This window comes from Ascidia mentula, chromosome 1 (genome assembly GCF_947561715.1).
Source record: "Ascidia mentula chromosome 1, kaAscMent1.1, whole genome shotgun sequence".
Lineage (NCBI taxonomy): Eukaryota > Metazoa > Chordata > Ascidiacea > Phlebobranchia > Ascidiidae > Ascidia > Ascidia mentula.
In genome coordinates, this window is record NC_138566.1 from 5,875,996 (window position 1) to 5,999,296 (window position 123,301).

At 38.6% G+C, this 123,301-nt stretch overlaps 9 protein-coding genes across 17 annotated transcripts in view; 6 read left to right on the forward strand and 3 right to left on the reverse strand.

Annotated features, from left to right (window-relative positions):
* Window positions 1-13,009, reverse strand: part of LOC145897410 (short transient receptor potential channel 5-like) — a 15,627-nt gene extending 2,618 nt beyond the window's left edge. Inside the window, exons 1-16 of the mRNA XM_082985689.1 lie at window positions 12,936-13,009; window positions 10,672-10,828; window positions 9,963-10,142; window positions 8,934-9,480; window positions 8,613-8,739; window positions 8,016-8,091; window positions 6,985-7,178; window positions 6,526-6,632; window positions 5,645-5,740; window positions 4,201-4,418; window positions 3,607-3,796; window positions 2,989-3,156; window positions 2,440-2,566; window positions 1,653-1,774; window positions 864-1,076; window positions 179-436 (exon numbers count right to left, since the gene is read on the reverse strand). Of these exons, the coding sequence (XP_082841815.1) occupies window positions 179-436; window positions 864-1,076; window positions 1,653-1,774; window positions 2,440-2,566; window positions 2,989-3,156; window positions 3,607-3,796; window positions 4,201-4,418; window positions 5,645-5,740; window positions 6,526-6,632; window positions 6,985-7,178; window positions 8,016-8,091; window positions 8,613-8,739; window positions 8,934-9,480; window positions 9,963-10,142; window positions 10,672-10,808 (2,760 nt within the window). The 5' untranslated portion in view covers window positions 10,809-10,828; window positions 12,936-13,009. The remainder of the gene's footprint in view (window positions 1-178; window positions 437-863; window positions 1,077-1,652; window positions 1,775-2,439; window positions 2,567-2,988; window positions 3,157-3,606; window positions 3,797-4,200; window positions 4,419-5,644; window positions 5,741-6,525; window positions 6,633-6,984; window positions 7,179-8,015; window positions 8,092-8,612; window positions 8,740-8,933; window positions 9,481-9,962; window positions 10,143-10,671; window positions 10,829-12,935) is intronic.
* Window positions 13,010-23,908: 10,899 nt separating this feature from the next.
* Window positions 23,909-28,858, forward strand: LOC145892397 (beta-centractin-like). Its single transcript, XM_082982002.1, has 10 exons — window positions 23,909-24,057; window positions 24,152-24,216; window positions 24,599-24,713; window positions 24,895-25,106; window positions 25,673-25,807; window positions 26,019-26,100; window positions 26,387-26,479; window positions 26,828-27,002; window positions 27,192-27,294; window positions 27,731-28,858. Exons 1-10 carry the CDS (start codon window positions 24,010-24,012, stop codon window positions 27,831-27,833), a joined length of 1,131 nt encoding a protein of 376 aa, XP_082838128.1. The 5' UTR covers window positions 23,909-24,009; the 3' UTR covers window positions 27,834-28,858.
* Window positions 28,859-30,738: 1,880 nt separating this feature from the next.
* Window positions 30,739-35,110, forward strand: LOC145908653 (uncharacterized). 2 transcript variants are annotated; one of them, XM_082995976.1, is made up of 12 exons: window positions 30,739-30,815; window positions 30,870-30,928; window positions 31,190-31,310; window positions 31,723-31,875; window positions 32,039-32,050; window positions 32,263-32,360; window positions 32,649-32,814; window positions 33,561-33,631; window positions 33,701-33,752; window positions 34,062-34,156; window positions 34,235-34,306; window positions 34,593-35,110. In XM_082995976.1, the coding sequence occupies exons 1-12, from the start codon at window positions 30,800-30,802 to the stop codon at window positions 34,704-34,706; spliced, it is 1,029 nt and encodes a 342-aa protein (XP_082852102.1). In that variant the 5' UTR covers window positions 30,739-30,799; the 3' UTR covers window positions 34,707-35,110. The 2 variants fall into 2 exon arrangements, with proteins under 2 accessions (XP_082852102.1, XP_082852109.1); XM_082995983.1 differs by lacking the exon at window positions 32,039-32,050.
* Window positions 35,111-35,723: 613 nt separating this feature from the next.
* Window positions 35,724-42,087, forward strand: LOC145917896 (rabenosyn-5-like). Of its 2 annotated transcripts, none has more exons than XM_083003201.1 (10): window positions 35,724-35,954; window positions 36,215-36,337; window positions 36,538-36,638; window positions 37,037-37,079; window positions 37,782-37,943; window positions 38,314-38,516; window positions 38,969-39,039; window positions 39,800-39,992; window positions 40,363-40,595; window positions 40,899-42,087. In XM_083003201.1, exons 1-10 carry the CDS (start codon window positions 35,825-35,827, stop codon window positions 41,572-41,574), a joined length of 1,935 nt encoding a protein of 644 aa, XP_082859327.1. In that variant the 5' UTR covers window positions 35,724-35,824; the 3' UTR covers window positions 41,575-42,087. The 2 variants fall into 2 exon arrangements, with proteins under 2 accessions (XP_082859327.1, XP_082859328.1); XM_083003202.1 differs by lacking the exon at window positions 37,037-37,079 and adding an exon at window positions 37,221-37,260.
* Window positions 42,088-42,158: 71 nt separating this feature from the next.
* Window positions 42,159-44,866, reverse strand: LOC145901213 (origin recognition complex subunit 4-like). Of its 2 annotated transcripts, none has more exons than XM_082988918.1 (3): window positions 44,539-44,866; window positions 43,419-44,426; window positions 42,159-43,225 (listed from the first exon to the last, which is right to left on the reverse strand). In XM_082988918.1, the coding sequence occupies exons 2-3, from the start codon at window positions 43,709-43,711 to the stop codon at window positions 42,223-42,225; spliced, it is 1,296 nt and encodes a 431-aa protein (XP_082845044.1). In that variant the 5' UTR covers window positions 43,712-44,426; window positions 44,539-44,866; the 3' UTR covers window positions 42,159-42,222. The 2 variants fall into 2 exon arrangements, with proteins under 2 accessions (XP_082845044.1, XP_082845043.1); XM_082988917.1 differs by having other exon boundaries at window positions 44,535-44,866.
* Window positions 44,867-45,145: 279 nt separating this feature from the next.
* Window positions 45,146-87,833, forward strand: LOC145909026 (isoleucine--tRNA ligase, cytoplasmic-like). The gene is made up of 28 exons (XM_082996350.1): window positions 45,146-45,297; window positions 45,430-45,586; window positions 45,751-45,870; window positions 46,102-46,293; window positions 46,565-46,714; window positions 47,005-47,160; window positions 47,379-47,471; window positions 47,987-48,109; window positions 48,419-48,609; window positions 49,119-49,319; window positions 50,017-50,140; window positions 51,107-51,264; window positions 51,921-52,056; window positions 52,379-52,461; window positions 52,857-52,987; window positions 70,652-70,743; window positions 71,541-71,618; window positions 72,662-72,777; window positions 75,331-75,433; window positions 75,693-75,879; window positions 77,632-77,782; window positions 78,137-78,257; window positions 80,969-81,142; window positions 84,996-85,116; window positions 85,910-86,056; window positions 86,362-86,526; window positions 86,840-86,989; window positions 87,410-87,833. Exons 1-28 carry the CDS (start codon window positions 45,179-45,181, stop codon window positions 87,463-87,465), a joined length of 3,795 nt encoding a protein of 1,264 aa, XP_082852476.1. The 5' UTR covers window positions 45,146-45,178; the 3' UTR covers window positions 87,466-87,833.
* LOC145898070 (uncharacterized) lies at window positions 64,541-67,266 on the reverse strand. The gene is made up of 3 exons (XM_082986514.1): window positions 66,934-67,266; window positions 66,332-66,715; window positions 64,541-65,517 (listed from the first exon to the last, which is right to left on the reverse strand). The coding sequence occupies exons 1-3, from the start codon at window positions 67,071-67,073 to the stop codon at window positions 64,878-64,880; spliced, it is 1,164 nt and encodes a 387-aa protein (XP_082842640.1). The 5' UTR covers window positions 67,074-67,266; the 3' UTR covers window positions 64,541-64,877.
* An 827-nt stretch (window positions 87,834-88,660) lies between the features above and the next one.
* LOC145901942 (uncharacterized) lies at window positions 88,661-92,822 on the forward strand. Its single transcript, XM_082989765.1, has 10 exons — window positions 88,661-88,884; window positions 89,157-89,323; window positions 89,727-90,565; window positions 90,630-90,734; window positions 90,866-90,957; window positions 91,135-91,336; window positions 91,618-91,758; window positions 91,864-92,022; window positions 92,258-92,408; window positions 92,505-92,822. Exons 1-10 carry the CDS (start codon window positions 88,867-88,869, stop codon window positions 92,617-92,619), a joined length of 1,989 nt encoding a protein of 662 aa, XP_082845891.1. The 5' UTR covers window positions 88,661-88,866; the 3' UTR covers window positions 92,620-92,822.
* Window positions 92,823-94,057: 1,235 nt separating this feature from the next.
* On the forward strand, window positions 94,058-121,008 carry LOC145912499 (ovochymase-like). 6 transcript variants are annotated; one of them, XM_082999992.1, is made up of 61 exons: window positions 94,058-94,202; window positions 95,323-95,430; window positions 95,838-95,953; window positions 96,775-96,852; window positions 97,070-97,214; window positions 97,494-97,604; window positions 98,774-98,835; window positions 99,755-99,924; window positions 100,370-100,459; window positions 101,280-101,440; window positions 102,396-102,553; window positions 102,836-102,980; window positions 103,294-103,427; window positions 103,679-103,780; window positions 103,919-104,048; window positions 104,113-104,226; window positions 104,299-104,360; window positions 104,862-105,019; window positions 105,392-105,493; window positions 105,571-105,722; window positions 105,931-106,094; window positions 106,164-106,305; window positions 106,431-106,463; window positions 106,667-106,791; window positions 106,955-107,041; window positions 107,103-107,238; window positions 107,352-107,476; window positions 107,604-107,690; window positions 107,772-107,910; window positions 108,164-108,274; window positions 108,457-108,518; window positions 109,015-109,172; window positions 109,365-109,460; window positions 109,822-109,976; window positions 110,177-110,337; window positions 110,882-111,026; window positions 111,133-111,150; window positions 111,258-111,379; window positions 111,440-111,529; window positions 111,915-112,044; window positions 112,149-112,262; window positions 112,460-112,521; window positions 112,584-112,974; window positions 113,234-113,379; window positions 113,681-113,828; window positions 114,125-114,151; window positions 114,930-115,075; window positions 115,130-115,219; window positions 115,617-115,749; window positions 116,096-116,206; window positions 116,276-116,337; window positions 116,546-116,703; window positions 116,884-116,982; window positions 117,212-117,366; window positions 117,447-117,592; window positions 118,270-118,417; window positions 118,644-118,703; window positions 119,268-119,303; window positions 119,636-119,671; window positions 120,006-120,041; window positions 120,563-121,008. In XM_082999992.1, exons 2-61 carry the CDS (start codon window positions 95,349-95,351, stop codon window positions 120,643-120,645), a joined length of 6,945 nt encoding a protein of 2,314 aa, XP_082856118.1. In that variant the 5' UTR covers window positions 94,058-94,202; window positions 95,323-95,348; the 3' UTR covers window positions 120,646-121,008. The 6 variants fall into 6 exon arrangements, with proteins under 6 accessions (XP_082856118.1, XP_082856110.1, XP_082856144.1 ...); XM_082999984.1 differs by having other exon boundaries at window positions 120,183-121,007; XM_083000018.1 differs by lacking the exon at window positions 120,563-121,008 and adding an exon at window positions 120,119-120,247.
* Window positions 121,009-123,301: the final 2,293 nt, after the last annotated feature.

Genomic DNA, 123,301 nt, shown 5'->3' on the forward strand with positions numbered 1-123,301 from the left:
TCGACCATGATTCACCAATGGGATGTCCTTATAAGTTCAAAACAAACACAACTAACTAACTTTGGCCATTCCTTGAAGCATAATTACTCAAATTGTACATATGGAATACGACATTCCTTTACCATCAAACATTTCATTTGCGAGGCCATTTTGTGCCAGTAATAACCCACACACGCACCTTTAAAAAATTCCAAAAGCTCCTCAAATCCCTCGGTGATGGGATCAGATTCATCGGAGGAGGGCGCGGATAAATTCCCTTCCTGATAAACTTCATCCACATTCCAGATCTGTGATATTTCCATTCGACTTCGGCGTTGTCACGGACGCGGTCGAACGAATGTGACATCATAGCGATGAGCATGTTGAGCATGATCACTACCGCCCACAAGTGGAAGAATATTGATATGAAGAGACCAACCCATTCAGTAATCGGCAGCTGCGAGAAAGCATGGTGTTAGCTCGTGTAATGTGTTATGTACTGTAACTGATGTACCGCTTAATTGAGCCAAGTTTGGGTGGTATTACGTAACCTATGTGATAACGCTGCTGCAATAAACGTACACGCTTGTATGGCTATAAACAATGGTTAAATCCAATGTATTTAATACAAAAGCATGACACGCGAGTCTAAAGCACTGGTAAAAAGAACCACAAAGTGGAAAACTCTGTGCCTGGTAGTTTAAAAGCTAGTCCAGTGCTATACAGTCACCAGCTGCACTTGTTGAGAATTTCGCATCACTGTGCTGTTTTCCATCAGTGCGTTTCTGTGACCACGCGGCGTCGCACTTTATCTCGAGGTGCCACTTTGTGTATTTTGAACAAAATATTATCTGACCAGAAACCAAACATAAACTGTGCCCTACCTGACTTGGTTGTCGGGGAATTTTAACAGATGGAGGGGGTTCCATTTTCCAACCGTACCCGTACAATGTCCAATATTGTTGCAGCAACGACTCGCCCAAGTTGGAATATACAGGTGTACACGGCACTGTTGCATTAAAGCTGTCGTTGTCCTCACAAGTAATGCTCTCTAAGCTGGAGAGGGACCGATCCACCCTCAGTCGTTGTATTCTTGCCTAAAGTTGTAAAGCTTTGTTAAAATTTTATAAAAAGTTTCGTTTGTCTGAATAGGCAACTGTACTAGTACAAAACACAGTGTCTAAATTACATCGATCTGTAAATTAAATGTACCTAGTGCCTATAACAGGTAGGCAAAGCAAAATACCAAATTGAAGCTTCAAAAGTGAGGAATTATATTAAGTATTTCATCCATATCCATACAGTTTTAATTAACGATATTTTCATACATTACACCAGCTGTTTTCCTCACGCCGATTTTTTTTTTGGGCGCAAAGACCATAAAGTTCGCCCCTCCCGAGAAATTTTCAGTTGTTTCATTACAATTAACTATTGCAATAAATTATCCAAATATCACTGTCCAATATAAGTGCTCGCGGAAATGTTAATGGGTTGAAAGGGTCAGAGGGCTAAACATTTGGGAGGGCCCGCCTTACACTACTAGGCAATGAAACAATTTCGTGGCTGACTGGTCAATATCTTGGTTCGGACAACATCCAAACAAACACACAATTTAATACATAAATACACATACATAAAATGCACCTGCCAGGATATAAGAATTTTAAACTTACATTGCCGTAGGCCCAGTATAGCTGAGTCATAGCTACAGCGCAAGCAAAAAAAGTGATGACGAATAAGAGAAGGAAGCGGATCGTGTCCACAATCATCTTGTCCAGTGACAGTTGAAGAGGACCTAACACAAAACAACGGGAGATTAGGACCTAACACAAAACAACGGGAGATTAGGACCTAACACAAAGCAACGGGAGATTAGGACCTAACACAAAACAACGGGAGATTAGGACCTAACAAAAAACAACGGGAGATTAATATTTTATTCTTTCCACCAAAGTGTATTTCAGTTTTTCAAACACCACTCTGAATCTGCTAGCAGCAAGGTTGGCTACCCTAGCTTGTTGTCAACAAAATCCCAGGTTTTCTTCTTGGTATATGTGGGCGCTTGACCAATGTTGTCATATTTTTTATCGTCATCTCGTATCCGTTTCTAGTGTGCGCATGTGTTTTTATGACGGCTTTTGTGTGTGGTGAAAGACTTACTTTTTATCGCTTTTCAAGTTTTTATTAAATACATATATACCCTACTAGTTGAAGGCAGAACCTACGAGAGGAAGACAACTGTCACATTTCTTTATGAGGTCGAAACATTGTTCATACAGACAACTTATAGTTTACGCTATTCAGAACAATGCAAATAAACAAGTGTTTGTACATGTCATTAAACTAACGATGTCATTATTGGTGAAATATAGTTTTGCTGAAAACCATGAACTGGGTTATTGTATGATCATTGATTTGACCAAACATGGAAGTACTTTCCATCATTAGTAAATTTCGTACCGAATGTCCGATCAATGTAAAGCAGTTCCAAGGCACGGATGTGGATGAGAATCGCGAGGAAGGCAAGACAAGATTCTGACAATGCTACAAGAACGGTCTGTTCGGTTGTCCAGGCTTCTCGGTTGCACTGTTGAAAACGAAATTTCAACAACATATTTGTAATGCATTTGTGTGGACAAAATGCAAACACCAAAAAAGGGCGTTTGGTCAGTTTTAAGGCATGCTATATATTGTTTGCTGCAGGGGCTCTTGGTTAGCTAAATAAGGAAATTACTTAAAAACATGAAATGCAAAATTCTGTGGCAAGAAGTTTTGTGAATAAAAAAAAAACATGTAATGAACCTTTGGTTTAGGACATTTTTCCAATTATTACAAATTTTGGCCAAAAAAATATTTTTTTCTTTTTTCTGTAGCACCAGTTTGGTTGCGAAACATTGGTGTTCGACAAATTTCCAAGCACAATTGTTTTACATTTCATCGAAATTGCGATGCGTTACGCGTTTTGCCGAGGCAAACTTTTATTTGTTATAATTTAATTCTCCGACGTACCTCTGGAGTTATAGGATCTGGAGGACATTGAGAAGGTGGGTTGTGCAACACAACATCCACTATCTTGAGGAAAATCACCGTCATGAAAAGGGACATTGTCCCGAGATCGTTCAACCTCCACTGATTGGTGAAGTTTTCGCAAAAGGACATTTCCCGCTGTTTTTTTATCTGAAAACAAAATCAGGCGATTCGACTTGATGAAAACGACAAGATGCAAACCAAAATGTTTTATTGTTACGTCACAGTCATACTGTGTTGTCGCGAACAGAAAGGACTGGCGGTAAAATTGCGTATGCTTTTCTTTGGGTGGCGACACATTACGCATGCTTCTAGTTTGTTGCGCCAGAAAGCATTTGCAAACCCCTGATGTGAACATAAAAAACAAAGGGGGTTTCTTTGCCAAACTGCTTAGCGAGCAAGATCGTCATTAGCCAACTAAAGCTACACCGAGAGACCTAATAGGTCTAAAAAGTGTGTACCGGTTGCAGCTCTGGCCCGATTACCTGACATAAAAACCATGCCGTTGTTTTCGTTTTTAAATACTTTAGAAAAAGGTTTGGATGGCTGTAACAAAAATACAGTTATATTGGGTAAAAACGTTTAAAATTTTAAACCGACCTCATTTACAAGGCGAGCTATTATCCAAACGAATAACAACCACTCCAAGACATTAGGCTGCATTCCCAGACAATCACATGGTGAATACGTCATCAGGATCACTCTGACGTCCATGAGAACGACGAAAATGATTTCCGAAGCCATGTGACAACCAAGGTTCACCATTGGGTTTCGTAATAAGCTTCCGACTCTAATGGGTTTCAATACGATCATATAACTAAGCATTATTGCAAAGATAGCAAAATCAGAATGTCTTAAGTACATGTTGCAATGGTGTCTACTTTAAGTTTTGTTTTAAGCGCGAATCTAACGAATTGGTCATTGCATTAATCGGACGAGTTATATACATGCCACAAAAAAACGCATTGATGATGATGATGAAAACACGCCGCGCGGTGGCGTTATGGAGTAATTATTATTACACTACTCTTCATACTGCAGATGTGTGGCTGTTGGCTAACATAACTAAGCTTTAAACAACAACACAAAAGTGGATTTTGGCAATTGGGAAAATGTAAAACATAAAATACCTTGCAATTAGTTTGTTCAGTTAACCACAAATTTTAAGGCACAACAAACATTTAGATAACTCACTTCGATTCCGGAGCAACAACAAAGGCGAGGCAAAGGAGGGGGAAAAAAATACTGAGGAAGAAACGGGTGACGAGCGTTTGCCAACCGCTTTCGCTTTCAAACAGGGTTCCTTGTCTGATGCAAGACAAGGCGAGTTGACAGTTGTCATGGGCGACAAACCGTTTCATCCTGACTTCGAATCCTCGTTGCATCGGCGCCAGATAATTCTTCTGCAGAGTCTGAAACGTTGTTTGGGGGTTTACTCTTTTGTTACAGCATGAATTTTGTGAGATGCTTACAGATGGCCACTGTTTCAACCTGTAAGGTCGCATCAGTGTAGCTTGGTGTGAATAGACGATTTTGTCGGGCAAACGGCCAGGCAAAGACATTGCGGTATGTTGCATATACTTTAATTAAAATACAACTGAAATACGATATACAGTGTGTGTTCCGGAAGAGTCACAGAGGATAGTAAAAAAATGTTTATAAACCGTCCGTACGAGTGAAGTTTTTTTTGGGTTTCATCATAAACATCATTTTCATAATTAAAGGATTTGTTCAGTTACAATATGCATAATTTTAATAAATTAGTCCCCCACGATAAGCAATATTAAAGTATCATTTGTACTTATGTGTTAATTTCATTGCAGTTTTCCTGAAGTTTTACCAAATTAGCGAAACGTAAAAGTTGTTTTAAAACTTGACAGGCCCGCGGTGGAAAAAGGTTGAAAATTATTGTTTTTAACCGGTAAAACAGGGTGTGAAGTAGCAAATAAGATGTTTCTTCGTTACGTTTCGATGATAAACATTTGTTGTTCTTTAAGCCTGGTCAAGTGGTTTGTGTATAGGCCCTACATTCCTCTAAAAACACTCATTGCCAGGCAAAACTGCTTTTTTGAAAAATCTGATCCAATGTCGCGTACGATTCAACACAGGACTGTATGTGGAATGTTTGTATGTTCCCATTGGGAAGGCAGCGCGACTGTTTAGTGGACGCCAAGTCGTACAAGGAAAAAAACAGTTGGTCAACCGGGAATTAGTTTCACTCAAGATTTGATTGACGCAACAGCCTGCAATGCGCAGTCACTTGGAAGCTATCAACGTGTTGTTGTGTGCGAATCTGCGACCGCTGCAGTAATTGCACGTTTCTGTGCCCAGAGGTAACTGCCAGTTTATGAAGAACGCGTTAAACTGAATGGAAGTATTTGACAATGCGTCATAGCACTGACCTAAATGCAAATTTAAAGGCTAAGAAAAGAATGTCGCTAAACTGTAAACGATAAATTAGGCACGGTTTATTGCGAAATAGTGGTGTTTTCAACGATGACCCTTATTTTAATTTTAAATGTTATAAAATCGGTTATGACGCGTTACCTCGCAGTAACATAACCAACAGCACGATAAACCAACTTTAACTTTTTAAATCTTTGAAAATATCATTCAAGTGTTGTTGGAAAATCCTTACCTTGCGAGGTTGACCTGGAGGTTCGAATCGTAGCAGATCGGCGAGGTCGGAAGGAGATCTAACTTCACTGAGGAGGTCACACGCGAAATCCTCAACCTTTCAACAAATACTGCGTTACACATCAATGCACACGCAGGCTTGTACTATGGGGTACAGCCATAAGGTTTCGAAGTGAAAACAAATTCTTGCCTGGACGGTTGAATTTACAGGACAAAATAAACCATTGTTTTTTCGTATACTTGGTGAAATTTCTTAAATTAGTGAATCAATTTACTAAATTTAAGTTTCTCACAGCTATTTGGGACACAACAGCCAGAAAGGGGTACGGGTAAGAATTATTTTACCGGAACGGCGTTCCCTACCGTTCCGGCTTACTAAGCGACAATTCAATTTGACAATTGTATATTTCAACCTAAACTGTATCCGATGTACAAGATAGTATGTTATATATCATCACAGCACCTTACAACGTTCGCATTACACCATATTAACTTACGACCCATAGTTTAAACTAAATAGAAGTATAGCCATAAAACGAGAAATTAAGATACAGTTGCCAAAAGCATGCAAAGGTAAAAACCAAAATTAAGGAGTTCTCCTTAAAACGCTACTACAGGAATTTGCTTCAACCGGTGACCATAACCCCCAAAATGAGTCAGGGACTTTTGGGGGCAGTGGAGAAGGGGACGTATTTGTGACTTTGTTCAACAACAGGGTGATAATTAATTCGTTTAGCCACCATTCTGGACCATTCTGCCGTTAGTTTTTACCTAATTTACAAACATCCCCTTTGGTTTAAATGCATTTTACTCAGACTTCACCTAAGCACTTGATAAGTTTAAACATTCATAGTCATCAATTATAGCGGAGAAGCGGAATACCTGTTCAGCGAGCGGAACGTACAGTGACCGCGCCGCTGGTTCTGTGCTTGCCTTCTTCTTGAGCTTGCGGTAAAGCAGGAAGATATTTTCAAGGAAATCGCGACAATCTGACGTAAATTTAGAGCGGTTTTAGCACATCATGCACGCTTTACGATTATACGTAATAATTCTGAGAATAAACAAACTGACCCACAGTTCCGAAAACATTTGACTGTGACATCTGCAGGTCAGCTCTATTTTACTGTGGAGCTAAACCAACAACGGCATTTTTATACTTTTTAAGCTGAAGTTTTTGCCGAAACGTTTCAACTGAATAAAACATGTTAAAATTTTCAGCACTATGGGCCAGTCCGTTTATTCTCAGAATTATAAATCTTAGTAGATCCGCTATTAGTGTTTATCACGTTATACTTGCTCAAAATGCATAAAACAATACAAAAATGATAGCAGTCGAGGTACCGTCTTCTCCTTCAGTAAACATCATGATCATATATGCAGGGCTGGCTCGAGCTCGGTAATAGAGAATCTTGTTGTTCGAGGCGTCCCAACTTTTCTCCAGTACAGTAGAGGGTTTATTCTCGTTGTTGTTGTCCCCGCCGCGGTCGGTGGTGCGACGGGAGAATAACCGCTTCAAAGTGTTCTGGTTTGATATTCTGGAAAAGTGTTTCGTTCAGACTTGGCCACTGTTCGACCAAATTGGTCTATCGGTGCGGTTTGTTACTAAATAAATATTATGATATTGGCTCTATTGCGTACACAGAGTCGTTCCGAACCTTTTGGAAAGTTATGCAAAGTGCAAAAGGTCTCATTTTCCTGTGTTAAATTGCTTTTAACATTGCAGTGATCGACGAATACAGAATTTCAATGTGAGCTAAAGATTAACATGGTTCTTGCGACTATACTGTATAACCTTATAGTTTTATCGGTGTCCACGCAATTCTATTTGTTTTAAGTTTTGTTCATCTACGAATAGTTTTTACAAATACAAATCATTTGATAAGAATTTGCATAGAGCAAAGTGATAAAAAGGTTTGTGTTACGTCTAAATACTACAGCAACAACACGGTACCTAAAAACCGCTAACAAATCAATTGTACGTTTGCTGAAGTAGGGGGGGTCATATTACCAAGTTAAACCGTGGTAAGTAAGGACACCTTAGTCTACACGCTACTATCTTTCGGATTGAACTATCGCACGATCGATAAAAGCGGGATTTCCATTCAATCAGTTTTGTCAACGCAAACTTGCCACGCATGACCGCTAAAGCGTAAAACATCCTTTCAAGCGAGGATAATTGCAACAAAAAATTCCTTCCCGTCACAACATATTAAGCCTTTGCCCCAAATAGAAGCGGGCGCTTATCCAAGTTTTATGGATGAAATTGTATTTGTTCTAGTAATTTTATTGGGGAATCTTTATACTTAACTGATATTATGTACAACAACAAGTACGCAGAAAATCAAAAGAATTACGTAAAAAGACCAACGTACTTGAATCCGTGTGAATGTAGAATTTTGAGCATGACGTAATCGTTCTTGTGAGCGGCCAGTTGAATCGGTGTCAACCCTGAAAAATCCGAGTTAAGGCCGGGTCCACACTTACGCTTTGCGCGGCCTCAATTGGCCATTTATTTGCAATCACAGTAATATAGATAACACATAGAAACGAGAAATGGTTTCATAAAAATTATTATGCCCAAGCAACCATGTGAATCGGACAAGAATATGACGTAATAAGCGACAGGATACACACCACGCAACGTGTTTTTCATCACGCCCTCCTAAAGGGGATATAAAAGTCATGATGGGTTTTAAAATTTTACAATATGTTTACACTATCCACTACTGACGTTTTGACAGGAAATCCCAACAACTGTTTATGAAAGTTCGTGGTTTTAAACAACCCATGCCGTATGTCACATGTACACGGAATGGCTCAATTCATAGTTTAGGGAAATATATTTTTTGCATAAGAAATAGCTATTTTCATAGATTAAGATGTAGCACCGTTGTAGTCAATCACAGGCTTGGCAAAGTACACTTTGCGGTTTAGAGTGCTGCTAGGGTTTTTATATCATGCAAACTCACCAGCTGGATAAAAGGAGTCTTCCCCGGTAATTACTTGCTGTCTGTTTGCATCGTATTCCATAAACAGTTCCACGATCTCATAGAACCCAAAGTCGATGGAATGGTACAAGCACTCGTCTATATCAACCTTGTAACAGATAAAAATTGTGGTCGAAAAATATCCCAAGAAATGTTCATAACTATCAACATAGAAATCATAGTCATACGACCGCGCGATTTGTTTTTTTTATGACGAAACAAGGTTTATTCCGCAACGAAAGCATTCAGGTACACACAAATGATAAGAAAATAATTTCCTCCCTAATAATTTTGCAGTCTTACCTTGAAGCCAAGGAGCATTTTCATCATTTCCGTATCGCGGTTTAGCATTGCTATAAACAAAGCAGACCTCCCCCACTCATCTCTACAGTTCTTATTGAACTTCCTCTTGTCAAACCCTGACTCCTTGCCATCTTTTTTGATCCTACGAGCCCTCGATGTTGGCCTTGTGGTGGTAATAACGGGCAGGTGTGCTTTGGAGAGACGTTTCTGCTGTTTTGCGATGGCCCATCGGGACGCCCGCGACGGTTTCTCAACAGACGGACTATCTGTGGCCTCCAAGGTGTTCATCTCGATGACAGTGGCCGATTCTTTAGGGTCCGTCTTGATAGGTTCGTTCGCTTTTTTCAATACGGCCTTGGCCGTTTTCTTTCCGGTCGTGCGAAGTGGTCGGGGTTTTTCATCCATGTCATCTTCCACCTTTTCAGTTTTGGGTGACTTGGGTTCGCTTTGCTTTTTTTCGTCGCCCGATCCGTCGCTGGTGTCGGAGTCGGTTTTGTAACCTTCCAGGTAATCGCGAGCCTCTTCCACGTCGCCGCTTTCCACGGCCCTGAAAGATGGGTTACGCTGTTGCTTATGTATTTTTTAACAATTAAAACCATTCTCGTTAAGGGAGGCCTGTGAGTTTAGAGGTTCCCGACCTTTCTGCACTTCGGACCGCTATTTACACTACCCGGTACAAAATCTATGCCAAAATGTTCCAAAAAGAACGTAATAATAGAAAATGAAATATCAAAAGGGAAAAGCACGTGCTTAGCTTTAAAACATAAGAAATCCATTTTATGTTAAATAATTATATAATGGAGGACTGGTAAAAAATCAATCCCCACCATTGCGACCCAGGTCAAATGTTTGACCGTAATATATAGATATTTTATTGCAGCAGTTGTATTGAAACTACTGGGAAACTCTATAGTAGAAATACATGTTAATCTTTGTGTGACATTTGAGGGTCCTGGTTTACAACACATTATATGGTATATTTCTATGTCCGTTAACCACATATAGCAGCAAGTGAAACTTGCAAAACACCTGAGGAAATGTAATTCTTCATCGGCAGCTTCTTTGTGGGTAAAGTACATGTTTGTGAAGGTCGCCACCGTTCTAAGTTTAGCGTAGGTGGACTGGGTGTGGCGGGGTAGTGTTCCATATTGACCGGTCTCTTGCTTCGGTACTTTGCCGTTCAATCGACGGTCCAACGTACCCGTGTGCCTGTAGATGTGGAAACATTTGAATAAAATCTGAATCCCCAATAGTTTGTATGGGTTTACTTCGTGAGCTGGGACAACATTAAGATAACAAGTGATATAATGTAATTATCATGAGTACAATCAACGGAGCCAAACATATGTTATTTTTAGTTATCTAAGAAAGTCAAGGAGTGACAAACGATCAATGTCAGTGTAATCTTTAATTTTTAAAAACGCAAACGTCAGAGCCAGTCGTCAACACCCACACCTTCACATGCTGATTTCAATTATATTACGGTTCTCTTCACTATGTATAGAATTGATGTGTTTATTTGAATAAATTTTCAGCTATGATACACTCGTGATTTGCGAACTGGACCGAACTTTTTTCAATCTAAACCAAAAAAAAACTCATTACGCATATACATGTATTAATGCGTTGGTAAAAAGTGCATCTTTCGAATTTAGTAACGAGAAAGTCTGTCACGTCAGTCAGGTCAGCTCTATATTCTGCAATATGGGCCAGTATCTTTGTTCTCCGCAACGCTTACTCGGGTTTAGGAGAGGGGTGAGCGTGGTTCATTCTTGAAGACAGGATATGACGAGGAGCAAGAAGTTGTCTGAGAGAAGGGAGTTCAACAAGCACGTCCTCATCGGAGGCAAATCCTCCATTCCGCCTCGTCGACATGACGACAAACTAAAGTAACGCTGCAAAAAAACAAAATATTTTCGGGTTATTTGTGTTGAAACACTTTCATGCGTTACTTTATGAAGAATAAGTTGGACAGGGGATTGAGGTCGTTTTTTTTTTTAAAAGTAAACCAATTATAAGGCGCCATAACACAACCTAAACCCTCTTTTTCTTTACTTTCAAAATACTAACTGACATAAATTTCTTGTCGCCTATAATGAAATTATGCACCTAAATATCTAAATTTTTTGAACGGTAAGTGTTAAGATTTAGGAACATTTGCTAAATCGTCATTTCCACCAATTCGCTGAAAAAACGTAGTCGAAACGTTCTGTTGTAAGGAGGAATGCTATACATTGACATTGTTATGCTCATGCAGTTACCGAACCATGTAGTTTCGTGGTTCCAGACGGATGACTTTTGCTTGAGACCCAAGGCCAACTATAAGTTTATTGTTTATTCTAGTACATTGCCTTTGGCGGTTGTATTAACAGAGGTGAATCACGCAAAGAACAACTTTTCATTAAACTTGTCCTACTTCAGTCAAGATATTCACAACACTGTAGGTGCAGTTTTCCTGCATTATGTATGTAAATAACTCAGTGTTATCGGCCAAGCGTGAAGGGCGCCAGCATTCTGGCTTGATTTGGACTGCGCCGAATATTTCTCTTCTACGCACGAGCGATAAGAGGCTTCACTGTAATTAATGGCTAGTTCGACTGTCTTGTGACATCAAGTTGCCTGACGCGGAAGCATTTTTATTTGAGTTGGATTGCAACCAGAGGAATGAAGCAAAAGGTTGTTGGTGTTTAAATTTTGCCTAGCGAAAAAATCACCAAAAACCATTCTTTAAGGACTTTAAATACAGGCAATCGTTTGCGTGCCATTAAATTGTGCTTCGTTTTTTTTAGCAATTACGTCATGGGAATTAGCCGCAAGTACACAAACTTTCACTTCTGCAGCACAGGAAGTGTGATCAACACGTGCGGTGCAACAGTAGCTCCTGCGATAATAGGATTGTTCAAAATGCGGAAAACCCCATTCAAGAGCGCTTGGCTCAAATGCAGGTGAAGAATGCGAACCCACAAGAGTTCGTTGCTTGGTGTCAAATTTTTCCGCATGGGTCAACAGCAGAGCTTGCGCACTGCACTAAAAAAGCAAACATTTTGGGACAGTAATTTGGGCTGGCAAAGAGCATTGGACCACAAAAATCCTATGTTTACCGAAAACTACGTGGCTTCATGCCCGCACACAAGTAAATAAAATTCACTTGCAATAATTCGACAAAACAATGCTAGATTGTTCTGCTGCTTGCAACGTTCGGGAATGCTTGGGCTGATTTTATTTTACGGAAAATCGTGCCTGGAGACTATTAATCATACAAAGAATTTGCCAATGGCGTTTTCGACGACTGCAGTGCAGTGATTCTTAACCGCGTTACTTGTTGTTTTTTAGTGTTACTTGTTTTTTAGGTCAAAGAGATTGCTTGCGTAAAGTTTTCATTAGGTTTTCTTTCGCATTTAACCGCGTTATTTAGTGATTCTTAACCGCGTTACTTGTTGTTTTTTAGCGTACCACATGGTTCCCTTATCTAATCATATTGGTATTAAATGTGAAAACATTATCAAGACTAAATAACGCGGTTAAATGCGAAAGAAAACCTAATGAAAACTTTACGCAAGCAATCTCTTTGACCTACGACATAACCAAGCTTTATATAGGACAGGTCAGGATTTCGATCACAGATTGAGAAACACGAACAGATTGGGCAGTGATTTGCAAAGTGGGTTCCGCAAAATCCTACTTGGCTCTATGAGATAAATATAAAGGATTCCCTTTAGATTTTACGCAAAAACAGTCGAATATTGTCTGTTAAACCTTTGCAGAGTTTCACAAACAAAAAAAAACTGCTAGAAACAATTTTTACTGGTATATATTTGTCCAAGCGTTAAATGCCTGTGCAAGGAAGTAGACTTCAGTCTAGGCCAATGTGCACAATTTAGCCATGATTTAATAAGTTTATGCTGGGACCAGACAATGCACGTTAGTTTCGAACGTAGCCTATGTTTATTTGAGCTCATCTCACTTCCTTTTCTTACAGATCCTTTAGGATTTAAAACTTACCGCACGCACTCCATTTTCATATGCTTGAAAATTCAATTCAGGAAAATTTATTGTTGGTTCTATATTAGTTTGCTGGAAAAAAGGACACACTTGATAATATGTTTACACAAAAGATTTCCTTTACGAAGTAAATTTTGACTCTTTGCCAGTGCAGAGACGCAGTGAAACTCTCTTTATCTGTATTTCAAGCAATGAAATTCTTTTTATTAACGCCCGCCTGAAAACAACCCCATGAACTGCTAAAGGATAAGAAGAAAAACCTTGACCCCTAATTAAATATGCGATGTAGCCAAATGACCAACGTTTGACAACAGATTGCAGACAACAATTACTTCTATAAGTTTGCAACCTGTAATTTAGTGCAAGGCCATAATACTTTGCTTCACGACAATTAGCCTCTGGCCTGACCTCATGTACTGACATTACACGTATTATGTCCAATAACATGCAATATTTCTGTGTTTAAAACACGAACAACCTTAAATTGCAACGCACCAAGAGAGAGATACACACTAGTTTATGCAAAAAATATAGTTTTATTATGTTCAGTTATACGCTGAAGAGTTACAGGTTAATTAAACTGCATGGTTGAAGGGTCTTTGCCCACGAAATGTCTTATTTGCACGAAAGTTACAACCTTCGAATCACAAAACATTTTGCCCATTTAGCATTTTAACTTTAAAATGTCTTGGCCCAGTTAAAGCAGCGAACAACAATGCGTGAAGTTAATGGGGAAATTAAACTCAAGTGAAATATGGCTAAACTAATCAAATTTCTGATAAACATCCTCATTTGCTGTGCTACTCCAAGTCAAGTTTACGAAGCCTTTTAAAAACTTTACAGTCGAAATAACACAAGTAGTTAGTTTTGTTCATGTAGTAAACACACCACAAAAGCACTCAAGTTGTAGCAAACAAAGCTTGTGTATGCCACCCACGAGTCCACCATTTGCAACCACACACATATCGCCTACGTCGACCGCCAATTGTCTTATACTGCTAAACTTTAACTCAAGACTACAAGTTTCCTTTGTTGCGTCACAATGTGATCATTGACGCGTTTAATGCGGGCGACTAACGACTGGATCTCCCACGTTTCCCGTACGTTTTAAAATGCCTTAAATTGGTGCAATGGTTCCCAGCAACTGGTGGCAACCTATTGCCACAACTTCATCGCAACCCTTGTAAAAGTTACTGGTTTTCTAAGTATTGAGAATTGGCATGTACAAGATCCACGCTACTCAAATTAGTAAAACGAACTGCACTATTATGTGACATTCCATATGCAGCAGACATTTAAAGCACGTGCACAATGGCTAAATTTGTTATGCAGTATAACTTAAATCTCATTAGTATGCGAAGAACAGCTGCTTTAACTGCATGGTAGGCTAAACAAAGGCCAGCGAACTTTGAAACAATGCCTCAACTACTTACTTCAGTCACGAATGCATCGCGCGAAGCCTTATCTGCTGCCAATTGTCAGTAATTGCCGAATATAGCAATTTTAATGCTCGTCGAAACTAGGCTAAAAACTAGGGCTAGTTTCTAGTTGCTAATCAGAATTTGGTCAGAGTCTGGGAATAACTGTTACACTGTAAGCGAGCGTGTCTTTAGTGGTGGCAAGTGACGATACCCATACCGTCGTTTGAAGTTTCGAACGATGACAAATTGTCGTCGGAGCGTTAAATCCACTCTCACTAAACCAACTTCCCGCCCGCTACATATTTTAGCCTACCCTATGACTCCAAACGCATTACGCTGATGCTGGGAAATAGAAATATGGGTCCCTCGGGAATAATGGCTTGTCCATTGCATGGCTTTCGAAATGCACGAATAGTTACGAACTTTAACTCGTCGCCAATGCTTAAAAGCAAATCAGTAAGGGGGGATTGCTAGCAGGGACACGAGGGTCTCACTTGAAATTCTTAGATCATAAAGTTTGCCGTATAGTTCATTTTAATCGAGATAATCCGGTGTTTACTGTCGTCACATTAATACCTTTGCATAATTCGCGTTACTTTCCCGCCTGAGGCAAAAAGTTTAATGCAAATACAATCCAGTTCATCGACACACTTTCAACACATTGTAACACAAGTACTGCTGTACCACCTTTTCATATGCGTGCCATACAACGCTAGTCTTTTGGAGAGCTATATCCGGCAAAATAGGAAACTTAAAGGCAACAGTCATGCCGAGCCATTCGCTACACAAGCTTACGTCACAGGCCAATGCATGACATAAGGCAGTCACGTAAATACAGTAAGTACAGCATGTTAACTTGTTGTACATTTTAACTTGTTTTGTACAATAAATGGATCACATCCTTGGTAAGCATATGAACGGTGTACGGACGGATGTACCAAACACTTTTCTTTTTTTCTCTTTCTGCTCATTCGTTATTTACGTTCTGTACTGGTTACTATTCGTGCCATGGTAAGGAGTCCGAATATTTACGGAACCGCCTCATTCAACTCTGATGCATCTATCTTTAACTTTACATGCGTGGGGTATCATCTCCACACAAACCCTTCAAACGTCTCTGACCTGCAGCCAGCTTATCACCAATCCCGTCGCGCTTGGTCTAACTTTACGTTGTGAAGCACATTTTTTCTTTTTTTTCTTCGCGATTTTTCTGGCAAACCTCGCGGACGCAAATGTGATTCCATTGCAGGTAGTCGCGCCTTTTGAAAGCTATCGAAGAGGTGGTTTATGTTGTACAAATTAAAGTTTTCAATTTCGAACGCTGTCACCAATCGTCACAGAACAACAATACTTTAATGTTTAAAACACACTATTTACACATTTGCACTCTATTCCCTTCAGTTATATGTGCTTTCGTGAAATACATTTGAAATAAAGCTTTACTGAAATTGACCTCAGTATAATTATTATTTTGTCATGTTTTGATTTTTCCTAGAAATCGTTGTTGGTTTTAGCGACCTAAATTTATTTTTGGCTACACACGCAACGTAAGCTGGCAGGTACAGGAATCCCTCCTTTGCTGGTCGGTTATGCAGTCTGCGCGTGGGGCCGAATTTACGTAAATTGTACGTGCAACAGCGCCCCCTTGTAAACAGTTTTCTTGTATGTATAAAGTTAAGCGGGATTTGTAACCACAATAACCAGAGGTGGGCGATTAGCAGCATTGACCAAGCGTCCGACCCGTATACCAAGCAAAAAGCCTGATCGGGATTCGTGTCCAGGAGGTCCTGGGTTCAAATCCCGGTGTGGAAAAAAAAAAGATAAAAAAAAATAACCACAATAACCAGTAACCAAAAAAAAAATAACCAAGGTTTTAATACGATATTATGGTAAAACCAAACAATGGGTTAGTGTGAGTGTTTATAAGAACGCGTTGGAAATAATATTCGTTTCATTGTACCTTTTGATAAAATTCTTGCGAAAAAACTACTTAATTTCAGCGTAAGATTGCCTCAAATTGTTGTTTGAAAGACACGTGGACCTATATTTCTTAATAATAATAACGAACTTTAATAATTTCTTTCTTTCCAAAACGCACCCCGTTCTAGCCCTATGATCACAACGATTTCCACATTTTACTTTTGACCGCATTTTAAAAAACAAGTATTTCCACAAATTTGGATTCCTAATGGTAAAAGTATGGAGGAACTGAACAGGGCCAAAACAAGATTTGCGGCATTTACCTGCTCAATAAATTCACATTTCACTACAGAAGGGTATATAAAGATGGATAAGTATTAGTCAGAATTGGCAATACTTACCGCTTCAAAGCGCTTGGCTACGTTCCAACTTGTTGCTGAAGCTCAAGGGAAGCCCGATGAAAGACGATATGTGTCAGCAATTCGTCATGTCTACTTACAGATTCAAGTACAATGCTAGTGCTGAAACATAAAAGCCGTACAATTAACGATTTTGCGCAATATTTGATCAAAAATATGGCTTTACTTCAAATAAACGTCTAAAGCTGGTCATTATAGGAGTATGAACAAAAAGCGCAACGGAAAATGTTTATCTTTTAACTCCATTGCATATGGAAAACTTTTATTCTTGAAAATTCGTTGTCCCCTTTTCATGATTTGATACTTTCTGTAAACATTTTTTTTCTTTTTGTACAACCGTATTTCAATATCTCTAAAACGAAGCAATGTAAATGTCTTCGCTACCATTCTCGCCGGCCACACGCGACATATGTATTCCGCGACAAAAAGCCAAAACATCAGATTCGACTTGTCCGACCAAGAAAGTTTATTACAGTTATACGGCCTGAGCAATTAGAAGCAACGGATACGAAATAGTTTCATATACGCATTGCACGCACAGCAATCAATCAATTTCCCCACGGAGACCATGTTCATTATGTTTGAAGCGGTCAGAATTCATTTTAACCGGGGCCATCCTAAGGTTGGATGGTACGTTAGTAGGTCCTAAGGGCTACACGCAACTTGTCTGGCAAGGTTTATTGCCAATCTATTCGCACATTATATAATAACATTATTATTCAGTAAATGGTGATTATGAGAACTGCGCCCAACTTTTCGTAACACAGTAACAACCAAAACTATGCACCTTTCACCAAAAACTATACAATATTAGCATATACTACAAATACAACCTCTTTGACCTTTTTTGGTTTAGCACTAACGTTGGCTTAAACTTAGGTGCAAAATACTTGAATACCCTTAAAAAGGAAGGACAAAGCGATAATGCTGCTCAGCATGTCAAGCATTCTAGATTTTGCATTCCTCAATTGCGTTGAGGCAAGAAAGCGTGCGTCTTATCCAGATGGCACTGAAGCTATGTCATCAATGTTAATATACTGTTTTTTTTCGATAACTGACGAACCCCGTATATTACAATCTTGGTCGTAACTTTCTGCGCGGTCGCTGCTGATTATTTTACTTAGACTTACACCAAGCTCTTAGCCAAGGCAAGCAAATAGCCTGGGGATGTTACGCCAGCAGGCTGAGTTAAAACCCGCCGCCTACGCGCACCACCCAAATTGCTACAATTTTCTTCCGCCGGTTTTGTTTTGCGCCATTTGTCGATGGCGACAATCAAACAGTTTGTGATTTTCTGCGCCACGTTGAAACCCGATCTGGTAATTTGATTTCTAACTGGCCCTGGGAGCAGACGATAATGAGAATCATCAATTTTAATTGGAGTGAAAAGGGCGCACTTTCACGAACTTTCGGTGTCCCACTGTGGGAAGCATGGTGCTTGGTTCGCGTCCACGCACAGTATTCAAATGCTCGCTTATCACACAACCTGCTTTATTCTATCTATAGGAACGAAAAGTCAAAACCCCGCACACCTTTCATAAGCGCACGAAACTAATTAGTGGCGCGTTTTCAGTCGAATTCCAAAATAAACAAGAAAATTTCAAAATTGCCGAAAGCATAAAATTACGCTTCTTCAAGTCTTCAGCCCTGTCTCTATTCATATCCATAATCAAATGGCTTGTTGTTTTTGGAAAGTGGCAATTTCGTCGTTTTACTATGTCCTATACAAATTCACGTTTTCTGATGCTTCGTCACTAAGTTATATCTAAACTAGTGGATGTCGCAGTGAGACAGGGGGGGAAGTGTTTGTTGGTTACTCGCAGGTTTAAGGCATTAACAATGTCACGGCCTTCCTTTCACTGTCGTTAATTCTATTTCAAATTGGCGGGGAATTCAAAATACGAATGTATGCATGGCATGCACTTGTTTCTAGTAGGGTCTGATATATTTTGAATAAAACAAAATTGGGCCTTGGTTACAAAATTGTAAAACTAGCTCAGACCCAACGCCGTGTCTCCTTATGCTAATACATGCTTATAGGTAAGCATTTACTCATTTCACAGACACACTTCGGTGAACACGCAAAAGCGAGTACTGCAAACATTGCAACTTTATATCCGGAAAGCATTGAAAACGTTTAACAATCGAGAAGAACTCGAGGTAGAACGAATTCTATTTCTAATACGTTCTGGTTTGGCGATCATCAACTCTCACAAACTTATATGTGTCCTTGTCTATAAACAACATCCTTACATAGCCTGAAGTTTCAAGTCTCAGAACCCCTCAAGTCTGTCTTGAGGGTCGCAATTCCTGTCGAAAGAGTGCTTGAGACAAAAAATGGACACCGTCAACAGCTCCGAACAAGCTAGGTAGAGTAAACATTAGGTACAGTATAATACCGCCATCGGGGTTCCTGTTGTAATGACGTTGATACCGCTTGTGTGCTGAAATGACGACTGGCATTAAAACAACCCAATTGCTGCCGGTTTAACAATGCTGATTACCACCTAAATCAAATCTAGTGTCCCTACAAAACTTACACATTGTTTAATTGCTGATATTTAAATGTACCTAAAAGTAAAGCTTAACGCCTGGCCAAATGACTGCAGTAAAAACAATATTTGGATAGCATAACTTTCTTTTCATGCCAACGCTGCAAAACCTCAAAACCGACAAATAAGTTAAACATTGTTTACCGATGATGCATTCGGAAAGTTCAAAACCATCTCTAAACAATTCTTTGAAAAAGCTTCTCCATCCTTTTTCTCACGCTTTTGTTCTAACCTCTAACTTGAGTGCAAGTGCGGAAAGCCTCCCGCCAAGGATACGAAGGCCTTTGCCAAGCAATTACCATCCTTACTTATCGTCCAGAAGCGTGTAAATACTGCAACCAAGTAACTTAAGTAACTTTCTTTTGTAAGGAAGCTAAACTTTCCTTGTCTTCGATCGTGATTTGTTGGTTCTGCGCTGGTACAGAAACCGCCCGCTCTCTTCGTTGAGCAAATAATCAAGAGGTTACTACCGGTCATTAGTCGGTCACGTGACACGAGAGAAGCGGTGACAAGTGGCGGCCTCAGAAAACGAGAGTAGTAATTTTTGAGAAACGTGTGTGTGGTCGATAAGATACAATTGTTCGGAAACGAAGATAGTAAACATTAAAAGCATTATATGCTGGTATTTTTTTATTCGCAATGATATAATATGTTGTCCTAGTACTCGCAAAGTGAAAGAAAACGTCGCTGTCATTGCAATACCACTTTAAAGAATAAGTAGCCTTGCTTAACGCCTGGGCTATCCACTGACCAATATGAAAGATACAATTTATCCAAAACGCAATGTTTCATAAAACTTGCACAATACACTTCACACTGTAGCGGATAAACACAAGTTTTATTGTGCAACATTGCCTTTTTAAATGTCACGTGATCTTCGGTTTGAAACCGCAGTTCAGTTGCATTTCAACTGCGTATATATCTCTCATGCAACACAGTGGTACCCAATCATAGGATGCCACGATACCCCAGGGTGCAATTGGCAACCTTAACGGCTGCAACATACACACCACAGCAACTTTTTGTTACCGGTCCTGCAAAGTTATACTGACAGCTTAAAGTTCAATGGAACCTGATCTAATATTATTTGCTTAAATCCGACAGAGGACAAATTAACGTTGAATACTGTCTATAGGGTGCTGTGGCACCAAAAAGTTGAAAACCACTGTCCTAACCTCTCTACCCACTTTGATGCTATCGAAATCTTTCGACAACATTACTAGCATGTCTGCTCAAGAGAATACAATAGTTGTGGCCTGGAATTCAAAGGGACTTCTTTCCGCTCAATTTCACTCAAAAAATGTCGGCTTTTACTCATTACGTTTGTGCGGTTTTATACTGGTTTGCGAAAAGGACTTGTTCTGCTCTTGCTACCTTAAAGCGACATTCTGAAGAGGCATGCCCTTCGACAACGCGAGGTTATACCCGACATAGTGCCTCAGATTGAGAGTTGATCAGCAGTTTTATTTTTATTCGAACTAGCCGTCACCACACTTCATTATTACGAAGAATTCTTGCTGAACCGTAAAACAACAACTTGAACAAGTCGCAGTATTTGGTCAAGCGAAACGGTGGTTGTTGGTCACGGAAAATTCATGTCTTTAATAACACTAATGCAGCATTATGCTGACAAGAGCTGCACCAATACAGAAGCTTTGTGTCAGAGCAGATCAAAACACCAACTTTAGCATTACCAGGACAGCGGAAGCCGAACCCAACATTCCACAGCACTTCTGTCTGTGCTGCAATTTTAAACCAACTAGTATCTGCGTAGGTGTATGTGACAATCACGATTAACAAACACGACAGAAATGCTGCAAGCGTGGGCACTAAAATTAACACGGTGTGTCACAGACAATCAATCATTATACATTTGTTTGTTTTGTCACAATCAAAATCAACACAGCAAGAATATGTGCACTTTGCATATGTACAAGCACTTTGAGGCATGTGACATCTAAAGCTCTTTGCAACTTCCAATTCCAACAAGATACCTAGATAGTAGATACCCACTTATATCCACACGACCCCTATTTCGTATCCTGTTTAGCTCCCGGTCAAGCAACTTGCATTGTCAGTCATACTCGAAATTCATGATATTTCGTTAGTTGAATAGTTTCACTTTGGTTTCGGTTTCTCATTGTAAGCCACAATATTTGTTTCTGAACGTGTAATGACTGTTAAACCGCACGTTTCCATTAAAATCTGTGATAATGGACCAGTGCTGTCGCCTACATGTACAACAACCCAACACAGAGTCAGGCTGGTGACTAGTTTTCCCCCATGCAGGAATAACTTACTGTCCTCTTTTTGCGCAACACATTTTATATGACACCAAGGCTAAAATTCACATCACAGGAAGGAAATGGCCATGTAGTCTGCCCTTTAAGTGTCTTCAATAAACGCTCGTATGTTGGCACAATCTGTCCAATAATCTACAGAGCCTCATCAATAATCGTGCACTTAAAAATTCTTATCCAAACAAGCTAGCTGTTTGCTAAAACGTTTCTGTTTACGTGGGCGCCTTTAAACTATGTAGTCAATCGTAGCAGGCAAATGGCCAAAACGGTACCTCCATCTAAACATCATCTTGGATCAACTGCATAGTTCCGGCCTATGGTTGTTTCGTCACGCCGGCTGACAGCTTAGTCATACACACAACCATAAACAAATACGTTTGTTGCGATCACTGGTTGAAACAACGTTAACACATGTTTTGTTGCAACAAAGCTGATTTAAGTTTTTTCCCCTTTGTACACGTTTTTTCTGCCATTCTTTTGCCAACGTGGGTCTTTGAATCAATACAGTCACGAAACCATAACGACCACCGTCACGACCTTTTTGCGGTTCACAGTTTTTTTGTGGGGTTATTTTTGATTTAGGTGCAAAAAACTTAGAGTTTATTAATTTAAACAAGAAAGCCAAAGCTAATGTGCAGCTATACTTTATTTGTAAACCTTTCGAACACTACTGCGTCCATCATAGGTGCAATTTGAGAATGAGCTGCACCCAGGTAGGTATTTTCAGTTTAATCAACAAATTCTACAGCCCGAAATTCAAAAGAAGGAAGTGAAAAGGATATTCATTAATTTACCAATATTGCACTGAAGGGTCGAGTTTTTCTATTCAATTTCTCAACAAACGGAGAGGAATCGACCCGCAACGGACTTTCCAATGCTTGACAGGGTTTTGGGATCATGTTGTTATGGCCATGCCCAAATTCATAGGAAAGAGATTGTACCAAGCGTATTTCAAAGAAGCATCAATGGTGTTTATCCAAGAAACGGGGATAGCTGTAATCAGCAACTTGTTTTGAAAAAATCTTGACAACGCAATCAAAGACGCCACCACACAATTTACAGCATGAAAACTTATACAAATACGCAAACGCAAACACACTAAACTTTTATTTTTAAAGATTGTAAATATTAAACTTACGAAACTCTTTGGGGGTTGTATTCTAATGCAACAGTACACAACCTGGAGTTCGTGGGCTTCAAAGGGGCCTGAACCAGAACTGCTCTGTTGCCTTTTGTAAGATATGTTTGTGTTACTTTTACCTTTTGGCTATGTTTCGGGCCTATGTGACTAACGAAAGCCCACCCTTATATGGTTACTTCTGATGTCATGGAAATTTTAGGCAATGAATAGCAAGGCCTGCTGGGTGTGAAAGTTTCACATGGTTGCAAACATTTTTTGTCTCTGCCTGGATAAATAGATAAAAGTGGTGGGTAAAAGTGCATTGATACATGTATAAGTCGTTTAACTAAAACGTCGGCCTCAAAACATGTCAAGTTATTCATTACAACTTCTTTGCACGCAGGTTATTATTTCTTGTACAACATTTCGCTCAAAAACTTGGTGTCGACGTTACCAAATGCAGGTTACTTACATGTCATGTTTTCTTATTATCATAATGCGTTTGCAACAGGTATTTTTTATCGCGGTAATCGCCCAGTGTATTATTATTTCATTTATTCCAATGCCAGTTAATCCGCCATATGTTGAAATGTTTTTTTTGTTAGCAACAAACTGCACGATAGCACGAGGCAACGCAAAGGCAAGGGACATGAGGACTAAACGGAAAAAAAGATGCACAAACGCGGAACTTGTCACACAGGGTTATTGATCGTTGTGGCGTCGGATGGCGTAGAAAAAAAACAGGATGCCACCACAGCTTCAATTGACAACGACGGGTGATTTTCCACGTTCATTATGATGCGCAACCAAAACCAATTAAACAGCTTAATCGGAATTACCACATTTCCATGACCAAAAACAACGATTGCGAAAACAGACGAGTATTAATTCTGGTTTCAGCTGGGAGTTAGCGTTAAACACATTTTGTGTTTGCGGTTTTGTAATCGAGGTCGTTGGCAAAGGTTTTTACAGTCAATTTGTGTTTTTACTGTTTTTTTGCCTTGCGAACATCTCATTTCCATGATTGGATAAAACATAGATTTACTTATTTTTATTTATGACAATACAATATTTAAAACAATTTAAAATAGACGTACTAATTTTGCATCAATAAATTTGTTTTGAAAATCACTATATTTTAATAGACATCCTTTATTTTATTTTGAGCAAATTGCGACAAAAGCAAATATGGAAGTCTGCCATGTGTACCTTAAAAGAAGTCATTTAGACCAGGAGGTTTTTCTTGTAATTTTGTTACCGGTGTTTTGCAACTTGAGTGAAGGTAAAGTTTAGTGCGAGCTGGTTGTTACGTTTAATTAAAAAAGTTATTGTGCCGGTAACAATGGACTCGTACGATATTATCGTCAATCAACCGGTGGTCATCGACAATGTAAGTAATCTCATGAAAGTTTGTTACCGCAAACAACGATAAAATTCCCTATTCCAAATGGACTAAACTTACAAACAATTCTTTCTGTGTTTAGGGTTCTGGAATGATCAAGGCTGGCTTCGCTGGTGACAGGATTCCAAAATGCTACTTTCCCAACTAGTATGACTGTTTCTTTCCAATGGCTCAGCTAAAAATTGCATAAATACCACACTGGAAAAAATGTTGTGCGCGGAGGATTTATCCTCTTTTGCGTAAATTTACCGATAATACGCGCAATATTAATGAGCTAATGCATTAACATGCGAAAATACGTTGCGATCATTCGCACAATTAGCGATCGCCGAATCAAAATCCTCCGTGCAAAAAACAAACTTTCCAATCTGACATAAATATAACCTCATCAATATAAAACGATTTTGATCAAATCTATGGTTTTCAGACTTTGATATATTTACAAGTTTTCTAGTTTTATTCGAACTGTTTCTTTGCCTAAATAAATGGCTGATTAACTTATTTGTTATTCATAAATGTATGTTTTTAGTATCGGCCGACCCAAACATGTTCGCGTAATGGCTGGGGCTCTTGAGGGAGATATATTTATTGGACCCAAGGCGCAAGAACACAGGGGTCTTCTTAGCATAAGATATCCCATGGAGGTAATATTATATAATTTTTGTTGCTGGTGGTGCCAGGCATATTGTTAAATTAACGCTTTCGAGTTGTATAAGTTTGATTTTGGAATATTGTTAGCTCCAATGCTCACTATTTTTATCTATTGGGTCTCATTAGCGCAGCTGCTGACCAGGGATGCTTTATTTACTGCTATTTATTTTACAGCATGGCATTGTGACAGACTGGGGAGATATGGAAAGAATCTGGCAATACATTTATTCAAAAAATGAACTGCAGACCTTCCCTGAAGAGCATCCAGTCTTGTTAACCGAAGCTCCACTTAACCCAAGAGCAAACAGAGAGAGGGCGGCTGAAATATTCTTCGAAACTTTCAATATACCTGCATTTTTTGTTTCCATTCAAGCCGTTTTATCTCTGTAAGTGAAGTGGAACACAAGCCATTTATTCTGTAATATGTTCAACTTTGGAGCAGAATTTATGTAAAAAAAAACTGAGGATTGAGTATAGATTAAATTAAAAACAAATGTGTTACATAGCTATATGCAATTGTAAATTTTTTGGTGCTTTTGTTCTTTTCATTAAATTGTTGTTTTGTCAAAGCATATATCTTTGCTGTAATGCAGAGGTCGGGAAACCGTGGTTTGCCAGTCAGATGTGCCTCTTTTTATGAAGGCATCTGGCCACAGATAAATCTTAATTGGCATTTCTTTGCACGATTGTTACAAATACAATGTTTTCTGTAATTTTCTATAACATAACAATCGTGCTAAGAAATGCCAGGCGTTTTTTCGGTCGCTTGAAATTGTTTACCAAGTGTTGAAAAATATTATATGGCTCTCACATAAATACAATAAAAAATATTTGGCTTTCATGGCTCCCTTAACCAAAAAGGTTCCCAACCCCTGCTGTAATGCTGCATTTTTTTAATTATTTTTATGCTTAATGAACATTATCTAAATAATATATATATATATACAAATAGGTATGCTGCTGGAAAGACAACAGGTGTAGTGATTGATGCTGGCGATGGAGTAACTCATTCGGTACCAATCTACGAAGGATTCTCCCTTCCTCATTCCATAATTAGGACTGACATAGCTGGAAGAGATGTCACAAAGTAATATTTCCTGCCTGTACTGATATTATGCTTTTTTATAACTCTAAAACTTAAATAGCACTAACTTATATACCTGTTTTGTAGTTTTTCAAACCTATCCTTGTAGTTTGCAAATTCTGTTGTGTATTTGATCCAAAAAAATGTGATTGTGAACTTGCATTGAAAGTAGTTAAATGTTAAGTCTCTAAATATACAGTTTTTGTTTGTTTAGAAATCTGCAGTTGCTTTTGAGAAAAGAAGGATTTAATTTCAAAACAACAGCAGAACATGAAATTGTCAAAACCATTAAAGAGGTTGGTAACTCCTATGCAAATACTCTTCTTGTAGAACTTCAAGAATTAGCATATTGAATTAGCAACTTCTATACTTTTGTTTCCAAGACATCATATTTTTGGCACATTTTATATTGTGGTAAATTGGCATTTTATGCATTTTAATATCAGAGGCAAGAAAACAATAATGGGCAGCTGTATGATATTTCTTGTTAAGTGGTGTTTTACTGGTGTTAATGAGGTATGGTTTACACACCTGGATATATTGTTTTGTACTATTTTTTAACAAGAACCTTGTGAATTTTAGAAAGCGTGTTATTTGTCACAAAATGCTGTGAAAGAAGAAACTGCAGAGCAGGAGAAAAAACTTTTCACTCTTCCCGATGGAAGCACAATAGAGGTAACGTTGTAATAAATGCCCAATTGAAGCATTTGGTGCACAACTGTGATTGGTAGATGGTAAAAATGCAGTTGATAGAATTGTCGAGAAATGAACATTCAGCCGGTAATGGTATTTTAACATACAAAAATTTGTTACTAATCTGGTGATATTCTGTTTCATAATTTTTTACACAGTGGCTTACTAGACCACATAGCCAGCAATATTTATAATTAAGCATAATCATTTCTTTATTTCTCTTTTAATTCAAAAATTACAATATCAAAGTAGGTGATATAAAAGTTCATAATTATGATTTTTATTGCTGAATACTGCCCTTCTGGCAAACTTTGATTTTTATTTGTGTAGATCGGTTCAGCAAAGTTTCGTGCACCTGAAGTTCTTTTCCAACCTGACTTAATAGGTGAAGAATCCCAGGGTCTTCACGAAGTCCTCGCAAACAGCATCAAGAAATGTGATATGGATTTGAGAAGGACGTTGTACAAGAATATTGTCATGGCTGGTGGATCCACGCTGATTAAAGGTTTGTGTTTCTTTTTTTTTATTGCAGTTACAGTTAGGTTAGTTCACAAACTATGGTAAAAACGCACTTTGTCCACTTTATTTCTAGCCCGTGAGACCAAAAGTGTGCCCACCCCTGTGCTATAATAATAACAAATGCATTTGCTTTTGTCGGTTACGGGCAACAAAATAACAACAACCTGTTGTATAGGTTTTGGTGATCGGTTGTTGAATGAAATGAAACAACTTGCTCCGAAAGACACAAAAATCAAGATGCAAGCAACCCAAGAACGACTTTATTCAACATGGATTGGGTAATATGCTTGTCTCAAGGTTCTTTGTTTGTCATGATCACCCCCTGCTCTGACCACTAGTTGTGCTACAGAGTAGTAAATATTTAATGTGCTTCCACAGACTCTTTCTTTTGCCACTTTCCTTCATGAAACAAATATAGGTTACATTGTTTCCTTCTTTGATACCAATCCTTACATAAATCTTTGAAAACTTATTCAAAAGACAAACAATATCATAGCCCATGTAAATGCTGTGAAGTTCATTAATAGATGTTTTGATTGTTTCTGTAATCACTCTCAATGCACTATAACGAATATAGGCCTATTGTCTGTCAATAATATTTATAAAACCATTTATGTTCCTAAATTCCCGTTTTCCCTTGTATGAGGTTTTCATGCAACTTAATGCAAACTTGCTCCAATATGTACAAATTTACACTGGGTTGTATTTTTTCAGTGGTTCGATTCTTGCTTCCCTCGACACATTCAAAAAGATATGGGTAAGCAAACGGGAGTACGAGGAAGATCGACACAGAGCCGTCAATCGTAAGATGTTCTGAGTGCTTTCTCTACCACATCTGCACCTTTGTTGCTTAGCAAATGAAGAGATTTTATTGTTCCTGTTTTGGTTGCTCTTCTAGCGCTGCAAAGGGCCACTGTCTGTGGCGCTTGGCCTGTTTCGACTGGGCTTTGTGCCTGGTATGTTTAAACGTATATTTTTGTGGCAACGCGAACAAAATGTGATCCATAATTCACTGTTTTGTTTGGCTGCTTTTCACGTAGGCTTGCTATATTTTTTCCGTCTCAAATCATAATATGACCAATGTTGTAAGAAGTTTCAGGCATTCAATATGTTTGTGCCCTCTAGTGTTGACCATGTTTCCATGTGTGGTACTATTTATTGTATTGGTTCCAAAAAAGTTGCATTATCGCTGTTTGGCAGCTAGCTTCATGTGCCACCTGCAATTTTGTAAACAATTGATTTTTTCCCAAAATTGCTGCCTGTCTTGGCTAACAAAAATTTAAAAAGAAAAATCGGAGTGGTTTGTTACGAAAAATTTGTCACCCTGACACCATGACAAATTTTATACAGCAAAAAACATGGATGTGATTTTAGAAAAGTAGCATTGCAAGTGTTTGTAGGAAATTTGAACGCAATTTTATAATGCTAATTCTTATTACATACAAATACCCTATTTCATTCTTATGAAAAGTTCAACAATTGTGGATAATTATTCTAATTAACTGGTCTGTTGTTCACCAAGGATGTAGCCTCTGCCTAATCATGTTAATCTATAGGCCATCGAATATTTTGGCCCTTGAATTAAATATATAAGCAATCAAGCAATAGGCCTATTTGTGTTGTTCGGACATCATAACAATTTTCGGTCATGATTACTCAAAAAAACGTAACAGAAAATGTTCCTACTTTACCTACCTACGAAACTCAACAAAAACTCTGTAAACGCCAGTTTTTCTGTGTGAAAATCTTGTTTATGGTCGTTTGCATGAAGCCCCCCCATCTTCCTGTTATTTAGTCTTGACTGCTGAGATGTTGTCTAACCTTGTGGTATTAAACGTACGTTTCATATACCAAAAAGCCTGGTGAAGTGTCGTGAGGGGTAGTTTTATCTCTGTCAAGTGCCAAGGGCTTGAGTGAAGTGTTTTGGAGATAGCTGTTGCCCCGAAATGATTTCAATACCTGTTGGGTGAAATTTTGTGTTGTTTCTCCTGAAATGGTGTTCAAAAATTAGTACCATTACTCTACTTTGCATTGGTGTAGGTACAAGCGGAAACGTTCATTAGCAGGTTACAATCTGCCAGCTTTCTGACTTGAAAGGCAAATGTATTTTGCTATAAAAAAGCATTATCAGTGTCATATTCAAATTGTTATAGTTATACAGAGTTTTTAAAAGTGGTGCACAGTGGTATTGTTGCCAAGACTTGGTTTAGTTTAACGTTACAGTAACAAAATTTACTGATGGCAAAATCTGATGATCTGTGTACACGCTTCTAAAGTTTCCTAAAAGTGACAGAGCTTCACCAACTAAAAAAATTGTATATCTGCGTTGTTCAGCTTCTGTAAATAAGTGTTATCATCCTTGTGTTTAGTATCATTAAAAGCTTATTGGTTCAAGCAATTAAAATATCTGCTTATCTATTGCAGGCAAACAATGGATGAATAGATAAGATTATTTATCCCCTAATATATATTTACCTATTTCAAACACCCATTCAGTCTTATTGCTCTATCTATAAGCTACTGGATGTGCTGGGTTTTGAATTAGACAATGTGGCAATGGCCAAGTGATTTTATTCCCACATCAATTAAAGATATCAATAATTGAAGCTATGATAATTGGTGGTAAAATTACCACTTAAAGCTACTTAATTTCCAATAAACCAGGATTAAAATTAATCCTGTTTTGTTTGCTATTCCTGGTTCTTTTTATAATGCCATCAAGTATATGCACAGAACTTGTGTTTAGGCATGTATCATGGAGTTTTATTTGTCTCAAGGCCTTTGAAAAGGATGTAACATGAAGGTGGATGTTTTAAGCCAGCAATAGATAGACTGGCACCCTTTTAAGTGCATCAATAATTCAACAAGCTTAGCCAAAGAACCTTGTACTTGAAAATTGAATGCAGTTTAAGTGACTATGAAGGATTTCACTTAACTTCTTTGTCAAATGCAAGTTTTTTTCATGTACATTTCCCCATCTTTATATGGTTTTATTTTTTGTATTTAAATGTATGACTTTGATATGTTTATTGACATTTCATATTCAATTTAGTGTGGAAAGTTAGCTAACCCAGCTTATTAAACTTTGCCAGTTGCATTGGTGAAAGATTTGCAATAAAGTAAACACTTAAATGTATTGTGTTTGTGTTGTGGATTCCAGAACACACAGTTCTTGAATACCATAGCTAGTTTTGTGGTAATTTTATGTTTGGATTATGTGGCAGATAGTATATCATTATTTCTGCACTTATTAAAGATTTTTTTATTAATAAGTTTTGTTGCAGGTCCCCAAAGTAAAATCTTAAAAGAACTGAATGTTAATAAAAGTTAAATCAAGGAGTGCAGGATAATGCAGTTTATTTGAAGCAACAATTAATAATGAAGTTTGGTCTAACAGTGCTGAGCCATGTCATTAGGAAAGGAGTATTGATATATACTTACCTAGTGACTCTACAACCAAGTGCTGACGTGAAGTAGACTTCTATTATAAGTCCTTATTAGTTTGCTGTGGTGTTCGACGTGTTTGCAAGTAGCACTTCAAACTTGTTGGGTGCCTTTATTGTCTCCATGTACCCTGTTTTGAATAGGACTGCTTTGCTGATTAGTCTGACCCAAGGTGCCAGTGACAAGCTACATTGTCTGTCATGAATATCTTGGTTTATTCTTGGATATTTTATCTTTATCTTTGTTGTGTTTTATGTCATTATTTTTTTGTTATTAAAGTTATTTGGTAGTAACTTAAAAATTAGGATTTTTTGGGAACCAACTTGACAATGGTGGATTATGCCATCAGGAAAAGGTAGGGATTGTTGTTTTGTGATTTCTGCAACAACCTTACAGTATCAACTTTTAGAAAAGATGGAAAGTGAAATTGGCATTTCTCAAACTGAAGATCAAAGCTCGGATGATGTGGTAAGTTACTGCATGAAAAAATGCAAACAAATACATTTAGGAAATGTATCGAAGGCACTACTGGCAAAATAAAATCGTGCAGATAAATTTTAACACCAAGCACCACTAAGCAAAAACTTAATTTATTTTCAGTTCTTTATTTATATAAAAATACTATAATTCACGGATTTATTATTCTTTTAAAAGATATTTGGTTATTTTTTAATTTTTTCTACATGAAGTGGGTTGGTACTTTTTTTGAAATAAAACCTTGATATACAGTTTCACAAAGAAAGTGCCAGTGAAGGCAGTTCGGCAGATTTTCAACAACATGAATTACTGGACAATAATTACCCACAATACGTTACCTCCCCAGTTAGACCCGTGCACTTTCACCACCCAGGTAAATAAACCTATGAGGATTCATGTTAAGTTCTTGATATTTATAAAGAAAACATGGGTAACATCTTCAATTCAAATAATAAATTACACATGTAAAGGTTGCTGATTTATGTGTGTCGTAGTTTGTGTTTTGCTTTTAAACAAAATTGACCCTCATTTCAACGCTTAACATTTGAATGAATTATTTACATTTTTTCCAAGGCAACGAAGGCTGTTTATCAGATGTGTGTTGAATGACTGATATGCCTTGCATTGAAGCAGCTGAAAAATTGATGAGCTTATTCCTTTGGCATCCAATTTCACTATACTATATACGTCCCATTTAATAAAAAAAATATTAAAAGCCCTTATCACAACATTTTGTGTTCCAAACTATATGTAAAACTTCTAAAATCACATCAATATATTTTTAGAGTACTTAAATGAAGTGAACAACAACAACAACCAAGTAATTATGAAACATCCTCAAAGAAGATCAGTTAACTCCCATCCAGAGTCAGGTGTTGATAGGAGGTCATTGACAGATCAGGAATTATGGAATTCACCTTTGTCAAACCAAAACCAAGGTGCCATGTTTCTTTTCACTTGCTCTGATATCAATAAATAATTTGTAGTAATGATGTGTTGATTTACATGTCCTTTAGATAATGTTAAGAGAAAAATGACTTTTGCATAAATTCTAATTTCTCATTTGATTTTGTTTTTACTTTAATGCATTCCTTGCTGCAGACTGGTGCCTGTGTGAGTAAAGTCGCATTTTCCTGTTGTTTTAGAAGTATTGGTGTCATATCAGAGTTATGATAAAATATTAAAAGTTTTGAGGACTGCATAAAAACTTGTAATCGCATAAAAATACTTGTTTATAACTTTGTAAAACATTGTTAATATAAAAAAATAACTGTAAACAATTGGTATTCAATAATGTACAAGCTGTAATTTTATGCACCAAACAGGTTCGTGGTACACAAGATGGCAGGACAAAGAGGAAGAAGAAGCAATGGAGAGAAATGAAAGGAAAAAGGAGGAGCTGAAGAGGAGAACCACAGAAGAAGTAATTAAACAAATTGCTTTCTTTAATTGTCAAGACCTTTTTTGTACTACATATTTCCAGGATAACAATTTTCTTTGTGATATCAGTTTCCTTTAACTGGAGGTTAATTTAAAGGCGGCAATCCCTGTATTTGAAAAAACAAACATTAAATTCGACAAAAAAAAAAATGTATCTATTTAAAAGTAAAATTTTTTGAAAACGCTGACTAAAAAATAAAAAACAACACATCAACAATTGTTCGCTTACACTTGTGTGTGTTTGCTGCATGTAAAACGATTTCTTCCTCAGCTCCTCAAGTTACCAAACAGCATGGGGAAATTGTTGCTCAAGGAACAGGAAAAGTTGGAGGTGAGGATGGAGAAGGAGTGTGTGGATCCACGACTCACATCCCGTTCTCCCGGAGCAAGCTCATCCATTCATTCGAGACCTCGATACAACAGCACCGTGAACTCATGTAAGAAAGTAACCTGAGGAATTGTATCACCGTCGTTGAACGAGAGCTCAGTGTAACAAATCCCAATGGAAAATATACAAACATGCACGCTTAAGTGTGATTTGGAATCATTTTATTGGCATGTATATCTTATTAGTGCGGAAAAATTAGTTTTGGCAGACAATCATTTGTTTGATCAAGACAACTAGTAAAAACCACATATAGTGCTGAGGTGCCATATAAGGAGCCAGTTATGGAACCTTTTTGCATTAACCCAAAACATACGCGGAGCCGCAAAGCCCCTCAATGCACACGAAAGAAATAAGCGACACTACACCCATTCAACACCATTGAAACTCCGGCAAAATATAGGGGTTCGTTCGTGAGCACCCCGGACTTGTCAAATGTTGCTTTTTTTTAATCACTTTATATTCTTTCAAAAATTCCCGTCTTTGTGCATGGGCTAAAGATCCGCAGGTTGCCGATCTGATATAGTGCATGAAATAACAATGCGCGAAAAAATGCAACTCAAACGAATGTTAAACTGTTTAGAAATGCAGTTATTTTGCCTCCATTTCTTCGTCATGGTGAATTAGGAAATTACGAAAGTACAAATGTAAAGAAAGTTGTTTAATTGGGTTTGAACGGTCATTTCGATACGCCGGATGTCTCAGGTATATCGGAACGTATCGTACAGATGCCACACTTGTCTGAAACTTTAGTACATAATACTTTGATGCCAACTTCTAACATTGGTTTTCGCGCAGCACCATCGCGCACATTGAAAGAAGCAAGAAACACAAAGTTGGGATACAGCGTTCAAAACCTCAGCAGTCAGGTTAGTGGAACGACCTGTTTCTTGTTGTTTTGGAAGAGTTGAATGAACTGTGATGTATGTTGCTTGTAGGAAGACGAAAACTCCAATCAACATCACGAAAACGGGAACGAAGCCGATGAGGGTTTGTGTTAAGTTGTCTGATAAAAACTGTTAAAACGAAGACTTAACGAATATCTGGTTGCCTCACCTGAGAGGATGCATAATTTGTTTGTTTTTTAATTTAGTCCTATAGTATCATGTTTTATATAATGCCTATATGCCGGTTAAATATAAATTGATGATTGTTTATGTGGTATGTGGTAGGTGCTAACAAAGCAGACCAGCTTGCAAAGCATGAGGGAAAAACGTCACCGTTCTGTTATAGTGAATCACGTTGCTGCACAGTTAACAACTTTATCAAGTGATATACTATACATTTTTTTGTGTACAGGCGATTTGGAAAACAGCACATTCATAGTCGTAAACAGGGAGCCTGGTAAACTGATGAAGGGAGAATCAATGCCGGAAATCTCTGGTCGGGTTAAGGTAAATGTACAAAAGCAGTCGTCCAGTTAAATATCATTTTTGATACATGTGATTGCACTGCCTTCCCATTTTATTCAGTTGTTTCCGTACCACGTTTTATCGACCCTCAACCGTCGCCTGCCCAAGGGAGTTGACCGGACTTGTTTGGAGGTATGCAGTCGCAGTCGTTACACACTAAGTACCAAAATGTCGATATTTGAAACCGAACCGAATATGTTTTGGATATTTTTGGTTTATATAAACGCCATGTAATTTTTTCAGTGAATTACCACAAAAACAATTAAGCCGACTTGAAACGGTCACAACTTTACTTTTAACCTGGTCATAAAAGTTCTAATTTTCCTGAAGTTGTTGATGTATTTTTTGATTTTAACTTAGATATGGTTTGAGCACAGCTTTCGCCAAAGTAACCATGATTCGCTTGATTATGAAACAGAAACATTTAACCGTGACTGAATTTGAACGCATCTTTGGCATGTCACGTGACGCCTTTTGGCGCCTTCCGAAGTGGAGAAGAATGGAAATGAAGAAGAAAGTTCACTTGTTTTAACGTCAAACCCTCATCGCTTGTTTAGGACATACAAAGATCGAACACAAATCGAAATTTGGTGTTCTAGTAACTTTTAACAAGTGTTTTGAACATATCCTCAAACCAAAACTGCTGTGTCGTCTTGGTATGGGCGGCCTCTCGTCTCTACCTTAAACAGTAGGCCTGTAAATCACAAAAGTTACGCTTTTACTAATGGTTACTTTAAACCTTCGTGTGCATTAATACTAATTGCTTCATTGTAGTGGTGTCAAATGTTTTCACAAATTTCCGCTAATTAAAGATGTAAAATATATGCCAGCCTTAATAATAGACTAATTTGCCTTTCGTAATACCGTGTTCTTTCTTTCAACTTATGATGTTGTCCTTTTACTGTTGTGGTGAATGCCTATCTGCTGTATCGAACTTCGCGCGTTGTTGTGAGCTGTTATTTACTACATTCTGTCGAATCGTATTTCATCACAGTCTTAATAAGGGACAGGATATTGTATTTTGAGGAAAGGGTGATTAAGCCTACACACCTCTCTAAAGGAATAACTAAAAATTGCTCAGTAGGCTACAGTTTGAAGGTATATAGGCCAACAAGTGGAGACAGAATACTGGGAGAGATTTCTTGAACTATGCAAGTATACCTGGTAAAACAGATGTATTATGAGTAGGTACATTTACAATTCATACGTTTGCAAACAATAAATTGTGGGTAATTAAAATGATACGCAGTTGGCAACAGAGTAAGTTCTAGGAAATGCGGGCCAATCAGTTAAAAACAAAATGTGGGTCTAGGTAAATGTTCATATTTCACCAAAAAAATCATCTGCCGATGCTTTAACTAATTTACAAAGTTTGGTTGAATAGGAGAGTGGGTTAAGATTTTTATTTGAAAGTCTGTGGGACAAGCAGTATGGAGCATGGCCGTGCTTTATGTTATTTTTTTGACTGAGCAAAAAACAACATTTTTTTGTTTGGTAAAGTCCCAAGTGACGTCATGCTGATTCAGCATTGATTGAACGTTAGTTTGTTGTTTCATCTTTTCATTTGATTTGACTGAAGCGCTACAACATTTTCAAGCGCTTTTGTATATGAAAATAAAATGACAAAGGTTTACTTGAATTGACAAGATCATGGATAATATCCGTGAAGGTTTTTTGTGTCCCATATGCGTTCAAGATTTGGGGTCGTTTCATAAGTTGCAGCACCACTTCGAGAGCGCTCATTCTGCCGAAGACAAAGCGGTTTTTGATCAAGTAAAAGGTACCGTGGTTTTAGATACTGCTTGTCTATTGTGCTTTAGTTGTCGAAATGTAGTGAGTTGTCAAAAGAAGGGCCTTGCATACTAAATGACTTGGCAATTGTTATGTTCAAGCTGCCTGGTGTGTGTAGTCAAAATGTACTTTAAAAAATATATACTAATGTTTTTCTTGGTATGCCACATAGATCGTTGTAATATGTGTGAAATGTATTGCCAATTAATACTTTATCTTGTTTACATGAATATGCACTTTTTGGTCCAGGTTTGTTTACGAAAGCTAAAGGGAAAATTTTGGGAAGAAATGAAAGCAACCATCAAATCACTAATAATGGTTATGAAGCATTAACACATCATGAACATGTAGTATGGGAACCACAGGAAATTGGTAAGATGGAATTTGTGTTGATATTTAAGCCTACATATCTAATAACCCACATAGAGTTGGTTCATGTATTTTGATTTCATTATTTGAGCTAATTTGTTTTGAGACAAAACATTCAGCAACCTATGTCACTATATTGTTATATTGACAGACCTTCATGACAGACTTAATGAACTAAGTTGGTCCTTTCTATTCTTTTTCAGGGGTTGTAAAGTCCCATTTTGATAAGTACAAAAAGTTTCGGGACTCTCGGATTGATAGATTTGTCATTGAATCCAACAAGGTTCTCATTAGATTGGACAAGGTTGGTACTGTTGTGCTATTATTTTTTTTTTTAGAAACTGTTATGCAATATTGTATTTATTTTGTAATGATACACACCATTTCGAAGGATATGATTTCAAATTAATAACTTGGCTATTTATAGTCAGCTGGTATTTTGCTACCACCCATATGTGAACTGATATGTAAATTTATTTATAGTTTTTGTCATTATGTAACTGTCACTATATATATATATATATATATATATAAATCTTCCACTTTTGTAATATAACATACTGCATGGAATATTTTGTAGTATTTCACTTGTAGCCATAGTAGGCAAAGCTGTTTGGGGCTTGTAATTAAGTAAATCTGGATTTAAAATGTTTGGCAGATAACATGTGTACATTGTGTATATAGTGTACAATAAATTTACAGTTGATGAACCATGCTAAAGTAACTGGAAAGCAAAATACAAAAGGTATTTAATATTACAAATATCAGTTAAAAACTAGTAGCCTGCACCCTGTACCTTTAGTTCACCTGATTTGAATTGCACCACTAACATATTACATCTTTGCTTGGCCTGCGCTTTTAACCATCATATGTTTTTCTTTGCTAGCTTATTTATTTCGATGAATTACAGCCTGCGAAGCGTAAAGGTACTTCATGCCAAATACTTTTGACTTAGTAATTGCAAGTTTTTGCTTGACACATGTATGCATGGAAATAAAAGCCATTTAGTGGCATACTGGTAGATGTTATTTTAAGCTTGTTTTGCGAGTTTGTGCTGATTTGGTTGTGTGTTTATATGTACCTGTGAACTCTATTGGTATTGCTTGACGACCATTGAAAAATAGTTTTTGCATGCAAACATGACAATTAGTAATTGAATATGTATCAATACTCAATTAATTTTCAATTATGCACACCTGAATTAAAATTTAGAGCACTCCAGCATGAGCATGTTCCATCGTATAAGTTTTAAATTCACTTTTATGAACTTCCACTGTGTTGTAAAAAGACCTGCTATTAAAGCTAAATAACTATATGTAAATAAAAAATATTCCAGGACTATTGTAAACATCTTTATTTATGGCATCATTGTAATAGTTTTACTGGCTTTGTGTGTGTTGGTAATTCACAATTATCTAGAACTAATATTTCTATGTTAATCTCACAGAGTTTGAACAGACCCTTGTACCATGGGTAAGAGATGAAGACGTTCCATTTTGCCCTACCTGTGGGGACAGATTCAATGTTGCAAGACGAAGACACCACTGTAGACTTTGTGGCTCTATTATGTGTACAAAGTGCTCACGTTTTATTACATACACATTGGCAGGTTTGTACATTTCATTATTGACAACAATACGCCCAGCTTATTGTTACTACCAGTTGGTTATGCCCGATAATTGCTTAGAACAGACATGGCCAAACACCTAATATGGTTTGCCCATCTCTGGTTTAGAAGCATGCAATAGCAAGACAAGTGTTTGTGTGTAAAGTACTGTGATGCAAATCCTAAAAGCAACAATAACAGGAAGGTTTGTAGTTTTATAGCAAAAACCTTTTTTAGCAAACTGTCAACATAGCAATAATTTGGCAGACCAACCACATCCACCAAATCTTTACTAAAATGCCTGCATTCTAATCCAAGAATGTTGATACCCAGAAAAACTTCTGGGTTTTCTGAACAAACATGTTTTCTTAAGACGAACTTGTTGAAACTCTACGTGAATCGAATTTATCCATGCCCCGTCAGCGAAGTCGCTCGTTACTCACCGTTCCACAGACATCGAATGACCAGCAAGAGAGCATGGTGCGGTGCTGTCGAGACTGCTCCAGAATTTTGCAAAAGCGGAAAGAAAGGATAGAACAGAAGTACAACCAGCCATTGTTGGTGGCTTTTTACCAGGTTTGCATAATTGGACTGCCACTCAACTGTGCGGTTTTTCTTTATTCAAAGATATTCAAATTTGAATCTTATTTAACCTAATAAGGTTTTGGTCACACGCATGTTTAAATTGTCCCCTTTTTCATTTCTGTTAGAATAGTGCATTTTGTTTGTAGAAAGCGGCTATGTAATGACTGTATGGTAAATATATTTTTAGGTAGCAAACAATCTATTACTTAGACCTGTTTTTTCATCTTAATCACTTCCAGCTTTGAATTTTTTTTGAATTTATTCACCTGTAAAGCATTATAAAAATTCCTCATTCGTAAATTTGTTTCTGAAACAGTGAAAACTATTTCTTTCTTAAAAGTATGACTTCGACATAATTTTATGACATTGGAAAGTCTCCTCCATTTTCCTGCATTAGGTATTACGAATAAGTGTAACATTACAACATTACATTACTCATGCAGAAACTACAAGCCGCCAAAAGCAATGCGGAAAAATTTGCACCTGAATACAAAGAAATGGCCGATTCTCTTAAGTAAGTCGGGGTATTACTCATGCCTAAATTAAAATTTAGTGCTACACTGGGTGCACATTATATGACAGAAGTAATTATTCTGCAGACGTTGTACTTAGTTCCTTCATACAGTGCTAGTACGAAATTAATATTATTTCAGTTGTTTGAGTTACCAACAACTTATAACTTTAGACATTGCTACGGTTGCGACCTGTTCGGTTACGCCAGTGCAGTTCGACTTACCATTGTAGAGTCTATTGCTTCAAACTGCAAAAAACATCTTTCTGTAATAATTGCTGTTTCAACGTCCTATAAAGCAAATGCGAACTTTAATTTTGCGTAACTCATTTGTAAGACAATGTATCCTGGTTCTTACCTACTGCTATTCGCTTGGTTCGGACCATAAAAAGCACGGAATGGTTCGGTATGATGCAACCATGTTAATCATTCGTTAATAACTTTGTGACAACTATACTACAACACGTTTTAACCCAAAGAAAACTATAGTTATTGAACTAAACACACGTAAAGCAAACACAGGCGTATCCAGAATATTGTAAAATGAAGGGTCCATATCGTTTTAGGGTATATCCCTATATATCCGAGCTTAACAAACTACTAAGGCCAAAATCCGTGTTACCGAAAACTAAAATGCTAGTTTTTGTGAAATTGCAATTACATGCGCCACGCTTTGGAAATAAAGCTCCCGAATATATTGGGAAGCAACAGAAAGGGGCTTGGACCCCTCCTATACAATTCCATAAAATAAAAATTTTTCCAGTCGAGGCGAAGAAAGGTTCGAGTTAGGCAAAGCAAACGACCTGAGATTAAAACTGATGAAGCTTTACGAGACGATCGATGTTGTGGGTAAAAAGATTGCCGCCATGAATACGGAGGACAAGGACAATCCACCTCCAGCCATGGAACTTCAACTTCAGTCGTCCATTCGTAGATCGTCCCACATATACTTGCAGGTCTGTAGTTTTTGTTGCTTCGATCGCCCAGTTGAGGCAAAAATGTTATCCCTCAATGCCCTTTTTTGACGGTAAACATATTTGAGATATTCAAACAAGGACATTCTCATGCTTTCTAAAATTGCTGAGATGCTTTTTCGGTTTATGGAGAATTACAATCGTACTTTAAACATGTGATACAGCCAAATTATTCAATTCTATTTCCCAAATACACGTGTCTCAATTTTAATGTACGTATTCATTTTTCTTAAACAACAAAGATTGCATACGTGAACAGGAAAAACCGTATAAATTCAATATTTGTCTGTGTCGTGGTAGCTCATTGGATAAGCCTCAAACTAACCCGTATTTACGATCCTACTACTTACAGGAGAACATGCTCACCTTACAATCCCTCCCATCCCTTCCTAAACTCGAATTGCTCCAAAAAGACAGGAGGAAAGAGCAGGAGAGGAGAGTGAGAAGACAACGCGAGGAAGCGGAGAGGGAAAGAGCGGAAGCGAAACGCCTCCAGGAGCTGGAGAAGATGCGGGAGGAGAGGGAGAGGGGCGAGAGGACCAAAAATGAAACCGCAAAACACGTGCTCGATACTGGCAAACCGAAGTAAGTTGTTTTCTCTGATAATTTATTCACTGTCATTGTTTGCTGAAGGACAGTGGATATAATATAGAGTTGTTTAACTTTTTTGGCGCCATTGGAAAAAGTTCGGCAAACTTATCACACAGAACAAAAACATATGATTAATTTCATCATTATTGCATAGTAGTTCTACAGAATATTTCAGTGTAATGTAGTAGTATTCAATGTTATTAATGTCACAATTTAATGAGTAGAACCTACGTTAAAAACCTTGGGCCTAAGAATATCATAATTGTATTCATTTATGACGTCATAATTCGGATGCAGACAACACACAAGACAAGTTTCGTATTCGTCCCTTAACGGTCTCGTCCTTGATGACGGTTGGACTGCTGATGCCGAACCAGATGACAGAACTATCAGACAAACTGTTAATATTGAGTCAGACCCTATACTCGAACAAATAGGACAAGTTCAGAAAATGCTTAACCAAGCAGCATCTGCAGGACGGGTGGAGGAGGTCAAATCCTTAACTCTTAATCTAGAGGAACTTAATATGGAATATAAGAAGCAGCAGAGCGTCAGAGCTTTTGGCAATGGATCGCGAAACAATTATAAATCACGTGACGGTGCTGGACATTCTATAGTGGTCAACAAAAATCCCTTTCTGGAAGCTCCGGTGCCAGCGCGCAATAAACCATCGAGGCCCAAGTCGGTCAAATTACCACCTACAAGCACAAACCCCTTCCTCGAGGAGAATGACGACATTTTAAATCCGTTTCTTTCATCGCCAGTTAACAGTACAGAGACAAACCCATTTTTAACAAACGACAATTACAGCCCTGTTGCCGAGCAAGATGGAAACCAAGATCCTGTTTTGCACCAAATTTGCTACATCTCCAAGTGTCTTGATAATGCTGTTAAATCGGGTAAGCACGATGAAGCGGCAATACTTCGACAAAATTTGTTAGAACTTCAGTCTCTCTACAACACGTCTCAGTAAATGTCTATTTTTTTTGATATCTTGAAGCTGGCCAGTGTGTACACCTGTTTACAATACAACATATGAAATGTTGCTAATTTATGTTACCAAGCAATCTATAATCAAAATACTAGACACCCAATCATGATCTGAACATTGGTAGACCTAATGTCAGTGAAGTAGCTCCAACAATAAAATGATGGTATATGATAAAGAATTTTGCATGTGGTCCCTTTTTATTAAATGCAGTTTTATTGTAAGGTGCTGTGCAATACTATAGCATGTGTTTAATGTGCAATGTGTTGCAGGATTGTTTTTTGGAAGTAAGGATTATGCTACTGTGGGTTTTTCTGAAATGATTTAAACAGCAAGAGTAAAATAACTGAAATAAATTCATATGCTATGTTTCTTTTATCCCAACCTCTGTCCTTGCCTGGTGCAAACTGATTTTATTGTGTTGCGTCAGTGTTACATTTTATTTTCTTCATCTGTTGTTTGTTTAATTATCAACCACAATATAATTATTTCACCAGTGCCAACAAGTGATCACCATCAACTAGCAGATTACATGCTTTTTGACTGCAGGAAGTCTTTCATTATAAACTTTAAAGGGAATTATATTTGTTTGGGATATTCAAGTACGAACATAAAAAATTAAGCAACACTTTCCTAGACAATGGATGACTCTGCCCACTGTTTAACAACAGTTGGACACCCTGGGTATTTTACAACAGCTTCTTGGAGTTGGCTGGTATCTACAAGCAGTATCATTGGTCTGTATTCTTTTTGCAACTTGCTCGATTGTGTTGCAAAGCTGTCTTTTGTCTTCAGCAGCTCCAGCTCAATGAGATGTTCCATTGCTTTTAAAACCACGGGCTTGGTGTAATTCTGCAGTATGTGAGACTTCTTCTGTGAAAAGTTTAGAAACTCGTTGTAGACCATTTGAAAGTTGAACGGTTCGTCTGGATAAATATTTGTTAAATGACACATGGCAATAATTAGACACAGTTCAAGGACAGATACACCATGCAGGATATTTGCTTTGGAGTCACTAAAAATCATTTGTGCCGATTCAACAATGTCCCTTGCCGTTAAATTGGGGTGTTCTGGGCATAAGTTACAAATGGGTAGAAAAAGTATTTGGTGCAGTGTGGGCGCTTCCTTACAGAAATCAAACTGTTTGTTTAAAATTTCGATTACAGAACTGTTCTTGGATAGACTTTGGACACTACTATTCCATTCTTTGATGAAAGCCTTGTGCTTTGTAGTTTTACCGAAGGTGTTATCCAGGCGTATTGTATCAGCAAATTGCTCCACATAATCTTCAAGCTTCGACTGATTGCAAATGTATATTTGGCGATGGGAAAATCTTGACTTGACGCGTTTCTCCAAAAGCTCCATCACATCCAAGCGACATGTTACTCCCACTACTGCAAGTGGTGTGGTGCCAGCTTGGGCAATGTCAAACAGATTGTAAAGCAATGTTTGGTTTTTGTGTTGTGCAAAAAGGTCAAATTCCTCCAGCACAATTATGACTGGCTGTGATTTGCTTGTGTTTCCTGTCCTTAAAGCTTCAAGCAAAAAACTGAGGGTTTCCGCGAATGATCCGAACACTTTGTCACCAACAGTGTTTTCAAGTTGCAACTGTCTGGTGATTTCTGCAAGAGCGATTCTAAAAAAGGTGGAGATGTTGTATTTTAATGGCTACTTTATGGCATAAACAGACAAAATAATTGTACCTACAATGTAAAATGAACCTACTATAAGGTATATACATCAATACTTTACACAAAAAATTATATTGCTGTCAACTTCAATTCAAACTTTTCTTTGATCAAAGCTTCGTCTAATTATAATTTAAGTACCTGTCATCTGTTTGTAGGTAACCATTTAAATGGACAAAGAGTGCTTTTTTTCCAGCTTTACTGTCTTTCTCGATATCTTTTAAAACTGAGTTAACCAAAGTGCTTTTCCCACTTCCTTTTGCACCAATGATAAGAACAGAGTTGCTTTCACCAAAATCAACAGTTCTCTGCAGCAAATTGTGAAGATCCAGTGCTGCAATGTCAATATCAGCTCTCTGTTTATGTGAGAACCCAGGTTTACAAATTCGCTCTTTCAAACAGCATTTTGCTTGCTGGAGCAAATTTTCATCCATACTTAATGAACTAAAAAAATCAAAAAACCTTTTTTTCAGGGTACAATGAAGATATGTGTAAATATTGTGTAAAAGATAGGATTACTTCTATTAGAAAAATATGTTAAAAATATATGCAGGTAAATATGTAAGATGTGTTTTCATATTTTTAATTTAATATCACGAAACATCTAACAGGAACCCATTTCAACACATCAAAAAATACTTATTTATGTAAAGATTTAATTGTTTGTGGGTGACAGTAAAGTATGCAAAATACTAAAAACTTTACATCTGACAATTTATGTCTGTATGTCATGTGATCAAAAAATATTTAAACACGCTATTTAAAAAACATGATTTGTAAGCAACAAGTAACACAATGTTGTTGCTTATGTTCTGCAGTGTACCAAACAGTGTTAAATTACAGATTTAGCAATTTCATTTAACTGTGATTCAGCAATATCAGCATCCTGCATTGCTTTAAATAATACGGAAAATGTAGCATTATCACCATTACGTCTTAACCATGTAACCAATAAATCCATGCACTGTAACAATGGAATAGAATTGTTCAATTTGCTTTGATCCAAGTCCCTCATGGTGATACCAAGAGTTAACACAACAACTTCCCAGTCAGTTTTCAAAATAATTTTGCTGATTTTTAGCAACTGATGTTCAGTTGGGATTTTTTCTTCCAATGTTGCTGGTAATGAAAATTTTTGTTGGGGAACGTCTGTGGAAAAAGAAAACACTTTGCCATAGAGCATTAAAGTACTAGTAAAACAGGTTGCAATGTAGCTATAGGCTATACGTTAGCAACTAAAATACACAACCTATGTACCTACTGCTCTTGGTAACCCATGCCTTATTGAACAATCTTTTAATTTGTCAGACAACCACGGATACTCTTCTGCAAGCGCATGACGGAAATGCGTAAAGCTTTGAAGTCCACCGTTCGCAATGATTTCCAAAAGTTTGGCTGTTTTGTCAATTTGTATTTTTTCCGCTTTGATTATTTGGTATTGCCTCTCTGTGAAACATCGATTTGAATATAGATCTTCAACTAAATAGTCAGTGTCGCCCAAGTTTGTAACCAAATCTTTCCAATTTTCTTGTAGCACCTCCCGCACTGACATTGAAACTTTTTAAAAATTTTTGCGATTTGCCGCTAAATCGAGTTTGTTTTCATGTGCGTTTCGCATCAGTGACTTCATTTTGCACGTGTACGCCATAGAAACAGTATAAACCGACTACACCAATTTGTTTGTTGTTGCATCATGTAGTGAATAGTGATCTACTTTCGATTTCAACTATTTTTGCTTGCAGGTAAACGTTTTGTCAGTGCAGAGACTACTAAGTAGTAGTCTCTGGTCACAGTTTGGTAATTCAAAATATAATATAGTCCTACGAAGTTTAGGCTACCTAACTGAATTTGAACTGTTTTCTAGTCTTGTGTTTCATTAATTGGTAGTTGTTTGTTCAAACATGGTTGAAGCTGTAGCCGAGAGATACGACTTTCCTTTGGAGGAAGAGAAGATTTTGAAACTATGGAAGGAGCTGGATGCCTTTCAAACCTCACTTAAGCAATCGAAGGGAAGACCACGGTAATGCTTCATGCAACAAATATTAAAATATATAGCCTAATTTATTTAGCGTCATTTGTATAATATACTCCTAGACTATCTCAATGCATGCAGCTTTGTGTGTTATGTTTCCAAAATCATATTTTTGTGCAGATATGCATTCTATGATGGGCCACCATTTGCCACTGGTTTACCCCATTATGGCCACATCTTGGCAGGGACTATTAAAGATATTGTGACAAGATATGCTCATCAAAGTGGATTTTATGTGGAGCGAAGATTTGGTTGGGATTGTCATGGATTGCCTGTGGTAAGTGTATCACATTTATAAGGTATCATCCTTGTCTGTAATCTTGTGAATGATTTGAATTGGTATGTTCTGTAATGTTTACCAAAACCTAGTAAAATCATATAAGGCAGATAGCGGACATATATTTTCCCGCTACTTCAGTAAAATATATTTTTTCTGTGTAGGAATATGAAATTGACAAGAAGTTGGGAATCAAAGGTCCAGAGGATGTGGCTAAAATGGGGATCAAAGAGTACAACAACCAATGCAGGTCTATTGTAATGAGATATGCGTCGGAGTGGGAGGTAATTACCATTGGGTTGCTGGTTTTCTAATTCTTGCTTATTTAAAATGCTATTTTGGTGTAGCTAAAAAATGACATTGTGACTACTAAGCTTACGATTTAATACTACTGCTTAAATAATTGCAGCTAATTTATTTTTTGAAATGTTTACCTGCATAAAATGGAATTTTTGTGACATGCCAATTTCGTAAAAACATCGGTTTGTTAAGATTTTTCATTTTTTTTACTGCAGTTTATTGTGAATCGCTTGGGCCGTTGGATTGATTTCAAGAATGATTACAAGACTCTCTACCCTTGGTTTATGGAGTCCATCTGGTGGGTTTTCCGGCAACTTTATGATAAAGGATTTGTTTACCGTGGGTTTAAAGTCATGCCTTTCTCTACTGGCTGCAATACACCATTGTCAAATTTTGAAGCAAACCAGGTTTGAAATTTTAAATTTATTTGGTACTAATTGTGTTGCATGATGTATTTGCTCTTTGGTGTACAATGCATTCCATTACATGTATATAAATATTTATACTTTTTTGCATGCTGACTGTTTTGAGTCCAGATGTGCTATTATGTTTAAAGGATTTTATTTTTCTTACTATGTATATACTACCACAACCCTCAATCAATGGCTGATTTACATTTTTTTTTTTTTTGTAACAACCAAATGAAGTTGTGTATTGCACTCCATGCTTTTTGATCAGAACTACAAGGACACCGTTGACCCAGCAGTGATTGTCAACTTTCCATTAGATGAAGATCCCAATGTGAAAGTGATCGCTTGGACAACAACACCGTGGACTCTTCCCAGCAATTTGGCATTGTGTGTTAATCCCACAATGACATATGTGAAGGTAGGTTATTATTAACTTTTGATTGTTGGTGCTAAATTATGTTGGCCACAATGTGTTGTATTTGTGAGGTTTAATGTTGTTGTTCTATTTACTTGTCAGATCTTATAGGCTAAAAGTAACTTGTGTCATGAACAAATGTTAACTTTTGCAATAAATTTTTGTCATGAAAAAAATATGGTAGATAAAATTAGAGATTATAGAGAAATAGGTCCATTTTACTCAAATTTGTAGAAATTAGCATTGACTTCCATATCTGGAAACAGTTATAACAACATCTAACCAATTTTAAGGTGAAAGATGTCAAAACTGGAAACACCTACATTTTGATGGAGGCAAGACTCGTTGCTCTGTACAAGGAGAAAAAGGAATACGAAATCCTTGATAAATTTACTGGTGAAAAGTTGGTTGGAAAATCGTATCAACCACTTTTCCCCTACTTTGCCCATGTAAGTTACTTTGAAACAGTTGCTGACAGTTTGTTTATAGTGGAAAATACATCAATTATTTCAAGTAGAAACTTTTGGCTGCAGCCAAAGCCAGAAAATTACTAATTAGCATAACTATGCTGAGGTTATTTGAAAATCTCTTGGGTTTGGCTTTTTTTGGGGACTATTAAACAATGCAATGTCTTTTGTGAAATAACAATCAAACTGCTTTGTAACAGATGAAGGACAGGGCGTTTTCGATTCTAAGTGATGGTTATGTGACAGATGACAGTGGAACTGGGGTGGTACACCAAGCTCCCTTCTTCGGAGCTGTAAGTAGAAAAAAATACCTAAATTCCTTTGGTTTCTGTTGCCCTCATAATTACTGTAAAAAGGAAAAAGCATTACAGTAGTTATTTTTTACTGGGGTTTGTGTATTGTATTCTTTCTTCTAATTTGCACCTGTGTCTTTTTTGCAAGTATGTGTGAACAATACAATAAGGTGAATTGAAAGTAATTTGACACCACCAGTAAATTGTCTGTGTCCACACACCCTAAAAGGGAAGTGAGCTGTTATTCCCACATGTTTTGTTCGAGTTCTTTGCCTAAATCAAGTACAGAATCAATTACTAGATGATGCAACTTAGTACAACATAACTTATGTAACTTTCCTTTTTATTTTTAGTTTATAGTTTGCAAAAAATTTGCTCACAAATGCACACACTTTTAAAGCTGAAACGCTGTAAAACTCAGTGCATATTTTGCGCCAAAGCCATTTTGTGAATGTAGTTTTGAAGCAACCTCTAGTTTCACTTATTTCAATATTTAAAGGAACGTTTTCTTACAGGACGATTACAGAGTGTGTCTTGCTGCCAATGTCTTCGATAAGGATGGAGCTCCCATCTGTCCAGTGGACGCCAGTGGAAAGTTTACAGAAGAAGTAACTGACTTTGTGGGTCAGTATGTTAAGGTAAGACAATTTTGTAGTACCAAGCAAAAGCTAATCGCATCGTGAAAATAGTTCCAGAAACGTTAAAAAAAAATTGCGTGTGTGTGCGAATTACGTGGTTTGGAAAATGCATAGCGAACACCTGTCAAAAGTACAATCAATTGGTTATTACAAATATTAAGTAAGGCTGCATATACATATTATTTCTCATTGTATGTATCAGAATTGTGCTCCGAAATAAATTGCGCGAATCTTGGCCACCATGACTTACCTCGTTTACTAAAATGCGAGTGACCCTATTGTAAACACCATGTACCTCTTAACAATCAGGACGCCGACAAGAACATCTGCAGACTTCTGAAAGAAAAGGGTCGACTCGTACATCAAAGTACCACTAAACATAACTATCCTTTCTGCTGGCGTTCTGATACACCTCTCATCTACAAAGCCGTTCCAAGTTGGTTCGTTCGAGTCGAACAGATCACCGATAAACTATTGAAAAACAATTCCAATAGTTACTGGTATGTTGCTTTCCTGGCACTGTTCCTTACTTCTTAACACAAGGGACGATATCTGAATAATTTTAGAAATAAAAGCTAATGTATTTCGATATGCCGTTTAAAGTCAACGAGAGTTCATGCAACTGAAACTTTTACTTTGAATATATTGATTGAAAACTTGCCCTTATTTTTTAAGTCGAAGATCTTAGAAAATACGAGAGTTCTAAAAATTTTTCTTGTTTTAACTCGTCATCCTTATGTTTAGGCATTTTAACCTATTTCAGTCACATTTTCAACGGTTTTCGGCTAAACAACGTTAAATGCTGCTTTTTTAAAAGTTTTGCCAAAAAATTTTGTCTGCGATTCTTATATCACGACTACACGTCACCAGTGAAAGTAAATCGAATTCCTTTGCAGTTGCCCATATTTTCAGTTTCACACTATCAGTTAACTCCCAATTGAAACGTCGAAGTGTTTTACCATTGTGTTACGTTTTGCAATGTGGCCTTTAAAAGAGAACTTACACACAGGGTACCGGAAACAGTCAAAGAGAGACGATTCGCGAACTGGCTTCGCGACGCTCACGACTGGGCGATATCACGGAATCGCTACTGGGGAACCCCCATTCCTCTGTGGGTGAGCGACGATTATGAGGAGATCGTCTGTGTTGGTTCCGTGGATGAACTCGCCCAACTGAGCGGCGTTCGCGTCACAGACCTTCACCGCGAAAGGTATTTGTGATTCGTGAGCGCTCACGGGGCGCTCCATGATTGTGGTCATGACGTGAAAAGTGTTATATCGTTACTGAAAATTAAGACGCAGTTGGATTACCAATTGGGTATATGGTGGTTTTGCAAGTAAAAAAAAACAAAACATCCGCATTTATCCAAACAAATATATGCTTTTTAAGATATACAATACCCAAAATTTACCTGTTTTTTTGAAAAGTTAGTAAACGAGACTTAACAATTAGTAAGAACCAGGGGCTGCTCTCATTTATGGATCCCGCGAACACCATATTGGAAACCACTGTTAAAACAAAAGGAAACATTTCAATGTTTTTTCCCGTTAAATCGAAGACGCACTGCAAGTGATCACTTTCACACAGCAGCAACTAGATGAATAACACGGCGGTTTTGTGGCACAACAGCACACCGTTGTTTCCAAAAAATTTTCGAGTCTCTTTGGGTGTCACATAACAATTTAAACAAAGAAAAAAGTGTTTGTTGGGGGAATGGAGGCGACTGAAAATTGTAAACATTGGAACAATTCGTCCTGATAAATTTATAATTGGTGCGTCTGAAGTGCTATAAATAGTTTCCAATCGACGATCGCCACAAACTCTAATAACCAGCGACAGTAAAGTTGTTGGAGTTTGCATTGTTAGTCGCCTCGAAACCTGACTACAGTGCAGTTTTTCTTCTTCAGTGTGGACCACATCACTATTCCATCGAAAATGGGAAAGGGTGTTTTACGGAAAGTGAGTGAAGTATTCGATTGTTGGTTCGAGAGCGGATCCATGCCCTACGCCCAGATGCATTACCCCTTCGAGGTTGGTGGATTTTAGCATTTTGCTTATAAGAGCGATTAAGGGTTTGGGGATGTCTGTTGTTATAGTTTCGCATTTAGCAAAGGGACGCAAGCCATTTATGTCGTATATGCTTTTATTGAGTGGATAATTTTTGCTGTTGCGAAGACGCGAACAGATAACCAACTACCAAGGTGTAAGAATTATCAAAAAATTGTCTGCGGCAAACTTCCTCTTGCTTGCTGGAATAACTCATTTACATACAAATATCGACGACAACGCGCTCAGTTGTTCTCGACGTTCGAACAAAAGTTTTAGGTTACACGTCCCAGCAAAAAGTTCGCATTCCTTTTGTGTTCGTACTTTCCTTTGGGTAAACATCGGTTAATTCCACAAGCACTGAACTACTTCCAATGTCAAACCGCGCAGTAAAGTTTTTTTGTGTCCCAAGTAAGAGGAGCTATTTGGGTGTAACGATGCTTAAACAAGGCACGGGGTTAGCAAATGTTGCTCAAATGCTGGAGTGTTTAGAAATCAAACATTATAAATTGGAAAATGCTCTATTTTATGTGTCGGCAACATAAATCCCGCGGGCCGCATCGGGACAGAAAAGCAAATTCATTCTGCTCTTAACCTCTTCCCCCTTGTATAAATTTTAGTTACTGTATGGCCCGACAAGTGCTTTTATAGCACTGTATATTGTGAAAAATAAAAAGATAATCTATAAATGCGGCAAATTCGCAAGGCTCAACAACATCACAATCAGTGGAAGCAAAGGAAGCGTAAACAAAACGTATAAAAGTTGTACGGCCCGCAGAGACCTTGCGAAACCCGCGACCAACTAAAGGTTGCCAACCTGTGCTCTAAGATAACATCCGATCCTATACGTGACTACAAAATTCAATACGTTTCTGCAAACTGTAATTTCACCTATGGTTGTTATTTACATTAAAGTTACCCAACCACCACAAAAGGCATTTCACAATTTAGAACAAGAAAGAATTCGAGGATGGTTTTCCGGCGGACTTTATCGCCGAGGGTATCGACCAGACGAGGGGTTGGTTTTACACCCTTCTCGTACTCTCCACTGCTCTCTTCAATAAACCAGCATTCAAAAACCTCATCGTAAATGGTCTTGTGCTTGCAAGGTAAGCCCTTGGAAAAAGCTTTTTCGTCCTCAAATGCAAAAGGTGGTTTCAACATCTTCCAGGGTGCATTACTGTTAATTCTCCACATACATATAGTAAATCATTGCTACAACCTTGTGATAATTGATTCATCCAACATTTGCGTCGCTCGTAGTAGGTTAAACCGAAGGTGGTGGGTTCGATTCTTGTTATAGGCTACAACAATAGAAAGTTTAAGAAAGTGAAGACGACCTTACAAATAAATCAGATAAAACTATATCTTTCGGCGAGTTAAGAATAGCTGCTGTGGGTTACGCGTAATGCTGTATTAGTACTCCATCGTATAATATGCAACAAATAACATTTTAATAATCTGTCCTTCTGGCACAATTAAACATAACCTTCATTGACCGACGTTTCGACTGCTATTCAGCTAGACTTCTTCAGAGCGCCCAGCTGAATAACAATAAATTAAATTATTAAAATATAATATGTCTGGTGGCAACAGCAACATAATATTTTGTGCAACAAATAATATCTTGTAAAAGGTTAGCAAAGAACTACGTCACGTTTGAAGTACAATCGACAAAAAAACCAACATCTCTTGTGTAATATTCCAGTCGCACAATGCGATGTAACTTAGACCCTATAGTATTTTTAACACGACTATCGGGCAGTGATGGTCAAAAGATGAGCAAGAGGAAGAAGAACTACCCGGACCCGATGAAGGTGATTAACTCCTTCGGTGCTGACGCTCTACGTTTGTATCTCATAAACTCTCCTGTTGTCCGAGCCGAAAACCTCAGATTTCAAGTACGTTGTCCATTCTGCGACAGCGGTTGTGTAGGACGTGTTGTTTTACCGCATGGTGGTGCTATAACTTCGCTCTTCGTTTTGCTGTATTTTACGTCCGCGTGGAGGCGATGGTTTTTTTTTTTTTAAATATATGCATATGAAGCTTATATTTACCGCACAAATTCTCTGTACTGACCTTCGAAAATTATCGTTATAATAATGGTTGAAACATTTGCGCCTAAAGAAGTCTTTTATTTATACATTCTATCCCAGTAGGACAGAAGAAAAACAACCCTTGATGGTTTTATAATTGCTTAAACTAAAATATTTTAATTTACAGGAAAACGGGGTGCGGGATATTTTGAAAGACGTTTTTCTACCTTGGTACAACGCTTACCGTTTTCTCGTCCAAAACATTATCAGGTAAGCAACCTGTTTACTATCCTAAAATTTCGTCATGTTTCCATAATCAAACAGTGATCATAAATGCCATTCCCTAACTACAAACCCGCTTTGATAAGTAGTTTTATGCGAGCTGCAGAAAGATGGCCAGTGCAGCTTGATGTATTTGATAGTTTTACCTTTAGTATGTTTAATTGTACTTTTAAAATCGTATCATTGAATGGTAGCCAAATGAACGATATGATACAGCGTAGTAACTCAAGAAACGCCTTTTTTTTTGTAATGGAACCCAGTTAGGGAATAGTTCGTGTATTCAGTCTTTCCAGTTGGTCATGGCCCTGACTGAAACATCCATATATATTCACTGCTTGATGGGCACTGACCGCATGCGTTTAATTCCCCAACGTCCATTGCAGACTTGACAAAGACGAGAAGGTGACGTTCGCTTACCATGAAGAGGATCTCGGTAAGTCCCAGAACATCATGGACCGGTGGATTCTATCCTTCACACAGAGTCTTGTGAGATATGTCAAGCAGGAGATGAAAGGTTAGTGGACATTGGATTCGCAAAAACAACTTTCGCGCCTCAAGCATGTCTATGTTACTGGCTTTTTTGTGCGTGTTGAAGGATATTCCGCGGTTTTAGAAACAGTTCTTTAGCATATATTGTGTACATTGCTTTTACCAATTATAATGAAAATTCGAATCCCTCCTCATAACAGTAAGTGCATAGAGATTTTATCAAATTGGTCGTTAAGCGTTCCGTTCGGCTATGTTATCTCAAGGTTCTGGCGTGTCAATTTCGTATCACAGTTCGTGACATTGCTGGTACATTTAACGGGAAACCGATCTGTGTTTAACGGACAGACTGTGTTTGACGGACACATCATTGTCGCCAAGCTTGTGAGATAAAACGTTAAGATGTCACGAAAGCTTTCAATTGCGGTAAAAGCCAATGAAAAATTGCTAGCTTTCTGTCGCTACAGGAGTACATTTGAAACCCATTTGGACGCTTTATAGACTAATGTACTGAGCTGCCCATCCTAGTACGTGAGTTGGCATTGTCATTATACGGAGACAGCAATGCACAAAATGTCCTCAAATCCGATGTTTATCAGAGTGATTTAAGCTTATAGACAGGTTGTAATTCCTCTGTTTCCATTTCCTGCAGTACTTTTCTACACACACAAAATTGCTTGCCAGGTGCACGCAATGGTAAATATAGAGCAAAAAAATCCTCATGTCGCCCGTAAACATGTCAGCATGGCAATTTACAAAGCAATGAGCTGGCTTATCGCCATCCACGACATGCACACCGGACGTGATTGGCACCCCCGGCTTTCTGCGACAGTGCCGCGTTGAACCGAGACACCCTTTTGCTCTGTACGCTGCTATTGTGGCGTGGGAACGGTCACCCAAGTTTGGTGGTAGTCCAGAGGAGAGTTCACGATTACTATTGTCCACCCCAAACGCGTTGGTCCTGTTTTAGTAACAGCCCTGATTACCCGACGTTTGGCAAGTGCGTGTAATTGTCCCCTAATGTAGTCAAAGGGTTTGCAATGCGGACTTGGTTACGTTCCCACATTTGCTGAAGCAAAGTCATGGCAATTTTGGATATACTGCGGTCCTACAACGAGGAAATGGCCTAGTCTGTTACCCTGTGTCCTTTGGCGGCAAATTCCTTGGCTTGTGGCTGGGATCGCATCCTATATGGTCGGTTTCTACCGATCTGTGTCCTGGTTTTGGCCATATATGGATTCTGTGCAAGTTTGTTCATATGGCTCCTGAACCCGAGTCGGTTTATTTGATGAAACAGTTGCGGTTTGTTGTGTTTCCGCTTCCCATAACATCCGTGGGATAAAAACGAAATGAGCAGTTGTTGAAACGGTATTCGCGGAAATTCCTGAAACACGCTTTTTTAGTGAGCTGCAGACCGGGCCAGTTCCGTCCTAATAGGTTTGCCAAATAGCCAAGCAAGACCTCCACTTTGTGGTTACTGCGCAATCGCTTTCAACCGTTGAACACCAAACTAGCTATAACTCTGAAACACCAAGCAAATGCTAAAACCAATAGTGTCGCCAGGCTACGTGTCACAAAAATCTTGTATAAGCAGTAGAACTTTTTTTCAACTTACACTTGTTTTTGTCTTCACATCGCAGACAGCATAGCTGCATGTTATCAATATGTGTTGTGGTGGCGTTTTGTCTACTTGTCGGAGATTCTCAAGCCAACAGCCTCAACGAACAGCCCGCGGTAATTTCAAATAAAAACATAGGCTTGGGCCATTCTGCCGCGGCCAGAATACAACCCTTTCCGTGTTAGAAAAAAATTTAGTTTTGGCTCCATAGTTTTATTTAGTCTACCTTCGGTGCCACTTTGCTTGGTTGTTTGAGTACAAACCGTTAACGCTTGCCCAAAAGCTTAACGGACATAAAGGGTATTGTTTTTGTTGGTGTATAACAGGCCACAACATACTGCAAGCTACATACAAATTAGAATAAGTGATCACATTTAGTTGTTCTATAATCATTGCCGAAAACAATCCAACCTTTGTTTCGACACAATACTCGTAACTCAGCTGCTAGGTTTGATATTTTGATTCTTTTGTGCGTGTGACAGCTGATATGAAGCATTTGTTTTGGAACACTATCTACGGATTTACGCATAATTCTGAGAATAAGGAGACTGGCCCATACTGTTGAAAACATTGACATTTTTTATGTTATTTAAAACGTTTCGGCAAGAGCTTGTGCCATCATCAACAGTTGAAAATGAAGCGGTTGGTCCATCTCCAGGATTACATGGAGTTGACCTGACTGGCGTCACAAACATGTTTAAGTCGTCATACTTCTTATGTTGAGGTTACTTTGGGTTACGTTATTATTCGACGGTTTTTAAACTACGTCAGCATGCGGCCTGCGAAAATATTTTTTTCTGTTGTGGCTATTTCCAGTATAGTGCAGGCCTGGTACATAGCTTCACAATTCAAACCCGTTTTAAAATAAAGACGTGCGAATAGGAGGCATCGTGCTTGCTACTTTCGTGCCATCGATCCTTCGAATAGGAACCGCACTCTGTTCAATTGTCTTTCTATGAGCCATGATTTTGCAGATTTGCGTGGGCACAGTATCCACTTTGCTCATCTAATATGTCCACTTGATGCAGAGTAACTTTAAGACAACATGTACATTGCCCATTGCGCGAAAAAAAGCAACAAGCACGTCAATCTACAGAAACGTCAGGATATTTACTTGAGATTGCATGTAAATATTTGTCGTGTTTTTGTTAATATTTTTTTTTCTAATTTATCAAAATTTTCTTGTCTTTTTGTTTTATTTTTGTGTTTGTTGTTGTGGGTGGTTATGTCAGCACTGTACGAAACCTCGAAATGGTATAGTCTACGCGAGTAGAAAAAGTTTGTTTTAGTGGGAAGGATCATTTTTCTGTACCTGCACGTGATATTGATGTTGCTGCGATTGACAACATTGCTCTAGGCAAGGGAATTCAACTCAAAAACATGGGTTCGCGCCATTTCGTTGTGCACCATCTATCGCGTGCCAAACATTTGAGTGACCTTTTTTAGGGGTAATGTCTCAAAACCATTATTTTTTTGACCCAGCTTCGGTGAAAAATAATCACTTTAAACTTGATATATCTTTACTAAGAATATTATTACTCACAAATCCGTGGCATGTTTTCAAAAATAAATTAATTCCAAGATAAGAAATATCTGCCATGATGACCAACATGTATATATAGGTTTGTATATATAGTGGATTTGAGCCATATATTTAGAAAACGCTTTCGGATCGTGTAAAGGAATGTTTGATAACGTTTGGTGCACAACTATTTTGCACTTCTGTCATTAATTATCTTGAAACAACCGCTTTTTTGAGAACGAGAATATGTCCAATTACGAGTTGTCGAGTTTTGCGGTGACAATCGAACATGCCTTTTTTTGACATGTGATGAAATGGCTGAGGTCAAATTATGACGTTGTTTTTGGTGAGCTGAGGAAAAAGTTGGCCGCCAACAGATGTTTTTTTTGATGCGCAAACATGGTTGTATGCCAAAAGTGTTGTTTACAAAAATTCTTGCGTTGTTTAAATTGCGGAAAGTTCGAAGTGAATGGGTGCAAAATATTTGGAGTTGATAACTTTGAAAATGAAAGCCAAAGCTAAAATGCTGTTATTCATTAGTAAACGTTTCGAACACTAACTGCGTTTATCATCAGTACCACAAATCGAAGTAAATTCGAAGTAAATCTTCCCCGATAAAAAAACCCAAAACTTAATTCCAATAAAATCTTCTAGTAAACCAAGAAATACATCTGTATAATGAAAAAACGGCGAGGAATGACGTGACCACAAATACCTCCACATTTTTATTAATATGTGCCCGCATCATAGCTACAAGCAAAACACTCAATAACCCACGTATGGCGAAGGTTGAGTTGTCATGTCGCCGAGTTAGATCAGAAACTCGCAACCGCACTGTCACGTGGATTTGTTGGATATGAGAGCGAAATTCTCTGCGTGCGTGTTGCATAATCCACTTGATGAAAGAATTAAGTTATTTGTTTAGTCGGAAAGCTTTTATTTGTCACGAAATGGAAATTTGCGTAAAGATTTTTGTTTTTTTGTAGTGTCAATTTTCTCAACACGTTTAGATCAGCTGCCAAGGTGGCAATACACTGTAAATGAAAGTTGTTTTTCACTTTATTGTTTTTTCTGACGGTTTCAGTTAGGAATGTTCATTGAAAACAGCGGTTTGTTTTTCGCATCTCGGTCAACTTGCCTCTTAAAAGTCATTCTTTTAGTTGCACAAATACCTCGGGTCACTCAAACTTTTGACAATTCCAAAACCGACACAAGCGCAAAATAACAACTATGCAAAGATGTGTTTTGCTGCCGTCGCAGTCGTTTCCTGGATTTTGGCTGAATTAAATTGCACGCTTTTTCTGTGAACTCCATCTGCGAAATTTAAATCCGATGCAAAAATGTGACCACATGTTATCTGACGTCATCGCAACTAACACGTGACTTCGGTGGTTTTCTGAGTGAAAAATGTCGGGTTTCGCAGAAATTTCGTCTGTTTTTGTGACTGGGCGTCCATCACAGAGTATCATGCTCATGTTGATCTGTGACTTTGCGCTTTTACTGCATCTGCACTGTTCTGCACAAATATTTTATAAGTTGTAGCCTATTGACTAGTCGGTCTGTTCAATTGCATGCGCAAAGACTGAACCGAAACAGCAGATATTTGTACTATTACAGTGCCAATTTTCATCCGTTTAATTCTTCCCGGTAAATGTACAAGTTATTTTTTCAATTTCTTCTCATTAAATTTAATTTGCTGAATACAAATTCGTATGCAATAATTAAAGTGAAGTGATGTGGTGTGACGTCCAAGTGTATTTGTTAGAAGATTGCGTCGTTTTACTGAACACGTTGAATACAACCAGTATATCTTGGTCCATGCAGATGTCAGACTTTTATGTTTTTGTTAATTTTAAACATAGTGTTTAAAATCACGTCATAATATTCGATTGTAGAAATTTAAGTTTATTTTGCGAAATTACGAACGATAATTTATTGCATTTCTTTGTCCTTATCTGCGCTAGGCGTTAGGTCGACAAAAAGCTTTAACTCAAATTGACAAAAATCTCTAATCACATCTGATTCGCTCATATGCTGTTACATTTTGTTGAAATGATCGTTGGAACGTAGAGCTTAGCAACCAGACGTGGACAAATATAATTTTTCATCCTTTTTAAGTTAAATTAAAATTTGATGTGCTTGGGTTCCTTAATTCAAATTAAAACAAAGTTATTTTTTTAGTAAAACTGCCACATATCAGATTAGCACGAGAATTAAGCTGACACATTTTTTCCCAAACTACATTGAATTGCCAAGCCCAGTGAGTTGCTCTCATTCGTTAAACGAAATTAGAATTATCCATAGTTGTCCATGTCATGTGGCAGCAACTGTGCATGCCGCACAGCGTCGCGGTTAACGAGCTTATCGAAGCGGGTGGCAAGCTGCTTACAAATTGCATCTTGCGCCTACGTGACGAATTAAACGCACCGATAGAGTCGATTGGCTTTATCGGGAACTGAATCTCCGCTATTTTGTCTTGCCGCTGCATTTATGCTCAGCAGCACGTTTCGAACGCCTCTGTTATCAAGGTTTTGGCAGCTGTTGCATGTATCTTCGTCATGGCTGTCGTTTGCACGCCGATGAGCTCGTTTTTTTGAGTTTTTGGTGAAACATAGAAGGGGGTTTCTTGCTCCAAAGTTTCTTTAAGCGTTTTTCAAGTTAATCGTTCGTGGTACGAACTGTTAAATAATTATTTTTAACCACCATGCACGGATTTTGATAGTTTTGCGAACTAAAAGGTTGGTCCGTCTTAAAGTCAACGTTGACATATATCTCCTTTGGCAAATGTTATCCGCATTATGGCCCAACCAATTCGTTCTGACAACTTTTTCTTAAATTTTAGAAAAAAACTACATCAAAAATATTCTTTTCCGTTTATAATAGAAAGTTGAAAAATGTATAATATCATGCACTCCAAACAGGGGTCGGTATCCTTTCCCCAGACCCGATCGAAACCCAGCAAGGTATCAGCGGGCTGTATTATTGCACTATCATTCCTATCACTTTTTTCAATGTTGTTAAACATAGTGAATTTGGAACCTTATTTTGTAACTATCCTTGTTTTACACCCTAACATGATAGCACCCGTGGGCCCGTACAGTTGCTACAAATTTTGAACAAGCTGCATACCTTAGCTTATATGCTCTAAGACCTATCACGACTCAGAATACCGAAAGAAGGTTCAAATAATAGTTTGACCTTTTGCGCATGCCAACCTTGAAGGCCTTGAACAACATTCTGTACGCCTTGATTGATGATGGTTCGCGTGTTACTGGCCGTCACAGAACATGCAGCTTTGCCAAAGCATTTTATCACTTAGATCAGATAATGGGATTATCGGCGTAATGGGATGTTCCGTAACACCTATTTGGAACATTTTCGACTGCGCATTGCGTCAATGTACTCGGTATGCGGCAAATTGATATTTTGGGTCTGTGCCGATCTTGCTTTTGAGACAAAATCTTGTTTTCACGCGTTTTTTGCAACATATTATTTCCTGAAAACTGAAAATAGGCTTTTTTTCCTGTCCTGCGCGAGCATCTCCGTCTTTTCAATCAAGTATTCTTTACAGTTTCAAAACTTAAGTTTGTTTTTTTACAAAAACAGTTTCAATTCGACCTCCAACAACATTTGAAGGTTGCTTTTGTTGTAAATCATACTTAATTAAACAGTGTCAAATAACTGATAAGATAGGACGGCAACCTTGCATACAAAGAGCCAGATAGACCCTCCTTCACCTAAACGAAACAGACCCGGGGCCGAAAAAAGCAAGTTTGCAGGAATTACTTTGACTCGTCGATACGCACTAAACACAGCAACCGCCACTATACGATCACAGCACCAACCGACACTTGCAAAACGGACTTGCAACAAAGCACCTCGAAAGTGTTAAATTTTACAAAAAAATGTTTACATTATTGTTTTCCCAAAAGCGAGCTTGCCGCCCCCATGGAGCCGGGACAAACAGATGGAAGAGTTGCACGCGGCTCCAAAACCGCGGGTCGCCTTCTCACCGTCGTACTTTCTTGGTGTTACGTGGTCGGTATTTGCAAAACCGAGCAGAAGCGGCTTTGTTACTTTACTTGTCTTCTAATTATGAGCAATTGCTTTTCGGGGTGTTGTATTCATCTCCTTTCGGTACTCACTTTAAAATCGGCGAGTATTTAGGCGAGTACTTTACTTTAAAACCGAAATTCATTCTTCTTGTAACTTTCTTGTCCTATTGGTCGAACAGTGGATGAAAACACCAGATCTGACAAAAATGAAAACGTTTAATTAAATCACCTCAATATATTGGAAATACATTGAATGATAAATGAGTTGTTTAGCTTTAACTTTGCCATTTTTTAATGTAATTTTTTGAAACAGTTAGCCAAACAACCCAGATATTCTGTAAGCAAGCATACAAGGCTACTGTTTTGACCTGTAAGGCCCCATCAGTGAAGTTTGGTGTAACTAGGATGTTGTTGAGCAGTTAAACGTGAAGTTCAAATTCGTAGACCTTGTTTCATTTTTGTCAAGAACCCATTGAACACGATCGTACATTTCCTGCGAACAAAAACGAATGCCAAATAAAGTTGGAGTTTATGTAAGCGTTCAAAGGCGGAAGTTATCACGATTTCCTCAAATCTTTCATGTATGCAAATAGTTGTTTAAATATTTTCGGTTTTGTAAAACTCGCAATCACACAAATTTCACAGGTGCCGAGCTTGAAATTATGGTAACTAGAAATTACCGATCTTGTGCTACCGACTGATCTGCCCACGTGTAAGTACTGTATAGTTATAACGCCCACGCTTTAAACATTCCTCATAAAATTGATACTCTTCTACTTTGTCAATCGTCACTAAAACCAGCGTCTTTAATTAAACCAAGTACCAACGTCAAGGTTTTTAATGCAATTAGGTGGATGTGTTTTGCTTCATTGAGGCGCGTACAGATTCACTCTTAGTCGCTTCATAAGTCAAGATCTTACCTTGTTTATTCATTTCTGTTCTTTGTTTGTTTTGTGTTCATAAAAGTTACGTGAAAGTTTATAAATTTACCGAGTCATCCATTTTTGATCGACAATTCTCCGAGCCGTTGAAAAGGAGATTAGATTAGATCGCACAGATACGAAAGCAGAAGCCCGGTTTCTTCCTGTAATGTGCACACAGTACACAAGCAAGAACAGACGTGCTTTTCTTTTATTTGTACATGCGAGGAGTTAACATATGTATGGAGTAAAACAATTCTTCTCACTTCTGCAAAGATCCCCAGCTCTGCTTGTTGTTAACGTTTGGAAGGCGCTAAGGCAGAGGAGAAAGACGTATTTCTAATCCCTCAGTGACTCACTCATCCTGACTTGTGCATTAACTGCCCGCGCAGGAAGGTCCCATCTCTTTTGAGGTTCCCGGTGCAGATTGTCCTTTGGAGAATCTCCACTTCTGTTAGGCCAATTCCTTTTTTGCGGGTTTGTGACCTTTACTGCTGGGTGGGTGAATCATGCCGCAGACTTTCGCCACCGGTCTGGTAAGCGTTCCCACCTGGCCTTTTGGGAGTTGCTAATTGGACATTGCATCGTACCTTAATTTTCAATGGCAGGCCTGACTCTTGTGTGGTGATGGTTTTTCATCGTGTTCGAATACTTACGGTAATAAATATCTCACACACACTTTTGCTTACATTTTTTTCCTCCCACGCGCATGTTTCTTGTCGAATATTATCGTTAACTCAAACCCGGTGGAAAACTTGGACTTGGATGTTTGGTTGGCTTCTGTAGTTTATTCCCGCCCACGCTGTCTGTCAACAAGTGGCGGTTTCCCAACGTACGTTTTTTTTTGCGCAACCGGTCAAATATGCCTGTCTTATTAATAGAAATCGTGTTTCTGCGTGAGTTTTAAGTTTGGGAATGCTGGAAAATCGAATTTAGTCCTTAATCCGCTTTGCATTAGGTTTATTTAGAGGCTTGCGTAACGTTGATCATTTTTAAGTCTCCTCGTGGGTGTTCTTCTGTTTTCACTGCACATGAAAACAACTTGAGTAAATATTATTATGATGTTCGTGCTTTTGCCGACAAACGCAAATAAATCCATGTAAATTTTTTGGTTTGTCAGGGCATTGGGCAATAAAATCAGCGTTTGTTTTTTCTGAAGGTCAGTTCCACAGAAAAAAGGCAGGAAACACAATATTCGGGGAATTAAGTGTGTGTGGGAGAAAACGTTAGCAAGCTTTGCCGCAATTTCGCATCCGTCTGTTGTTTTTGGGGGTGATAGCCAAACTACAAATTCATGGTAACATTTAATGCTATGATATTATGCAATCCAATACCAGCATGGATACCTTGTTTATCCATCATGCGTATTGTTCCATAATCGCTTCATACGTACGACAAGTGATCTGTAATTGTCCTGGTTTTACGTGGGAAAGAACACCTGCTGTTGGTTACTTCGTGGCTCTTCCCGCAGTTGTAAGAAACGGATTAGATTTTCTCCAATTTTGTTTTCTCGTTGGTTGCTTAAGCGCATATTAAACACACCAAACGTGAAAGTTAACGAATACAACAATATGACACATACACAAAAAAATTAACCACAAACACTTTCTTGGTATTTTGCTGTGTTGTTTTGTTTTTCAGGTAAAATTTACAGCAAATTTTAAGAACAGTTCACTACAGTTATAAAAGAATCCGGCCCTCGCATGGCCGTTTTCTTAACTGTGTGACAAAAAATAACTGCAAATATTATGTATATCAATAAAGTTCGAGGTTTGTTGCTTCTAAATCACGTTTGTTTACCTTGGGATTGCACCCTTCCCTCTGGAACACGCCACACTCGCTTTCGTGCCGTAACTCAAAATTATTTAATGTAGTGTGAAACAATCACGGTTTTTACCTGTCTCATTCGCCACCGGTCTAGCGAAGAGTAATCACTCATTTAAGATTGCAAGGAGCGCCATGTGTTGAAGCACAACAAACCGCTGCTAGCGGGCTGCTGCTCATTTACATTTATGCTATTTCTCTATTTGATCTTGATCGGGATGTTTGTTTGTACTGCGTTGATTGCGGAAAAGCGTTTCCATATTTGTCGCGCACTTAACACAAAGGTTAAACGAGGTTGTTTACTTAGAAATTAACCATTATCCTATTGCAAAGTGTGGTAATTTGTCATATTTAGCAGATACACATTTGATCATTGAATATGTGTGTGTATACATGTTTGATCGTGTATACTGATGTAACCATGTATTAGTTGTATCGGAAACGTGTTAGAATTAAAAAAAAGTAAATTTGAATGACACTTCTGAATTTGCAAGGATATTTCAACGTTAAACAAATATATACTGTGCATTTACGATTCTTGTTGTATAAAACGTCGGCAATTGCAGTAAGTCCAAGGTACAAATAAAATATATATTTGACGTGCATGTGATACAAACGCTAAACGGAGTTGTTTGTTTGGAAAATTAAGACATTAAACAAACCAAGTGCGATCCTTTGTTCTTAGTCACAACGCTGCACACACACACTCACTCGACGATTACTAAATTAAAAATGCGGACGATTATTTATACATCACATGAATTAAAATCTAAATATAGATTTGTAAAAAATAATTTAACTATAATCAATGAAAAATGGTACAGAACAGTGGTGCGCTATAGTTGAAACCTCACCGGGAGCTTGGTTTTTTATGTCTTCCTCCGACTTGTCGGGAAAATGTTGCCTGGATCCAGCTCCATTGTACTAATGTTAAATCATCAATGCTTTAGATTTGACAATTTTCTTGAAATGTTTCTACATTTCTGTTGTACATTTGTGTAGAATTCAGTTATTAGCAGGCATGCTTGTTTATTGTTATCGCCTTGGTATGTTACGCCACTTGTAATCTGGCGACTGTCCGCACATGCGCCACGGTTTGGCGGGGATTAACTCTCTGATATAGCGAAAAGAATTTGGTTAACTGACAATAAGCAACTTTCTGGCAAAAAAATGCCGTATAGATTTTATTTACCCAAAGCGTCCCTCCATACGGAGAGGCTCCATGGAGCCGCAGGGTTCAGAGCTTGTTCTCGCACGAGAGGAAAAGGCAGTTTTTAAGCAGAAAAAATTTTGCAGAAAAATGTAACGTAATGGCGTTGCGATTTCAAACGCCATTTTGTTCAAATCCTTGAGGAAATGTAAAATTTATTTATTTCCGTAATTTCCGTAAATGTTTTTTTATAAAACACCAGTTACTGCTTTTTCAGTTGATTGAAAGAAACATGTGTAGACTTAGTGGGTTTCATGCAATCCAATGCGAGGTAATGACAGAAAATATTGATTTCTATCCTTTGCCTTCTTACCAACACATTTTTACGTTTGAAGGGTTTCAGATCCCGTAAAATATTTGCAATCAACCTGTCATGTAATTCTGTGGTGTAGTTTTTAGTTCCGTTTTTTCCACTGCTAGTTTCACGAATAGTCAAAGTTCTGTAATTTTATTTAACAAAACAAAAGGTAGCGAGTTAGTGGCAAGCCTCGTCGCTTGAAGAACAACGTAAAAAAGCGTTGAAACGAAAGGAAATAAATATAACGAAAAAACAATCATTTCTCGGGTATTGTGCAAGATCACTGTCAGCAAGTATATCTGATAAATTGCGCATTCGTGTAAACAACACATGACGATACGTTTCCCAAAAAAATAAAAAAAGTGGCGATTTTTTAAACAACAAATCTTCTTTGACTGAAAGTTTTCAACAATAACAAATTCGCATGCGTTTTGTTTTTCTGTAAAAATGCATCAAGTATGTGTCGGATTTCTACCGCACGATGTCGCACTGCACGTCGACGATAACGAACTCCTCGCGCGCGGCATTCGATACGGCGTCTACAGCCCTTCTCAGCTCGCTGGTAATCCGTCGTACGGGCAACTGTGCAGGTCGGTTATATTGCTGAGTGAAGTTCTGGATTTGGCCGCTACCGAAAGGGTCCATAACCAACACGTGGGCGTAGAATGGCACGGTGCCGTCAACGTCACGGAACGGGATCCGCGTGACTGGATGGAACCCGTTGCCACGGTGAAAGTTGGCCGACCGGTCACTGTGGCTTATGGCAGCCACAAGAGGGGCTGTCTGGTGTTCAGGTTCGAATCTTTTCGGCTGATGTTCCATTTTCTCGGCCAGCGCGGCCAGTGGGATCGCGCGGTGATTAAGAAGAGTGAAACGGTGAAGGTGTTTCGCCGTAAAGTTGTTCATAAACCGACTCCAGAATCCGTCCCTTCGACTTTCCATGCGTTTCGTGTTGTGTTGGGCCACAATGCGCATCGCGTCCTTGTACACGTGACTTCCGAGGCCCCTGGACGCGTGCTCGGGTGCGATGGCACAGAATAATCCGTTCCAGAGAGAAACGCCGGTTCGCGCCACTTTTTTGCTCACGTGTTCATTTTCCCACGCTTCGTATCTGGAAATAAAATTCAGTCGAGTTAGAAAAAAAAGAAAGATTTAGTTGTGCTAGACGTAGCGAGACGGCAGCTACAAGATTTTTTAAACGGGCGATTTCTTTTGTAAAACATACGTTTAGATATGTTTATTCAGAAAATGGCCTTTAATGGCAAAACGCAATAAAACAATTGTCATTGTAAACCTTTTCGTCATATCGCGTACCCGGGATACTTATTTTTAAGGAAAAATAGAATATAAAAAATGAACCGCCGACTTTTTCTTGTGAACAACACGGGGATTGTTTTCATTTCCACAACGACATAGGCGCGGTGTTTAAACGAGTTTTAAGCACCAGTAACTCCCGTGAAACACATTTCTGTCCATGTAAATTGTATTCCAATATCCTATATGACGGATTTGATCGATGAGCCGATGAGCCGATGAGCCGTCATAGTGGCTCATGCTTGTTGTCGTTCGATACAGGATGAACGAAAGAGTATCAGCCTGCGGCGATAGACGTCCTATGGCTCTGTCGGCTCGATTTGTTTTAGTTTTACCGCCTTGTTGTGCGCTGGTTTTGTTTGGTGTCTGACCCAGTTGTCCCCTCTGCAACGCGCGGTAAATTTTCCGGCGTTGGGAATAGCGTTTTACACTCTGGACTACTTTCGTGCTGCGCGTGAGGTTTATATAACACATGCGCCTTAAAAAATTGCGATTCCACATTTATTCAATTATTTCTTTCACCCCAAAAGCCACAAATTTGTCTTTTTTTGCAAACTCACCGCCATATATTTAAGCTTTTTCATCAGTTTAAATCGAAAAAAGGCGCTCACCTTTTAACTCTTTGCAATCCTTCAGGGGAGATCTTGGCTAACCCGTGCTTGTTGTAAGCTTTCCAATAAGGCTCGTCACTACCGATAGCCCAACCGCACCCGTCGCTAGATGGCGGTACAAACAGCACGCCTCCGACCACCTTCATCTCATTGCAGGTGTTGTTGTTTTCTTCCTTCGGTGCTTTGATCGCCAGCAAAATTCCCTGGCCGCTACCCACAGTCACGTCGTAATTGGCATCAAGGTAGGCGCGCATGAAGGCATCTCGTTTCGACGGGTCGGGCACCATGTACTTGTAGAGCGGGTAGTTACGAAAACACGTGACGAACACTTCGCGAATGATCGTCCAGTCCTCGCGCTTCGTCGTCTCTTCCACCATGCCCAAACTGCAAGCAGAAAAACTCGCGTTAACAATTGTCAGTTTTTTGCTTTAATTTTGTTCATTCGCCCCGCGAGGAAAAAAATGCGAAATTTAGAACAGCAAACAGTGTTTTTGAGACACTTAGCACATTTAACAACATTCAAGGGTCAAGAACCAACCACCAGCTCCATATTCACTGTAAATAATATATCACAGGCATTTATTTACTTAGACCCAACTTACTTCTTGGTTGATGCGCTTTGGTGAAATCCCTTGCTCGCTGTGCTTGCTCCGTTCATATTTGCACTTGCGGTTTGTAGAAACTTCGAGAAGTTGATTCTTGGCAAGCGAAAAGCCACCACCAAGTTGACCAGCAATTTCATAAACTTATTTGCAGCGAATGTGCTAGCGGTAGATCTGCAAAACAGGTCGCCGTTGTTAATTCTGTTTTCGCAAATGTCTACAATTACATTTTATGGAGGCATACAAAACGTTGGCACACAAATTACCGCATAAATAAAATGCAACTTGCAAAGCAATTGCATCTACGTATTTTTCCCAAACGCCTGAGTTGCATGCTTCGCCGACGGGAACTGCCGATGACGATCGATCTGTGCCGGCTTAAATAGCCGCAAAGCGTGCGTTAAGAAAAAGGGCTTTGCGACGTAACGTTTCTACGCCGCTTTGTTGCGTCAAAAATACGCGCTGATTCTCCTACCAACGTTTTGAGGCCTGCCATTATCTCAACCACAAGCCGGCATATTTGGAACGTATATAGACCGTCTCCCTGGAATAGGAGATAGACACTAAGCTGGGCCGTGTGCATCTTGCTACCTGAATGGGAGAAACCTGTTCGTCCACCTTTTATTTATGTGGCTGTTTGTGTCAGACCTCCCCAAATATTGCGTATATTTGTACACGTTAGTCCATGTGTCACTCCCCTGTACTGCAACGTCAAATGTTAGATTTCGCAATTTTGGCTGAAGGCGTTACACGCATTTTGATATCTATAACGAGCACATATAAACGCACCAAGAACCTCTGTGTGTGTTGGTTGTATAGCTATAAAAATATCCAGAGATATATTCAGGACGATATTTGCTTACCCGAAACATTTTTTTAAATTTGTAAAACAAAAATTTTGTTTTTGTTGTAGATCCTGTCTCCTTTATGCCAAAAATTACAACAGTTAGCGCTGTCCTTGCCGTCCAAAAACTAATGCAGATGATTTTTTGTGCCTTCTTAATTTTTTCCATCCCACTTATACTTTGCCTCGACAAAACAACATCCTGGTCGAAATATTCTTTCAAACCGTCCTCAACTGCCACTGCACACCTGACAGTGTTTCAAACGCAATAAAACCTTCCTACTTTTACTCCCTTGGGTCGACGTGCCAAAAAGCAACGTGAAACAAAGTTTTACGACTGCCGGCGCGTGTTTATTTATCTCCGTCAATAAACCGCCTAACACTCCTTGCGCCCGCAAGGCGTTGTGTTTTGCCTGCAACGTGTCTCTGAAATCGGTTTTCGAACGAGTTGTTTTCTATTGTGTGGTCTTAAAAAGACGTAGACACCGTTAAGGTTGTTATAGACACAAACATATAGCGCTAAATTGATGTTGTATGCAAATACGCAGTAGTGAAAATAGAACCGACAAGAATAATATTTACTGGAACCGATTCAGTTTGCTTTCACCGCTGCTAGCAGTTACATCGAATCTACACAACCACAGTAAATATGCGAACACTGCTTTTACTTTCAGTCCTGCAGCTGAAATGGCAATTGCTGTTGCATAAAATATAATATTTCATTTTTGTGGTGCATTATAACAGTTCTGATATAAACATGTATAATGCATTTAATCAACGCCAAATACGTATAGTTGCTTTTCCGCGTAATGTTATCTCGCTTTTGGTTGATTTAAAACGGATTCCAATGGAAGGCGTCACCTGTAGTGAATGATAGTTTTTCTACGGAATCTATGTTTTCCACTTCAAATCATTTCTCAATCTACCGCTACTTGTTTCGCAATTCAGAGCAAAAACATTACTTTTCCTTTTCCTTGGGTGCAAGTTTTGTCACCTGATTTATTGAAATGCGCAATTCCAGCAACCGTTAATCTTAGATTATTCTTCGAAATCTCGGTTTGTGTTTTTGGTGCAAGCTTGCGATTATCATGGATTTGTATCTGTATTGCATTTCTTACACAAGAAAGCTATGAGCTTAAAGATCGGCCTTACTCCGTCGGCATGACGCTTCCATTTTTCCTTCGAACTTGAAACAAGATTATCTTGTATTTACAGATATTTTGGACCTGAATCACAATAGATTCCGAGAGAAGCGCCCGACTGACCCAACCCCGCGCTTTAATGAAACTCTCACGCTCAAGTCACATATTGCCTCTAGCAGTTTGTCAAGCTGGGAAGCAGCCATTAGCAAATAAACATTTCACGCAACTTAACGGAATTAAGATTGACGCGCGTTCTGGGTGGCGGTCACCTACCGCCGGCAACGACTCTCTATATACGTCACATGTCACGGTTTTGTGTCACATGTCATAGCATGACGGATGTTCCTGAAATTGCAGTATTTTGCACTATTTGTTTTTCAACACAGAAGCAAATCTTTGAAAACATCAAGCGTGGCGAAACGGAAATATTTCTCACACCAGCACCGCAGAGTAGTTTTCAGTGTTGGTTTAGGTGTTCTAAGAACTTGCTTCAAAATATTTGTGCGAATTTGTAAATAGTCCCTGGCTTGGTAAGACTATACTGTATTTCGGTTCTCAAGTTTTTTAGCGGAAAACTGTGGAGACGTAACCTATTTCCTTTTGATCGAGAAACGTAAATTTCAGTTGCCATCAATCGTTTGTAAACATGTCCGCTTAGTTTTGCGATATGGTGTTCATGGTAGTTGTGAGGACAATTCGTTGATTTTACTCCAAATTGATAAGTTGAAAATCACAACATTTCCCGCGTTTTTCTCGTTTGTTTCGTAATAAACAGGCGATGTTACGTAACAAACGAAATTAGGTTCCGCAGTAAATCCTAGCTATAGACTTTATTTTGCCGGTTCATTAGTCTTTTCTGAACTCTGCACTGTGGTCTGTTAACTCCACGCCGACAGCAAACCTGCTCATAGCTGATTTGTGTTGTGAACAAAATTAGTAGTGCAAGGTTCCAAGTTTATTCCTACCTTTGGACTTCGATCGGCGCTCGGGGCGTTAGATAGTTCGCGATACGTTGATTTTCTGATTAACCGCGCTAAAAACTGTATTTGTGAAGTAGGAAAATGTTTCAGAAAGCGTTGCTTGGCCTAAGGTAACTATAGTTTTGATTGCAATGACAGACGGCACACCCTCGAAATGTTAATATCCTTGACCTTGTTGCTTTATGTCGGACGTAGATTAGGTTTCACGTTCCGCTGAGCGCAAGAGTGCGCGATATTCCGTCTAGCTTTACTTTTGAAATTGTTAAAAAAACAAGGCTTAACTAATTTTGTGCGCAATTGAAATAATGCCCAATCCAGGTGGTTTCTGTAAATAGAAATTGTTTCAAGATGACAAAACTTTAATTTACTTTGTCGTAATGAAATCATAACGTGGAAAACATTAAATTGCTTCAGTTTTAATATTCCTCTGTTTTCTCTTGTTTCTCAAAAGTCCGGTCAAGATTAAGTTACTAACTTAATTCGTTCCTTGCCATAACCCTAATTTCATTCAGAAATGTCGAGATCTTGCAAATTCGGTTAATGGTTGAAAATTCTAATATAAAATCATGACACTGTCGCTATAACATCACAAAAGGAAAATTAAATTCTCTTTCCAGTCGCAACTCTGCTATATGCGCTCTGCAGTGTGGTCTTAAACCAGCGTGTTAAGCTTACACACTCTTACTGCTAATATTATAACGATGCAAACAATCTTCTGCAGCCCAACAATAGCCCGCAATTTTGTGTTACAGCTTACCGTCTCTACGCCGTGGTACCTCGTCTCGTCAAGTTCGTCGATCTACTCACAAACTGGTATGTCCGTTCCAATCGCCGGAGACTCAAGGTGTGTGCTTTAAAAACTTTTTACAGAGCCCGTTTGAGTCGTGTGCCCGCGGCCGCTGGTAAACATCTGTCCCCAGTACCCTCGAGGGACAAGACCGGGTGTTTTACTGCTTGAAGGTCACCGTGACCTTGGCTGCACGTGGCATATGCGGTTGTGGTCGGACCTGTTGAACAAGATTTTTAAAAATAATACGTACGCGGGGTAAATAAACCGTATTTTGAAGTGTCCATGATACTCTGTTGGGATAGCCGCTTCGCCCATAAATCATGTTTTTTTATTGTTTATAATATTGACTTTACATTTCATTGGTTGCCCAGTGGTTGTTTACCAAAAATTATCATCGCCTGGCCTTGAATTTGGTCCTTGGCTTATTTTAAATTTGCTGTATAATACAATAATACACGTCCAATTCGAAAACACCCTCCGCACCTGTGTAGATGGTCATCGGTACAGTTTTCCGTTAGTTTGGGACCAGTAACCCTCCGCACCTGGGTTGCGGTTTGTCAACAAACGCACCAACCTTATAACTATCCTTTGGGTAGTGACAAATTGCATGGTACGACTTCAAAGCCCTTGACGTTAGAAGGCGCGCTTGCTGTCATTAGCGAATTGGAAGCGATGCGTTCCCCTTGCAAGGCCCAACTGACATGTTTGTTTGCGTTTTTTGTGTTTACAAGTGCAAATTACCTGGTTTCTTAACCTGTCGACATTGACCAGGCTTTGTTGTACCACGGCTATTTCATTCTGCCGAAATACTGTCTGAGGTGAGGATGTAACGTCTAATTTGTTCTTTAAAGGGAGACTTTGGTGTTGAAGATTGCCAGAGCGCCCTGCAGTCTCTGTTCAGCGTTCTCTTCACAATGACCAGAGTGATGGTAAGAATATGTTTATTATCTGCTGTCAATTCGGTGTAAAAGCTAAAAGATAATTCCCGTGCGTTAATTCGGATGGAGCTGCATGCGTTTATACCAAATGTTAATAATGGAATGCGGACCTTCGTGTTGCGATGTTCCCGAGTTTACTGTGGACTGTCTGGTCAATGAGCAGCATCCAGGCATTTTATAAGTGTCGTCCGATCTGTTTCGTCTTTGGGCCGTCGGATTGCGACGTCCAGTTAATTGCCTCCCCTTCAATGTGTGCCTTTGTCACTCACTTGCGTAATTATTACCAATCGCTTCATTAACACCAAACTGGTCTCCAAAATTATCTGACAAATTTGTTTTGACAAGTTAAATGGGTGTTTAACCCTTTACCGAAGTGCGACCTTTGCCTCGTAACAGAGTTGCGACGTGAAGTTGCTGTGATTTGGTGACGAGGACGATGCGATGTAAGTCATCTAATTAACCCTCTTCCAACCTGTAGTGACGTTTGCTCTACCCCCACCTCCGGTCATGCTACATAATATACCCACGTGGTGTATTACAATTGTTCCCATAGTTCAGTGGTTTTAAAACTTTGTCGAGTTCGACGCATGCGGAAAGATTCACTTGCGACACAAATTATAAATCTGTGTAGACGATTCGTTTCTTGGTCGCAGAAGGCTGACTTAACTTGTTATTTGCCTTTATTTTTCCTTAAATATAATTTTCTTGTTTAAATTCTTACGCGGCCTCGCACTATTTCAGGACATCTGCCATTTTTTTTCCTTGTGACGGATCAAGCTTTGATAGATAAAACTTCAACGTTTTTAAAAGCAACAGACTGTAATATTTTGAAAGGCACGCTGTGACGCTGTGAAACAACTTGTCACATCAACACTGTATTGGGTTACCAAAGTCTTACATTTCTCTGGTTTGTTTCAGTTACAATAAAATGTAACCGGCTTTTGATATACAGCTCTTAATTGATTTGACGTAATTTAATATTTTCTGCATTTTTGTTTCCCAATGCACTTTAACAAGCTTGTTTAATTGTTCAGAGCCCATTCACCCCTTTTCTGACGGAGCACATGTACCAGAATATGCGTAAGATTATGCCCGGTCTACAAGGAAAAGATTCGGCCAGCGTACACTTCCTGCTTCTTCCAGATACCCTGTAAGTTCGAATATGTCAGTTGAATAGTGCCTATAAGCGTATCTTGCGAGCATATTTGATCGCTGTCAGTATTTTCTGCCTTGTCACTGAGGGTTAATCTCCCAATTTGTTTTTCGCCCACATTTAAAAGATGATTGAGTTAAAGGCACGATGTTATTACGACCTTTGACCTCTTAACAAGCTTGCGAAAGAGACCGTTCGGTGCAGCCCTGATTCAGTATGACGTTAATCCCCGATGAGGTTTTGTTTTCCTCGTTCATGTATTACTCTTGCACTGTTAGATCAGGCGCGACTTTGACAACTGTCACCGACTTGTGTCGATTCAAAGATAACCGATGATGTCGGTTTATTTCTATATTGTGTCTGTCCGCGAATCTCTGTGTACATTGCATGTAGAACAAAGCTCTTCAATGTGGGTTCCGCGTAACCCTAGTGTTCTGGGAAGCATTCTCTGGGGTTTCGTCAACTCTAAGGGTTCCATACAAGTCATTAAATCATGACCATTAAATACTCGTTACACTGAAATATTGTGTTAAACTATAATGCAATAATGCGTGGAGGGCGTGTTTGTGGAAAATATGTTGGTCTTTCTGTGTGACAAGTTTTAAAAGTTTTTTTTTTAATTTGGGTTCCGCAATATTTTCTAAACTACTGCAAGGGCTCCAAAAACCGTTGAAGAGCACTGATCCCGAACAAAATACACAATAATCCACCGACCTATCACATCTGACCGTGTTGGAATGCGCCCCCAACCATTTTAACTGGCGAGAAAACATTAGCCTACACATTCGCGTACATTGGTCACAATTTTTTAGCCATTTAAATGTAATTTGGCCATAATTTTATCTTTCGGCTCGGTTTCTTGCTTTAAACTGATCTAAACTTTCAATCTATGCGTGGACAGGTATTTAATGAGAGGTATTTGTGTTTGTACAAACTGCCGTTGTTTCCCAAATTTTTGTCTTCTACTTTGGCGTGACGTGTGAAATCTAATGTATTTGGAATACATTCTAATCCAAAGGCAACCAAAGATCTGAAGAAGATTGCAAAAGTGTTTTGAACCGTGCTCTTACGTTACGTTAATACCATTGCAATTTGTTTTTATTGTGATATAATGCAATTTTGAAACATTTTCCGTTCTTCACAGTTTTTTTGTAATACTGGCAAGTTTTTGCTAAATTAAAGATGCTTATAATTATAGGAATTTTTTTAACCATATTTTAACCAAAGCAACACATACCACTGTGTTAATGATATTCGTTTACGTCGACCCAAACCATAACAATGCAAGAATCTTAAAACGCATCACAAGGCTCTTACACGCGTGACTTATATGGAATGGACAAATTTAAGAGGTCTGTCATTAAGGAATTTGAGATGCACGTATATAGCACCAAATGCAAAGACCGTACACACATTTCTCTGCTTTTACCGCAAAGGTTTTATTAACAACGGTGTGCGTTTAATTCCAGGTTTCCCTGTCTTATAGAGATGTATTTAGATATTGTCCTTGGCATATTATACCCTTCAAAATGCTACTTAAGACGTTTCAAGCACCTGGTATACTCGATCAAGGCAGCGAAGCGAACCTTTTAAAAACCAAATTACAGCTTTTTGGTACAATCTTCGATGAGATTGGAGGAAACAGTATAATTTCGCAATGTTCATTGCACTGGAATTCAGCACAAGTGTTTAATATTTCGTACAATTCATGGGAAAACGCTGTCTAGCTGTGTATTGACCACAAGTTCTCGCGCGTGACTAATTGCGGAAATTATATAAGCCACGAACAAACTCTACGAGAGTTAATTTTTCTCTCGTTCAGGTTCTGTATGAATGTATTGCCTATTAGCGACGCCAGCATACTTCCAATTGGCTGCTGGTTGAATTCTATAAGTTGAGAAATGGTCAGAGACCGATCAAACACATATTACAAGGCCCGCATGTTAGCTTAAAATTATTTATATTGATGATTTTGTTTGTGGGGCGATTTTACAATGCTCTGGAAATTTGGTGTTTGCTGGGTGGGCTTCGAGGTACTTTGTTGCGGATTGGAACTGTCACGCATTTTTGCAGCCTCTGTAACGTTGGAATAGGCCCAAATTTCTGCCACATTTTGCCGCCAAGCCGCGTTTGGTTGTGTGTAGACAAACACTGCTCCTGACACACAGAAGTGCACCTGAATCACCGTTGCAGGTGAACAGCAGTCGGGCGCTTCATTTTGGTCAGGTAATCTCGTAATGCCACTTGGTGTCCTGGAGTAATAGTGATTTGATGTAGTTCCCAATTCAGGATTCGCGGAAATCGATTGAGGTAAAGTGTGTTTTCCTATGAAAGCTTAGTTTTGGACTCGAGCGATCATTTCCAGCATTCTTCATTTGATATTTTCATTTTACTGTATATAGGCGCTGTACCCGGTACCTGTGTTACGGTTACATGAACCCGTTTGCTTTATTCCAACTCCCTGATTCTTGTATTCGCAACCACATCACAAAATTCCAAAAATACAAACAAAGATAGAAAAATAAATTACAAGCAACCAATTTTTAACAGAGATTCCCTTATTGACGAAGAAATTGAGGTTGCTGTGAACAGAATGCAGACGGTTATCGAACTTGCTCGTGTGATAAGAGATCGGAAAACCATGCCCACCAAAGTAAGCGTTCCATGACCTTTGCCGTCGGTTTTGGCACTGGGTTCTTCTCTGTTTGTTAATTGTGTACAATTTTTATTCCAAAAGCAACAAAAGTGTAAGATTTGTTGAAATTCAATTAACTAACGTACTGTAGTTTACATAAAGATAATGTAAAAAAAAAGAAAAACATTTTCACAGAACGTATCTGTTCAATTAGTGGTCAAAATAAGTTCGGCCTCACATTCGTTTTTTTACAAAACACGTTTCGTTTTGTTTGTAGTACCCTCTCCCAGAGTTGGTTGTCGTCCACAAGGACGCCAAGTACCTTGATGACGTCAAGCGTCTTCAGCGCTACGTCACCGAGGAATTGAACGTCCGTACGATGACGTTGTCGCTGGATAAGGACAAGTACGGCGTAGAATTGAGAGCAGAACCAGATCACATGGTGCTCGGCAAGCGCTTGAAAGGTAAAACATCAAGTTTGGTCATACACTGCTGTGAAGGTAGTGTTTTGGAATCTATATAGTAATCGGGGTGTTAACCTTACTTTATTCCTTCAAATGTGTTTGTTTGACCTGAATTTAAAGTTCTATTTGCTTTCCTTTTAATTAAATTTATTGCATGAGTGATTTTGTATATGTGGTAACATGCATGAGCTGTCACTCGTCCTCCTCAGTTGGTGTATGTAATTGTTTGTGTTAGAGTTTAGTATTCTACTTGTAAAATTAATAGAAATCAGTTGCTCAGAAGGATTAAAATACAAGGTTTCAGACCACAGAGTACTGACAAAAACTTTTTGGATCGCGTTCCATTTGGAATTGCTGCAAACGTGGCAATGCTCCTTTCGGCCGGTGCAGAAAAAGCCTGAATAAACCATAAATAACTAATTTTCTCCGGAAGTCAAGCTGAAAGCAAAGGTTTTCTGACTATACCATAACTATGACTCAAGGGCCATTAGATTCGCTAGCATTGTTTCCACACTACTGGCGTTGTTCACTTTTATGTGTGCAACCCACCCAACGCACGGGGTCGACTGACGCATAATAAACTTGTGCCAGCGAGGCAAACACGGCTCAAAGCGGTACACCACAAAATGCTACTATTCATGGCAGTAAAATGCAGGGAACTGTTAAAATTACATGGCGGTGACTTTCCCGGGGTCAACCTTTCGCTCCTTTATTCCACAAGACACTCAACGTACAATTTGACAGACAAAGCTGGTGTTTCGAAACGAGAAAAGGCTCCCTTTCAGGGGGGTCCAAGGATCCGGACCCCACCCTTCCGTGAAATATTTAAGTCTGTTTTGATAGCTAAACAAACGCTGCTGTAATATATTTGTCATAATCCCCGTGAAAACCAGAAACTTTCCTTGTGCTCGCACTAGCCATTGTTACCCAACAAATCAAAATCAAATCATGTTTATTTTGCGAAAAAAGCAACGACGCGTAAGAACAATATACAAAGAAATGAAATGGCATGGGCACCGATAAAACCATAAATGTTATCGAGTCGGGCACCCAACGTGCTGCTTTGCTATACGAAACAATTTTTCGTCAGTGTAAGGACGAAATGTTTGTTAGTGGTTACGTTGTTGTTGTAATGGCAAGTGGTTTTCTTGTGTGTAAAGTCAATTAGTTTAGTTGTTGACGTTTCCAATATTACGCATGTCGAAAGAAACTGTTAGCGCTGGAAAAGGTGCATAGAGGAATAAAAACAATTTTTATTTGTATGTTTTCTTGATAACGTTTGGTCTCTTTTGTCTATTTTATCCCCACGCGGATCTTTGTGTATTTTATGCGCTTAAACCTTCTTCGTATTGACACTTGATTAATACAGGCGCTTTTCCTATGCAAACAAAGCCGTTTTCTGCTGATGCGATGACGTCACAACTCGCTATAACGAAAATGGTTTGCGAGTTTTGCTCGCCGCTACTTTTATCACACGTTTCTACTTTATTAGTTGTCTTCCAAACCTTTTTGAGTTCGCGACCCACTTTTAATGCAAGTTTTATTGTCCGACCTACAATGAGACATGACCAAACGATGTTACGTAATGATAATGCAATGATTTCGTGATCTAATCGAAAACTGTAACATTTAGAAATTCTTCGCGACCCACCTGAAATAGCTTCGCGACCGACATGTTGGGAAGCACTGCTTTAAACCGTCACATTGCAAGTTAAGAAGTGTAAAACTGACGACTACATTTGACCTCGACAGGCGATTTTAAGAATGTGATGGCTGAAATCAAGAAGTTGGGAAACGATCAAGTTGAAGAGTTTATTAAGAACGGCGAAATTGAAGTTTTAGGTCACAAACTTGCGACTGGTGATCTTAGGGTCATTTATCAATTTTCGAAGGAAGGATCCAAGTAAGTTAACTTTCATGGTTAATTTTGCTAACGTCCCCATTATTACCCAAATACTGATGTTGATATTCTTGCATGAAAAAACGGTAGGCTTATTTGAAGTCATTTTCAGAATGTCAAAAGATTGTTCTGAAACAGTGGTTCTCATAGGTTTCGCTTTATTTAATATTTTGTAAATCTTTCAGGACGATTTGATCTAATGTTCCAAAACAATAAAATTTTAGGTCGCAAAAAGCAGAAATCAACTTGTTTTTTTACAAACTCCGATTTTTTCTGTTTGATCTGTTACACCCTTCGAAACTCAAAGCAACATGGTGTAGCGTCGCACAGTTTGAGAACCTCTGCTCTAACATGCAGGTATGAAGCGAACTCGGACAACGATGTGTTGGTGTTATTGGATGTAACCCCGGATCAATCAATGCTGGATGAGGGAGTGGCGAGGGAGATTGTGAACCGCATTCAGAAATTGAGGAAAAAGGTGGGATTTTCTTGTTTGTAAATTCTTCCTATTGTAAGGTAGAAGGACAGAGGGGTATTTGTAATGTGAATTAAAAACTCTTGGTGACAAATGCTCATATTGCAGAAAACACTGACACGTTTGATCAGGGCTTCTGCTTTTCGTGGAAAAGCTTAGGCGTATCTAGGGATGAATTATGTTGTTTGTTTGGATAGCTCCAAACAAACGCAATCATAATTACTTTTTTGTCGAAAATTAATATTTTGTTGTAACACCAGCATTTCAACGAAAAGAACGCGTTATGCTTAAACTGACCATTGTTACTGAACACGTGGCATTGTTACCGAACATATTACCCTGTTACGAAACTATGTACCATTCTTCGTTTAATCTAACGCTAAAAGATATGCAATGTTTTGATTGAAAACTACACCAGGCTTTTTGCATGCGTTAGTTACCAAACTACGATATTTTTGCTGTTCGACGCCGACGATAAATTTTCTGTCCATGTTCTACAGGCAAAAAAAAATCGTCGCCCTGCGTTTGATTTTTTTTAAATGTTTCGGTCAAATGCTATCATAAGTGTATACAATGGCGTTGATGGTCTATAACTTCTCAATTATATAGAGCTAACGGCCAATTTCCTTGTCCTCAGAATTATGACTAATCCGTTGTTGGTGTTCCCAAAATGCAAACTGTTCCAATTCTTTTTCCGTATTGTGCATTAATGAATGCTAAATGCATTACATAGTTAATGTTCGTTGAAACAAAATGGACGATATTAAGTTATGCAAATTATTCTCGAATTTTACATGGCGTTTGTCTGCGCCCACACTTTCGCGATTTTAACTGTTGTTTTAATCTGACCGTATAGGTGGGTTACGTTTAAAGTCCAACCTTTATTAGTTAAAAACAACTTCTAACCAACATAAACCTTTCTCAGTTTTTCATCAACTAGCTTGCCTTGCTCATAAATTACCAACACACGTGTATATACATGTTAGCGGTACGTGTGAAAATAAAGCAAACGGATATTCAGGCCCTGTTATAGCTTGGCTCACGCTGTGTGCAAAGAATAGTGTTTTTCATAGTATCTAATAGTAGGTCGAACTATAAATCTTTATCGCAGCATCGTCCCAAGTTTTGTTTTAAATATCGGCTGAATTTACCGTCGTTAAAAATTTAGTCCGTCTTGCTGCCATTAGACACAATGACGTATTTCAGTGTGCCGCGGGCAGCGCCGCTGTTTCGGCGGTTACCAAGTTGCGTTGATGGGACCTATATTGTTGGTCGAACCGCAGAGGCGCCCGACACATGCAGCAAGAACAAAACCTAAACGGAATTCGTGGCCAGGATATTCTGGGTTCGAAGCCCGGTGTGGAAAAAATGAAAAAAAAAAAACAGTTTCTGCATCTTCTATCGTTTGTACGCGGCTAAATCCACACTTGTTGTTGTCGCTATTGTTTTGATGATGACATAGAGAAAATCAAAATTACGAAATAACCGTGAAGGCAACGTATAATTTGTTAAATGTTACGGTTGTAAATCAGATACTTGCAAACCTTTCTTTACCTTCTTATACAAGACTTCAGGCTTGTTACATAATTTGCGGCGAAGCAATTGCTTTCGAACTAATTATGTGGCAAACAAGGAATGAATTACACTTAATATTCCATAATATATCGCTTATTGTACGTTGTCTGGCTTGTTTCACATCTTAATCAAATCAATGGGCAAAACGAAAACACTTTGTGGCAATCTACAGCAAAAATTCCAGGTATCTGACCTTGCACTTGTTTTCGAAGCTGATTATTTTGGTAATATGGCGGTGCGCCTGGTTACACAGCACTCAATATGACATTAGAGCAGTAGCCTTTTTTCTCTAATTCCACCGACACAGCGATCCGACAATCGCAAACTGTTTGTTGCAGCGTACGCAAAACGCAAAACCAAAATATTTACCTTGTATGGCATTTGAGGCATTTGAAAGCATTTGAAACGGACTCAACGCTGTTTGCGTCGGGTGGAGCTAACTCTGCACGGGAGGCGTTATCACTTGACCGCAAGTAAAGTGTCCAATTGACTGATCTCGCCGCAAGTCGCCTTGTGGCCTCGTGAGGTGTTTAGGTTTGACGGGCAGCACTAACGCTTCGTGTTGCACCATGGCTGCCGCCACTCCTGTGCGTCTTTGTACGTCGTATTGCGCACGTACAGTTCCGTCAGACGCCTGCAATGCACTAGACATTGCGCACAATTTGGATTTTCCAATGTTGGGATTCAGAAACATTCTTCAACAAAGTTCAATTCGAAGCGCCGTTAACATATCGGAGTTCATGTGTGATTTGCTTGTTTTACGACACGCTACGTCACAACTGCGTTTTCTTTTTAATTGTTCCCGATAGGTTCTTCGTATCACAACTGCATTGTTTCATTGTTTGGCTCTGTTGAAACTACAGTAATCTTATTTTTTCTTGCTACAGTTTTATGATTGGACAACTTTCACGTTTTGGGGCACTTTTGTTTTTTTGTTTTCCTTTGATGAATCCTTTGATTAAAATTGAAATTCTTATTACATTCTGTGATGCATGTTTTAATCATAGCTAATATCCACCATTTTGTCGGACATTTTTTCGTGCAATGCAATGGATAGTAACATACCATATAGGCGCATTTTGTTTCATTCCTTTTTAAAAATTTATGATTTACCAAACCCTTTTTCTTCCTTCACACAGGCCAAGTTGGTTCCCACCGATGACGTCACTGTGTATTATGACGCAACGGGCAACGACGGCTACCTGAAGAAAGTGGCGACTCAACATGCCGAATACATCACTACCACCATCAAGTCGCCTTTTCGTTCCTACCCCGTTCTATCTAGTGACGTCATCATCGCCGAATCTGCCCAGGTAATTGTGTTCGGTAAAACTTTGACTGCAACCAGCCAACAATGTTGACAAACCCAAATGCTAAACAGTGATATTGACAGTGTTAGCTGTAATTTCTTTTTCCCAAAAAACCATTGACAAACCGTTGACGCAGTAGAAATACCGTTTCCCCGGACTCTATGCGACCCACTTACACCCACTCAAATAAATTCCCAAATAAAATTCATCCGGCGTAGGCGTATAACATTATACCTCGGTTTTGCCGAATTTCTCCAATCTTGTCCTCGCCACGCGCCCACCGCCGCGGAGGGCTCAACAGTTTGCTCAAGCCGAAACTTCGGCGTCTTTGATTGCGGGAAATTTGAAACCCTAATTGCGGTTAACAAGTGGGTTGTGTCCTCATAACACCTTTGCTCTGCGTCGCTAATGTTCGTTCGTCACCTCAGTTCCTTTGAAATGACGCTCGCACCGTGTTGTGACGTCAGAGTATTAGTTTACCCATGACCGAATTTTTTCTCATAATTTAATATACCTGGGTTTTGTGTTTCAAACTACAGATTGTACATACATAGGTCGTTTGTTGTTTCCCATTCGGATCGGTGTAGTTTTCTGCACACATTGTGTTATTTTCGACAAAATCAACACAGAAAGCCGTTGATTTATTCGACAGTGGCAATTTCTAATTTAAACTGAAATACTTTGTAACATTGGCATAAAATCAACCAATATTCCTATTAAACAGTTCACAATGCTAGTCCGGTAAAGTAGTGCCCAAATTATCCCGTATCCAAAAATTGACTTCAAAGGACCAGTCGCCTATTTAAAATCGTCACGTCATCTCGCGTTTCCGACCGTTTTTACGGACTCTCGGTTTTCTGTGTTAATCGCCGTGGGCTAAAGACTCACACCATTGTCCCAAACTCCATTGAGTGACAGTGAAAATACCTTGGCGCGTACCCACTTGCCCTTTGCTTATACGTCCCATATGTGCTTGCGGTTAAATTTTGAAGTTTAACTCTACCGATTTCGCCACACACTAAACGCCGAAGGACATTTTTACTGAAGGTCGACGCATTCGTTTTTTTTCGTTTGCAGATTTATGTTCCAATGTATTTTTTCCATGAGGTTCATTTAACTTGGGGGGTTAAAATGGACAAATCACCCTTCACTCTGGCTATGTCTATGATCGTCACCAAAATGGATGGGACACACTTTGTACAGGACTTACGTAAACGTCGCAACTTAATATTTGTTTCTGTATCATTAAAATATCAACATCATTATCGGGGCGCCTGATTTCGTGCGCAAAATTCCCGCTGCTTTGTTACGCGATGCCCCTATGACGTCACAATGCAGGTGAAGTAACGTATCCAATTCGAGCGGATTGTTTATGGGAGGATTATTTTTTCCTGTCGGCGGTCGAACTCCAATCCCCAGATGTTTTTTTTTTACTATTCCAAATTTCTAAGTGAATTTTACAATATTAAAATCCTTAATGATAAACACAACACTGTTCGAAACGTTTACTTCTGATCATTAGCATATTAGCTCTGGTTTTTCTGTTCCGTGTAATTAACTAAAACGTTTTTCGCACCTAAAATCCTTGTGTCCAAACGCAACTTATTCTAAGAACACGCGTTTAGCTTAAAATGATCCTCAGTTTCCATCTGTGTCTCGTAAAAGTATTGGCGCTGAAATAATGTTGATTTCGCATGGAAAACTTTTTCAGTGTCTCCAAATCGTCGGCATAAATTCAATTCTCTCGTCTGCTGCGGATATTACACGTGTTCGTCATCAAGTTTGTTCAAACGTGAAAACACAAACACCAAGTTTTGAACCAAGTTTATGGATTTTCTGAATTGTCAATAAAACGCTCACGGGTTAGTTTATTTATTCATTTCCGCACCAAAATAACCAACCCAAGAATTGCTCGGCGGTTTGATTGATATTCCGCCGTGGTCGATCGTTTCCAATTCGATTCCAATGTTTTCGTTTCCCCATCCACGTGCACTTGTCCACTTGTGGTATATCCTGCCCCCCCACTTTGGAGGATATCCGACCCCCTCCAAAACCCTTGAATGCTAAACCCCTGCAGGTGTAACCCAAACCCAAGTGGGTGGTTTTCTCTTCACCCATGTGGTCGCCACTTTTCCTGGGGTTGTCTTAACCCCTTTTTTAATCCACTCATACCCCGGAACGTGTTGCTCACTCGAGGTTAAGAAAGGTTGGCAGTTTATTATTGAAGCCTTTTGCACACGGGTTGGGGTTCGTTGTTTGTGGAATTTGTTATTGGAGGTTTGTGGTGATTCACTTCCCAAACTACCGCGGAAACGGGGTTTGTGGTTTTGATGATTTCCTTTTGCCGCAGAAAATTGTCCATGAATGCTTCACATTTCGCATTAAAAGTTTTTTTATGGAAAGTTTTGGTAAATGTTAAAGCAATATGAGAAATGATTACCCAGTTCGCAAGGTTAGGAGGCAAGGAAAGCGATCTACATCAATTTCAACCTGATCGGAAGGTGATTACAAGCACCTCCCAAACTTTTCCAATGCCCTATTGCTTTCACCACATGTTGTTGAGTATTCTCCCAAAATTGCAGCATTTCTAGGAAACAAATCCCGCTCGTGTTTTGTCGCGTATTCATTCTCGGCAACTTGCGTTGGCGTCAGTGAACTGGAACCTTATGACGCACAGAGGGGTTCCGAGTGTTTAAGTGAAGCGCGAAGTGGGTCTAATCGCCTAGGCAACGTCTGGTGAAAGGAATTTGACGTTGTTTGTTGTGAGTGTTTAAACAAGAATGACTCCCCGATGAGAATCGCGATGCAGTTTACCGCGAAAGTGATTGTTCAAGGAAGGCCAAGTGATTTACTACTTCGTACTGCATTTAACTTGACAAACGCCTGGGATTGTATTCCGCCAGAAAGGAAGGTTAATGAGTACCTGATTGCCGGGAAATTGTTTGATTTTGATGAGCCATCAAAATTCATATTTTCCTGTGATGAGGGGTTCAGTGGGGGTTGACTAAAAAGAAGGTCAGCATTGTTTAGTGTGCGCATATAGGTTGGCACGCGCAATCATTGACAATGTGACATAGTTTTTACTCTTGAATCACGAGTTAATTTAAATCTTCATGACCACATATTGATGGTTAGGGGCTCGCCGAACACAAAATGTTAGGAGTTTGACACAAAAAATCGTGCGGTCTTGCCTGCATCAACAAAACAAGTCGTCTGAAAGTCACACCAGCTGCACTGATGGGACCTTTAGGTCGAAACAGTGGCCATCTGTCTGCAGCTTACACAGTTCAAAACAAACCATATCGTCGGTTTTAACTCTTTCACCCCACCGTGTGGAAGTTGCCTTAATTTATAGTGTTCGTTAAGTGGCGCAATTTTTTTTTGACATACACTACTCTGTGGTCCCTGTTTCATTGATGGATGTTCAGATATAGTGTGAGTAGCTGGCTTAGCGTCAAACTTTGTGCCTATAGCATTGTTACTTCGCAAAATGTTATGGAAGAACCATGAACTGGACCTATTGCGAACCTTTTCGCTGTTCAGTTATGTTTTTATTTGGGATTTGCGCTAAAAACCCACTCCATTCACCTGAAAACCAAACATGAATTGCTACTTACCATGTAAGATAGTATGTTGTGCATGTTGCTCGATGGCGAACCTTAAATTTGCTTTGTCTCGTTCGGTTTTTCTTCGTTTCCGTCAACAAATTAGTCAGTGGAAAAATAATTCTGTTTTTTTATAGCCCGACACATAGTTTATAAAGTACATTGTAAAATTCAGAACAGTAAGAGCTTGCACAATTTTTATGAAAACTGTTTGTAAGTTTTTTATTGTTTTGTTTTGTGATAATTTTCAGCTAAAAGGCAGCCAGCTTGACATCACAATCGTACGTGGTCACGTGGAAGCAGTGAACCTTGACGCAGGGCCGGCTTGTAAATTCTGCAACGTTCAGCTTCGTGCAAATGGATTGTTATCAGGTATAAACTGACTGCTTGTTTTACTTGTAACGTTGAAGCAAATACGAATGTACCTTCCTATACTTTTATGTACAATTAAAATCAGATGGGATTTCTATAGAAGAGTGGTTTTCATACCGCGGTACATTAAGGCCTTTTGAACCTGTCGGCATTCCACTGGAAAAAATAACAGCCGCACTACGTGTTATTTCAACAATGATTGTTGAGTGATTCTAGGAGGCATTCCCCATTCTGTTGCAACTGGCCCTGGCGATTTCCACCTTATGTATAATTATGTTACAATCGCAGAAACGTTCATTTCAGGCCAGCCCACAAAAATGCATTATTTCGTCACAAACCAGAACGAACACTCAATTGCGAAATGGATTTAATTCGGTCGTATTTAAAAAAAATGCTTTTGTGTTAAATGTTTTAGATGGAAAATTTATATAAAATTGTCTTAATACATCCTTGGTTGTGGGGGTCGCGACCAAATATTGTAGATTTATGCTATAGAAAAGTTAGTTATTTTTTTGTTTATTTACAGCTTAAAGCGGGGTTGTAACTCTCAAGTGATACTGGTTTTGTGTATGTAGCTTTGCATAGAAAACTTAACTCTTAACTACCTCTGATTAATGGGATGCTGACTGGATAATCCTCGTGGATTTATCGGTGCCCATGGCATTTAATTGTGTATATGTATTGTTCGTACGCGTTCAAGTTCGTTTTGTGCAAAAATGAAATTGAATTGAAAAAAATAATGGTTTGTCCACCCTCTGCACCTCGGCTTTAATTCTTTGCTTCTTCATTTAAGGATCGCCGGCCACGGTGTTGCTGGAAAATCCCCGTAACCGACCTACTATGCGTACCATGAATGATGTCAGACAGTTTTTGTCACGTGTCTTTGGATTGGGGCAAAATGGGGCACGGGTCGCATTGTCAATCATGCGTGACGGCCAAGGTAAACGATTTTTTTACCAAACAAACAAATGCTTTATTCTGCTAAGGATTTCAACTTCAAAACAAATGTGTTTTTCCTTACAAAAATTTGACGATTGTATTCCAATTCAGTTTAAAGGTCGATACCAAATTTTTTGTAGGCCCAAATTTTTAAATTATTTCATGGACGAACTGTTTTGTCAGCGGTTTCTGCTCTTAGAAGCGTAGTTAGGCGCGTGCGCAATAACTTGTCCAAACGTACACTTGAGCAATATTACAATGTACAGTTTTAACAAAAATCTCAGCTGGATTTGGATTTCTTTCCAGAAACTCCGATTGGTGTAAAATGCGACCCGATGTCGCTGGATGGCGCTACAGTGTTAGTGGAAGTTGCCCAGTCTGGTCTCTATTCGAAACCTTTGCAAACACCGCCATCTAGCGGGGTTGCATGTGGCTACGTTAATCTGCAGTTGACGAAAGGCGAATGTAGAGGTGGGTTGTCATGCTGGAATACTTTGATTGGCGTGATTTTTGGACATGCTGTGATGACCTCATCTCATTATATGAACTAAACACACTTGGGACATGTGTTTACTTTCTAGGGTAGTAGTGTCAGGCGGGTTTTACCTTGTTTGGAGAAGAGGACACACATTTAACGCCAGCTTGTAATATTAGATCACATGAAAAAACCTAATTCGAAAATTTGTTCATCGCAAGTAAATCTTCGTATTTTCTTGAAGCGACAAGCTACTCTAGTGGTGTGATCTGCAATATGATCTCTTGGTATTTTTATTGTTATAAGCAGGTATGGGTGACGGCATCGGAGTGGCCCTACTTGAGAACCCATGCAACGCAAACCAACTAAATCTGGAGGAATTGCGCGAAACTGCCCAAGTTCTGTTCGGCCATCGCGGCAGAAATGTGAAACTATTCAAAACTTCATCAATGGTTGCAGGTAGGAATTGTGTTGAAAAGTTGAACTGTAAGCGTCATTGTACGTGTATGGCGAGCACTGGAAAATCAATATAAATTGCTTATTTTCAATTTGTTGTAACAAGTTATACAAGAAAGAAAGTCATTTGTAGTTATGACCGTGTTTAACTCTGATGTATATATATTTCACCTACAGTTAGACATCGTCAGTATCACTGAAAAAACAACGCGTTTTAAAATAAAATATATTCGGGCACAGCCACTGCGTTTAGTCAACAATTAGCACTGACGATGAATACAGTATAGAGTTTGAAACGTTCGCCTCTTTATTTGCCAACACACAGCTTTGACTTTCATGTTCACAATTATAAGTTCCAGGTATTTTGCACCTAATTTTCAAATGTTGTCCATCATACAATCTATACCTCTTCTTTGTTTTTAGAGCTTCAATCGTTAAGTGACGTCAGAAGCGGTGACGTCATATACGTTGCTGTGTAGCTTCCACGACAAAACACCAGCTCAGATATTTTCCTCGCCTCAACGTCTGTGAATTGTAAATTATCTGGGCAATTTAAATTGCCTTGGTGCCAATCGGTCGCCGAAATGCATTCAAGTTCGTACCAATATAAAATGCCCATCTTTTCTTCGACCGTTAGTAAAATTAGGACCTAATTCGTGTTATTACCGTTGTTCATGTGGTGTGTCCTATAGTATGGTGTGTGTCATTAACAGTTTCGCCCCCGCAAAATACAAGGCTTGCTCATTGCTATTTCCGGGTACTTGTGCTCCCAGTGCTCTCGAAGACCCTCTGCAGTTATTTGTTGTATGAAAGTTTTATTTGCACAACAACCAAGCGAATTGAACGGTTTTGAGATTAAAATAACTGACTGGTGAACAACATATTAGAAGGGATAGAATATTTTGGATGCATGAACTTTAACAAAAATAGTGGTTTTTAATACGAATAATTAAACGTGCCGTATCAGTCTTATATGTCTACGAACTGAATTCTCTTGATTTGGCACTCTTTTAAAAAGACTGACTTTTGTATTCAAAAATGCACACTAGCTTTCGCGAGTACCTCTCGCTTCATCAAGAAAAAAGGCACTGTGAAACGATAAGCTGTCGTTAGTTGGCATCGTCGTGTTGATAATGGCTCATGAATCCCCAATCTCTGTTAAGCCGCTTGCTCTTTTAATTTTTGACCCCACCAAAGAGGCAATTTCATTTGTATTTCGTATTGGTTGTGATTTCTGGTATTCTTCGATTGATTTTGAAATGGTCAGAAAAATAGGATAAAACGCTTGAGGCCAGTGGCTCCCAAACCAATTGTGTTTGTGCATTATATCAGTGTTGTGTTGCGTTTGTCATCGGCAATCGGTATATGCGGCAAATCGCACGCAACGAACAGACGCGTTGCTAAAGGAGAGCGTCTTTTGTGGCATTTTCGTTCATGGAACCGGAACGTTGAATTGCGTCATTTGTGTGGGTGGAGTTGGAACAGGTGAAGTTAGTTTGTTTAGCATCACGGGTTGGGCGTACCAATGTATTTCATGAAATGGGTGGGAAGAGAGTTATTCTTTAAAAAAATGTGTAAATTATGTGATTTTTGTATAGGTAGGTAGTACTATTATACATTAGGCCCCAAAAAACAGCTTACCCAAATAAATAGAATGAGTTTGCCTCTTGTGAAATTATGTTCCTGACTACTTCAAATCTAGAGTTTACCTCACAGGTATATTTTTCACCTCAAACAATATACTAAAGAATCAATGTTTAAAACTGTAAAAATCAAAATCATTTGCCCTATTCTGGCCATCATTTTCAAGCAAGCGGACCTTGTAGTGTAATGACTTAAGGAATGACACGATAAAGAACTGAAAAAGCTTCCTACCAGAAATGGAAAATCGTACTTTAGTAAGTATGTTTTTTTCCCCGGCAAAAAATTACTTGTAGGAACAAACTTGATATTGTTTATGGTGACATTGTAGTGTTTGTTGCTGCGATTTACAAACATTAAACATATCTATATGTGTGTTGTGTGTATATATAATATATCTTCTGCTATCATTTGTTATCAAGTGACTTCCGAAACATGGTGCAGTTTTTTTAGTAAACTATAATTGTACAAAGTGTGAATTTTGTGTGTAATTGTGTATTACTTATGAGCAAATTTTTCTGTTGACCAGAAAGAGTACAGTGCAACACAAATTCGCTGTCCTTCTGAATCATTTCAAATTGGAAGTGGAAGCTATGGTGCTGTTTTACATGCTTTTCATGACACACTTGATAATGTAGCAGTAAAGTGTTTTATTGTTACTGGTAGTGAAAGACTGCGGAAATTGTTGCAGAAAAAGCAAGTTGCATTCATTATTTTGTAATACTTCATATGCAATAACTTGTAATGCAAAGGTGCTATTTGAAGAACACCAATAGTTAAACCATTTTTTTTCTGTAATACTGATCCTCCAACAATAAATATTCACATAGCACTGAATGGCCCAACTGGTCCTATGATGTTATGGTGCAAAGTAAGATAATCTTTGCAAAAAAAGTAAAAAAAATGATTTTGCCAGGTTTAACAACATTATGTAACATTATTAACAGTGAAGAGAATGTAATTGCAGAGTTTGGCCTGTGGCTAGGGGAAGGTTGCCTACCCCTGCTCATGCTATAACATAGTTGTACCTAGAAAATATTCTTGCATAATTCCATAGTAAAAAATACATTAATAAACAGACAAAATTATTTTTTTTTAGAATTTTTAGTGAATACAACAAGTTGCAACAAATTTCACATCCAAACATCATCAATGTGTTTGGAGTTTCTAATTGGCATGGATACATGGGTATTATAATGGAATTTTGTCAGGGTGGTGACTTGCTCTATCTTCTCCTTGATGATGTAATCGATCTAGGGCTTGGTTTGATTCTTCGAATCAATACTGAAATTGCATCAGGTGTTGCATACATACACAACTGTATGTTGAATAAGAGGATGACGCATGGTGATTTGAAACCTGAGAATATATTGTTAACACTACAACTAAACTGCAAGATTACAGACTTTGGTTGTGCCCAGTTCATTAACTTCACAGGATCCACCACAACGACAGATACTCAAAGGGAGAAACAACCTCTAACTTTGTGTTATGCAGCTCCGGAAAAGCTTCTTTCCGATGCTAGGCCAAAGAAAGAACAGGACACATATAGTTGTGGCATTATCCAACATGTGACGCTTAGTCGAGAAAAGCCATATCTGATGGATGACAACTTAGTGGAAAGAGTAATACAAGGACTGCGGCCAAATTGTGAGGCAATCGAGGAATTAAAGGAGGAAAGTAATGCAAATGATAAAGAAATAATTGAGGCAATTGAGGGAGTTATGAAGAGATGCTGGGATCAAGATCCATCCAAGCGTCCTAACATGACCGATATTCGAGATTACTTTAAAAATCTTCTTGAGAAACAAAATCGGGCAGATATTATGCAGCAGGTGGCTAATGCACTAGAAAATTTGGAAATGCATTACCCTCCTCGAAATCACACTGTCCCACTAAACCGGTTTCAAATTGTGGAAGAAACCAAACAACTCTTCAGTAGGTTACATGTTGGTGGTTTTTAAGCATTTATTTTTGGGATTCTTACCTATTCTGATTGCAGTTTCAAGTAGAGGGTCTCCTGCTTCTCATGCTGCAGAACCAGAGGTTGCTTTGGCTTCCAATGTGATGGAACCAAACCGAATAGCCTCACAGATTGAAACCACTGGTAATCTGAAAATGTGTTCACAGAAAATGACACAAATATTTCAGTATATAAATTAGGCAGTATAAAGTGATTCCTAATGTGTTTGTTAAAATGTTTTACAACCAACAAAGACAGACCTATAATTTTTTTAGTGTCACTTAGTTTTCTTGTGATTGGTGGTTGGAATTATGAAAGAACATGTGTGCAGTACAATGTCGAATCAAAGCAACATGAGTATCTGCAGGTATGCATAAAACATACATACAATTAGAAGAATAAATTAAGTTTATTAACTAATCAGAAAAGCATGTGATAACAGTTAAATCACAAATAATATGGCAAAGGGTTGACACGGGTTGCTGCACCTTTATTTTCTATATTATCAGCAATTTTTCCACTCATTAGTTTGATGAATATTTAGAACCTCAACTTTCCCACGTGTGGAGCAACGTCTGTGCTGGTGGACAGAAAGGTTTTCGTGATAGGTGGTGCAGAAAACTGGTACAGCATGGAACCATATCGCACATGTCATGTGTTGGACACTCAAGAAGTTAGCCGATTTTGGAATTCCCTGCCTGACATGAAGGAACCACGCAAGTTTTGTGGGTCTGGTAATTTGGAAGGTATTATGTGTTGACAATAAACAAATTTACTGCCAAAATTAATACTTCGTTAAAAACATACTTTGACCAGCATAGTGGAGCCAATAATGTGGATTGTGTAAGCTGCAGACAGATGGCCACTGTTTCGACCTAAAAGGTCTCATCAGCACAGCTGGTGTGACTTTCAGATGACTTTGCTGACCAAACGGCCAAGCCATATGTCTGCAGCTTACACAATACATACTTTGACCTTTTAATACAACATTTTGCCACGTTAGCGCTCATATAACACTTGTTTGAAGGTGTGGTTTTTGTCACTGGAGGGCGCAACAGAGTTGGCATTCTCTCAAGTTGTGAAAAGCTACCAATTGGTGGGAAAGAGTGGTTGTCAGTTTCCAGTTTGCATCATGCGAGATATGCTCATGGCACCGTTGTCTGCCAAGGTAGTTACAACGCATCACTATGTTTGTTTAAACCCTTTTGAAAACATTCCGCAGAACAAACCATTCCCATTATGAGATCTTGTGTTTTAACATGCATTTTTGCAGGTTCGCTTTACTGTGTAGGTGGTCGTAACAATTTCATGCGCTTACGTTCTTGTGAACGCTTCGACTTGGGACTGGGAAACTGGAACGCCATTTCAGATATGAACAAAGCCAGAAGTGAACATGCATGTGTTGCATTGGAAGGGTGTATTTATGCCATAGGTATTACCTAAATCTATATTTCTGTCTCAAAGTTGTTTTCAACGCTTTGTACATACGGGAAATGTTACATGATACAGTTGAGATAGCAACTACAAAAAAACTGTGTCAAATCAGTAACCAACAAAGCACAAATCTAATTTTACATAAATATACCCGTTCAATTGCATGTTACGTACTTGCTGTATAAAAGTTTTTTTTTTATTTACTGTTTTTTTTAAAAAGAACCATTTTTCAGGTGGTTTCAGTGATGACGATGGCAGTTTGGATACAGTAGAGAAATACAACCCGCAAAGCAACAACTGGGAATTCGTGGCATCTCTTCGCACTCCCCGCAGTCATTCATGCGCTTGTGTTGTCCAAAACAAAATTTATGTGATTGGCGGAAGGTAAGATCTCATCATATCATGTTAGTAGCAATTGGCTTTTCATTGATGCACTGAGGCTTTACTGCACTCTACGCAGTTAATAACAAATATTTTTAGATGCAATGGAAGCCATCTTAAATCAGTTGAGATGTATGAAGTTACTTCCAACTCCTGGACAGTTTGCTTTGAAACTGAAAATCCAGCATGGCTGGCAACTGTTGTTGCGATGTAATTTTTTTACAACACTATTTCTCTAATTATGTTTTTGTGGCTAAATGCACTTGCACTAATTTTTATTAGTGGTCTTTCAGTACGTTTGTTTTATTTGCTAATTTACTTGTTTATATGCATGCCAGTACTTTGTATAGATCAATTTTCTTTAGCGTGTAACGCGATTCTTGCAAAAATAAATTTCGAGCTCTGCGTGGGGTGCGACATTACACATGAACAAACATAGTTACGCGTGGGTAGCAACCTACTATTGTCCTTTTGTTCTGTTTGTCCCTTGGTGCTACCTGATGTGTTTAGTAACATTTACTGTGCTTTCGCCAATTGTTAGTGAAAGAAAAGTACCAGCTACCAAAACTGAAAGTTTACGTTTAGGGGAAGAAAAACATCTGGATGCAACGGCAACTAACGCGTCAGGCAGCTTGTTTTGGTGTGGGCTTTTACTGCGGTGAATTTGAATCTCGATCGTATGGAAGATGACATAAATCTTTGTTGTACGCACAACTTATGCGCCAAAAACCCACACACGATATTTATAGCAACCTTTCCTGGAAAGAAATCCAGTTAACTGGAAAACAGTAAAACAAATATCACCACGGTTAAATGCGTTTTAAAAGTGACGAAATGGAAAATATCGACAAAAAAGGCCCAGGGTTCAGGCGTTGCTACGCACAAAGGTGGTATCCAATCCGGTAAAGGTTTCGTGTACATCATTGTATTTCATCAACACAGATTGTTATGCCTACATCAGAAAGATGGCGATCCATGTTTTCTTAGCCACATGTTGCTCTTGCACCCTCTGTTAAGGCTTGATACAGACGACAAGTACACTTAAGAAAACAAATAACCTGTAATGTAAGTAAATAAGAGTCATTTTTAAGTTATGGTGCACTTCACTGTTCCTGCAAGTTAACGGATAACGTACAGTGACGCTTGCTATGTTTCGCGTGCGTTGACGGGTTAAAATAATCCCTGCCAACTTTGATTTTGCGGCTCCAGACATGTTTCAGCCTAGAGTGCAACTGGCTCTTCGCATGCCACGGGTTGCCGATCTCTGGTCTACACATTGACGCAGAAATCACTAACCGAGCTAGATCACAATTTGTATCTTTATAACCAGTTAACACGTCATCAATCGATTCTGCGGCAGATGCGATTTTTTGAGAATTTTTTTTTTACCTGGGGGTCTTTTCTCTGTGTTTATGTAATAATACTTTGATTTTTAATTAATTTGTTGGATTTTTCATTAATTTATTGGATTTTTTTTGATAATTTGTTGGATTTTTCATTAATTCTCGTGCAACGCAAAATGAAATCGAAATGCGAATAAATATTGCGAGAATATTACTTGTTGGATAATGCGATCGGCACTTGGACTGTTTGCAGATGCAAATAACTGCTTTTTTCACAGCATCTCGTGAGCACGCCAACTTATCTCAACGGATACAACTGACTGCACAACCCATTGACCAGCCTGTTTACCCGTGACGGTGGGGCGATGTTGCAACAAAAATAGCTTTTGACTTGGACAGAATTTAGCTTTGTTGCCAAGCCCACTTCAAGACGTCGATTCGACCGGTTACGACGGTGCGTATACCCTAAAGGTTTTTCGGCAAACTTTATCAAATATATGTAGTCATACTTTGGAGAGAGCCAGTGAATTTTAACCAAAGTACCCTTCCAAACGGCGTAGTTAGTTATGGGGTCGGTGTGGGTATAGTAATGTGAAAGATACACGTGCGCTTGTTGGATATTACGCAGCAAAGTTTAGAGGAGCAAAAGTCAAGTGTTAGATTGATGAAAGGATCGTGGTCATATATCCTGTTCAGCCTACGTGCAAAAAATAGCGTAGGAATTCTCACCTGTTTTGTGCTGTCACGTGCACGTAATGTGCCTGATTTACTGTAACGTCAGAAAATACCTTAACGCCAAATGGAGCTGGGCTGCCTTCCATCCATTGATTCGTCACGTACGAAGTATTGTAGTGTCCAGGAGTAACGTGTTTTTTTGTGGTGGTAAACTAATAACAAAACATTATGTTGCAAATTTTATTCGTGTAACCGACAAGGGTTGCTGGCAACGGCCAGATATCCCAATTTTCTGATACTTACGTTAGAAGTCATGTTGGAATGTTACAATTGATTTTTACTACCGTAGCTTTTGACGTTTTGCATCTACTTAAGGCAATTTCAATCTCGATACGTAAATTTCCTGTCAATGTTGGCTGGTTAACCGTATAAAAATATTCAATTGTTCGCTTATGGTGCGGATGAAAGGCAGTGAAAGGTTCCGTTGTTGACTTTTTTGCGGTCTATTGAAGACCTGACAATACCACGTATTTCCCCATCCACCTTCCAAAGGTTTTTGTGCAAATGTTGAGGTGTGTCCAATTTGCTTTTATGTCGCTGGGATTGACAGCGTGTGGTATTTTCCCGAACAAAAGGGACATCTAACAATCTTCATTTATACGAAGTCGAGCAAGCTTAAACAGCACTTAATAGGGGCAGGAGGTTTTGCCAAACAAAAAAGGCCACTATGCGCAGTGGTGGGATTCAAATATTATAGCAACCGGGTTCGCGCGAACCGGTGCGAACGGGCTAAATTCCACCACTGACTATGTGTATAAAAACACATATTTTTTTAAATGTTCCAGCTTCTGTGTATACAACAGTTGGTGTGGAAGGGCAATATATCCTTTTATGTTTAGGTGGTCATTTAACGGCCGTGTTAGCAATGCTGAGGTTACTGTTATCTGTGTTGTTTCTCGGAACGACGTACGCGCAAAATGGGAACGTCACCGGAAATGTTACAAACAGTGAGTATATTCATAAGATAAGGAAAGTGGGCCCAATAATATGAATTGTTTAAGCTGCAGATATATTGCCCGACGGTGGAGATTCCCTGCACTATAATACGAAGGATAGGCTGCTATGCAGCTTTGGTTGATTTTTCGTGCCGATGTACGATAACGTTATAAAACATTTAAACGATTTAAATAGTTATCTAGCAACGATAAACTGAATTACATTTTTTGTGTTTGTCTGAAAGTTTTTCCAATTTATTTCTGGTTTCGCCTGCTAAGCGGCTCCACTCCACTTAATGCTTGCCAAATATTCGGTTTCACCACATAATGGGCAAGTGGTGTATCTGTAAACCTCGAATTTTTGTAACTTTTAAATATGCAGGTATAATTAGTTTCACTAGTTTAATCTTTTTGTGCAGCGTGCTCGGGAGGCTCTTTCCGAAACAGTGAGAGTGGAACAATTGACTTCGTCTTGGCGTCCAACCATTCCGGATACTTGTATTGCACCTGGTATATTTACGCACCCGAAGGAAAGGTATGGTGCTGGATTTAAAAAAATACTTCTAAATTAATTCTGCGGTGATAAGCAATATACAGCCCACAGCGATGGTATTTCAGTTAATTTATTTCCTAGTGTCCCACGACGCCATTCTTAATGGAAGTATATTTGGGATTTCAAAGAATTTTCGCTTTTTCTGATATCGAAGTGATTAAAATTCTATTAAACTTGACCAAACCGAAATGTGTGAAAGTATTGAAAAATTTTTTGACCGCCATTTTTTGTTTAAAAATATCACAAATGTAGTTAACAATATTCCGCTTTATTGGAGGTGATAAGTGAATGTATGTTATGGGTACAAACTTTGTCAAAAACCCAGGATTTTCGATCTGCAAGAACTTTTGCAGGAATTGTATCCACACGCGTATCAACAATTTTAAAGCAGCGTGGTGAAAAAACCTTACCTAAAAGTAAGCAAGATAGTAAAAAGCAGTGACTAATTTTTGTAGACGTTTATTTCATTGGAAATGTATGGTAAAGTTTAAATTTGATTGCGACATAAGCGCTGGCGAATGTGCACGTTTTTGTCGAATGACGTTTTGATATTACAGCGAGTTGAAAGATAGCGTCTAAAACGTGTTTTTGCGCAACCACAAAAGCAAGATCTACTGGCGCAATGATATAGAGAGCAAATATATTTGGAAAACGGATATTAGATTTAGGGGCCTATAGAGTGGCGACAGAAAGGGAGATGTTGGTATTTTAATGTTTTTTTTTAAGGTAACACGAATTGACTTAAAAGCAAAGAACTACCACAATAAAAAAATTTACTATGAAAATTCGCGTTTACATTTCAGTTGCTAAACTTCACTTTCCATTCTTTCAACATTCCCTGCAGCGACGGAAGTTTACGAATACGACACACACCACTGAAGGTAAAAAATACGCATCAAAACGGTTGTTTTTATATGACAAATGCAGAGTTTTTCATTATGATCATTATTATTATTATGAATAAAACATCCTCTCAGTGTATTCCATGCTCAGAATATAAAAAATAACACAGTTATTTGTCACAAGTTTTGATAATTCCTGCACAAATATATTTTGATGATAATAAATTTCATAAACACACGAAACATTTGTTCTCAGCCCACTTCAACTTTTTGTGATGACAACAAACCAAGAAGTTTCGTATCTTTGTCGGAGAGTGTCACTTTATATTTTAGCAAGTATTACAGTTACAGCACCTACCCAGCTTCACCGATTACCTTATCACTAACCTGGAAATCATTAAGTAAGTCTACCATAATCTGTATGTTATTACATTTTAAGTTCATTTACTAATTTAAACAGAGTATTTCGTTATAACAGATCAGAAAGTTAGACTTACAAGCTTATTATTGTCCAGTTGTTAAAGCTGTATAAACGTTTAATTGCCACGTTGATAGTCCAAGGTTAATAAAATGCATGCAAAAAATTCATCAGGATAGTAAATTGGTATCTGCTGTGCATTCATATTGAGCAACAAAGGGGATCAGTATATATGTCATTACGTATACATTTCCGCTCACAGATGGTTGCGAAGAACACCAATTCCGTTGCTGGAATGGAAATTGCATCAACTCCACGCAGCGCTGTAATCAAGTCCGAGACTGTGAAGACGACAGCGATGAAATAACATGCGGTAAGTCGTAGTTTTGTTGAGTGGTCCCAGACTTGACTAACCCCAGTCGCACAACAACTAATGTCTTGTTTTTTTAATACATCCGATCATAGGCGCCGACTTTAAAATTTTTGGGTATGCCAAATTATATTGCGTCATTTTATGACGTCATAAAATGCAAAATATCTTTCTTGGCGCTAGAAAGGGTGGGACGTGAGACTATGTTAAGGCTTGTAGTTTACGAACTTCACGCAACGCAAAGCACTTTTCCAAACGAACGCATGTTTATGTGCGGTAAGACCGCATTGAATATTAAACAAAGGGCCTTTTTCAAATGACAAAGAGAAACTCCAAAACAGCAGCATGACGAACGTTGGTCAGATTTTCGTCCGGGTATGCAACATACCCGAGATTTTCGTCCGGATATGCGAGGCATACCCGTGTTTGGCGCCTATGCGTCCGATGACCTTTCGGGGAGCACGGGGACAAACACTAGGAAACAGCTTTCCACTACTGTCACAGCTATTTGTGTAGTTGTGGAGTGCGAATTCCTGCAAATAGTGTTGGTGGCTCTACAGTTTAGAGTAAATTGAGGCAAAGTCCTACTTTCAGTATTTGACTTGACTATTATGCGCAAAATTTCACCAGCTCGCTGATTCGCGTAACGGTTTATTAGACGTTTTCCTGTATTAACTGAACTGCCGCCACCATTTCATGGGTCTGCGAGTCGGGCTTAGACGTAGATCCCCTTAGGGTTGCGCATGTCTGCCACAACTTGCTGAAAACAACCGTTGGTGAGCATGATATTTTGGCAGAAAGTGTTTGGTGAGGCCAAGTCTGGAGTTCGGGAAAGCACGTGAACTTTTAAATCAACAATTCATAAGCCCCACAGCCACTGTGTTTTCGTGCCTATAACGCGCAACTACAGGTCGATGAAAACTGACACAGTTGCTGCAGTAATTTTTAGAATCCTGACACAATAAATAAAAAAAGATGTGTTGTTAGATTGCGTACGGGATTTACAAAAACGCATTACATTTTTGTTTAAAATGACACTTTGGTATTGCACCACATTGCGGCCTCCATGATAAGTTTGCAAATTCTGAAATGAAAAATGCTGGGCAGAAGCAAAATGTTCACCAGTTTACCGATTTTTGTACATGTTTTTAAGTGGCGGGTTTGTTTTACAGCTCAGAACTCGACATCGTTCGAGGAATGTGGAAAAACTGGTGAGGCGCCGGGATTTTCATGGGTAAGCAAGTGTCGCATATCACGTTGTTGATCATAATTGGATAAAGTTGGTAATAAAGATAAACAAGCAGGGAGTATTGCGGGGGTAGTCGTAACCAGGATTTTTTAAAAGGAGGGTCGAAATTTTTTGGAAATTCTTCGATTTTCCGCTGTAAACTAAGGTTAATTGTGGTCGAGCATTGTAAAATACAAACGCCAGTGTTGGCGCGAATGGTCACATAAACGGTGGCTTCCTCTGGTTGCGCAATTGCGTAGCGCTATGGAACACTCGATGCGAGTTTTTGCGGTAGTACTTGCGCCGTAGTTTTATTACTACTATTTTGAAATAAGGGCATAAACATATTTGTAACTAAAAGGGATCAAATGTGGGCTAACGTTTAGAAGAAAACATGCAAATAAAAACTATTTTACATGCGGTGGCCTTGCGAGCACTGAAGTTTTAAAATTGCGTAATATTGGTAACGTGATCAATAAAAGACATTTTGTCCTTAGACTGACGAAAAAACAAAAAAATGCAACATGTTGGGTAACAAATGCCAAGGTAACAATGCTCCCTGAAAACAAAAGCATAATTGTGGGTGTCATTCTGTTTATAATTGTTCAAATATTAAACTGCACAAGAAACTTGTATCAAAAGCAAACACTGTTTCAGAAATGTAAATGCGCTTCAGCTAAGTTTTTGAGTGTATATACACCCTGTAGCGAACATTACTTGCAAAAGTGTGAGCAGTAAACACACACGAAATTAAATGTACACATTATTCCAAATATCTATAGTTTCAAAATTTTTTGACCAGATAAATTTTTATTGCTTACCAACACGGGTGCGTGACAGCAAGCTCAAGGTTACCAAGTAAAGAAACAGTTTCGGGGTTTTTGGTCGTGCCTGTTTTCCGCTTGACTGCGATTTTCCCTCCCAGAGTCCAAGGATTGTCGGGGGTAGCAGCTCAAACCACGGGTCTTGGCCGTGGCACGTGACCGTGTCACAAAGCTCCTATTACTACTCTTCAAATACCCAGACATGCCAGGGAAGTATTATACACAAGGACTGGGTGCTTACGTCTGCGAGTTGTGTCCACGGGGTTTGCGAGTAAGTATTAAATATTATCAGTTTTTCTTCTGGGGATTCTATGGAATACAAGTTACAAAAAGCTCGATTAATCCGGATTCGAGTAGTCGGACTAATTTGTCCGGACTATGCGAAGTTGCGGTTTGTCCGAAGACTTTGATTCAAGCATAACGCTGTGCATCTCGTAGGATATCATTCGTCTTAATTCGTACCACCTATTTGAGTGTTACAAAGTAATCTAGTTTATGATTAAAAAACGTTTATGATATCAATAAGCAATGGTCAATCATTTTGGACCCGTATGTCTATAGGGTTGTGAGTTAAAGCGCATCGGAGCATGAGTTTTAATATCTCGTTCCGCCAGGAATACGTGATGTTTTGATCCAGCTTTAGCTACATTCTTGAACTGTGATGTCAGTGAGCTGTTTGCTTTCCTATCAGTTTCATTTTTGCTCTTTTTTCACAGAAGTAGCCTGTGGGTTTTTCATCGCATATTCTACAGTAGTGAAAGGTTCAGCGTATCCGACGTAATTGTTCATCCCAATTACCGGCCATGGTAAGTTGATTCAAATTAAACACTACAAAGATTCAACGACCCCTAAATATACATTTGTTGTGGCCTGATGGCATTATTGTTATTAGCATTTGCTGGGCCACAGTGTTTCTACTTTGCGGGGGCTACACACCTGATTTAGTGCTCAACGGCTGACGGCGAATGTATAGTCACTAAGTCTTGTTTGGCTATTTAGCTGGCAAGATCGCAAACAATCGCTATGGCTGCACTGATGAGACCTATCAGGTCGAAAAGTTGGTCATGTCTCCAGATCACCAAAAAACATTTCCTCTCTATTGTTTCAACGTTATTTCGTTAGTTCGGGAACAAAATTATCTTTCCCATGTGTGTTTCGTTTAATGTTGACCAGAACCTTGTAACTCATGAAAGAACATTTCCTTTGCTGGAAAACACAGAAATTATAGAATAGAATATCATGAAGATTGAAGTGTAGACGACTTGACATGTTTCATCAGTACAGCTTGTGATAATCCGCTTTCTGGCCTGCTATAAGTGAACAATGCTGCATTGTGGTGGCGGTTAAGACCCAACTTGGTACTGGCCCGCGAAAAACAATCACGAGATAACGCAGTACGGCTAACGGTCATGTGGTAGTAACCACAGAGCCGGTCTGAGTAAACCTTTTTCGTATTTTAATGTGTAAATTATACGGGCCCCTTCAAAAAGTGCTGAGCTCGATTTGGCCAAATTGCTCAGATGTACCCATCAAGACTGGCCCTGGGTGGTCAAAAACAGCAATGATGTGGCCTGAAAGGTCGAAACAGTGGCATGTGCCATATTAACAAAGAGGTATTCAATTTAGGGACACGTTAGCTGGAAACGACATCGCACTCTTGAGAATTGTAGGGGGGTTCACCTTTTCTCATTACCGTCGTCCTGTCTGTCTCACCAGCTTCGGGACAAGTGCCAGTTTTACGCCCTCCACCGGCCAAATCTGTGTTGCCATTGGCCAGGAATACAGCTGTGAGTAATTAATCATACATTCAGATTTTAGTTTATTCCTTTTTTAAACCTTTATAATTTTACACATAACGAAAATGAAAAATATGTGGGTCGGTAAAGCTATGTGTGGTAGCTTTACCTGATCAACTTTTAAAAGCTCCGCGTTAGATTCACATTGTTTTGTTGCTTGAAGACAAGACAAACCGCGGAACCACTTTCGTATTGCCGTATTTTATAACACCTTATAACCCCGAAGTGAGGGGTCAAGCTAGCGGCACATCCACGTTTTGTGATGCGCGTCGTGTTTTTTTTTAGACTAGAGAGTAACGAAATCATAGTAAGTTTAGTTACGTTTAGCAAGAAACACTTACTTCTCAGACGCTATGACATTATATTATGACTTAGAAGTCACGATGTATTTTATGTCTGTAGTTACCTTGTTTCCTAACTAGTGGGTCGCAACAAACTTGTGGTGAACCATGAAGCAATTTCAGATGGACCGCGAAGCTTGTTATCACAAGGATAAGTCAGTTGTGTTCACAGTTCATGTGAACGCACATTGAGAGTATAACGTTTTTTCAAAGCTATTTGCAGCGGTGGTTACATGTAAGAATTGTATACACAAATAAATCCTACAGTGGAAAAAATCGTCGCAAATATTTTAAAGTGGTCTTCTGTGACAAAGGACGGTTCCATCATTCCATGGAATTGTTGTTTGACTGGAAACAAAGATATTACTCAAAATTACAACGTTCGCTATAATTTGGGCCGGACCGAAACTCCAAAAGTACAACCTCCAGTTTCGGTCGCGTCTGGTTTAACGCTTGACTGCAAAAGAAGAGTCTGAGAATTTTCCGTTACCAAATATCGTGACAACGTTCTCCCCTAGGTCTTTTAAGCGCTAAAAAATTGTCACGCGTATTTGCACATAATATACAACTAGTTACTTGTCTTGCAACTTTACCACTCTTTTCAGATTATCCTACACAGGTAAGGCTTCCGATCCTAGACACTACAACTTGCTTGGCCGAATACAACAAGCTTCGAACATTACAAGGAGTCGCCAACGCAACAAGTTTACCTGGTGGACAAATATGCGCTGGGATACTTTCCGAACTTGCTGGAACGTGTGACGTAAGCCTTGTTTGACCAGCTGCTTGAAACACGTGATTAACACCAAAAAAGTTGATTTATTTCATCCGGCGTAACTTCCTATCTGCTGTGTTTCGTGTCAGTTTTATATTTGCAAACACCCACAGTTCCTTCTTACAAACATAAACTGATGAAACTAGCCAGGATGTTCTTAAAACAGTGCGGATTGTATTTTCTTACATGTTCGTGTCTCCCCCTTTCAATCCGTCAGTGCATTTTCCCGCATCTCGCTTTTACATACCATTGCTATTTTGTGCCATCCAGGGCGACGAAGGGGGAGGGTTGGTGTGTTTGGTCGGAGAATCCTCGTGGTTTCAAGTGGGAGTCTCATCTTACAGGTTGTGCAACAACGAAAGACACGCTTCCTTCTATAGTGACGTCTCGGCATACTCCACGTGGATAACAGAAAGTAAATATAGTCACAAAACTAAAGTTAAACGACCATTCAGAATGTATACATGCGTGTAACAAAGTATTAGTCTGTATGCATAAGTATGATGTGAATGGAATTAACCACTTATACCACGAGTATGTTATTTATAGACTTGGAAAAGGTTAAAAAATTCATGAACCATTGCATGTAAAATGACATTTAACGTGGTGATAAATTCTTGATTATTTTAAGAACCGGTCCACGGATACACATCGATATATTTAAAGCTTGGTTAGGTGTCCAGCTTTCATGATAAATACGTGCTAAATCCCTGTTTCATTTCTTTTAGGTATTTCGACGCCTGCGGCTATGTGCGGATGGAATGTTACTGGAACAAGTGGAAGAATTACATCCCCCAACTATCCGTTGCGATCACCGAGAAACATAGAATGCCGGTGGTCAATTAGCGCGCCATCAAACACAGTGCGTTAAAAAGCACATAAAAATATGAGCAGCTTATTGAAAGCGAAAATATATTTGGTGTAGCAAATATTCATCCATATCCTTAACAACGTATCTTTCCCATTTTAACCGATAGACAAACAACATATTTAATATTTGATTGCGGTCTGCAAGTATTCACACACATATACACATTTTGTTGTAACAATGGCATTTTTCGTGGAAAACACAAGAAATAGTTGAGAAATAGTTGAGAAATATATGATTTTCAGGTGATAGTCATCCGCTTCAGTGAATTCAATATTCCCGGTTCATCATCATGCACTGGGTCGTACTTGGCGATCTACGACGGTAACAGCACCTCATCTGAATTGGTAAATCAATTTGTAGGGACAGACGCAAAATAAATTTCGTGAAAGTGTTGGTGTATGGACAAATATTACCTTAGTGTTGACTTAATCGAGTTATAAAAATTACATTGCATTTTCAATGAAAATCTTGCCTTGATGCAGTACCTCAACAAACTCCACTGCGGCTCCGTTGCTCCGAGACCCGGGGAAATGTCGAGCAACAGTATTCTTGTGGTTTATTTGAACACGGTCCAAGTTGCGAAGGGATTTAACTTCGACTGGACAACTGAACGTAAGGAACGTTACATCACTACTTACCTTTAGGGTAACTCACCATCAAAATCCCTTGTTCGCAGCAAAATGCAACGAAGCGACTGAGTTCCGGTGTTGGGACGGATCTTGTAAACCCAAATCTCAGCAGTGCGATGGTACAAAGCATTGCACAGACAACAGCGATGAAATTGAATGTGGTAAGTATTACTTTGAACAATCTCTAACTGGTCGAAGAAATATATTATCGCCTATTTACGTTTTGTTTACAGCGAGATCGTCCACGAACACAAGTGAATGTGGAAAGCAAACAGTGGCCCCACAGTTCAAATGGGTAAGATTTTGTGACAAACTCAACATTTTGGGTAAAACATGGCCCCTTATGCTTCAATGCACCATTTGGGAGACATATAAAGTACGACTCAGTTTCAATGCCACATTATCGTAGAATATTCTAATGGAAGCCTTGTGTAGAATTCCAAAATCAGCTTGTCTTTTTGTCACTCTATCAGAAGAAACATTTGGTGTGCTATTGAGCAGGGTTTTTCAAATCGTGTGGTTTGTAGACCATCGGGCGACTTTATAGGACACGGGAAAAATTACTTGATATATAGTTTGGTGCTGTCTTCCTTTGTCAGAATTTCTCAACTTATTTTTGACAGAATATCGTTCGCTATCAACTTAATTGCTGATCCGAAAATCAGCAGCGAAATTTTTTTTGGGGAATTATCTTGTGGAGCCACTCGATAGGTCGTTGTAGAGTTGAAAACCACTAGGGGTTATTCGCGTGCTTTTAGTTCTATTGGATGTTAAAGATTGCTCAATTATTCAACAGTCGCCTCGAATAATTGGAGGCAGCGAAGTGGTTCCCCATTCATTTCCGTGGCAAGTGATGCTTTCACAAACCTATAGACCATACGACGTGTTTTGCTCCGGTTCTGTGATCAACGCAAACTGGGTGATGACAGCGGCACACTGCGTTCAATATAGAAGGTTGGATCGTTTTTCTGTTTTTGATAAAATAAGGTCACACGAGACTACATTTGCCAACTGTTTTAATGTTGTAATTCTTATTGTAAGTAAACATACAATAACCAGGGTTCTGTCCTGCGATCCGATTTAAAAAGTAAATTTTCAGTGCAACTGCTCGTGTCAATGTATTGCATTGAAATTTAAAAGCGTAAAATATTGCGGCTGCTGCAAAACATAATTTGTTTCTTGACCTTGAAGTTATATTGCGCGACCACAAATGGGGTCGCGACCTATACACGTGAAAGTCCTGTCATACTTCAATAAGAATATGAGAAACAAATCCAATACGTTTGATTCTGGACTGATTTACTCTCAACTACTTTTACATTAAAGCGCCTCCAGCATTTTCTTGACTGCTGGGAAACACAACAGCACAACGTTTGAAAGCACTGAGCAGCGTCGGAGAGCCTGTGAAATCCTCTTTCGCAACTACAGGTATCGATATTTGTTAAAAGTATTTGGAAACTTATTGTACAATGTTTGAACTGCGAGAATCGTGATTTGTGTTTCAGTTCCTACTCAAACGACATTGCCTTGATTCAAGTCAGGGGAGAGTTCGTTTTCAACGATTACGTTCGTCCAATCTGCATTCAACCTCACAACGAAGCAACTCTGGATCCCCCACCTTTAACTCAATGTGTGGCAACTGGCTGGGGTCGCGACAGTAAGGATTGTTTTGAAAATTGTGTTATCTTTCTGAAAGCAAGCACGCTACAAATGTAAGACTTTAGCAGATCACGCAGATGAAGGTACTCTATCCGGAACCAAAAGTAATGTAACGGAATTGCACACAAAGTTTAGAATCAAAATGAGCTCCACCAAATGCGTGTATTTAAAAATGTTCCAACTTCTAATATAGGCCTTTTTTACAGCCCTAAATAATTACCAATCAACCAATGAATTACGACAAGCCGTCCTCAAGTTATTGACGAAAGATACTTGTGACAAGGCATACCAAACTACACTCAGAAGAACCAACCCAATGCCTGACAACCAATTGTGTGCCGGTGATCAACCAGGCTTGTCCGTTTGTCACGTGAGTGCGATGGAGCATTAACACTGGCTGCCTAGTGTAGACGTTTTTACAACCTGAAAATATTTTTAGGGCGATTCGGGTGGACCACTTGTTTGTTTGGTTGGGGAAAACGTTTGGTACCAGGTTGGAATCGTGGCGTACGGTCGGAACTGTGGAGAATTGCCTTCGTTTTTCACTCGCGTGTCTTCCTACGCCCAGTGGATAAGTGAAAGTATTTAAGTTAACATTCTGATTCAAATAAATTGTATTGCTGAAATTGAAATGTTTTTTTTTCAAAAATTTATGTAATTTGTTGTGAAAGCACGAATGGTTTACAATGCATATTTTGTTCCTTAGCAACGGCCACATACCAGAATGGAAATGGATCATGTAAGTACTTTTGTGTTTTACCAAAAAACGTTTAATTGAATTTGGTTTACTTAAACAAGAGTCAAAACCAGACATTGGTCCTTTATAATGTTTGTTTCCAATATTGTCACTGATTGAACTTCAAAGCGTCAAGAATAATATTTACTTGTCGCCATATTCCCATTTTCAATCGCTCACAAAAAAATTACTTGCCTTCCCGACAGGCGAGTCCATATGCGGACCCTCACAGCTTACGGCACAAAACGGAACTATTTTTTCTCCCAATTATCCTTACAACATTCCTTCTTACACGGATTGCCGTTGGGTAATCACTGCTCCTCCTGATCAGGTACTAACCCACCTTCGGTTTGACGTCTGTATGTAATCCTTTCGTGACACCAGTGTCTGGTGTTTAAAACAACAAAAAGTGTTGGCGATTGTACTGTGACATGCGCTATTGTAAAACAAAATATCTCTGAATTTTCTTATCGCAATTTTGTTTCATGTCAAAGGTCGTCGGGCTAATTGTCACTGACTTTTATTGGTCTTCCTACTACTGCTCGACCAACTACGTAGAGATTTACGACGGCGGTGTTCTGGTAAGATGTGACTATATGACAGAACTTTGGCAGTTTACATGAACGCATGTCTTTCGTATAGCACCAGGGAATTCGTCACTGCTCAAGAAATACTTTAAATTCATTCCAATCTTCAAGTAACGAACTTACCATTGTCCTTCACACTGGATCGTACGTTCCCTCTTACATTCAGTTCCAATTTGATTGGCGTTTGGGAGGTAAATTGTCGTTTGACATACGGTTTAAACTAGCGGCAGAGAGAAAATAGTTATAAAAAGGCAGGTCATATTTGGTGTGAGATAAAGATAAACCGTATTTATGATGTTTTCAGAATCATACTGCAAACAATCAAATTTCACCAACACAACTGAAGGTTCTCTAAAATCTCCATTTTATCCGTCAAGTTATCCGACCGGAATTTACTGCACCTGGCAGATTGTCGTCCCAGATAACAAGGTAAAGGAAAAAGGCGTATATCAAGAGGGCTTTATCTTTTGTGAAATTCGTGGCAAAATTTGCAAAAGTATAAATACGAACCTGAGTCAAAGAAGAATGTTGTAACTCGTTTTGTCTTTTTGATAAGGTCATCGTTGTTGAGTTTCAAGATTTCGACGTTTACAAAAGTTATAGGTGCAACGACTACTTGCAAATTTGGGACGGCCAAGAATCGGTAAGATTTAAAACCAAACCCCTCATACCACGGGATGCACCAATGTAAAAGAGAGATTGACAATTGTTTACTTATTTTCAGTTCGGCGGAAGGCGATACTGTGGATATTTGTTTCCGAGTAGCTTTGCTGCATTTAGTAGCGTGGTTACAATAAGATTTGTGACAATCAACAACTATTGGCATTCGAGTAGAGGATTTCATCTCACATGGCACACTATCGGTAACAAATAAAATTTGATGATTAAAAGTTAAACAGTTGATTTAGTGCAGTTTATCTCACAATTAAACGCTCACGTGAGCTCTGATTTACAATGCTTTTCGAGAAATAATGGCAGGCCATTTCATACTGTATGACAGCATTGACCCTAATATTGCTTTAATGCCTGGGTTCCCTGTTCATTACTTCAATGTTAGATAAAATATTCCAAGCAACAACCGAACTCTTCCATGTATGACGCAAGACTTTTTTTTAGATCGTTGTGCATCAAACGAGTACACTTGCTGGAACGGTTCTTGCATCCCGGAAGCAATGCATTGCGATTTGAACAACGATTGTTTGGATAACAGCGACGAAATAGAATGTGGTACGTTTTAAAGTGTATCAAGAGGATATTTTTTGCATTTGTGAAAAATATGCTTGAAATTTTTTTGTGTGGAGATGTCGATTTTTTTGTTTCAATAATAATCAAATATATTAGCATAAAGATATTTAAAGTGACCCTCTGGCGCTGTTAACAAACGTTTTTGTTTTTTCTGTATGTTTCAGCGCATAACACGTCAATTTCGTCCGAATGTGGAAAACCTGCCATAGCACCAGAATTTACATGGGTAAGTTACAGCTATTTAGGTAGGTTATAATTTAGTGGTAATTTCAGAAAACTTTTATTTTGTTTACGAATGGGAAATGATATTATCATACCGCAGTTGTGACCAAATGTGTGACAAAATTCGACAAAAAATTTTGCATTGTATTAGCTGAATCTTCACGCAAAACAAAAAAACGCTTTATTCTACTGGATGTTTATGGGATGATCATTCTTGGTGGCAGTCTCTTGTCTTTACTTCGTCGCTGTAAAAACGCATGTTTGGGTAAAAATTTTCGTTTGAAAAATTATTCAGTAATGTAAAAACATTTATTTGCATTGAACAATGATTGTCCTAGAATCACTTTTTACGAAACTTTTAGTGCAACGATCCAAAAGACCAAATACTGTTGTCAGTGGAAGATTTATTCGTCAATAAATATTTCTAGTTAGCAAAAGGATGATACGTGCAAATAAAAGAAAAATAGGTATCAAAACCTTTTTTACTTGATACCTTACAGGACCACCGGATAGTGGGTGGTAATGAGGCTGTACCGGGTAGTTGGCCTTGGCAAATCGCACTCGCTTCCTATCCTTTCGGCTATTCTTTCTGTGGAGGTTCGATTATCAGCGAAAGATGGGTTCTTACTGCAGCTCATTGTGTTGACAGCTTTTACAGGTAGGTTTTGAGTTATTTTGGCATCTTCAAACAATATAATTCTTGCATAATTGTAAAAGCGTTATTGAATATTCTCTCGCAACCGTAGTGAAATATTCTTGCACTGTTTTATAAAAACGTGTACATCTCGTTAAATTTAATGCAAATAAATACATTACACACTGCTAAACGCAAACACTATTCTGTTCACAGTAATTACTATGTTATTGCCGGCCGCCATAACAGAAGTGGAACGCCGGGGGAAGTATCAGTGGGTGTTGATCTTGTCATCATTCACCACGAATACCGGTAAGGTCTTTTTTACCGAAATTATGTGCTTTACTTTTTTACCAAAAGTATGTGCATCGTAACCAAGGATCAAAGTTACTTTTTTCTGTCAAATTTCTGTCAAAGAGCGAGATAGGAAAAATCGCCGCCTTATGCAAAGGCCTTTCCTGGGCGACCATTTATCGATCGTAAGGTTTACTACTGCCGTCTAACTTGGACGGTCAAGGCTACAATGCCTTGGCTGCGTTGCCAGTGAACCAAAATAAGTACTGATTGTAGGAAATACTGTAACCTGATACTTCACACTGTGATATTACTTCACAATATTACCACACGATGAAAATATCACACAAATCATTACTAAACCATTAGTTTTTTGCAGAGTTTTTTACGATGGCTTCGACATTGCCATGCTCCGTCTCAATACGTCACTGTCCTTTAGCGACACCATTCGGCCGGTTTGCTTCGGCACAAACACGACAGATTTTACAATTAAAGAAGGGACAATTTGCATTGCTACAGGATTTGGCGATTTGGGTAAGCTCTAACACATCATGCCGAGTTCACTTATTGGCATAAGGCAACACAAGCTGTACATGTAATCCACCCTTGTGATTTAGTGTAGATAACATTCAAGGAAACTAATACTCCTATATATACTGTTGCGGTTTTTAAATACTTTTAAATACTGATTCAACAAGTTTATGGTGACAAATTTGATGAATTTTAATGCACAGAATACGCCGGCGACAATCCAACAAGCCTATATCAAGTTCGTCTGCCAATCGTTAGCAACTTGAGATGTGGAGAACTTTATTCGAATTATTCTTCTCTGGACATTGTTGGAAGCAACATTTGTGCAGGGGATGTGGAAAAAGGAGGGATTGGGAGTTGTCAGGTTAGATTAGGAAACTACAATTTTGCTCTTTTTGAATATTACCACAACTCGGCCAAGCACAGATTTAAATGTTGGTTGTATCAGAAGCTGCTCAAACTTCCAATAAAATCGTTTTTTGACCTCATGTAGGTCTCTTCTTGTAAATAATTCCGTAAAAAAAGTCTTGTGAAAAGAAGAAACTTACTTTAGTGTTGCATGTTGCAAGTTGATAAAACATACGTTAGGTAATTCATTGACCCACATATCATTAAGTAAACTTTTTCCAGCAAAGAAAGCATTGACGGGTTGAGTTTTAATGCACTGGTCGAGTAAAAAACTATATGTTATCATACAACCAAAATGTTTGTGTATTGCATAAAGTAGTATCATGGTATTTGAGACTTTGGTATTTTGTGTCAGTTATAAATCACCTAAGCATTTGTTTACGCCGATATCGCAAAACTTAGTATTTCACAAATTTTTTTTCATGCATTCTTAAAGTTTAAAGTTTGAACATTGAAGGCTAATGTTTCGTTTGTTGCAATTCTGCGCAATTTTACTTCAGGGTGACTCTGGAGGTCCTTTACAATGTTATATCGGTAATACTTGGTACGTCGTTGGAGTGACATCGTGGGGAGTCAGATGCGTGGAACCTGAACGTCCAGGAGTCTACACCAGAGTTTCTTGGTTTGAAAAATGGATTAATGAAGGTATATTGCAATGCTCAACACGCGTATGTTTTGTCAGAAATTTTTTATTATACTTTTACGGTAATTTTGCATGATTTTTTTGACCTTATATTGCTTTATTTTGCAGTGCAAAATATCACGATTGGTGAGTGTTTATCAAATATTATTTTTTATTAAATTAATAAGTGTTTATTAAATATTTATACGTATGTTTGAAATTGTCATTTTGGTATTTAATAGCTTATGTTGCAGCTGAATGCGGAAATGACACAGTTTACACATCGAGCAGTGGCAATTTTACTTCCCCTGGTTTTCCATTTTATTATCCCGGGCAACAGAATTGCACATGGAAAATCCAAGCACCCGAAAACTATGTAAGACAAAGCGAAATTAAGTTTGTTATTCAGTAGAGATATTGTTCACATTTTCTTTAGCTGATCGAAGTTACTTTCGAGAGTTTTAATCTCCCTTCAACTTACCTCTGCAGTCGTGCATCGTTGAGAGTTTTTGATGGCGACTTGTTGGTAAGTTGGACATTTTAATTTAGCATTGATTGTGCTTGCCGAAAATCATAAATTGTCGATATGATTTTGCAAGAATTTCCATGATAACTGTCATGTATATACTAGATTACCATGGATGTATAGAAAAGTTTAAGGAAAAAGTCACAAAATTGGCTCAGAATCGTTGTTTTCGGAGCTAACATCTGTTGGAAAATAAAAAGTGGACAACTACATATGGTTTTTGTATTGATCGCAGAACACACGACCTTATATTACCAGAAAACTGACGTACCACATGCGCATTTAAACACGGTTTTACGCACTTTGAACGAGATTAGATTGCTATTTATATTGCAAGGCCCTTTGACTAGACAAACAATTTCATGTTTGTTTTGCAATATTTCAGTACACTGGTCAGCAGCACTGCGGTTCGTATTCGCCAGGAAACTTCATCTCGTCGAACAACGCAGTCTCTTTTCAATTTGAAACCTTGAGTCCGGGATCAGGAGGCTTTCACATATCCTGGAGATTTGAAAGTATGGACCAAAATGCCTCCACATTGCGTGTTTGTTTATAATTAACTAACTCCCATTATTGAAATTTTTTTGATGAAAAGGTTTAATAAGACAATAACTCACAGAAAAATGTAAGAGCGACGAGTTTGGGTGTTGGGACGGTTCTCAGTGCATCAACATTACGAAAGCATGTGACCAGAACAGGGATTGTCCCGATGATAGTGACGAAATTGAATGTCGTAAGTTCTTTGAGTAAACTATTTTATTCTAAATTTACCGCTAATCTAAACACAATGGAAAGCCATTGCCATGAATTCAAATGAACTGTTACACCGATGGTTTAATTTAAGTTGAGTTGTTCACGAGTAATAATGTTGCTAATTCTAAACATATTAACAACAGTTTAATCCGGTTCTCTTGTTTTAATCTCTTTCAGCGCAACTTTCAACAAACTTTTCCGATTGCGGAAAAACCTCTGTATCGCCTGGTTTCACTTGGGTGAGAATCCATTGTTTCATCACCAAACCTTTACCATTAACCGTTCTTTTTACTTTGCGCAGCACGATCGAATTGTCGGGGGCAACAGGCCAACGAATGGATCTTGGCCTTGGTACGCAGTTGTTTGGCAGTATGGTTATCCGCAGTGCAGTGGATCCATTATCGCCAGCAACTTCGTGTTGACGTCCGCTTCATGCGTGTCCAACTATTACTATCAATCCTGGACCGTTTCTGTTGGTCCAAACGGGACAACGCACAACGTTGTTGCAAGAGTTACTCACCCAGATTTTCACTATTATTACTATAATTACAACTATGAGAACGATATAGCAATTTTGAGAGTGTCCCCACCATTCAGTTTTTCCGAAACCATCCGACCCGTATGCTTATCTACAAACGAGGCCGAAGTCAAAATCGGCGAAATTGGCGTGGCTTTGGGCACAGGCTCCTTGGGTGGGTTATTAATGTTGTAGCATTTTCTGGCTATTATAAACAATAGTAAATAATGATTTTATTACAATTTCTAAAATACAATGCTTTGAAGTTTTTAATTATCAAGCAAGATTTAGATAAGATGCCAATTTAAAACATCGACACAGTTTGGATAAAAAAAATACACAGGTTTGGTGACTGACGGAATATGAATATGCCTGACTGCCATACAGCTATGATACATTTTTCATTGTGTTTAGCAAATGTGGAATATTTTTAGGAAGAAACTCCTACAACGAACATCTGTTCCAAGTCCGTTTGCCAATTCTCAATTCTTCACGATGTGTTTCGGCTTTAGGATACAACACAACCACCAGTTTGTTTTGTGCTGGATATTATGATGCGAGACAAAAAGGCACATGTTACGTACGTATGAAAACGTACATACATATGTACGCCCACAGCAGACGTTACTGATCACATTTTTGAAAGATAACAGAATTCCCCGTAGTATCTGACATTTGTAGTCTACAGAAACTGGAGACCTTTACAAAAATTTTATAAAACCGAAACATGCCAAAAAAATTTACCGCATCATCTGTGTCTACAGGATTACGACACGCTGGAGTTTGGTTCATAGCAAGCCTATACGACAAATTTTAACCTCATTTAGTACAAAAATCTCTTCCTGGGTTTGCGATTTGTCTTTCAATGTATTTCTTTACAGAGAGATGAAGGAGGTCCTTTGATGCTCCTTGTTGGCGAAACCAAGTGGACACAAGTGGGCATTGCTACTGCAGCTACGACATGTCGATATCCCGGAAATCCTAGTTTGTTCACGAAAGTGTCGTCGCACGCAAAATGGATTGCATCGGGTAAAAATGAAAATGATGCAGAATCTTACCAGATATTTGTTACGAGAAAAAAGTGCTCATGTTTATTTCTAAACCAACTCGTCCATCACATAAAAAATTCGATGAAAAATGGCCGAAAGGCACACCGAAGTGTAAATATTTGCATTTGTATTTGCGTCGTCAGGCGTATATTGAGAATGTTGAAGTCTTTGTGCTTTTGCTTAGTCTGTATTATTGTCTAATGTGCTTTTCATAATCAAGTCTACCCATACAAGTTGCGAATATTCTAATGTTTTTTTTTTAATTTTTTTTTACAGTGTTGTCTGGAAACTACACTTCTAATGGTAAGCTAAGTTTGCCTCCGTTTGCAGTCATTAATACATTGCGTTTGATTCATGATGTGTTTTTTAAATTGTTTGCAGTGGTAGGACAAAAATATCTCATAAATGATTTGTTTATCACCACAAAACCAATATCTATTTTTTTTTGCGATTGCTGCAATATTAATTGTAATTATGTGAGCTTGCCGATGAAAAAACAATAAACAACACCGGATCGCTTGTTTACACAAACTCCTAACCAAAAATATATAGGTCTTTTCCTGTAACATATCGCGTTACTCCACCCACAACACAATTGCCTTCCTGCAGGCGCCTGGTTTACGAGCGACGGTTGTAAGTTAGAATTTCTATATTGTCGCAACGCTGTTGCAAACCGTACATAATACATTATGATCGATATGATATCGCAAAGGCCTTATTAGTGGAATGATCCTTCCTTGCGATAGAAAAGTGTGCAGTGCGCTTGATTAGTTGTGCGCTTGTACAACAGTGTTTTTGACCTGCCATTACCGTTGTGCTCCCACAGACCAGTCGACAGTGCTGTGACCCAATGTGTTCAGAGTTCGAACCTCATTGGAAGCCTAATGCGACTTGTCAAAAACAGGCCTTAATCTTGCTTGACTGCAATTCCAATAGTTCCTTGTTGGTGTAACCTATCTGCAAATTGTTATTGGGCTTAAAAACACATTTGTCAAATTTAATAAATTGAAAGTGTTTTTATCTAGTTCTGTTCGATTTGATTAACTTAGCTGATCCTACTTTAAAAGGTGGTTTGTTCCAGGTGTGTTTTCCACAACAACAACCATTTCCAGTTGTGGAGTAACGAGATTCACTGCAGCTTCTGGAATAATCACCTCGCCAGGATATCCAACAGACTACGATGATAATCTTGATTGTGAATATACTATTACAAGCCCTGATAACATGGTATAACATTCAGTTTTTTGGTCTACATTTGTTACTTAAAACGATCATGCTCAGGTGATTGAGGTTCGCTTTGTCGAATTTGACCTCGAGAGACAATCTGAATGTTCCTTTGACTATATGGAAATATACGATGGAGTGGAAAAGGTATGAAGTGATTTGTAACAAGATTCATTTCATTTCAATATGCCGCACCTTGAAAACAAATTATAAAATCTGAATTCAGTGGTTACAGATCCTGGTGCCTCGGCACTATTTGTAACGTTTTGGGGTGCCACGAGCTTTTCTGCATATTAACTCTGCTATTTTTGACCACCCAGTTAAACGGTTATGTCTTGCCATGGCAGTGGCACCCATTTTTTTATACTAAACCCACATCATAGATTCAGACAAAAAAAAACTCATAGCAGCATTGTTGGGTGAACAAGGTGATGTAGAGGTTTTTCCGCACTCGGTGATTTATAAAAATATTGAACTGAGTTGTTCACATTTTATAAATGAACCCTTGAGATAAAATAATACTTACAATGAATTTGTTCGTCAGTACACTGGGATAAAGTTTTGTGGAAATCAGTTGCCGCGAAATTTTTCATCGTTTACCAACAACGTGCGTATCGTGTTCCATACAGATATCTCTGTGAGAAGAAAAGGCTTCTTTATCACCTACACACAAAGTGGTATGGCTCCGTTGCTTGCAGCAGTTTTATTTTGACTGATACCGGATTATGCAGTAAATTGTTAATGGAAAAAATCAGTGGAACGCCGAATGGAATGCGAAATACAAAATGTTTTTCCTTGTGAATAAGCGTTTCAATAAACTGCTAATGCAATGGTTGCAATTTGCTTACTGAGGATTTCCATTAGGTGTTCCACTATAAATTGCATACTGGAGATTCTGAAATAAGCGTTTCAATAAACACAGACATTTAGCTGAGCGCCAACCAAAAGCAAAAGGATTTTTGTATTGAACGTTTGCTAAAAAACTAAAACACATTTGTGATTTTTTTTGGTGAAAACAAACAGTTCGGTGCAACAACAACCAATACACTTGCTGGGATGGTTCTTGCGTTGCGGGAGAGAAGCAATGTGATACAGTAAGCGATTGTCCAGAAGGAGATGACGAAATTGAATGCGGTATAGCGAAACCTTAGCATGAAATTTTTCTGATAGAGTAACACCACGTTTTGCTTTTTTCACTTGTAGTGCAAGGTACGGGAAGTACTGATCATTGTGGGACTGTTGAAGTGCCACCTTCGTTTACCTGGGTAAGATGGATGCCTAGCTGTGAATATAACCAGTGTAATGTATTTGCCCACTTTCACTTACCTTATGCAATTTCAATTGGTCAATTACGTGATGTAAACTGAATATGGATTAAATTTTCGCACCTAAATTCTACAAGAATTTGCTTGGTCCTTCTTCACCGCCAACAAACACATTCAACTTTAAAAAATATTGTTCTTGTATTTTTAGGATACACGAATTATTGGTGGAAACGAGGCCAGTGCAGGTTCATATCCATGGATGGCGATGCTCACTGATGAAAATGGCAACCTGTTTTGCGGAGGGACGATCATTACCGACAGTGTCATTCTCACAGCAGCTCATTGTATCGTCAGCAACAATTCCAAGTAATGTCACCGTACCTGACGAAGTGATTCAAAAACCAAATAATGTTGCAATAGCCAGAATGTAAAAAGTGACTCCGTTAGCTATAGGCATTCTATATTTGTATGCATGAAACATATTTGTTTTTTGCATGAGATTTCTTTATGGTAAAAATATTTACTGATTTATTTAATGTTCTTTAGTATAATGGTTCACGTCGGGAGACACAGGATAAATGAAAGCAGTATCAACAGTCAAACATTTTCCGTGAATGAAGCAAAACTTCACGAAAACTACACAAGGTGTTTTATAATATCATTAGCTTCGAATGTTGTGAAGAATTAACACATCCTTCATTTGTGGTTTTAAAAAACTTTCATAGTAATTACTTTCTCGGAAGCAAATCTAAGAAAACAGTTTTACCTACAGACATTTGCTTACGCTCAGAAAAAAAATACCATGCACAGAAAAATGTAAAAAAAACGGATACTAATTGCCGTTGCCATATCGACAGTCATGTTTTGAACTCAGGTCAGCCAAAGGCAACGACATTGCTCTGCTGAAACTTGCTGGTAAAATCAATTTTACTCGCACTGTGAAACCGATCTGCATTCCACCCTCGTCCCAAGGAAGATTCGAAATACCCCCTAAAACTCGTTGCATAGCAACAGGGTGGGGGAGTTTAGGTAAAGTTTCATTTTCCGTGGCAATGCAACAAAGCGTTTGCACAGTTGAATGAAATTAATGTTCATGGCGATGTATTTAGGTCGCGGGTTGTTTCCAGACGTATTGTACCAAGTCCGCTTACCAATTATCAGCCAGACAACTTGCAATGCAACTTATCCCGGTGTTTTGGTCGACTCACATTTATGTGCTGGAAACGTGGAGAAGGGCGGAGTGGACACATGTCAGGTAAGATTTGTTTTTTACATCTTTGTGAAAGTTACAGGCCTAAAACGTTAAAATGAAACAAAACATATTCAAGTCAAACGTGTATTCAATTTCGCAGTTTAAGTTGTTAGTACACGACTCTCTTTTTCTAAAAACGCACGTGATTGATTCATACAATATTCAATTGATAAGCAAAGTGGAGCCAATAATATGAATTGTGTATAAGCTGCAGACAGATGGCCACTGTTTCGACCTAAAAGGTCTCATCAATGCAGCTGGTGTGACTATTCATATTATTGGCTCCACTTTGCTTATCTTATGATTATTGTGACACGGTGCCTGACGGCACTATTGGTTGAGCTTTGTTTGGCCATAGTGTTTCCACCTTGTTTTCTCCGTAAGGTTGCACCTAGTTTGGTGCCCAACGGATGACGGTGATTATATAGTCACCACAAAGTGGAAGTCTTTGCTTGGCCGTTTGGTCAGCAAAGTCGTCTGATCGTCACACCAGCTGCACTGATGAGACCTTTTAGGTCGAAACAGCGGCCATCTGTCTGCGGTTTATACACAATATTCATTTGTTTGCATAAAACCGTCAACTGTGCTATAAAACAGCAAAGTAAAAACTTATTTTTTCGTGGCACTTTGCAAACTATGTAACGTGTTTCATGAATGTTAGAGCCACCTTTTTTACACAGGGTGACTCAGGAGGTCCTCTTATCTGCCTTGTCGGTGAAACATCTTGGTACCAGTTTGGGATAACATCGTTTGGATTTGGTTGTGGAACTGTTGGCGGTCTTGGGATTTACACAAGGGTGTCGTCATTTTATCAATGGATTATGAACCGTAAGCAATCGTTGTTAAATTAGACTGTGCTATAGGTTTGACGTTAAGGGCCCATAGTGTGACGCCTGAACAGTTGATTTTGCGTTTTCTGAAAAAATGATTTGCAAGGTGATCAGTGAGAATAGATTTTCAAGATAGTGGTTGTTTTAACGAAATAAACTTTTTATCTAACTTGAGTTTGGTATCTTGTCAAAAACAATCATTTCCTGTGCAACGCATATTGCAGACATACTAAACGACCTACCAGAACCTTACACAAGAGCCCCGTTAACAAGTCAACAACCTAGTAAGTATTAAGCACTTAAACCAAAGGAGATATTTTCGTTTGCTTTATGAAATAAGTAAGGCACTGTTTGAGTTGACTTGGGGAAGTCATATTTCCTAAAATTATCCGAGTGGATTTCACAAATTTTAGGCTAGTTGTTGCGTCAGTGGAACTTTTGAGTGGGGCCCAAGCATTTTATGTGATTAAAAAACTATAATTAACAATACATTTAAGAAAACAACATTTCCAGTTGTAAGTTTTATTCCTGGACGTTTTACGTCACGCGATCATAAGGTTTATCCAGTTGTCACTTCCAATTAGATGGTGCAACATTAAACATATTCATGGCCATTTTTTAAAGCATTTGGGTGGGGCTCCAAACATTTTATGTCATATAAGGGTATAAAAGTTTTGATTTGTATTAACGCTTCACAAAGTCGGAAAGTTAGGCCACGAACTGGATATTTAAGACCCAAACCAACCTAAATTGAAACTCTACTAGACAATATTTGGGTAAAGTTTTATTAATTTATGTTCGTGTGTGAACTTTATTTAACAATACATTTAAGACAAATCTATTTCCAGGTGTTCCCAACCCAACTAATGTTACGGACTTAGCAAGTAAGTTTATTACTGGACGTTCTACGTCACGCGATCATAAGGTTTATCCCGTTGTCACGTTCAATTAAATGGTGCAACATTGAACATATTCATGGCCATTTTTTAAAGCATTTGGGTGGGGCTCCAAATATTTTATGTGATTAAATGGTGTAAAAGTATTGATATGTATTAACGCTTCACGAAGTCGGAAAGTTAGGCCACAAACTGGATATTTAAGACCCAAACCAACCTAAATTGAAACTCTACTAGACAATATTTAGGTAAAATTTTATTAATTTATTTTCGTGTGTGAACTTTATTTAACAATACATTGAAGACATATTTATTTCCAGGTGTTCCCAACACAACTAATGTTACGGACTTAGCAAGTAAGTTTATTACTGGACGTTCTACGTCACGCGATCATAATGTTTACCCCGTTGTCACTTCCAATTAGATGGTGCAACATTGAACATATTCATGACAATTTTTTAAAGCATTTGGATGGGGCCCCAAACATTTTATGTCATTAAATTGTGTAAAAGTCTTTGATATGTATTAACGCTTCACGAAGTCGGAAAGTTAGGCCACAAACTGGATATTTAAGACCCAAACCTACCTAAATTGAAACTCTACTAGACAATATTTGGGTAAAATTTTATTAAATTTAGTTTCGTGTGTGAACTTTATTTAACAATACATTTAAGACAAATTTATTTCCAGGTGTTCCCAACACAACTAATGTTACGGACTTAGAAAGTAAGTTTATTTCCTAAAGTTGTACGTAACGCGATCATAAAGTTTGTCCTATTTCGCTTTTTACTTGTGGCTTTCAGAGTAATGATCTAAGCTGCAGTTCGTCTTCTTCCAAAGCATGCATTTCTATGCTTTTTTTTACAGGAACAACGAATAACGCGAACATCCCTCAAGCGTTTAGCACGTTGTACTTTCTCTTTGGTTTAATTGTTTTCTACTACATTCAACATGTCTCGTACGTGTAGCTAAACATTTCACGTTTAAGTGTACATGAATCAGGTTAAAGTATTTTGAAACAATTACGCGCAATCATGTGATTTACAGAAACACAACACTATAGCTTTAGTCAAACCTCATGTTGCATTTAATTGAAGTATTTACTAGAAGTAGCTTCTGTTTTTAACACTGCACGCATGCTTTTGCTAAATACATTGCTTGTGCACAGTGCTTGCTTTCCCATCTGTAAGTGTGAACCATGTTGTGATTGAAAAATGACCATACATATGTCGACTTTTATTTGCAAGTTTCAATTAAACACATCGAAAATAAAAAGAAAAAAGAGAGACAGATGAATCATTTCACAGAAAAGAAGAAATTCTATAAATGATGCAGTACGTTCCTCATCGCTTCTTCTATACAAAGTTTCGAAATTTACGCTTTCTTATTAGCTTTTTTGAATTTTACGCTTTCTATTAGTTTATCATTTTGCAAATTCAATTTCACAAATTTCCTGTTTTAACTTGCAATCAGCTGAATTTACATAAACATGTACAGTTTGGCTGCACAATATCGTAACTACACCTTGTATCGTCAGTTTATAAAGAGATAACCGTAAACATCAAGTCTGGGTTTCAGTGTGCCGTGAAACGGGCTCAGGTGTGCCGCGAGTTTCACCAATAATTTGTAAAAATGTTTCGCCATTTGTTGTGTAAATATGCAAAGCACAAAAATAAATTGCAAGCGCATGTTATGTCACACCACTGCAATTATTGCTGTGATGGGCATTTTTCTTTTTGACAGTAATAAAAAAAGGAAGGGCGTTTGAAACTGAAAGTTGCAGACGAAGTGCTGAACGTGTGTTTGTCGACGGACGTTTAGCTCAGAATTTAAGCAATTTGGTCACGAAACCACGGCCGTAGTTCGCGTTAAAAGTTGATTTTACGTTATTAGATAAACTCATTCAAATCTTGAACTGAAATTTGTTGTAGAAATTTGTTATAAATAAAAGAATGCATGTGTACCGTGACACCAGACAGTTTAAGAAACCAAAGTAAAGGAAAACAACGAACATATAAAGTTCAGATCATCGCGTTAGTTTACTGCGCAAGTTAAATTGCGCCGACGTTATTTTATAGTTGGTTTGCTTCTGTCATTCTTAATATAACCTCCGTCATGTAGCGGTCATTGTTAGCCATTCCAACCTCTTTCATCATTTCGTTTGTAGACAGTAGGTAGGCGTCCCTGGATTTGGAGAACCACTTAAGAGCTTCCTTATAGTTTCTCGTGTGCACATTTACCACGGCCATCCAATTGTAGCACGTCGCAATACTTATTTGATCAACGTTATCGCGCTCGAGTTCGAGGTCCAATTGTTTTGTGAAATTCGTCATCGCTCGGTCGTAAAGTTTCTTTTTGAAAGCGATTTGCCCAAGGTGCGTGTACAAGGTCATGCCCTTGCCGACATGAAACGTATTTATTGTTTACATCGCCTCGGCTCGATCAAACAGCTCCTCGGCATCGTCCATGAGTCCCATGTGGAGTTTGCACTGTCCCATATACAAATAGCACTTTGCGATCTTCTTGTCCCTCAACGGCTCGGCTGTGAGGTTTTTGCGCAATTCCAACTCACGGGAGTAAAAAGACAACGCAAGAAAATTCTCATCACGTGACCGACAAACGTTCCCCGAGAAGCGAAGACGTTTGGCGATGACGTAATGGTCCTCCATTTGTGCGTCGTCTTCTGGTTTCCGTACCATGTCTTTGCCGAGCAGCCTTACGTCATCAGACAAGGGATGAGATGAACGACCTCCCGTGAACTTGTCGTACGTGACATACCACTTTTCCAAATACTCAAACGCTTCTACTTGGCGACTTAAACTCATCAGGCAATTGCTAATTTCCACTTGACTAATAGGTTTGTGCTTCCTTGCAGTTTGCTCTCTACTATTTGGAGGTATTCTATGGCTTTGTCGTAATTTCCTAGTTTCTGATAACATAAACCGACAATCAAAGCTTCATTTGCTTTTATTTCTCCTGGGCTACAGGTGAGTATTCCGAGTTCACAGCACCCCTCTAAAGTTTTACTCCATTGGTTTAATGAATAATATATCCACAGCTGCACCATAGCAGGGAGTTTTTCAATGCATTGTGCACTGTTTTCCCTGCCAATGATATCTGACACGAATGATTGAAGTTTCCAAGCTGTCCCAAAGTACGTCACAGCCGTATCGTCACCCATCAAGGAAGAAATAGTTGATTTGTTTTCCAATTGGCTGTTTTCCAAACGGTCGGCCTGTTCACCTTTTTCCATGTAAACTTTTTGACGCACCTCACACGCAACGGAAAGGGCGAAAAGAATTTCATACATGAAACTCTCACTTATTACCCCCTGTTTGTGAAGTTTTCGAGCGATTTCGAATGACGATGTTTCATTGGTGCTGTTAAGTCTTCCAAGAGCCGAAACAAAAAGGGTTATCATGCGAAATATTACTCTTTTCACATCCATTTTTGGCTGGTTTTGGACTAATGGCAGTTGGGATGTGATCGAGTATATCTTGAGGTCTTTGGTTACAGCCTCGGTAAAACTCTTCTCACATCCTTCATTCTGTCGCACACCAAGCGAGAACTCATCATACACGGTTCTGTCACCGGCCACAAAGCATGTTTTAGTAAGCATATCAGCCAAATGGTAACCGTTTTTCATGTCGTGTATGGGTTTCGTGTAGTTGAGCATATCTTGAACCGGTTTTATCAGTTCAGTCGTCCACGGCTTTGCAGCAGTAGCTTCCTGTCTTCCTAACGCATTTTTACTGGCTTGCGGTGCAAACCCGTCAGGGGTAAACGCGTCGTACATCCATCCACGCAACGCAAATATGTCCGAAAAAGGCAGAATGGTTTCCCCCATACAAACCAAGACCATCTGAAACATCACAGCCGACCAGCGATAATGTTCTAATACGCTGTCATAGTTCTCTTGGTGTTGAACACCTTCTTCAAGAACAATGAGGTTTTCGAAGTCGGAAAACGGAGTAATTTCGTTTTTC

Bases quoted from the DNA above. Each gene is read 5' to 3' on its own strand.
- LOC145892397 (XM_082982002.1), top strand. From the start codon at position 24,010: ATGGACTCGTACGATATTATCGTCAATCAACCGGTGGTCATCGACAAT. The intron at 25,808-26,018 runs GTAATATTTCCT...TTGTTTGTTTAG, and splicing joins GCTGGAAGAGATGTCACAAA to AAATCTGCAGTTGCTTTTGA. The intron at 26,480-26,827 runs GTAACGTTGTAA...TTATTTGTGTAG, and splicing joins CCGATGGAAGCACAATAGAG to ATCGGTTCAGCAAAGTTTCG.
- LOC145908653 (XM_082995976.1), top strand. The intron at 30,929-31,189 runs GTAAGTTACTGC...CTTGATATACAG, and splicing joins ATCAAAGCTCGGATGATGTG to TTTCACAAAGAAAGTGCCAG. The intron at 32,815-33,560 runs GTAAGAAAGTAA...GTTTTCGCGCAG, and splicing joins CAACAGCACCGTGAACTCAT to CACCATCGCGCACATTGAAA.
- LOC145917896 (XM_083003201.1), top strand. From the start codon at position 35,825: ATGGATAATATCCGTGAAGGTTTTTTGTGTCCCATATGCGTTCAAGAT. The intron at 35,955-36,214 runs GTACCGTGGTTT...TTTTTGGTCCAG, and splicing joins GGTTTTTGATCAAGTAAAAG to GTTTGTTTACGAAAGCTAAA. The intron at 36,338-36,537 runs GTAAGATGGAAT...ATTCTTTTTCAG, and splicing joins ATGGGAACCACAGGAAATTG to GGGTTGTAAAGTCCCATTTT.
- LOC145901213 (XM_082988918.1), bottom strand. From the start codon at position 43,711: ATGGATGAAAATTTGCTCCAGCAAGCAAAATGCTGTTTGAAAGAGCGA. The intron at 43,226-43,418 runs GTACTTAAATTA...CACCTTTTTTAG, and splicing joins TACCTACAAACAGATGACAG to AATCGCTCTTGCAGAAATCA.
- LOC145909026 (XM_082996350.1), top strand. From the start codon at position 45,179: ATGGTTGAAGCTGTAGCCGAGAGATACGACTTTCCTTTGGAGGAAGAG. The intron at 45,587-45,750 runs GTAAGTGTATCA...TTTTCTGTGTAG, and splicing joins ATTGTCATGGATTGCCTGTG to GAATATGAAATTGACAAGAA. The intron at 51,265-51,920 runs GTAAGCCCTTGG...ACTATCGGGCAG, and splicing joins AATGGTCTTGTGCTTGCAAG to TGATGGTCAAAAGATGAGCA.
- LOC145898070 (XM_082986514.1), bottom strand. From the start codon at position 67,073: ATGAAATTGCTGGTCAACTTGGTGGTGGCTTTTCGCTTGCCAAGAATC. The intron at 66,716-66,933 runs GTAAGTTGGGTC...TTCTGCTTGCAG, and splicing joins CAAAGCGCATCAACCAAGAA to TTTGGGCATGGTGGAAGAGA. The intron at 65,518-66,331 runs GTGAGCGCCTTT...TTTTATTTCCAG, and splicing joins GGATTGCAAAGAGTTAAAAG to ATACGAAGCGTGGGAAAATG.
- LOC145901942 (XM_082989765.1), top strand. The intron at 90,566-90,629 runs GTAGGTTACATG...TTCTGATTGCAG, and splicing joins AGAAACCAAACAACTCTTCA to TTTCAAGTAGAGGGTCTCCT. The intron at 91,337-91,617 runs GTATTATGTGTT...ACTTGTTTGAAG, and splicing joins TGGGTCTGGTAATTTGGAAG to GTGTGGTTTTTGTCACTGGA.
- LOC145912499 (XM_082999984.1), top strand. From the start codon at position 95,349: ATGCTGAGGTTACTGTTATCTGTGTTGTTTCTCGGAACGACGTACGCG. The intron at 113,829-114,124 runs GTAAAAATGAAA...TTTTTTTTACAG, and splicing joins CGCAAAATGGATTGCATCGG to TGTTGTCTGGAAACTACACT. The intron at 117,367-117,446 runs GTAAAGTTTCAT...CGATGTATTTAG, and splicing joins AACAGGGTGGGGGAGTTTAG to GTCGCGGGTTGTTTCCAGAC.